Raw genomic sequence first — 144,179 nt, forward strand, 5'->3', positions numbered from 1 at the left:
ACCTAAGAACAATAATAAAATTTATTAGTTTCGTTTCGAGCGTGTTTGTTTTTGTTTCTTTTGTGTGCATATTGAGTATACATGTTACTTATGTTGCTTAGGGTTATTTCGTGCTTCGTGTGTGTATTGAACGTGCGTGAATCAGAAGTATGTGTGTGTTTGTTTTTTTGAGTCTACATGGTGTGTATGTCATTTAAGGCTATTCCTTGTTATGCTATAATATCGTTAGGTTTATTCTTCGATAAGCTTAACCTTATTATGGTCTAATGTCGAATAGCCTTAACATAGGTGAGGCCTCTTCCTCATTAGGCCTAACTTTATTGGTCTTTATCTTGTACATTATTAGTGTTTGTGTAACTTCATAACGATGCTTAAATTTGTATTATAGTTATGCTAAGTTTTGTGTGTGTTTATTTTTTTGAGTGTGTGTCATTTTCTAACGTCGTTTATGGTCTAAAGTTTAGAATACCTATGAAAGAAACAGAGTCGATTGTAGCTATAATTTCATAGATATCATAGCTACAACTGACTTTATTCCTCGCACATGTGGACAAAATGTTAAGCCTAACCTCATTATGGCCTATAACGTGTATTATTATTTTAAATTCAAAACAATTACACTCTAATACTATAGTTAGCAACAATACTCACAATCAACCATCTCATAATATTTCTCATCCACTCATCCTAAATAATCATCTATAATTACAAAACTAAATTAGGCACCCTATACAATACCTCATAACAAAATAATTACAAATTAAAATAGACACCACACACACGATGTCTCAGCACAAACAATTAAAAAAAAAACATTAAGAATGGAGTTGATCTAACGTTCGATGTTATCTAAATGCAAATGCTGTCTAACATTCAAAGTGATCTACCGTCGGAAGAGGTCTAACATCATCTAAGTTTGCCTTTTAGTGTTTTATAGTATTTTTTAATATATGCTATAGTAGTTTATAGAATATTATAGTAGTTTATAATATTCTCTAGTATTTTATAATCCTATGTACTATATTATACTATATTATAGTAATTTATAATATTTTATAGTTACTATTTCATAATCACTATATCCAAAAATTACTAAACTTTCACGAAAATTACATTCCGGCTAAAAATGTTCCAGCTCGTTTAGAAGTTCCTGAAGCGATTTTTACTTAATCAAAGGCATCTGAGTCACAAATACGCCAGAAGCATGGTAGACCACTTGGGCTCTAAAGATACAAATCCTCGAAAGAGAAAGGTTCATATCGTTTCAATTAATCACGATACTAATGTGATCACTAGTATCATATCTAAGGATAAATTCCTGAAGCAGTTTTATCTGAAGACTCTAAAAGTAATGAGCAAGATCTCGAAGACAGTTACGATATGTCTATTAATTATGCTCATAACAGTTTAGGATGGTATCAAAAAGAAATTAAAATAAATGATATTTTTGCCTATTCTGTAGCCGTCGAAATCATGTATGAAGATGAAAATGATCCTCCAACTATGGAAAATTGAAAAAGTTGAAAAAAAGCCATACAAAATGCGCTAAACTCACTAAATAAACGAGAAGTATTTAGACCTATAACTCCAATACCAAAAGGTGTCAAGCCAGTTGGCTATAAGTGGGTGTTTATACGAAAGAGAAATGAACGAAATAAAGTTGTAACGTACAAAGCTAGACTTGTGGCCTAAGGCTTTACTCAAAAGCCTAGAATTGATTATACTGAAACATATTCACCTATAGTGGATACAACCACACTTAGATTTTTAATCAATTTATCAGTAATTGAACAATTGTAAATCAGCTCATAGATGTAGTAATTGCATATCTGTACGGGTCGTTGGATACAGATATCTACATGAGAATCCCAAAAGGATTAAAAATGTCTGAAGTATTGCAGTCAAAGCCTCGTTATATGTACTCTATCAAATTGAAAAGGTCCGTGTACGGACTTAAACAATCAGGACATATGTAGTACAATCATCTTAGTGATTACTTAATAAAGAAAGGATTTTACCATAATCAAATAAGTCCATGCTTATTCATAAAGAGGACATAGTCGGAAGTTGTAATCATAACTATGTATGTTGATGATTTGAATATTATTGGATCTCTTGAAGAGATTCAACAATCAGCTGATTACTTAAAAAGTGAGTTTGAGATGAAAGATTTAGGTACTACAAAGTATTGTCTTGGCCTGCAGTTCAAACATACTAAGGGTGGAATTTTCATTCATCAGTTAAACTATATAGAAAAAGTCCTTAAGCGTTTTCATATGGACAAAGCTCATCCATTGAGTACACATATGGTGTAACTGCTATTTCGTGGCGTTCAACCAAACAGACTTTGGTAGCCACCTCATCAAATGATGCAGAATTAATTACATTATACGAGGCTAGGCGTGAATGTGTATGGCTTAGATCACTAATACATTATGTTCGTGAATCATGTGGATTAGAATCAATCGAGAAAAATCCTACAGTAATATATGAAGATAATGAGGCATGCATCCGCCAAATCAATAATGGTTGTATTAAAAAGGCGACAGAACCAAGCACATATCACCAAATTTTTCTCCACTCATGAGCTTCAAGTGGAAGGCAAAGTTGATGTTAAACTAATTCCATCAAGTCAGAACTTAGCAGACTTGTTTATGTAGGCATTACTAACAAAGGTGTTCAAACGACTCGTACGTAATATTGGCATACGACACCTAAAAGATATCTGCTTAAATTGAGGGCGAGATTATACAACTGTACTCTTTTCTTTAGCCTTGATTTTATCCTATTGAATTTTTTCAGGCAAGATTTTTAACGAGACATGATGCATATGATAAGGTATGCATTCAATGGGGTATTATATATACATATATATATATATATATATGAATGCATACACCTCTTGATATTCATTTTTAATATCCAACCATTTTGTATCCCCCATAATGATTTGTAATTATAATAGTCATGGTGTATTTTGTAACAATAATTTTGGTGGTCTATAAATACCACCATATATTTCATTTGTAGAATAAGCTTTTGAAAAAATAAGAAAGTGATTTGGAAGAGAATACATATATTATTTTTTTTATATTTTATTAGGAGTGATAAACCAATAAACTTAGAATATCTCTAAGTTCATAACAGATGACAAAATACAATTCCAATTGTGGGGCTAATTTTACAACGTTTTTTCATAAGTATGGAATTAATATTGGCTATTAAAAAATTTGGGATTAATATTACATAACACCCTATATTTTGGGGTTGAACATGCAATTTTCTCTGCTTGTGTTGTTCTCTTTAATTTAATGCAATTTACATTTATCTGAAAAAAAAATTGAATTATTTTGTTGGTTAAATCAAAGTTTTACTACAAAATAAAAAATTCAGTAAAGCAGCACTGCAGCACATATAAATAAAATGAAAATCCTGAAGACCTCTGAACATATATATTAAAATTAGAGTACATGTAAAGAACAATAGCAAAAATCAGTAAACAACTCTAAAAAATACACAAAAGAGTGTTGTAAAATACCACAAATCTGTAACAAATCCAACATATACATAGAAATCGAAAAGTCAAATGAATTCAAATTACATAAAGAAAAACATTTCAGAATCCTCAGAAACAAGCGTCCAACACACAGCAGCAACAGAGAGCAGCACAACTGCAACAAACCAGAAAGGATTTCATCACTCATATTTATTGATACTTGTGAATTTGTATCGAATCGACTGTCTTTCGATTCCTAGTATTTGATTATGCATATATGGAGTACAAGAGAGCAGAGGATTAAAGCACTAACCATCCCTTCCAGAAGCCGTCGCCTCTAGACTGAGTGGTGGCTGCTGGAGCCTGATCCAGACCCTGTTGCCCGTCTTTCACTGGATAACCAGCCGGCGGCGGTGGCGCCATGTACCCGCCCTGTGGCTCCGCCGGGTACCCGGTGGCCGGAGGTGGATATGCAGCTGCATAGGAATGAAACATACATAATCAAATATAGGAGAAATTACTTTCTAATCCCATTAGATAGAGTGATTTTCACTTCTGATTCCAAACAACACAGAATCTCGAAGCTCCCAAATCTCTAATTCTACAACATATTTGATCATCTTCTCGACGGAGTTAACGGCGGAGTAAATCTCCTTCAAATGTCTTCCTCCGTCAAAAAGGACTGATTGTGCTAGAAAAATTGAAAATCCAGAGTAAAATCGGAATCCAGAAACCCGAATACATACCTTGATTTTGGGTGTAGTTGCTCATGTTGATGGAGTGGGTGGAGATAAAATCAAAAGGATAAAGAGTAAAAGCAGAGGAAATTATAAGTATCACAAAGATGGAGATGATGTGTATGTATATGTGGGTATATATAGAGGAGGGGGAGGGGGAGGGGTTGGAGTTGTTGAGGAGGATTACGTAGGGAAGGAAGGAAGGAAGGAAGAGGGCGGGCGGAGACACCGCGTGAAGAGGCGGAGAAGGAGAATCAATTGAAGACGGCAGGGGCAAAATGGTCCCACTTCCTCTGAATTTTGGTATGCTTATGCGTGTCAAGCAGTACCGGATTCGTTACGCGTGGACGTGTTTTTTTCTGGATGGCCGTCTTTATCCGTTTCCCATTTATTGTTGGACCAAATTCTAGATTTTTGTTTGAGTGCGTAAATTACGACGACACTCTTTTTATTTTAATTTAAAAGATTATTATGTTCTTTTTTTTTTGAAATTTGATGTAATTATATTTAAATCTCATGTGGTTTAAAAAATTACACATAGCATTCTGAGGTTTGCTTCCGTCTAACAAATAAATTCATTTGTTAGTCAAAATTCACTAAATTTGTGAAAATTGATATTTACTCTCGATTAATTGATTACTGACTTATTGCAGGTTAAATAATTTATTTATGACTAAACTACCCTTATGACGGTGAAAATATACCTCATAACATGTATAATATGTAAAGATGTATGATAGTAATTTGGTCATAAAGGAATTTATTTAACCTGTAATAAGCCAGTAATATGTCAATAAAATTTTTCTCTAACTTTTTTGCTAATATCAATAAATTTGGTGAATTTTGACTAACGGAGAGACTTATTTGTTAGGTAAAGCAAGCCTTAGGGGTGTTAGATGTAATTTGTCAAACTACAGAGAGTTTACGTGTAATTACACCAAACTTCAAAGGAAGAGAGTATAATTATCCCTAAATTCAAATATATAAGTATTTTTTGTCTTTGCAAAATTGTAGAACACACTGAAATGGTGTTACCGTAATGCATTTTAGAAAGTGTTTACATAAGTTTTTACTTTTAAACAGGGAGTTTTTAATTATAGCTCCAATTACAACAATCAAGGGGTATACTCGTAATTTTAAAAAGAACAAAAAATATTTATATATTTAAATCTAATACAGAGAGAGTGTTTTGTTATTTGATATATTCTGAGATTTTTTAATTAAATACGATACAAAAATAATAAATTGTCGTATAAATATATATAACTACGACCTTATTACTGCGAAACATCAATGTTACCATTTATGTAAGGGCTCACCAAATGTGGAAGTTATTTGTACTTCACAAGTTCGAATTTTATCGAACTTGTCATTTTATACGAGCGTGTAATATATAAATTAGTCGTGATCAATTTATAATATTTAATTCAGTAAAAATTGAATTTAATTTGCAGGGATTAATTATGGCATTTCGTACAATCCTTAATAGTTAAGTTTTCTTAAAAGGTGTTTGAATAAGTTTCTACCTTTTTTATATTTTATAACGTGTTTGAAACTTTATGATAAGATGCTACAAAATATTTAATAAATTCATTAGAAGAACAAATTATAAACTTCAAAAACTAAATGTTAATAAGTTATAAACTCTTACTTTTTAAATAAAATTTAAAAACATCTTACTTATAGAAAACGTATGATCTTATAAAATCTTTATTGAAATATTAAAAGGTATTGATTGCATGTTAATAATATCACATTGTTATTGTAATCTATATATAATAAAATAGGATCATTGAAGTTGTTCACTTAAACACTACATATGTGCTGATTTGACATATCCATACATAATATTTATAGTACATCTTGATACTTATAGGCAATTTGAAATTTGGATCGATTTTTAAATTTTTTGTTATAAAATTTAGATGGTATATGCGTTTGTAACTGAACTCATATTTAAGTTCTCTTTGGAGACTTTTTTTTTATGAAGATTATTATTATTTTTTAATTTATATGAATGAATAAAACTTATTTTATGTATCTCTTTATATATATTCTTCTAATTGTAAATTTTACTAATATCGAGCATTATAATGTGAAAATGATATATAATTTTGATTATATTTCCGTTGAAACCCACTGAAAAGGATGCAGTGGTGATACATTCCTTAATCCATCGTATAAATGTCTCCGGAAACCCATAAAGTTTAAGAGTGGCAAAGAGAAAATCCCACTCCACTGTATCATAAGCCTTCCGAATATCCACTTTTAAAACACATCGTGGAGGTAATCGCATCTGGTTATAGCTAGTGAATAATTCTTGTGTCATCATGATATTATCTCCAATATTTCTGGCAGGGGCTAAAAAGCTTATCCAGCACCATACTCAATCGTTGGACAATGAGTTTAGCAATAACTTTATAAAGGACATTGCTACAGGAGATAGGGCGAAAGTCAACAACAGTAGAAGGGGTGTGTACATTTTGGATAAGCGCCAAGATTGTGCTATTGATTTGCTTCAGGAGTCTCCCTGTAGCAACGAAATCCAATACGGCCTTAGTGACTTCAGTTCCCACCACAGGCTATGCAGCCTTGAAAAAGACCGACGAAAACCCATCTGGCCCCGGGGCCTTATCATCCGTTATATCAAAGATAGCAATCTTCACATCCTCTGCAGTGAATGGCTTAGTAAGATGCAAGGCCTCCTCCTCATCCAATAAGTGTCGCGCCCACGGGCTTAAGTGCCGGAGGTCAATAACCTCCTGTCGCTGATTACCTCCCAACAAAGACTGAAAGAACGTGACAAATTCATATGCCACTGCATCCGGCTCAGTGAGGGTAGTACCATGAGGATCATTAATCTGAAGGATCTTTCTTGCAGCCCGTCTTTGTGTTATCTTCTGCAAGAAGATTCGTGTGCACTGATCACCTCCCTTCATTCATTGCATCTTAGCCCTTTGTTGTAGCATAGTCGGTTGCAATTCGGCTGCCTTGGCATAAACCAGCCTACAACAGTGCTCCAAAAATAAGAGGACCTCATCATATCTACTCGAGCTAACCAACTGTTGTGCCATATTAAGGAACCCTTTTGCTAATTGGACGTTATGCGAAAGATCTCCCTTATTCTTTCTTTGTTCTCGAAATACAGGTTTCAAGGCTTTCAAGTTTCGGGTGATCGCATACATGGGAATACCAACTACCTCGTGTTGCCAAATATTCTGCACACTAGGAATAAAAGCCAGTGAGAGTGTAAGGTAGTTGTCAAATCTAAACATACCTCCGAAGTGTCTTTGAGTATCCCTTGAGATCATCATGGGCGAGTGATCCGAAGTCCGAGAGGTAAGACAAGTGTAGAGTAGAGTCGAGTATCTCATCGTCCAAGTATCATTAGCGAGAATCCGGTCCAACCTCTTCCATAGATTGCGTGGACTTGCACTTCAATTGTGCCAAGTGAATCATTCACCCTGCATAGGTAATTGTAATAAACCAGCGTTTAGAATATATGAGTTGTATTCCTCCATAGCCATCCTTATATCCCTTGACATACCATAAACCTCACTGAGGTCCCTTATCGCATTGAAATCCCCACCAACCATTCATGGAATGTTAGCCAAAAGTGGGGCAAAAGATTCCAAGGACTCCCATAGTTCCCTCCTCTCAACCACCTCATTAACACCATAAATGACAATAATAATCAGAGGATCATGCGCAATTCTAAAATTAACTTGTGCATGGATAAATTGAGACCCAACGCAAGCACATTAACATCCAGATAATTATCATCCCATGCTAGCAAAATACGATTACCAACCGTTACATAATCAACAAACCACTTCCACTGAGGCAACAAGAATGATTATATACGGGAAGCATTATTTAAATGAACACGCGTTTCAAGAAGAACAATTAAATGTAACCTGAACTCTGCAACTAGATCCTTGACAGCTAGTTGGTGGTCTCTCCTGTTCAGGCCACGTACATTCCATATGCCCATATTCAACATGGTATAATAGCTGTGGGGCTGCATGCTTTAGGACCCCCAGAAATTCATCTGCATCATCAAACAATTGTAAGGCATCAATAGCATTATATGTTATAATGGCCTTATCCTTTTCCTTGCGACTCAGACCCCTCACTGTTGTTGGTTTTTCACGATTCTCGATTTGCACATTCGTACTCGCTGATTGGCTCTTATCCATAACCTGATCGGACGGTCGAGGGACATTACCTTTCGGCACATAAACAGAAACTGGAGACTTCCCCGTTTTAGCGACTTTATTCACCATACAGTCCTTGGCACTATGACCCAGCGTCATACAGCTAGTACACTTGGGCGGTAGCCACTCATATTCTAAGTCTACTTTGCAGGGGGCTTCCCCTCCATCCTCATCCGGAGTCATGATAATAATGTGCTTTGGAAATTTGGAACTTATATCAAGCATCACACATACACGAGCGAAATCCAGTCTCATGCATGCTCTCGTAATAACATTCGGGTACAAAGGCTTTCCCATGCCACTAGCTACCGTACTGAGCCCCTCTTCCATCCATAATTCTACTAGGAATGACGTAATCTGATCCATACAAGGACTTGCATATGCTTAAGTTTCCTCATGATTCTCATTTCTGAAGAACTATAGGTTGTCCCTGAAATGGCCACGACCCTCCCTCAATAACCTCCTCCATATCAATAATTGTTTTGAATTGAAAGAAGAAGAACCCATTTGTTGTGGCAGTAACCTCCCGTAATGTAGGCCAGACTGATTTGGCATTCTCCTTCAGATGATGAAAATAGGGTCGTTTGCCTAGGAACTACCCTACCGCAGTAGATCTCCATCGACGAGATCCAGTTTGAATAGATTCTAATGTCGGACGTACAATGACTTCACCATTCTGTATAGTCGGGACGTTATAGGAAAGGGTCTTTTGAGACGAATTATTAAAGGCATATGCAATCTTGTCATCAACAATAGGTTCGGGGCAAGTATGTAATGGAATATTGCCTACAAAAAGGCCCATAGGCTGAGTTTGTACCGTGTTAGAAACGATGATTTGGAAACCACATCATGTAATTTTTCCACTTCATCCACAGCATGTAACACCCCTTTCGCCACCTGAATAGCCCCATCAGCCGCAGTTGTAGCTCCAAAATTTGCCATATCACCCTCCACCTCACAAGCCAAGTCATCGGACCCATCACCATCCACATGGACTTCTTCCACGTTCACAGCCCCATGATTAGCCACCATGCTGTCCACATCTACAATCAGGCGTCGCCGTTCAGTATCAGTGGCTGGACTCATCACCGGTGAGTCAGGGTCATCGAAAATTCGCGAATCCGTCAGCTGCTGCAATTTTCCGGCAGCCAAACCTATTTTCAAAAAAACTGGTGCTGCAGCCCTCTAATCCGGCGAGATATGAATCTCCCCCGTCTGTTTTCCGATCATAGACACCGGAGCAATGCATTGTCGTGCCTGTCGAGTTATTACCGGCCCACCATATCCATTTACATTGAGCGTCAGCCAAACTTATCTTCCCAGCTGTTTTGGAGTTCCTTTAGTGCAGCCATGGATGAAACGTCTCCATCTAACACTCTGTAGGCCAATTTTAGGAATTCTGCGTTATTGAAATCCGCCGGTGTTAAGGAATTTCCACCGCCACCATTGACAGCGCCATGCACGTCACTTTTAAACCCTAGCATCGAACTTCCATCTGGCGGTTTCAAGGTTGCGTTTTTCTCCATAGGATTCTTTCTCCCATCCCGTCTCATGCTACTGCCTTCGTATCTGGTGGCAGAAATACGAATTGCCGTCGTCTTCCCTACTAATGGCGTCTCAGCACCACAAAATTCTAAGTTGCTGGACGGCACACAAACAACCATGAGAGAACCATCATTCCCCCTTAGGACGTCATCTCCTTCCTCCACAACATCAACTGGACCCAATCTCCATGCCCTACCGATGTCAAACAGTGGGTTCGAAAATCGGGTGCTTTCGTCCTCCATGCCCACAATCCCCTTATTCCCATCTAAATGCCTACATGTATCAACAAATTCTATTAAATCAGATGTCATACCTATCATGGAAGTTTGATTATCCTCCTCCACCGGCGTGGAGTCCACCGGCGAAGAAATCTGAACATGGGCCTGTTTTCCTTGGAAAAATTTGCATCTTTTCTGTACCCACTCCCTCTTCGATGTTCTGCTCACCGCTGCCAGATCACCGTCATCAGCTGTCCCATCTCCAACGCCGTTCGAGGCTGCATCCCCACCTTCTCCATGATCAGCCAAAGCTAGAGTTCTAGTGTGTATTTTCGAGTGTGTGTGATGAAGTTCCGTCTAGTTTTTGATCGCCTCTCTAGTTTTCTATCCTTTTCTTTTTCTTTGCTTGCTTTGCTGAGATTGATCGCGGATTAAAAGTGTACGCGTGTGGATCTAATGAGGTAGAAAGATTCGATGATTTCTTTGTTGTTTTTTTTGTTCTCTTAAGAATTTGGGTGGAATTTTAGTTTTGCTTTAGATCTGGTAATCCAGAGTCCAACTTTCTGGGGGCATTTTTCTCCCCTTGACTTGGCTTGGGAAACCCCAGAATTGGGCTTCCTCATTGGGTCAGAATCGACGAAGCAGGCTTCTCCCTTTGGCTGGACTTTAGTGTGTGTGTGTGTGTGGGAGGGGGGGGGGGTCAGCTTTTGGGCTCAACTAAATGGGCCTCCCCTCTGGGCCAAATCGAATCTGTAGGAGGCCTTCTCTTTAGGCCAAGCATGGTGACTTGGGCGGGCAACCTCTCTCCTGGGCTGTTAGGCCTTTATTTGGGTTTAGCACTTTCTATTGGGCCAATTTCTTTTGGGTTATACCCATCATTATTATTTAATTATAAATTTATTCTTTTATTTTATTGAAAAAACCAATTCTCCTGTTCCTTGTCATAGAGAACTAACTAATTAAATTAATAATCCAAAAAATTATTTTTAAAAAATGATGCCTTATTTTGATGTTTAAATAATTGAAAATTTTAAGAGTGAGATATCACAACCAAAAGGTTGTGATTATGAGTTCTAGATCTACATATTTAGTCTACTTTAATAGTAATACGTACGTTGTTTCTTTTGTTCACTTTGAATTTGTTGGTTGATTTAGAAATATTTATATATGGAGTAAATATTATAATAATAATATGTTGATTGATCTAGAACTATGAATGATTTTCTTTTAGAAATAAAACAATTAAAAATTTCAGTACCTTTTTAATTTAATCAAGAGATTTTTACATTCTGACTTTTTGGCCTTTCACTTCATTTTCAATTTATATGATAAAATACCAAAGATTTCGTGAGAGCATTAATAAGATCTCACATTCTCTTGATGCCAAGTCTTTTGAATTTTCAATGATATTTTTTTCTAACACATTAATTAAGAAATTGATGTCATTGTACAAGACAATAATGATATATACAGTTGAAAATTTCATAAGAAAAAAGGTTCATTATATTTATTACTCTTAAAGCATACCTCGTGTCGTGCTCTCCAACACTCCCCTAAAATTTAAAATGTATAAAAGATATCCATAAGTCCACCTTAACGCCATCTGTAATTTCGTTAGACCATGTCTGATTTGGTGCTGACGAAGTTTTTATTTATTACCACAATAGATTTGTTTTCTTTTTATGGAAATAAATTAGTCAAATAGAGCAGAGAATTTGCTATAGGGTGGATATTAGATGAAACCTGTCAACTATTATAATGATTGGAGTACAAAACTCCTTAATAATTACAGCCCCAAAAATTACAGATGAATATTAACAGTGAGATAAAAGAAAATAAATAACGAATCAATAATAAGAGATAACAGGCTCAGATTGAGCCAGATCCAACAATATGGGGTAATCGGTCACAAGAGTTCCGTACCCAAAAGAAACCAACCCACGGTAACACCAAGGAACCTATCAAAAACCGACCACAACTCAAATCACTCAGATTTCTTTTATCTCTCAGTCACTAAGACCTTGAAGCTTTATATATTCACAAAGAAATGCTAAAAACTTTGAGGAGAATCAATGTTCGGGTTGTACGAGAAGAGAGACAAGATCTCTTATTTATAGGGCCGAGCAAAGAGGTGAAGAGGGAAGGTCTTGGTTACCTTCCAAAACCATTGTCTTGGTTATGGAAGGAGGCCATGAATTTAGGCGAAAGAAAGGAAACAAGAATCACAGAGAAAAGGAAGAAGAGAGAAGCTGTAATGTCGGCGCAATAGTGAGAAGGAGAAATGAGGATGAGAAACGAGTTAGGTATGTAAGTAGCAAGAGAGTGGGTCGGGTTTTATAGGGTCGGGTTCTTGGGCTGCCAAATGGGTCGGTCCTTGGGCATCCGAGTGGGCCACTAATAATATCACTTGGCCACAAATTATAACATACTCCACCTTGGACCAAGTTATAAAAGAACGAGGTCCGGAGTATTTGGATCTGGCCTTTTCATCATAGTCTAGGGGCCCGCTCCAGTGTACCTACAAAAGATATTAGTAACAGGATATCTAAAGCATAGAGCATACACACAACTCGATTAGCACTAAGCACTTAAACAATTTACACACAGCAATTAACACTAAGTTAATATTCAAACAAAGGCTATAGCATATTGCCACATAGGCTCATTCACAAAGAATCTCACAAAAGGCTCAACAACCACTTAAGTTCAACCGGTCATATTACACGAAGTTTAACCACTTAGGCAAATTCACGCCATCAAAACACACAAAGAACTCAACGAGCCACTTAAGCATTCACATACGGCCACTACAATCACATAACCACATAGGCAAAATTGCACATCCACATAGGCTCAGTTAAAACACTTAGCCACTTATGCTCAAGATACAAAGTCTAAATAATATCCACAAAGGAATATTACTAAATGCACTAAGCAATAATAACACTCACAAAACAAGTGTACAAAACGATTATTGACACAAAGCCAAAAAACATATTCTTCAAAAAATAAAGCACTTAGCATAAAGCAAACACAAGAATTATGAATTGATACAAAATCAATAAACTGTTGATTCTCCTTCTTCAGTCACTACGTTTGTTTCTTCCCTCTTATTAAACCGTTTTGGTCTTTTGTAATCTTTTATAAAATGACCATTTTTTCCACAATTGTAACATCTCCTATCTTTATCCTTCGCTTCTTCTTTGTTATCACTGGACTCAAAATTATTGTGTTTTTTATTCCTCTCTTTGCTATGTCTTTTATGAAAGGAATTTCTATACCTAGATTTTCCTCTAACAGAATTAACCTGATATTGGTTGCTGCTCGGTCTATTCAGTTTTAGGTCAATTTCTTTGCTTTTTAATCCATTAACAACAGTGTCAAGACTCACACTATCTCCACCGTATTTAATCGCAGCTTTCACATCAGAATATGTATCAGGTATAGCATTTAGAAGCACAATAGGAGAGTAATCACCAATATTCTTGTCATCAGTCAACTTAATATCTTGAACCAATTTAGTAAAATCATCCAAATTCTCATCAATGTCTTTAGACAAATCAAGCTTGTATTTAAAGAATTTTTCAAGTAAAAACATTTTACTCGGCAAAGAAGTATCAGTATAAAGCTCCTCCAATTTTTCCCATAAATCTCTGGCAGAGTTTGTTTGCCGACTTTTCTTAAAACATTATCGGACAGATTAAGAATTATAGAAGAATAAGCATATTCATCGTTTTCCAAAACTTTTTCTTCAGAAATAGAATCAGTGTATCTACCATCTATGGCCTTAAAAACTTTTTGTTGAATCAAAATACCCTTCATTTTTTGCTGCCAAATTGAAAAATTACCCTTCCTATCAAAAGATTGCAAATTGTATCCGGCCATTTAAGAAAAAGTTTATCTTTTAGGAATGGTTTTTTAAAAAAAAAAAATCAGAATTTTAAAACCTTTCAAAGAGCGTTTTTGCAGCTGATTTAAGCAAGATAATATATCAGATCACAAGAGCATAGATCACACTAATATCCACACCAAATATGATATTCCCAAAAAACAAAAAATTGGATTACAGATTTTGAGTTCACAGAGAATGAGTATCAACAGATTTCAAAAGAAAACTAAGTCACGAAAAGAGAAGAGCAATTTTATAGGCAAAATATCACTTTTGGTCCCACTAGATAGGGTCATTCTCACTTTTGGTCCCACGCTTTACATGTTCAACACTTGTAGTCCCAAAATCCTAATTTTTTAACACTTTTAGTCCCACTCCATTAAAAACTGACGGAAACGGTACGTGACAAGTCACGTGCCGTTAGTCAGCTGGTATGGTCCATGTTGATCAACGGCAAAATATCACTTTTGGTCTCACTAGATAGGGTCATTCTCACTTTTGGTCCCACGCTTTACGTGTTCAACACTTATAGTCCCAAAAGCCTAATGGAGAGTGGGACTGAGACATTCCAGGACAACAACGGCAAGTTCTCGGCGGTTCCTTGCAGTGAAGGCTTAATTTTCATCAAAAGCAACTCAACATCTGAAGCAGAGTGAGTGAGAGTGAGATGAATGCAAATGCAGAGAGAGAGAAGTGATAGGAACACTGAGGGCCTCCAACAAGCAAAAGAATTTCAAGATCCAATGGATCAAGATTTAACATTTGGAAGTGAACCAATGACAAGAGAAAGGTTGAAGAGAATGCAAGAAGTAATTCAAGCCCAATCCAACTTAGTCTTTGCTAATGGGATCAAGTCACAATCGGAGGCCCAACATGTGAGCTTAATTTCATTAATTCAAGCCCAAGGAAGCCCACAATAGGAGCCCAACTCGTCCAAGTGCAGCCATGTGGTTAAAGGAGACCTTTTAACTATATTCAAAGTGTATTTATACGCCATTTTTCGGATTTTCATGGTCATGCATGGATTTTACTCGTTTTTTACCAAGAATGCGTAGTTTTTAGTCTTTCTTGACCAAGTATTGAATGTACATCCACCAAGTAGTCACTTGGGGATATGAAAGGTTAATTTGAAAGTGTTTTAGGCCTATAAAAGGCACATACCAGCCATGCATGCGGGATACAATCGAAATATTCAAGAATTGATCTAAGTTTATAAAATATTGAGTGTTCTCTTATTTTAGAGAGTCATATACAGTAAAACCTCTATAAATTAATAAACTCTCTAAAATAATAAAATCTTCTGGTCCCGACTTGGGCCTTTGTAAAAAATCATCAAATTCGATAAGATAATAAGATAATAATTTTTCAAAAAAATTCCTTTATAAATATTAGGTCCCATTAAAACTCTAAATTAATAATTCATAAATATTATATTATAAATATTATGGTAATTTGTTGAATTATGAAATCTGTAATGCTTTACGCATTGGATCATTCATGGATGATTTTGCAATGCCTTTTAGATGAGAAGACATGGTTGGGTGCTATAAATTATTTTATTTTCATATTGAGATTTATATAGTATATATTTTATTCATCATAACATGAATATATTTAATTGGCTATAATAGTTATTTAAGTGCAACGAATTAATGTAAACATGTATGTTTAATAATTCCAATAAATTGATACATGCATCTATGAATATAATAGTTAATTGTATAAACTGAATTGATATTATACATGAATATATTTAATTAGTTACAAAAAATTGATTAATGCATGAATATAATTAATGAAACATATATGAATTCATTTATTTTCAGTACATATATACTAAATTTGCTGAATTTAAAAAGTCTCTCTTTTAATTAATAAAATATTAATTTATCGATAATTAATATCTCTCTAAATTAATAAAATTTCATGGTCCCAAGGTTATTAATTTATAGAGGTTTTAAAATCTCTGTAAATTAATACTCTATAAATTAATAAACTCTCTAAAATAATAAAATCTTCCGGTCCTGACTTGGGCCTTTGTAAAAAATCATCAAATTCGATAAAATAATAAGATAATAATTTTTTGAAAAATTTCTTTATAAATATTAGGTCCCATTAAAACTCTAAATTAATAATTCATAAATAATAAATATTATGCTAATTTGCTAAAATATGAAGTTTGTAATGCTTTACGCATTTGATCATTCATGGATGATTTTATGATGTCTTTTAGATGAGAAGACATGGTTGGGTGTTATGAAATATTTTATTTTTATATTGAGATTTATATAGTATATATTTCATTCATGATGCATCAATATATTTAATTGATTACAATAGTTATTTAAGTGCAACGAATTAATGTAAACATGTATATTTAAGTAATTCCAATGAATTGATACATGTGTCTATGAATATAATAGTTAATTGTATACAATGAATTGATATTACATGAATATATTTAATTAGTTATAAAGAATTGATTGATGCATAAATATAATCAATGAAACGTATATGAATTCATTTATTTTCAATACATATGTAATAAATTTGTTGAATTTAAAAAGTCTCTCTTTTAATTAATAAAATATTAATTTATCGATAAATTAATATCTCTCTAAATTAATAAAATTTCATGGTCCCAAGATTATTAATTTATAGAGGTTTTACTGTACTTGTTTTAGCTTTGGTGAAACCTTTGTTTTGTCAATCTAGTCTATTAGATTGGTGATTCAAATTCACAAAGCCCCCAATTCGTGCTCGACCCAAGTGTGTCGTTGTATGGATTTGTTTACTCGTGCTCGTGGTTGGTTGAATATTCTAAATAATAGGTAACGTTCATATAACGTGGTTGGCTATTCACATTCCTCAGGTCACGGACCACTTTATCCATTTCTAGTCTACGCCGTAAAGATCAGGCCACCTATGGTCCATACCATATCATGTGGTATCAGAGCCTAAGTTGATACGGTAGGATTTCTTTCTTTCATTTGATTTACCTTGAATCTATCGTCTACCACCACAATATTTCGTACCTTCCCCCCCCCCCCCCTCCGATTGTTATAAAAAAAATCGAAAAGAAAAGCTCAAAAAAAAAAAAGGGAGAGCAGCCTAAAAAGACAAAAACACAAAAAACAAAAAAGAAAATCGTTCATCACTTTACTTTGCTATTATCTTTATAAGACAATTGGTCTTCATTTCTCTAGTTGTATCAAACTTCTTTAGACCATTCTCTAGCTACGGGTGAGTGTGAAGCGTCCACATACACATACTTGGTTGAGAAAAGAATTGGCATTTGTTTTTGAGTCACCAGATAAAGCATTGAGTTTCACAGGAGCTTAGATTAGAGAGTGTTGAGTGAAGTGAGATTATCATTGAGGACCAAAAGTGTGAGCCTATTAAGTGAGGAGTGAAACACGAGGGAAAAAATAAAGAGAGAAAATAAGAGCGTCGCAAGAATTTGGTGAGGCTTTATAAAAATATTTATATATATTTTACTAAATGGCAGAAAATCGAGATAAAGGAGTTGTTCAAGCAAGTGATGACAACAACTCGGGACAAACGATACAAGGTGGGGTCGACGCATTCCATATGCAAGCGTTAGTGAGCCACTTTGAGAAGTTGCTTCATCGTAAACTAGAAGGACTTCATGACTTGTTGGCAGCCGTTTTTGGTTTGTATAGCATCAGATTTTTTGCTTGTATTGGCAAGGGAAATTTGTGAAGTTTCAAAGAACAAAATATTGCGAGGTATTGTAAGAAGATTTTTGTCACATTTTGGTTTGTTTGTGGTAGTATTTGGCAGATTTTATTAATGATCAAAACCAGTGCATTTGAGTATATTTCTTATTTTTTTGGCCTATGTAAAAAAGATGAGAATGTTGTGTGGAGTTTGTGGGTTGTTTAGATATAGCAAAAAAATATGTTTTTGGCGCCATTACTTCCCTCCAAACACTGTACACAAGCATTGCAGTCTGTTTTCAGCGCCAATTCCAACAGTTTTTAACAGAGTGGGACTAAAGGTGTTAAATAATTAGGATTTTGGGACTATAAGTGTTGAATACGTAAAGCGTAGGACCAAAAGTGAGAATGAATATCTAGTGGGACCAAAAGTGATATTTTTTCGTTGACCAACATGGACCGTACCAGCTGACTAACGGCACGTGACTTGTCATGTGCCGTTTCCGTCAGTTTTTAACGGAGTGGGACTAAACGTGTTAAAAAATTAGGGTTTTGGGACTACAAATGTTGAACATGTAAAGCATGGGACCAAAAGTGAGAATGACCCTATCTAGTGGGACCAAAAGTGATATTTTGTCAATTTTATATCACTAACCACAATGTATCCAATCACAATAATTCAGAAAATGGTTTCAAGATAGAAAAGTTCACTAAGTGCAGATAACAAACACGAGGCAAAGTAGCAGTTTTTAAGAAATGCCCAAGATCTCAAGAGATAAATTAATAACCACGAAACTGAGGCCTCTCCAGCCTAACACCCAGTCCAGATACCCGACAACCTCACGGGTCCGGCCAGGAGGATAATCAGGGGGATAAGCACCTCAAAAAATCGAGCAAGAGATAATAACCGAATAACTATGCAGAAATTTAAAAGGAGGGTTTTAAGCAAGTTACCACCGCCGGAGCTTTGATGGATCAGAACCAATGCTCTGATACCACTATAGGGTGGATATCAAATGAAACCTGTCAACTATTACAACGATTGGAGTACAAAACTCGTTAATAATTACAGCCCCGAAAATTACAGAATGAATATTAACAATGAGATAAAAGAAAATAAATAACGAATCAATAATAAGAGAAACAGGCTCAAATTGAGCCAGATCCAACAGTATGGGGTAATCCGTCACAAGAGTTCCGTACTCAAAAGAAACCGACCCACGGTAACACCAAGGAACTTATCAAAGACCGACCACAACTCAAATCACTCAGATTTCTTTTATCTCTCAGTCACTAAGACCTTCAAGCTTTATAGATTCACAAAGAAATGCTAAAAACTTTGAGGAGAATCACTGTTCTGGTTGTACGAGAAGAGAGACAAGATCTCTTATTTATAAGGCCGAGCAAAGAGGTGAAGAGGGAAGGTCTTGGCCTCTTTCTATAACCAAGACAATGGTTTTTGGAAGGTAACCAATACTTAGTGTTTTTTGAAATTTAAATAAAGACTAGATTCATTTATCAAATTCGGCTTTTCATTAATTTCATGCTGATGGAAGGAATAAACAAACTAAAAATGGAAAGCTGGTCATTTTACCAAAGGAATGCGATGAAAAAGGAAAGAAATCAATAAAAAGAAAATGAAAGGTTGAGATTTTAGAAAAAGAAGGTATTGAAGAATGAATGAAATCAATAAAAAATAGAAATGTTGACATTCTAGGAAAAGAAGCTATTGACGAAGGAGATAACCTAATGAAAAAAAACAAAAAAAAGTTCGACATTTTAGGAAAGAAAGGTGCTGAAAAAGAAAAGAAATCAATGAAGAAATGAAAGGTTGACATTCTAGTAAAGGAAGGCATTGAACAAGAAAAGAAGCTAAAGAAAAAAGGAAAAAGTTAACTTACCGAATTAGTGTAATGTTGTATTTTATATAAATGTACATCTCATTCATCATTGAGATATGAGAAAAAATTCAAGCAACCCTTTGTGATATAGCAAATTAGCAAATCACCCCCTTATGAAAAACAAATAACCCCCATGTGATATAGCAAATGAGCAAATCACCCCCTTATGAAAAAATAAATAAGATTTACCTCCCTATATTTTTTAAATACAACAATATACCTCCCTATACTTTTTAAAATGAAGCAGTTTACCTCCTTGTATAAGGAGGTAAATTGCTTCATTTTAAAAAAGTACAAGGGGGTAAATTGCTATATTTTTTTTATAGAGTGGTAATGTGCTCATTTTGAATATCACAGGGGGTAAAAAGAGAAAGAAAACGAGATACATGTATCTATATTTAATTGTAATTATACAAAATGGCACACCCCATAATTTTTACACTATCAAATTAGCGTCTTCTGTTGAAAATCATCAAATTTTCTTTTGAGTTTGAGAAATACGATAGAAAATCCCAACAAAATTAATTTGATATATATAGATTTCTTGAAAATTCAAGTATCTCACATGAAAGAAACGTTGGGAGCTTGAGGAAATGGCCTTGCGCAGCCGCATTCACTCATTTTGCATTAGCACTCACTAGCATGGTCTATTCATTGCAAGGACATAAATGGTTATTTAAAATTCATGCTTTAGAGAGTAATTTCAGCAATGGCTAAACAAAGTGGTGAAGTTTTGAAAACAATTACGTTTGTTATATATTAGTGAACTTTGTGAATTATTGTAAAAATAATTCACTATAATTTGTGTATATGATTATTGTAATTTAAAGTTAATGTTGTATGCAAATAATATTTTGAGGATTTTACAAGCAAAGGACACATCAAATTTGACTGTGTGGAAGAGCACAAGAATTTTAAACGAATTCGATCAGGCTCTCGATGAATACAAGTTTCAGAAGAAACGAAGATTTTTAAGGGAAGTGATTTTATTTAATGTTCTTTCATGTTTCATTTTTCTTAATATAGTAATGGCAAGAAAGGCGAAACAATCATTGTATAGGAAAAGAGAGCAAGAATAATTTTGTAATCAAAAGATGAAAAAGAAAAAAGAGATGTGATGGAGAGGTGAGATGCGGTAGAGCTTGTCATGATGTGCGCCAATATGATAAGACAACACATAATAGAAGAAAATTATTTTTGGTTCGAGGGGAAGATGGTACGGAGATTGCTCTGTCTCTCCCCTATATGCGGTGACCTGTCTCGTGTTTCAGCTTTTTGTTAGTTATATCTTCAAAGGGTCGAACTGCAACACATGGTGTAATTAGCTTGATGCTCTAAATCTGAGCTAATACATTTTTGTCTATGTATAATAATATGATAATTTAAAATAATTAAAAAAATACACATATCGTATAAAATGTTCATTGCAACAAACAAACTCCCCAAATGGGGAAATAAACTCAACTTTTACAAAAAAAAAAAAAAAAAAAATTTATAATAGCTTTCTTGAGGCATAAAATAGAATTCTCAAAGCAAAATAATAATAAAAGCTTCCCTAAGGTGCATAATAGAATTCCCAAAAGCAAAATGAAAATCAAGTTTTCTTACGGCACATAATAGAACGCCCAGAAGCAGAATGATAATTAAAACTTTCTTGAGGCGCATAATGAACGCCCTGAAGCAAGGTGGTAATCAAAGCTTCCTTGAGGCACAAAATGCAGGCGCCCCAAAGCAAAATGATGATCAAAACTTTCTTGAGGTGCATAGTAGAACTCCACGAAGCAAGATGATAATCAAAGCTTCCTTGAGGTGTATAATAAAACGCCCCAAAGCAAGATGATAATTAAAACTTTCTTGAGGCGCAAAATGTAAACGCATCGAAGCTAAATGAAAATCAAGTTCTCTTACGGCGCACGATATAACACCCCAAAGCATTAAATAAATATGAGATCTCATACAAGAAATATACATACTAGTCAAAATACTAAAATAAAGTAGCAGTGAAAATACAAAAAGTATTTAGAGTTCAAAACTCAAAATGAAGTTAACGCTAAAGTAGTGACAACGTTCTTAATCATATAAATCTCGAATTAAAATTACCATTAAGAGACATTATATCGACCCTCTGCAGGTGAGCTAAGTAACCAAATTTTTAATGGATCAAGCTGCAACAATATCCTCATTATGAAATTATTTTTATACTTAATTTCTAAATTTTTACCATTAGCGCCTTAAAACAAAACAGGCCTACGAAAGAGCCCATGATTCAATTGAACTTCTAAATATTCTAAGAATATTCAGGAATTGGGGGGGACTGTTGATGGAAGGAAAAACCGAACTAGGAATGAAAAAGTCGTCATTTACTAAAAGGAAGGTGATGAAGAAGGAAAGAAATCAATGAAGAAAATAAAAGGTTGACATTCCAGGAAAAGAAGGTGCTGAAGAAGGAAAGGAAATCAATGAAGAAATGAAAAGTCGACGTTCCATGAATTCGAGTAATAATCTATAAGCTAATCAAATGTATATGCATGAAAATCAGAGTGTTGAGAGTGTGTGTAGTTAGTAAAAAATTCTACAACAAATGAAATGAAATATAATGAAAATAACTTGCACATATATATTAGTTTTTTTTTGTAGTGGCTTTCGTAACGGCCTTTGGAACTCTTAATATAGCCATTAGAAAATGTAGCCGTTATTTTATGATGAATTTTGTAACGGCCATTACAAAAAAAAAAAAATCGTCTCTAATGTCACGGTTTTTGTAACACCGTCTTTCTATATAATTTTTTCTATGGTTTTTTTACTGCCATTGTAACGACTCCTTATTTCACCAAAAAGTCGTTACAAAAATAATGAGTTGTTACAAGAATCATAGCAAATTAGTAATGGTTAATAAATTGTAACGGTCAATAAATTGTAACGGTTTTAGACAGACTGAAAACTTGTAACGGTTCTTGTCGTTACAAAATAAATACATTTTTACTACCCCTTTAATGACGTCAACACGTTCAATCCATTACAAAAATATTACAAAGATCATGTGCACTAAAACGGTCTTATGGCCTTTATAAAAAAAAATCATTATAAATCCCAATATTTTTTTGCAGTGCAAAATATAAGTGTGCAACGTATCTCTTAGGGTTGATCCACACCACCTACTTTTGCCCTCAATATCTCTTACATCTTATATTTATTACACCCACATTCAAACTTATCGACACTTCGACGACTTGGTCCTAATTTAGACATTTATTTATTAAAGAAAACGTTGGAAACCCCAAACGAAACCACCCTTGTTCCCGTTCCTTTTTCCCTATTTATTTATATTCCAATTAAATATAATGTTTTTGTTGACTGAAAAAAAAAAAAAAACCATATTTCTTTCTACACTTCAACGTTCAAATTTCCCATACGTATCCTCCGACCTAATATAAAAGTTTAGAAAGCTGCAATGCCATTTGAACGAAGTAAAAAGCTATATATAGATACATGCGTGCAATCTATATATATATTACACGTCACGAAATCTCTATGTGCGTATTGTAAATAATTATTTACGCTTTAAAATATTTTATAAATAAAAATAAGATATATAAATCAACACATTATATTTAAAAAAATAAAATAAAATTAATTTAGGGATATTATCAACAAAAAAAAAATAGTGTGAGTGATATTTTTATATTAGTACAAATAGATAGTAAAAAAATCATATAGATGAGAAGAAGAATTTGAGAAGGGGTGGTTGAAAATACAAAAAGATTTTTGATAATCTAAAAGATTGGTGTCGCCCAGTATAAGTAACCGCTATTTATAAGTGAAAATGAGATTTTCTTTTTTATCTGGTATAAATGTATATATATAATTTATCATATACATTCAATTTAAAATGTAATGAAGTAAATCAATATACAGTTTAAATTGAAAAAAACACATACTTGAACCACAATTTATTGGTTGTGAGGCATCAATTTTCTCATTCGAACAAATCCTCGTTGGTGTACTTTTTTTATTTTTAAAAATAATCTTAAAATTGAGAAAACTTGAAAACTTTTGTCCTCTGATTTACTAGATTTATACGGACTAAATGCGTCGAGTTTCCTCAATTTTTAGGATCATTTTAAAATTTTCGTAAAGTATAGCACTAAATGTATCGAATTTTTTTTTAATTTTAGAAATATTTTAAAAATTCTCATAAAGTAGATAACTAAAAATATAATTCCATCATAATTTTGCTTAGAAAACAAAGGGGAGTTTGATGTGGTGTTAGGAAAATGATCAAACTTTTTCATATTAATTCATATGTGTCTACATTTCCACAAATTTTTAGTAGAATTAGAGGATTGTATTCTCACACACACACATATATACATATACATACATATATATATATATATATTAAAATAGTTGAAGTCGTATATACCTAACATCGACCCATTAAAAAAAAATTACTTTTCGGCCTATATATATATATATATATATATATATATATATATGTTAGCCAAAGAGGAACATGGTTGAGGTTGGGGACCATTGGAGTTCTTTATTGGAGTTCAATATTTCTTATATATATGCATGCTTAATTAAAAAAAAAAAAAAAAAAAACCAAGAATTCACGTTCAGACATTGCAACCAACTGCAGAATTCTTGTAATATATATTGAAAAAATTATATTTTATGTATCATAAGTTAGTAATTTTTTTATGTCATTGTTTTTAATTGAACTCACCATATTTCATCCCGTAACTTCAAAAATTTGTAAGTCTTAAGTCCATTAAAGTTCTTACGGCTGGTTCCCCTTAAAACTTAAGGGAACTCATACCATGCACGCGTTGTCAACGTTCATCATAAATTTAACGAAATTAAAAATTATATATGGCAAATATTTTGGTCATGCTTAAAATCATAAAGAATATTGATTAATCGATCAAAATTTAATTTTATTTGATTGTAGCAGATAATATTGATTTGTTATAATTTCTGAATCGTACTAATTTATAATACATAAAATAATAAATTATTTAGGTGTGAAAATAGCCACCTATATAATTGAAACGAGATGCCCTAATGTGAAATGCATCTTAGCTATCTTCAATTGCAATATATAAATATATATATAAATAAAATGTCACGTTTAATAATTAAACCTTTTCAAGATCAAACTTTATTTAATTAAATTAACAGTTGGGAAATCTGAAATCATTTTATAACTTTGTTAGTTGGCAGTACAAATAATTAATGGTTGGTCGAACTGCAGCATCTTGTAATCGTCCCATATATTTTATATTGGGTAAATTACAATAATTTTTTTTAAAATTTGGTAAAATTACGAATTTATTCTAATGGTTTTCTAACTATTAGCCCGATCCGTTAGTCTCTCTTAAATTTTCATCCATTTTCTGTGGTGAACTAATCAAAATACCCATGTGGGCTAAGAACTATAATTTTTTATAATTTTTTCATCGACCCCATCCGATTTTTTATACATTTTTAATTTTTTTTAAAAAGAAATACAGTAAGCTCAAAGTGGACAACTTTATACCACATCCAAGAACTACATAATTTTATCATACAAGGAGAGGGGTCATCGTAATTATGTCAGATCTCAGGAGAGATCGTTATAATTTACCGTTTCATTTTTGTTCAGCTATATAAACTAATATACGTTATGTATATATTTATAATATTTTTTCATTTTGATCAAAATAAGTAATTACTATCTCCGTCCAACGTAATTTGACAATGCATGCAACAAATCAATTTTTATATTACTCCATGAAAAAACATGTTTATGTGCATATGGTGAATCATGTGTTCAATAACACTCATATTTATTGCAATTTAAAAACATATGATTGGTCAATTTCACATGTACGATGGGATTTAAAGGTCATAATGTAAAAACACTATGTGAGTTTGGTTTTTTTATTTTATTTTTATGTGGATTAAATTTGAATATATTAAATGGTGTGAACCATATCATCTGTACGACAAAAGAATGTCGAATATTTAAAATTTAATTCTTGTAAGAAAAATGTTGTATATCTCTATTTTACTATGTGAAATATCAATTATACCCCTGAAAATTAACAAATTGACCTACTATTAAAATGGAGTTGAACATATATATATCATCCACCAAATAGTACACTATAGTCTTTGTACTAATATTGAGGTTAATTGCAATCGCCCCGTTGAAAATTATAACAAGTAAAAAACTCCCTTTAAACTAAAAAAAATAAAAATAGAGGCGAAGGGCTTCGATTTTTGATCTGTGTAATGTCTGTTGTATTTCTTTTGCTATATCTTTAATATTTAATTGGAAAAAATATTATTTTAGTCCGCTAATTATGCCTAATTTTAATTTTAGTCCGATAATTATATCCATTTTTTATTTAGGTCCAGTAACTTATGAAATTGCTTACTTTTAGTTCTCTGATAGATTTTCGAACAACTGTCTTTCAAAAGTTGCATAGGGGTAAAATTGTTCGAAAATCTACCAGAGGACTAAAAGTAAGCAATTTCGTAAATTACTGGACCTAAACAAAAATGGACATAATTAGGCATACTTAGCGGACTAAAATAATACTTTTTCCTATTTAATTTATTTTTTTTCATTTATTGATCTAATTTTTCATTTTCCAGTATCTCTTGATAATTACTTCTTTTATTTCTAACTCTCATGCATTCGTCTTTGACACTATTTTTCTCATAAATTTAATAGTAACATATTATTTTATATATACTTTATTAAATAATAAATATTTTATTTTTAATAGAATTTACACACATATAGAATGTGCTATAAATTATTAATCAAAAAGTAAAAAAATATGAGTTTGTGGTAGTCAAAGAATAAAAGAGGAGATAGTCAATGAGCATCCTTTATAGAAATCCATGGGGCAATTCTCTTTTTAATTTATTAAGGGTTTTTTTGACTATTATGAAACAAAGTAGACAATAAGACTTATGTGTATTGACTTAGATCATTTATCACACTTTTTTATTATATATTAATAAAATTTTAATAAATAATTGACGCACGTATTCTTTTTTCAAATCAAAAAAATATATAAAATTAAATAAATTGATTGAAATATGAGACCACGTATAATACACATGAATGTAATATCGGTGAGATACGGAAAATCTTTGTGCATGCATATTTATATTATTATAAAAAAATATTTCATTCATTTATAAATATCGACACGTTATATAATTTTTTGTGTGTGCTGATAATAGTCTGATTTAAGTTTTTTTTTCATTTATTTCTTTTTATTTTTTATATATGTTGATTTATGTTTGTTTATAATATATTTTAAATTAAAAAAAATATTTATTATATGTACGCAGCGATTCGTCGCAAGTATGGTTACTATATATATACACAAACTTGCAAAAGTTTCATTCATCCACACCGACTCCAAGAGTTCTTTGTTCCGGTTCCCAACCCAAGAACAAGAACAGCATCATCATGACTTTGATGAAGAAGAGGACGATAATCTTAATCCCATATCCAGCACAAGGCCACGTTACTCCAATGCTCAGGCTCGCCTCCCTTCTATCCAACCTCGGCCTCCGGCCGGTGGTCATCACGCCGGAATTCATCCACCGCCGTATCTCGCCGCAGATCAATCCCGAAGATGGGATTCGCTGCCTCTCCATCACCGACGGATTAGACGCAGAGACGCCGCCGGATTTCTTCTCCATTGAGAGGGCCATGGAGGAGAACATGCCGCCGATTCTTGAAGCCCTTCTCCGCAAGATGATCGATGAGGAAGAAGAAGAAGGAGGCGGGATTGCGTGTTTGGTGGCGGACTTGCTGGCATCATGGGCCGTCGACGTCGCCCGGCGTTGCGGCGTTGCTGCTGCGGGGTTCTGGCCAGCCATGCACGCCACTTATCGCCTCATTGCTGCTATTCCTCACTTGATCCGGACTGGCGTTATCTCTGAAAGTGGTAAGGAGGGAAACTTTTATTAAGTACTATGTTTTATACACCTTGAAAAAATTAATTATTCGTTACACTATAAATTACTATAATTTAAAAATTACAGAAAATCTATATATTACTATAAAATAAAATTATGTGAAAAAGCTTGAGTTTTGATCATGCATGATTATAATTAATAATTATTTCGATCTTACCTATAGTTATAAAATATATATTATAGTTTTTAGCTGTAGTAAATATTTTGACATATCTTATAAAAAATAACGGTTAATAATTATTGCACAATTACGGTCACAGAATGGTTGCTAGTCGTGGTTTTTATGGATGTGGCTAAAATATTTGTCATGGTTATGAGCTATGTCGAAAGTATTTGTTATTGATCATAGTCATGACAAAAATAGTTTTCATGGTGGATAAGCTAAATTTTTACATTGATTATTATTTAACAATAATTAACAATAGTTATTTATGACGATTTTAGTCCATAGCCAATAAAAATCTAAAGCAATAATAAATTTTCTTCTGGTGATAGTGACAATTATGTTGAAAAGTTGTCACGTGCAAAATTTACTGACAGAACAGTTGTGAAAAGGTCGGGGACCCACAACCGAAAAGGTTACTGATTGGGGTTCCACGTATGAGTGTATATTTATTTTCATTGTACTTTGTTATTTTCTTGTCTTGTTGATTTAAATCATCAATTTATTAAATTGGTTTTTGAACTTAAATGTATTGAATTATACAATTAGGGGTGCAAGATGAGCCCAGCCAATCACAAGCTTATTCGAGCTCGAGCTTCTTGAGCTCAAGCCCTTGGCGATCTTGAGCTCGAGTATATTCAATATTATGTCAAGTTTATATTAAAAAATTCATCATATATTAGAATTATTAGTCAGTATATCTCTTATTTTAATTTCATATAATAATAAAATACATTATTTCTATTTATATTGTTGAAAAACAAGCTTAAACAACAATTTAGTAAGTTTTGATACTTTTTTTTAAATAAATATTTAAAAATCACCATAAATTATAATTATTAGTTAATATCTCATATTTTAGTTTTAGATGATATTAAATATGGTATTTTAGTTTATATTATATAAAACTCAAGCTGAATCAACAATTTAGTACATTTTGATAATTTTTTTATAAATAAATATTTAATATAATGCATATGAATTTTATTATTATAATTTCAATATCCACTACAACAAAATGCATTTATTTCAAAATTCACCATATATTAAAATTGTTAGTCAATATATGATATTTTAGTTTTAAATGATATTAAAATATAGTATTTTAATTTATATTATCTAAAAACAAGCTTAATCAACAATTTATTATATTTTTTGATAATTTTTTTTATAAATAAATATTTAATATAATGCATGTAAATTTTATCATTACAATTTCAATCCAGTACAATAAAATACATTTATATATGTTAGAATTATTAGTCCATATCTCATATTTTAATTTTAGATGATATAAAGTACGGTATTTTGATTTATATTATCTAAAAACAAGTTTAATCAATAATTTAATAAAGTTTTTAATTTAGATTCTTTTATAAATAAATATTTTATATAGTGGTTATAATTTCAATATCCACTGCATGCAACAAAATACATGTATTAAAAATTCACCATAAATTAGAATTATTAGTCAAGATATCATATTTTAGTTTTAGATGATAATACAATATGATATTTTGGTTTATATTAACAATTAGTGAGACATGTAAGTATAGTGTTGATTTATTAACAATAGTACTTACACGTAAACATTCTGTAGTTTGAAAAATTATATCTAATACACTTAAGGTTTGCATACGTCTAACAAGTATGTCTTTCAATTAGTCAAAATTCATTAAACTCGTTCATATTAACAAAAAACTGAATGAAATTGATATGTAACCTCAATTGGCTTATTACTGACTTATTACATGTCGAACAAATCTTTTCTGACTAAACTACCCAAGATATGCCTTCTCAAATGCATTAATGTGTGAAGATGTCTAAGAATAATTAATTAGCTATAGAAAAATTTATTTGACCTGCAATGAATTAGTAATAAGTCAATGAGGGGAGGGGGTAAATACGATTTTTATCTGGTATTTTTTGTTAATATCAGTAAATTTTATGGACTTTGAATAATAGAAGAACTTATTTTTTAGATAAAAGTAAACCTCTAACCATAAATAATTTACGTGTAATTATATAATACCTTTGAGGATGAAACTGTAATTATCCCTAATAATCATACGGTCAACTTAGTTTATGTGGTGCAGAATGTTGCACGTAAGCGCATGATAATTAATGCTATGAAGATCTGACTTTGGTTATAATTAATTATTTTAATATTTTAGTTTCCCTTTTTTAATAGAAAAAATGGATTGAATCTGCACTACTCGACTATTTATTTATGCAGTTGAATGATGAAACAATTGACCATGCACGTGTAGCAAATGTTGACAACAATTTTGAACGTGCATAAGTCCAAAAAAACATTTATTTTGTTGATCATCATTGACAATGTACTAACATGGCAATGGACATAGTTAACCTACCTTAGTCTCTGCTCTTGAACTTACAGTTTTAATTGCATAGGATAAGAAATAAAGAGCCCGTTCGGTTGTGTTTTCATTTTCATTTTCAGTTTTCAATATTTGGAAATAGGTAGAAATGTTTTATTGGTTTTTGTGTGAAAACTGAGAATATGTTTGAATTAATTGTTTCCAAATGTAGGTATATAGATGTGAATGTTGAATATAGGTATATGTATTTTTGATGTGACAGATGACCAAATTGATTGAATATGTGAAATTATAAAATAATCAAAGTGAGTCTTACCATTTGAAATAATTTTAATTGATTTGAAATAAGAAAAGACATGCTGACAAGATAGGACAAGTATGAAAAACCCATGTGACCTATAATTTCAAAAATTTGAGAATTAAAATAGGAATGCATTCTCAATGAAAATGGTTTGACCAAACAAAATCCCAACTACCTAAATTGTAAAAAGTGAAAAAAAATCTCATTGAAAACACAACCAAATAGACTCTAATATTTTTAGTCATTTATTTTATAGAATTTTCAAAATATATAGCTCCAAAAGTAAAAAAACTCGACAAATTTAGTGTTTTATGAAATTTTCAAAATGGTCCTACAATTGAGGAAACTCGAGGTGTTACCCATTTCATGACGTATTAGTTTCAAGCATGTTTGATATTATATATCTTTTTAATAAAAGGTGAAAGTTTAAGATCAAAAGAAACATATAAATAGTTTCAATATACGTCTTACTTAATCTTTTGCAGGATGTCCAAGAAATCCAAGTGCTCCTATATGTTTGTCCTCCAATGAGCCTATCTTGACTCCAAATGACCTACCATGGCTTATTGGTTCATCAAGTGCAAGGATCTCTAGATTCAAGTTTTGGACTCGAACCCTACAACGAGCAAAAACGCTCCGATGGCTCCTTACAAACACCTTCCCCGATGAATGCCAGTCGAGAAAAATGACTAGGTGTAGCAACGCACAACAAGTTCTTGAAATCGGGTCGCTAATCATGCAGGCATTAGAAATAAGCACCGGTAGCTTCTGGGAAAATGATTTGACCTGCTTGGACTGGCTGGACAAGCAGACTATGGGTTCAGTCATGTACGTGTCGTTTGGGAGTTGGGTGAGCCCCATTGGAGAAGCGAAGGTAAAAACCTTGGCATTGTCACTTCAAGCATTGAGGAGGCCCTTCATTTGGGTATTGGGGCCCACATGGCGAAGAGGGTTGCCCGATGGGTATGTGAAGAGTGTGGCCGGCCACGGAAGAATCGTATCTTGGGCCCCACAACTGGAGGTGTTGCAACACCCGTCCGTGGGGTGTTACCTCACCCATTGTGGGTGGAATTCAACTATGGAGGCCATACAATGCAAGAAACCCCTCTTGTGTTATCCAATTGCAGGTGACCAATTTTTGAACTGCGCTTATATCGTCAATACATGGAGAATTGGGGTGAAAATCGAAGGATTTGGAATAGAGGAAGTGGAGGATGGTATCATAAAAGTTACGGAGGATGAGCAAGTGAGCTGGAGAATTGAGAGGTTGTATGAGAACCTATATGGAAAGGAAGGGAGCTCTAAGGCTATGGCTAATCTATCCACATTCATTCAAGATCTTGGTAAATAAATGTCTTTTCGACTTATACTTTTGTGTAGATTTTGAAGGGCTTAATGACTTCTTGATGTAACTTGTTAAAATTTTCTTCTTACTTGGTCTACCAAAGATTATAAGGATCACATAAGAATGAGTAAAAATCCAATCCCATACCAATTATGAGGTTGTTTCAAGTCAAATATAGTTTTCTCCTCTCTCTTTCCCCCATAGATGGCTCCCTTTATTCATAATCATTTCTTCTACTTATTTATTAAGGTACATTACAACGCATTTTCATAAAATTTATCATAATTATAAATACTTCTTTATTGTTTGAAAAATTATAAATATTCTCTTATGACAATTCATTGTAGGGTCATATTTGCTAGGATGTTTATAATTTTTCAAATAATAAAGAAGTATATGTAATTATGACAAATTATAAAGGAGCTACTTGCAATTTATCCTATTTATTAATCATAAAACAAGGTCGAGGTTTGAGGAATGGTGGTATGGGTTGTAGCTGACTCGATAACTCGATTTGGATAGAAAAAGAATGACAAAAAAGTAAACATGTTAGGCTAGTGGGGGTTTACCTCTAACTAAAACTCCTAATTACGGTTCAAATTGTAAAAAGAAAAAGTGAGAGGGTTCGGGAGCTTCACTTCACGGTTCACAATAATAATTGGGAAAAAAAACTAAGGAGTCCCTGTGATCTTGGAAATGTTCAAAAAAAAATTTCAACAAAATAAAGTATCAATTACACTCTCTATGATATGAAAAAAAATTCAAAAATCCCCTGAGATCGAAATTGATTGTACATGCGCGTTGACTGCGAACATGGGTTTGAAAGTATATTTTTTTAACAATTTTACCTTTATCTTTCTCATAATATAATATTTTACAATATATATAATTTAATAAATTTTAAAATAATATAGAAATATTTTATTAATAATAAAATATATTTTATATGTAAATATATAATTATATTAATATTTTTAATATAATATTTTTTAATTATATAAATAAATTAATTAGAATTTAATTTCTTACAAAAAAAAAACGCAGAGGGCGACCGCCCTCCTCACCTTTAGGCGACGGTGGTCGCCCAGCAATCGAGGACGAGACTGTTGTCCATCGCCTTTGGGCGAACATGTTTGGGCAAATCTGGTCTCGGCAATCAGTGTTGCCCAAACGTCATTGCCCCCTCTTGGGGGGGGGGAGGGGAGTTGGGGTTGCGGGTGATTATTATTTTCTTGAAATACTATAAATATTTTTATAAATTATAATAATACATATAACATAATTGTATCCAATGTGTCATCTAACTCATTTTCTAAAGAGAACTAAAAACCCCCCAAAAAATATTTCGGGCCACCAAAGGACTGAATTTATTAATTTTGAAACTTAATGCATAAGCAATAGGCATAATTATCGGATTAAAATTAATATTGGGCATATTTAATAGACCAAAAAATTAATTTTTTGCATATCAAACAATTTTATAGATTCTATATATATTATACGTATATTTTAATTAAAATTTATATAATATGCTATATAAATATAAAAAAAATTCTCATATATATGGAGGGGCATTTTAGTCATTATTCTTAAAAAAATATTTTCAAGTTGATCGGGGGTTGTGTTAGTCATTGTTTATAATATATGGGTGATTTTTTATATTTAAATTGTCACAGAGAACTTTTTGATATTTTTACATATCACAAGTAGTCAAAATGAATTTAACTCAATAATAATTATATATCTATATATATATAAATATATATATATTTAATTAATGGACTGTGATTAGCATTTATAGAGTATGTGTCAGAATTTAGATATATCCAACATGATGTATTTCGGTCGCGTGATAACACTGATTTTATTAAATAGCTTAAAAATTGGAAATATTACCAACACCTATAAAATGAATTTTTAATAAATATTTCGCGCGAGTTCTAAAAATTAGAGCCCTGTAAAACTATTCAACCTGAAACAGTACAAATCAAAACTATATGATCTAGAACAATACGAGCTGAAACTATACCAGCAATGTAAATTTATGTACCCACCCTTCTTGAAGGATGCTCCTGCAAATCTGTAACTCATATGCACCGATTAGAAGAAAGTATGAAGCCATCATACTCCTATAAATAGGCTAATAAGGAACTAAAAGAGGGACCAGGTGATTGATTCTCTATTTGTATTTCTTTTAGAATCTCATATTTCATTTATCATACCTATCTGGGTCGAATATGTGATTCTTTTGGTGTCGATGCTCGAGCTCGCTATATAAGTCCCAAATGTCAAAGTGGTCCCTAAGAGGAAAGCAACACGTTAGGCTAGCTAGGAGCGTCCCCGGCTAAGGCCCTTTGATAGTCCAAGTTCGAGATGGAATGTAGGCGACCTCAAGCAATAAATGGGATAGAAACTAGAAAGTAATAAATGTGTCTTACCATAGATACTCTGAAAGGAGGGTATATTTATAAGCCCAAATGTACTTCACTAAATAGGTCACGTGGCTTCATCTTAAGGCCTCTACTGTCAGAGATCGAGTGGTAAGAGGACGTATACGTCAGCCGTGTCTGGACAACTGGCTGGATAATGCAACCCCGCCCGTCCTTATCTGTGCGGATCATGTGGTATTTTAAGTGTTTTTCATCATAAAAGGGGTATTTTCATCATTTTCTCTATTAAACAGGCTACATTCGCATCATGGGGAAAAACTACCATCACTTATTACAATTATTCAGGTGCAAAAAATAGAATCTCTTATTCTTATTTTATTGAGAATTTTCATTTTTACTCACATTAAATTGGCACCGTCTGTGAAAGTTCCATTAACAATAAGATAATAAGAAGATGGATTCTATTGGTATCACATAGACTAGAGTTGGAATTCCCCGATAGAAAAGACTTGGTTACAAAATGTGTGTCACTCAGTCTGAATAGGCATATGCTTGGAGCTTTCAGGAGCGACAGACGCCAACACCATTATTTGGTTCTTGGCATTGTTTTATCATGCGCCCGTGTGGGCGTCTTGGAAGATCCAACGTGAAAACCAAAGTTGGCAATGGTTAATCATCCTTCCCGTCCTTTTTTTCTTTTCCTCTTCACATCTCTGTGATTTAATAATTCTAGTTGACCTTCTTAGAGGTTGTGAATCATTAAGGTCAATATGGGATGTATAAGTGTTTCCACTGTTACAAGTGGTAAATTACTCGACTCTTCAAGTTGCAGCTATCAATTTGAGCATCCGATAGAAAACTGCTATTTTCGAGACAAACACTTTTGTCTGGATGGATCATATAATTATCTCCCACAATTTCTTTTGGATGCCCAACACTAGGTGGATCTAGTATCCAACCAAACTCCCACTAGTCTCTTGACGTATGCAAGACACCTTCATAATCTAAGATATTTGTAGAAATGTGGTTTGCCATGCCATATTTTATATGGCGTTTTGAGTACGACTTTAGATAACATTATGTTCAATAATTTGGTTCTCATTTCTAACGTGTAACCCCAAAAAGGAAGAGGTAAAATCAAGCGAATCTTTTCTTTTCTTTTCTTTTTTTTTTTGTATTTGAACGAACCATGTCCAACAAGGTTTCAGTTCCTCCTCTCAACTACACTAATAAGTTATAGCATTGAAGGAGGCGTTTCTTAACAGAGAATCCCATTTTCTTTTAGGCAATCCAAGAACAATCTTTTTAAGTACTCACCGCTTCAATTGAATCGAAGGGTCATAATTTGTGCGCAATCTGATTTTTCCACTTCAAGTTTCAATTCTTTGAACTTTTCAAACGCTTCAAACTTTTACTTAAATAAGTACAATTAACCAAATCGTGAGTGACCACTAATGAAGGTTATGAAGTATGAAATCCTCCTTGGGCTTGAGTACATCACAATCACTTTATGGATCAAATCCAAAAGAATCATGGCCTTGCTACTTCGTCCGAAAAATGGCTTCATTGTCATTTTTCCTTAAGACGAAATTTTTAATTTGAAAGAGCATCCGAGTAATCTATTTCTAGATTCTTGGCCTAGCCTGCCATGTTTGTGTTTTCTTGGTTCCTTGAGTTTTTTTTTTTTATGTTGGACATCCATAATAAATTATGTTTGTGTATTCTTGGTTCCTTAAGTTTTTTTTATGTTGAATATCCTATTATATTATGGTCATAAACAGTGCACAAACAATTTGTGGTATAGATAGTAAGTACCAAGTGAAATTTTTGAATAAAAAAATTTTAATAGTAAAAATAACCTTCACTTGGCACATAATAATGTTTATTTTTACTATCCACCAACATTTTTTCTTCTTCTTTTCAAGAAGACAAATTCGAATTTGCTTCTTCTTCTTGGGGTCAAGTTGAGGTTTGATTATTGACGATTAAGGATAGTAGAGAAAGATACAGCCTATAAGGCAAGGACACATCAAAAAATTACCTGATACAGTATCGGACATGTGTCGTACACGGCTCGATCACGGCATCCACATGTTCGAAAATATAAAATAAAAAATATAAAAGTAACATGGCATCCAACATGCCATGGATACGACTATCGGTGTGTCCAATACGTTTTGAAGGCATATTCAACATGTTTTGTACACATCTATGAGTTTTATTTATAATTTTAAAAGTTTTGGATTGTCTTAAAAAAAATAGAGTTTTGGGATTACTAAAAAAGAAAAAGAATTAATTTATTCCTTTTATACTAAAAATTCAAGAGATGGTCGTGATGATTTAACTAATTTGAATTATTATAAATTTTTCATTGCGTACATCTTTTTTTTTTTATAAAATCACTACAAAAAGAGGCGGGATTTGAGGCGGGTTTTTGAATTTTTTTTTACTTTAGAACAGTTACAAAACACAAAACTTATTTTGAGCGGACTTTGGAACGGAGTGAAATCTGTCCCTGCAGTTGGAGTTCCAAAAATTTAGGAACAGTTTACTGGAAATCGTTCCAATTTGGTATTGTACCGGTTGGAAACTGTTCCTAATATTGATTTAGTTAAAAAAAATTAATTTAAAAATTGGAACGGTTAGGGACAGGGTTTGGAAGGGTTACTTATATTTTTAGGTGAATTTTTGGAATGGTATTTGTAATACTAGTGATTTAATTTGGAACCATTTTTTTTTTAATTGGCATCAATTTAGAAACGGTGTTTGGAATAATTTTTTGCAACGGGTTATTGAAATTGGAATACATTTGTAGAATTAATATTGTCAAATAACAATTGTTGCAGCGGTGGCTGCTGGTGTCTTGATTGAGCAGCAGCCACCACAACAATTGTTATTGGACAATATTAATTATGAAAAATGGGACTATAGCAGGAGTTGATGAGGAATTAGTAGTGGTCGAGAATAAATTACGTAAGAGATCATCCAGAGAAGTAGCAAAAAACAATGTCGATAGTGCAAGTTCAAACTTAATTTTCAAATTTATAGAAGTATAACTTTCAAACTTAATTTTAACTAAATATAACAAAATTACAACAAAATATATAATCAATTGACAAATAAAGGGTTAAAATTGTTACCTGATCAAAATAAGTCCAATTATTAATGGTAATTCGAGACAGAATTAATATTAGTAGGATAGTGAGTGTACAAAAAGATTTTGAGAGAAATTTAAAAAATAGAGAAAATAAGAAGAATTGAAGAAGATAGTGACATTAAATGGAAAGAGAGGAACATATTTATATAGAAAAAGATGGAACGGGCATAGGAACACAAAAATAGCCGTTAAAAGATAGTCGCTAAATCCTACTTCTTGAATGGTCATTGAGACAGTTTTTGGAACGGTTTGTTGGATCGTCAAAATATAACCGTTGATGATAAGTTGGGACGGACTTAGTAACACATAGAAAATAATTTAAAGTAACCGTTTCAATTTGTACCTATTTTGGGATGATCTTAGAAACACATTGCTTATTAAATAAACTCATATTTTGGAACGATTTTTGGCACATTTTATTAAGAGTGTCCAATAACCGTTCCAAATTGTACCTCATTTAGAAATACATTTTCGAACAGTCAATTTTGGGACATATTTTGTATCAGGTATAGGAACGAATAGGTTATGTCTGTTCCTAAATCTAATATAGTGTTCCAAACTGAGTTCCAACGATTTTTCTTTGCCATTTTGGCACGGAATGTGGAACGGGTTTAGTAACTGTTTTTTTGGAACTCAACTTGGGACGATTGGATAGTTCTAAATTTATAACTCAAAAAAAATATTCCACCTGACATCATCTTTCCATAACCGTTCCTCAAGTATTCCAAAAATCGTTCCAAGATGGAACGGGCTTTGGAACGGGTGCCCTGACCGTGCCAAATCCCGCATTTTTTTGTAGTGAATGACTCCACGTTATTTTAACATTACTACACTAATTTTTTTATTTGTGTCAAAATTATTTAAGTTGATTTTATTTTTTTCTTTCTTTTTTTATTAAAAATTAATTTTTTGGTTTATATATTTGATTCTTTTTATATATATTTTAAAACTCAAAGGATGTTGTTATAATTTACCAAACCTATTTGATTAATTTGATTTTTTTCTACTCATATACATTTAAAAATATTAAGTTTTATCAATTTTAATCAATCATTTATTTTATTAATTAAATAATATAATAAATTGTACTTATTAAATAAATATAACAAAGTTCTCCATGTAAAAGTCAAGTGTACTTAAATTACTAATTACTATTTTGTATAAAACTGTAATTTGATCCGGACAAGTCAAGAAGCTTCAAAGCGACACGCTTTGTTCCTGCGCTGTTTGTTTACCGAAGCGCGCGTTATTCTTCTTGTCGCGGTAGAGTAACGGATGACATCCTCCATCCAAAAATCTACTGTTTTTTTTTTCTGACACCCAAGAAAAAGAAAAAAACTCTACTCTTTTACTTCTTCTTTCCTTCACTCAGTTTCCTTGTTCTTAAAACAAAATTTATCAGCTTTTGAGTTCTATTTTTACCATTGCTGCTACGTATGTCTCTGTTTCACCTTTCTTCTACTCTGGTTTAAATATGCTAAGTTGTTAATTGTTGTTTCCACCTTTCTTTTTTGACCTTTTCTTGGAATCAAAGCTCACTTCTTCGTTGCTTTCTGCCTCAATTTCAGCACTTCTTTTGATTGTGTGTGCGTGTGTGTGTATGTCTGTGCGGAAGCTTGTGTATTGGGCCATCTCTTATTCTTGCATCAAGATTTTTGTGGGTTTTTTATTTTTTTATTATTCTGACCCTGTAAGGAAAGATTCCTAATCTGGGACTTGATATGTTTATGTATACCATGGTATGTATGGGTAGTATTTAATGTGATTCTGTTTCTTGGTTTCAATTGATTAGTGGGTTGCTCTTTTTGGATGTATATAGTAGGCTCCTGGGAAGATAAGGTTGAAGTGAAATATTATGACTGATAATCATGGAAATAGAAGTGCAAGCTCGAGCTCGAGTTTGAATAGTAGTTCACATGATACAGAGGATGATCATACAATTGCTGCTATATTGGCCGAGGACGAAAGATTGAGACATGATGGCAAGCTTGGGAAGAGGCTGTCTCATTTGGACTCGATCCCGGTATATATGTTAATCATTGTGACAGTTTCTTTCTACCTTTATTTGATTGAGGATAGTTCTTTTACTTGTTCCGTTGTATAGGAGAATACAATCTTGATTTGGTTGTTTATGATGATCACCAGTGACCTTTTTTGGTTTTTTCGAATTGAATTCTTCTTGGAGTGCATGACAGTGACTTCTTTGTGTTGCAACTGTAAGCTAAAAACTTATCATCTAGATACCAAAATGAATGCTAACCGTTGCCCAGAGCTCCAAAAGAAATCTGTTTGATTAAGTAATTTTGATAGGGTATGATGTAACAAGAATTTGTCCTAGAGGGGCCTTTTGACAGCTTTTTCAGGGGCCTTTTTAAGTTGACGGGTATGCCCTCCCTAAATTTTGTCTTTGGATTTTGATAGGCTGAATGATTTCCTCAGTCATTAAAGCTTACCATATCAGGGTATATGAGGATGGAATTGAGGGAGTAGTATTTATGCGTCCGATTGTTTCTTGTGTGTGACATACTCATTTGCATTTATTTGTTGCATTTCTAGACTTTATTTGCTGGCAACCATAAATGTTAAGAAAAGCAATTAATCATCTTTCTGTCTATAATCCTTTTTTTGGTATTTTGCCCATTGTAAACTGAGATTCTTGTAGTCATTGCATTGTACCATGTTAAGTTCACATAACTCATGCTTGAATTTGAGAACCCATAGGAATCAAATTTGTGTAAGTTGATATTGATTATGTAGACTTACAAGCTCATGGTATTGGCAGCACACTCCTCGGGTCATTGGGGATATACCTGATCCAAATGACGCAACCTTAGACCATGAGAGGCTAGCTGAAAGGTTGTATTTCTTTTATCTCCACACATTTATGGGCATGCTTCCATCTTTTGGTGCCTGAATATTCTATTCCTAGCAGAAAACTATGAAGAGTGAAAAGTAAACTGTTAGTTTGCATATTACTAAATACAAATATAACTATTCTAACATCAATTAGATTTGTTTTCCTTCTCTACTTCTGAAGGTCTAGTTCAGTAGTTTCTTCCTTAATTTGTCTCTAGGAGTATCAAAGTACGTCTATAAAGGTCAACTTTCTTTTGTGGGAAGAGGGTGTTTCAACTTTTTCTTATGGGTGATTATTCCCAAAGTCGCCAGTAACGCTAGGGATTTGACCTGATATTTGATTTCACTATGCTGAATATATGCAACATCTTCTACATTCACAGTCAGTTTTGGTGCGATGAAATTTCATGACTTGTTTTTTTTCTTAGTGACGAAATAATGTACTGTGCCGCATATGTGCACATTGGGGTACTGGTTCTGTGGGTGATACTAACATCCCCTTTTGGAGATTCTTGTACTAGGACTAAGTTGGATGGTCGTTACCTTGGTGTGAGATATCCAACATTGGTATGAGTCCGGCATATTGAGAATGAGAAATACTAGGAATTAAGGATCCTGTATTTTGTTACTTTCATTTGGATTTTAGTCATCAATTCTAAGGGAAATTAAAGGAACTTAGTCATAGATAACCAGGTTTAGCTTATGAGTTGAACTAATTAAAACTCAATTATGGTTGGTTAAAGTTGATGTTCTTAAAGAAGGATGTACCCTAGTTGATTCTCCATTTCTAGAAAAGATTTGAAATGGGAGCTGTTCTTGGAGCAACATTAATTGTGTTGACAATGGAACTTTTCTAAATGATGTTATAAGACATTTGAAAAATGTACAGAAGCCACTCAAACTCGGAGTAATGTTCCACGAGATCCTTATTGAATCTACTATTTCTTGCTTCGACCAAAGCTAGTGGTAGTTGTAAGGGTATTCTGGTGGCTGACGTTAAACAAGGGAGGCTGGCAGAACACTATATGAAGAGATTGGTGGGGTGCGTATAGTGAGAACCTAAAATATTGGCTGGGAAGATTTACTAACGAGAAATTATCTTTGGAATGCCTTTTCGGCTCACTGCCCTATGAATCTCCATGAAACTTGTTTGGTCAGTCAGCTAGAGGCCTAACACGTGTGTCTGGAAAAACCCTTTAGATTTCTCCAAAGGATTATTGTTTACTTCTTGTGCTTTATGCTCCATGTGCTGCAATATACTTCTCCATGTGAAGTTATGATAAAGTTGTTTTAAACAAATTAGTTGAAATGTCATCTGCAGGGGCTTGCCCAGCAGAAATGACACTCCTTGGTCTTTTTCTTGCCTTTTTATCTTTTCTTTAGTCGTTACTTTTTTATTATCTTTATCCATAATAGGCATGCCATTCACACATTTAGCTATCATCAGGCTGACAACATATGGCTTAGCTGAAATGCAAATGGAGGGAGATGGAAATTGTCAGGTTGGTTTTTAAATATTGTAGCAACCATTCTCATATCTGTTTACTTGATGGAGCTTATCATGGCCTTTTACCTGATAAAGATATTAAATACTAAATGATTCTCTTCTCTAATAACTTAAACTTTTGGATGAGGTGGGCCATCAGAACCGGTCCAAACAAGAGGTCCTGAGATTGAATCCCACTCTCACCTATTTAAATAAAAAAGAGTTTCACGTACAAGGTTTTACAAAAGAAAACTGTGTGCACGTGTGGGAACATCTAAAGATATTAAATATTAAATGTTTACACAATTTCATGCATATTGGCTGTTTATTTGGTTGTGTATATGATTTTTTGTTATCCTAAGACTATCTAGATTTGATATGAATTCATTTGGGAACACCATGTAGCTTATACTATAGATACAACGAGATATCATGCCTGTCTCTTTAGTGATTGGCATAACTCTTATCCTTTGTTTCAGTAAACGTTGTTTAGTTAAAATATTCAGTGAACTTTATTGAGTAAAAAGAGTTTTGTTCTACTGCTTTATCATTTTCTTTTACAGTTTCGAGCCATTTCAGATCAGTTATTTCAGAGTCCAGATTACCACAAATATGTAAGAAAGGAGGTCGTCAAACAGGTATGATGCAGATTTATTTTACCTGCATTTCTTCTTCCTCTCTTTAAATGCTTACATGTGTCAAATTTTATCTCATGTTACTAACATGCTAAATAAGGTCTTCAGTTTTGCATGTTTTCTTCTTCCTTGCTCCAACTTTTGTTACCTTAATACGCTAATGAACTAACTTCATTTTCAATCTTCTTCTGCAAATCATAATTTGTGTTAATTTGAACTATGATGATAAAGTATTGGAATAACCAACTGAATCAGAAGGCAGTTAGAGCAAACCTTAGATGGTCTGCACAAGGGCATATATCAATCTGACCTTGAACTAACAGATATCCCCTGAGCATGCTCTTATTATGAGCTGTTGACAAAATTTGTGCTTCTTGTTACATAGAAGGATGCATAGCCTCTTTTTTACAATTTCCAGAACTTTATCATCCTTTATGAACTCTTGTGCATATAATACTGTGCTGCACCATTGATGATCCTGACTTCAACATCCCATGCAAATAAAATGAATTCTAAGACATTCTTTCAGCCCAAAGAGCAATGACAGTAGAACAATAAAACTCTCCAAGTATTATGTCAAGGATATGTATAGTTTGTATAATTAGTATCAGTACTATCAAAAGGGACTAAGTGATAGTGCCAGCAAACTGTGACTGAACAATTAGCATCATTTTAGGTCTTCAGTTTCCTGCTTGTCATCAACCCGTTGTGTCGTATGCCTCGGGTCACACATTATATAATTGTGTGATATATTTAGATCAACCTTAACTCCAAGCATGCATCTAATCAGCATCATAACTGCATTACGCATCTCTTATGAAACTGTGTCTATTTTTCTTATCTTCGCTCTTACTTATTTTCAGCTAAAACGCCACAAAAGACTATATGAAAGTTATGTCCCCATGAAGTACAAACACTATTTGAAGAAGATGAAAAGGTCAGAAGATGTGGATGTTTTTGGTATCAGTTTTCTCCCATATTATACAGTTAGAATAATGATGTTCTCTACATAATATTTGCTCGAACTAAAGGTTAGGAGAATGGGGAGATCATGTCACTCTACAAGCAGCCGCAGACCGAGTAAGTTTTACTTTGACCAAATAATACTTTAATGGCCTTTGTCTAGCTCACATTATCTGATTCTCTCTCCATCTATCTGAATATTAACACATAATGTAATCATCTCCCTTCATCGAAAGGACATGCTATCAAAAGACCCGTCTTTTAATAAAACCTTAAGGTTAGCATACCTCAACGAAATGTAAAATTTTGCATATACAATTAATTGATAGTGCAGAACTCAAGTAGCTTGTTTGCATCTCTCTTCTTTAGATAGTCCATTGAGGTACATAAATTGGTGAGCCCTGAAATACATTTGTTAGATTTTGATAATACAAAAGCAAATCCCTCAAAGTAGCTTCATGAGACAGTGTTCAACCAAGCTTGTTGTAGGTCGCTCGCGTTTGCTCGCTATGTAGTCCTTGACTTTATTAAATGTTATTGTAGACAGGAAAAATGGAATATACATGGAGAAGTTTGCCTTCAGTTGTTGCTCATTGCACTCTTTTGCTGAGTTTCTTCCTGTCACTGATTGAATAGGCAGCTAAGTCTCACCACCATTCACACACTAACAACCAAGACCCCTCATCCTCATCAACTTTCTGATATAATATGAAGTAAAAGGACTATATTCCCTTGAGTTTGCTTTCTTTCGTCCACAACTGTTTGAGATAGATTCCATTGTGCACACTTATTGGAGATTGTTTGAGAAACTTCTTATCCTATCCTTGCCTTTCCTTTTCATATATTTAATTATTTGGTTATGGTTAAGGATGTTATTATATGACGACATACTCACAGTAGTGCCATGAAGTTGCAAAATATTTAGTCAAAAATAGGCGAAGGAATCTCGAAGAACCATGTGATGTACCAGACAAACTTACATAAAAAGTCCAATCATAATATGTTCAAATTCTTTATCTAACTATTTAAAATATAGGTAATAACAACTTATACTTTCTTTAAGCGTTGAAGAAGCATCATTAAGAGTCAGCAAGTCTTGATATTGGCATGCCCGACTCATATTTTAGAGAAATGTTGTATTCTTAGAGATGGTGTTATTGATAATGCAGTCAAGTTGATGTCTGTAGTAAATACTATATTTTGTTTCGTCGTATACGTGCTTATGCTACTTTATCGAACTTTTGTAGTTTGAAGCAAAGATCTGTTTGGTCACCTCTTTTCGGGACACCTGCTACATCGAAATCCTCCCGAAGGACAAAAGCCCTCTTAGAGGTACACCATATACCTCTCGTCTTGCTTCAAATTGGTTCATTATAGTATGGCTCTCTGACGTTCAACGCCTGTAATGTAACAAAAGTTTGGTCCAAGACAAAATAGTAATTGCCTTCAATCAGGAAACAATCTGAATATGATTTGAACAATCTCAATATTACAATGATGCTATCTTAGACTCGTTCACCGGAAACTGACTCCTTCAACTCATGTTATAAGATATCTGCACATATCATAATGCATTTTATGATGGCTAATGCAAAAATAAAATTCATCTCCATTTAATTATTTTCATGTGGTTCTCGTTTCATGATCAAGGCCTATTCAGTAATTTATTATCAGATTCTGCAGTTTTCCTATAATCTTTGTTGACGGCAAAAAGTCTGCTGCGTCCTTTAATAAGTTCTTTTTTCCCATCAGCCGGAAAGAGTCTGCGACTTGTGCCTTTAAGTTTCTTGAGCCTTGAATGTGTTTGAGTATGAGGAGATAGGGAAAGTGTTTCATATGAAGTTTGCGTTGAAGGGGCATTTTAGTAGCTCCTGATAATGATGGGATAATTACATATAGATCCTTTCAGGTTTAGTCATATTACAGCCTGCTCCCTCGATTGAGGAAAATTGCATGTCAATTCCCTGTTAGAGTTTGTCGACTGCAAAATTGATGGGAAGGCCGACAAGACTCTTTGATCCCTTTGAAAATTCATGGAAAAAAATAACAACTAGGTGCATTGCATGTGCACCTCGCATGGCAGGATGAAGGGCATTCTTGTCTCTAAAGATTAGTCGGAATCGTATTAAATTTCATCTACTTGTTTAAGCAAGAAATACAAAGGTTTATAGGAGCTTAAGCTCCCACCTTCTTATTTTGGATCTTATAAGTTCTCATTCTAAAAGATCAACCAAACACTTTCCAACATCAGCTCTACATCACATTATAAGATGGGGCTAAAGCAATATACCTACTTGTGATATGTGAAATGAGCAAAAGACTACCTGTGGAAAAAAAAGTAGCAAATTACCCCCTGTGTTTTGGAAAATGAAGCAAATTGCCCCCAATTTTCCAAAACAATTTGCTATGCTTTTTTTCCACACGGGTTTTTTTTTTTTTATCATTTCTCATATCACAAGGGGACAAATCGCATTTTTTCCCATCTAAGATGTTTTAAAAAGCTTATAAGCTCACCCAGACACTTTCTAAATTGCTCTGGTCAGTCGGTCGGTGTTTTGAATTTATTCATGCTCGATTTTCTGCAGAGTTGTGGCTGAGCTTTTGGAGCGAAGTTCACTACAATTCCTTGTATCAAGCTGGAGGTATTCTTCTGCTATACCTTTCTCTCTGTTTATGCTGTTACTGTTATAAGCTTCGGAGCGGCATGAATCTTCTATCATGCCAATATGTGATTGACACGGGTTACATTTAAAATGGGATCTCATAAAATACACGTCTGGCGTGACATCAGTCTATTATTAGTGTAATAGAAGATTCTTCACCGTTCCAATCTTGGATTTTTCGAACTTGTGGCTAATACATATGCTTATTCCTATGTCCAATATTTGCCAGAGGTTCCTACAAGAACACAGAGGAAGAAGCACTGGCTTTTTTAGATTTCGGAACTAGGAAATTTATTTAATTTCCAAAGTATTTCATTTCTCAAGATATTTTAGTTTGTACCTCTAAATCTTCACTCAGATTGTCTATCTAAACTCTCCATATATATTATAAATTGTATTTGCTCTTTTTGAGATGTGTATATTGTAGTTCAGGGGTTGATTATAGTCATTTTCCACTACATTATTCTTTAATTTTTCATAATTACAGAAATCTTTTTTAAGTTTTTAACCCGATTGTTTAATTTCTTCTTTGTTCGTGGGAGTTTGGACAAAAAAAAATATGACGATAAAAGGACCCAAATTTGAGGTAATTATTTAAACAATAATTTCATATTAAAAGAATTTGAAATTCATCCGATGATACTAAAATTATCAAATAAAAGTCCAAATAGACTGGTTAATGGGTTCTAAATGAAATGCATGACAAATTTCGGCTTTGTATATATTTAACATTATTCATATCAACTTGGGGTTTTATGCAATTCCATATTTTAGATTGGATAATTAGGTTAGATTATGTTTAAGTACAATTCATTACAAGAATGATATGTGTTAAAAGCTCAATCGAAGCGAGTTCAAACTATTTAAGGGTGCATTTGGATTGATGGACTTGAATTTGAAAAAAGGATTCCAAATGACTTCGTTTGAAAGGAATTTGAAATCCATCCGTAATTATCAAAACTTAGTTCAAATTTAAATGAAAGGATTTGAAATCCTTTACATTTTTTTTTTGGGTAAATGTAAGTTTCATTAATAAAACAAGATCGTACAGTACGACAGTGATCAACTGGTGGTTTCTTCCTCGACAGGCCAAGGAATACGCTATAATCTATATAACGCACATGAACTAACAGGACGAGATAAATTAACACTGATAACCTTCTGTCTAATATCTTCCACAATAATGGTAGCTATGATATTCGGTGGTCGCTCCGTATGTTCAAAGCGTCTCAAATTTCGTTCCCTCCAAATGTGGTAAATGCAAGCAGCCAGGGAGTGCACGTTAAGCCAAGTTATTGTAATCCTTTACATTTAGAATTATCCAAATATATCCAAGAATTTGTTATACAATGTGATACACGCTACATATATTCATCACAACAAGTCCAAAAGCCTTATGCAATGACGAAGCTCGGCAATTGAGGCATTATGTCTTCCTTGCCATCAAATTTTAGAAATCTTGATACCATATTCCAAGACAGCCCGTGATTTCTCCCACAAGTCTAGAGAAGATTACACCCATGAAACGAGGAATTATGGAATAATATTTATTCTCAATTATTTTAATCCTTTTCATTGAAGTTCATATAAGTTTCGTTTGTCCGTAATTTTTTAGTCTTGTCACAAATATTTTGCAAACTCGAAACTTGTGTGATAGTTTACAAAATATAGTTAAAAATAAGGGTTGAATGATTTGAAAATTGAAATTCGTTGTAATATGAAATAATCCAGAGAAACTCAAAACATTTGTGATTACGTATTTGAAGTTTTTAGTTTCAAATCTGTCGATCCAAACTCAATGTGAGTGATTTTTCTTTTTTATAAATTTTGGGGTTGACCTAACTATTTTTGTATTTTGCTGATGAAATTAAAATTCAAAGGGGTCTAAATATAATAATTAGAAAAAATAAGGGGGTGAATATTACAAAATACCAATTCAAATAGTATGAGCAATAGACGGAAAAAGTCGGTCATTTAGTTGTTAAAAAAAATTAGATGATGATGATTGTTTTGCTGTCCCCAATATATCATACACTAATTATTATTTTTTCTTTGTCAAATAAAAAATACTAGTAATTGATTCAAGTATTTTTCTAGTGTTATTGAATTAAAATATTAATAATTTTACATGCTTTTTTTTTAAAAAAAAAAAAGAAAAAACTAGTTTTAAAAATGGTAATAAATTCTATGGTTCACATTTCGAACAGACATGGATACAACATCTATAGGATAACTCCATCTTGAAAGTTGGGTGGCATTTTTTAAAATATCTGCGATTTTTCTCGATTTCTAGTCCAATATAAAATTAATTGATTCTGTCAATCTAGTTATATGTTGCGTATTGTCAACGATTTCTAAATAAGGTGGTATGATGATATCTTGAGCAGTTATACATCCAGGACCCTTGACACAAATAGATGCATCACAAGTTTTATATGATTACTTTTGAATATAGTTTCTTTCAGATTCATTTTAAAGTTTCATGGATCGATTCTTGAATGCCTGTTATAGTAGAAAAATTCATGGGGGACGTTCTCAGAGTTTACACTTATATTTCTCCAAGCAAAGCTCTTCGCAGGGTAATGTCATTGTGTCGGCTCGATCTTTGATAAGAAGGGACAGGATAAAGCGTCCATAATAAAGATGTTTATTGTTTATTCTTGATTCAACACACTCCCACTATAGTGTCTACAATATTCCATTTTGGTGGGAGTCTTTAAGGCTGTAGTTCTTGACTTTGTCCTGATTTCCAGGCAAGATAGGCATTTGATTAGGGCCTTCTAAAAGGATCTACTAAATTTATTGAGCTATTCCAAAGGATCAAAGCGGCCTGTTATTAATGGAATTTCTTGTTGGCTCTTTGTGAAATACTCGTTCGGCCAAGAGTTTCCAAATACATCGTAAGCCTTTTTATTAGAGTTTTATAGTGCTTTTTTCTTACTTCTTTAATTTTGGATTGGGGGGCGGGCAAAGAAATTACTAGAATCTCCTTTAGATAGTAATTAAAATATTTATATAATCTAAGTTTCTCGATTATATGTAGAGAAACATATCACGTGCGATCACAATGTTGTCTTCGTCAAGAAAAAATCCAAAATTACCTCCGAATTAGGAAAAACAACTACATGGTCCTCATTCATGAGTGATGCAAATGATTATATAAATGTGTTTTGAATTTGGATCAAGCAGTTAAATCGATACGAATATCAAACTTTAATATATTTTTTTTCTCAAAATAAAATAAGTGTTTCGGCGATAAATGATCATTACTTACATAGTCAGCATCCTACGTGGATGCTGACGTGGCAAAGAATAGTTAACCACCACCACCTTACAACCGTCTGAGGAATTTTTTATGGCGCGTCTCCGGCCATGCGCATGACCACTGAACTCATCGTCCAATGTTGATTCCAATCCTATAGCATATGTTTCAATCGAAGTTTAAACGCGCCACCAATTATTGTTTGTAGTCTTGACTTAAAATCTTAATTTGTTTTCTCTTTCTTCTCAATTCCCCATTGTCCTACCTACCTACTATTTGAGACCACCACCAATCAACTCCCCATCCTCCGATGAGTTAATTGCACCTAGACCCACCCATTTTTGTCCACCATCCGGCTAGTTCTCTCTTTTTTATTTCCGCCACTTTTTTGCCTCACCCACCACTAGTTTTTCCGTCATATCTCTGCAGCTAGCAATCATCTCATCGGCGGACTAACACCCCTGTGTTCGCTCCCTATGGCACACATATCCCTCCGATCAGTTTTCGTTAACTGCACCATCTACATCAAGACCTACTCATCGGTTGACTTCTCCTATATGTTTTAATTTAGTAGCAATTTCGGTCCACCCAAAAATAACCACCCCTTGCCACATCAACCGCCACGTGTTTAAGTTGAGGTCAGTTGGCAGTCAAAAACCCTAAGCCCCAATTTGTCCGATTAATTTTTGGATAATTTTGGCCTGAATGACCAAAATTGCCACTAATTGTCAATCTAGTTGTTACAGGACTAATTTTGCCACCTCCATATACTTACAAGACTAATTTGCAATTTTTCCTTACAATGACTATGTATTTCTTATGTAGTACAGAGATTTCTTAGCAAGTTATTGGTGATTTCCTTAATGTGTGTTACTTCCAAAAACCACCGAGGATTTCTCAAAGTTTATAAGTTGGACAGAAGCCCTCCTATAGGTCTATAAGACTCGTCAAACCATGCCCATTGCCTAAATTGATGCTTGGCAAAAAACGAGGGTGTCATCAATAAATAGGAGACTGGACACTCTAGGAGTTCCTCGAGCCACTACTACCCCTTGGATTTCTCCTCCCGTTTCATATCTTGGATCAAGTTACTAAGTGCCTCTATACAAATAATAACAAGATAAGGAGAAAGAGGGGGTCTCCTTGTCCGATACCTCTCCCTAGAAGAAGAAAGCGAAATTGCGAGTCATTAAGCATGAAAGTATGTAACAAACGACACACGATGCATGATTAAAGACACGACCCAGAGAATAAAACCCTAATCTGGACAACATGCTCTCAAGAAACTTGCAAATTGCAATCAATTCTATCATATGCTTTACTCATGTCGAGTTTGATAGACACATGACCCTCACGACCACCTCTTCTAGACTTAAGGAAATTATTTAACTGGAATACTACCAATACATTATCCATGATAAGTCTCCAAAAATATATGGCTCATGACGGTGAGATAATGGAGTGAAGGAGAGGTTTGAGTCTATTAGCTATTGCTTTGGAGGCAAATTTGAAAGCTACATGGCATAAGCTAATAGGACGGAATTGAGACACGGTGGTTGGGAGTTTACGTTTGGGTATGAATACAATATGCGTGAGCTGTTGGATTTATTAATCCAATAATGCTGGACCGTAAACCCAACATTGGACTTATATGTAAAGTAATTATGTATTATAAACTGTCCAAGTTTAGACCCAATAAAGTGATCAAATAAAGTTTTAGTAATTTGGGTCTTAATGTATCTGATAGGATGTGGGTCGTTAATGTATATAGACTAATGGTGATTTCAATTTTAGTGATGGGCTAAAATTGAAGTACCTGTTATAGATATACATAGATACATGTTATGGTCCTCAGATCACACAACACTTCATTATATCTTCTTACATCCCATTATGAGAGAAAAAACAGATAGAAAAGAAACTAAAGGAAACTCTATGAAACCGTGTTGATCTGAAAGGCTGCTGACAATATTTCATTAAATTTGAAAGAAACACCTATTTTAACAGAGTTCCTTATAGCTATGGATTCAAATATAATTCTGCATTTATGGTTATAATATTTTTTGATGATTTAGCATGATCAGTTTTAGAATTGACATTAATTATTATTTCAATCCAAAGTATTTTAAAATTTCTAACATGAAGTTCTAAATGCTATGTTTTCATGTCTTAGGTTATTTTACTTTGTCTTTTTCATATGTTTATGTAGTTCTTCTTGAGCTGACTCATCTTCATCTTCGAGTGCTAATTCTGAAAAATCTCAAATATTATATTTACATATTTCCCAAATACTATAAATCTAAAATCCTAAAAAGACATGTAAGTCGATGTACGTATCCAAACATATACTTTCTAAAAATTAATTTGAAGGAAATGATATATTATCCAATCGCATTATTTAATTTTTTTTTCTATTATAAACTATCAAATACATACTAAACATTGCATTTGTATTTCATAATATTGATAAAACTTAAAACCCAAATTTTCACATTTATTATAATCAAATTATTATTAAAGAAAAATAAATATCCGTATTAATTACGAGACTAAGATTAATTAATACTTTCTTGATCACAAAACTTCAACATGTTTCTTCAACGAGGAAGTACGATCACTTAGCGCCTTCTTGTTTTGTTCGTTTATCGATTCATAATTCATGAATTAAGTCAATTAATATTATTATTTTTTCAATCTTAAATTACATTGATTATGATACGTATATTTTATCTTAAGTTATACTAATCAGGATATAATCATCATTATATATTTTTTATAAAAAATCTGCGCAGTTGGCAAATTATATTTAGCTAACATAAAAAATTCAAAAAAATAAACTTTATGTAAAATTTCGATATAAATGAAATAATAAAAATATTTCCAAAAATACAACGGAATATATAGTTTTATTTTCATTTCTAATTTTTAGAGCTAAAAAAATGGAGTTTTTTTTCATTTGAAATTGATAATTCGTTTTTACATGTATATATATATATATAAATAATATTTATTAGGATAATTATATTGGCATTTACTCAAGTTAGGTTTAAATATATAAACACCTCATATTCTTTACAAAATTACAAATACACCCTTATAATTGTAGAAACAAATATACTCTATATATTTAGTGACAAAAATTTTACCTAAACACTCGGGATACATTACACTTATACTCCCAGTAATTTAATGAAGTATAGGGAGTATTTTTGTAATTTGAACATAATTTCAAGAAATGTTAATGTAATTTACCCTACGTTTTTTTTGGGTAAAAGTAAGTTTTTTTAATAAAACAAGATTGTACAGTACAAGGGTGCTTAACTGATGATTTCTCCCTCGACAAGCCAAGTAATACGCCATAATCTATATAAGTGATTTACCCTGCTTATTTAAGTGTTAGCTTAGAACTGTGACTGGACAAGCAAAAGTAGTATTTCGAGGGCAAATGTAATTTTCAGTATTGTTTGATTCATTTTTCAAGAATTACTTTGAAATTAATTTTCAAGAGTTATTTTTTTTCAGTAGCATTATGCACATTAAATAATTTTTAATTAACTTTTAAAAATCAATTACAAAATTGTAAATTTAAATATTACAACTAATTCTGCAAAATCAATTATATTATAATAAATTATTCTTATAATCAATTATGTAATTATCGGGCTGATAATGATGAGTTCAAGAATTAATTAATAATTTAAAGGGATAATTACATTCTCCTCCCTTGAAATTTAGTATAATTACACGTAAAACCTTTATAATTTAGAAAATTATATCGAGCATCCCTGAGGTTTGTTTTCATTTAACAAATAAGTCCCAACATTAGTCAAAATTTATTGAATTTATTGATATTAACAAAAAATTCAGAAAATAATCTATATATACCTCCAGTTGACTTATTATTGATTTATTGCCGGTCAAATAACTCTTTTGATTATTAAATTATCCTCATATGTCTTCACGCATTAGTATATGTGAGTCAAGATGCATAGTGAGTCGGATCGGCCCAGGACTAGCACGGCCCATCTCAAAAAAATCCGGCCCAGGATCGACCCACTACTATTTATGGTTGGTCTTGAGGCGGTCCTAAATCTCTAAGTGGGCCCATTGGATTCATTTTTAAACCTAGGCCCAACTTATGGACCGGCTTGTTTGAGGCCTAGACCAAGACAACATAGGTCTGAATGTGCTTGTTTAATTATTTTTTTTACAATTATTTAAATTTTGTAATTATCTTTTGAAATATATAAATAATAAATTAAATCACATAAAAATTATATATATATAAATAATAGTTAAGAATATATGTAATGAACTTAAAAAATAAAGGCCAAACAAGCCCTCCCCAGGCTCGGTCCAGGACCAGGTATTGGGCCACTGTGCTGGGTTAGTCCTAAGTATTGATTCTTGGGATCGGCCCAGGACCGACCCAGATCCGCTTGAACCAGCCTATTTTTTATTAGTCCAATCCGATCTTGGGTTGAGTTAGCCCAGCCCGAGCCACTATGCATCTTGATATGTGAGGAGGTATGTGATTACTATTATAACGGTAGTTTAGTCGAAAAAATCGTTTTATTTGCAATAAGTCAGTAACAAGTCAATCGATGGTAAGTATCAATTTTCATTCAGTATTTTTATTAATATCAACAGATTTAATGAATTTTAACTAATAAAGAGACTTATTTGTTAGATTGAAACAAAACTCAAAAATATTATATGAATTTATCAAACTACATAAAATCAAATTTTATAAGTGGAGAGTATAATTAGTTTTAATTTAAAAAATAAAATAAAATGAATTAAGAGCTCAGATCCCAACACAGATCAAAAAGTCAAATGTTAATTCTTCCTTATTAAGTCTGCCAGTTAATGATTTAAGAAAACAACATAAATTAAATTATCTCTCTCTCTCTCTCTCTCTCTCTCATCACACAAACCTTCTCTCTCTAATCTGACATTCACTTTCCCGGAAGCAAAACCAAACCCCCCGCCCCCACACCCCCACTCCTCCCCCCCATATGTACATACAATTATTATATACACAGATTCCCTCGCCCTCCCTCCAACACACAGGAGATATAGACGCTAGTTAACCGCTTACTGCGTGAACTGTGTGTAACAGTGGATCTTTCTTGGTCTGCTTCAAAGCCCTGAGTACCAAAAAGGAGGGCTTGGGCTTGGGCTGAGAGGGATTTATCTCTTTGTGACTGCGCTTGTTCCTTTTTTCTGTTTTTGGGTGTGTTTTGTTTTTAGCTCTTCGGTCAATCTCGTGGTTATGGAGAGATCTGACGGAAAAGGTTTGAATGACTTCATCCACCCATCCAGCAGCTCAGTTTCTGGTTCGTAGCTCTATGTTCGTCTTAATCTAGTCATGCTGCCGTTTTCTTTCTTCTTTTTCGTTTGTGTTTCGGTCCGGACCTCTGTTTACTTAGTCTTTTTTTTTTTCCTGGGTATTTGGGGTTGTTGTTTATGGTTTCTTATGGAAAAAGATGAGGGTTTGAGCTTGTTTGATTTAGTGTGGATATGATTTGTGCTACAGTCGCTTATGGGTGACTGTAAATTAACCTTTTGTTTTGAATTTCTTAACGCAGATAGTGCGCTGTTTGATGCATCTCAATACGCTTTTTTCGGGAAAGGTGTAGTGGATGAAGTCGAACTGGGGGGTTTGGAATATGAAGATGAGGATGTTCCAGTGATTGGTGGCAAATTTGGTGGAGAGGATGAGTTGAATGAGTATCATTTGTTTGACAAAGATGAGGTAAATTAGGGAAAAAGATTGGCACTAATTGTTTATCTTTAGAGAATTCTATGTTTAAGAAATTAGTCTGTAATGTGTTTTTGGCCCTTTATAATTTTTTTGCTCCTGATCTGATTGAGATGGAATGTGTGTAGTCTAAAAGTTGCAAGAGTATCATTGAGGTGAAAATATAGGTATATCCTGATTAACAGCTTTTAAAGTATCTGTATGAAGTTTGGATTTTCATTACACAGCTGGCTTCTTACCATCTTTTGGCTATAATAATTAAATCTTGAGTGTGGGTTTTTGGAATATGGGATAGAAAAGGTGGTTTCTCCATGTGCAGAAGTTGCATGATTGAAGTTGTGAAGATGCATTAAATAAGCATCTGTTTGGTAATTATTCAGCAAATTGAAGAAATTATATGCTTCTTGATTGCACCTATTCAGTGTTATTTATTTGTTACGAGAAAGTTTTTTTGTTTGTTAGTCTAATTTTCGTGCACCAGCTATGGACATGGAGTGCTTAGCTATTGACTGGCATTTCATTGTTTTATTTTTCTAGGGATCAGGATTAGGATCATTGTCTGACATGGATGACCTGGCTACTACCTTTGCAAAGGTGAGCAGCATTTTACCAGGAAATCTTTAAACATTTCATGGTTCTGGTACCGGAATTTGCTTGTTCTTATAGTCAGTTATTCCTGGTGTGCCATCTGGAGGTTCTTCCTCAAGCTATTGTTTTGTTGGTGTATTATTATAATGCCACCTATTATGATCATGATACTGGATATGAGTAACCTATAACTTGGAGATTTAAATGGCTTCTCCCTTTGAGTTTATGGAAAATTTATGCTGTATAAGTCTGAAAGGGGCCAATATTTGTTGTGCAGCTCCTGCTTTTAATGATGTTTTGTAGGGTCCACTAGGAAATCATATTGATCGTGGTGACCTATCCTCTAGATAAGGAAACATTGTTCCCCCCCAGCTAAAAGTGATTTGATAAATTTGTATTTGAAAAGAAGATCAAAAGAAAACTTGGGATATGATATTCCTTAAATGCTGATAGCTGAATTCAGATAGACAGTGCTGATAGTTTATACACAGTAAATTGCTGAAATGATTTACTCATCGTAAATCCACTCAAAGGATGTCCTGAAAGAATCAGCTTTACTGCTCGAGAATACCAAGGTGTCCGGATTTGAAATTGTGTGTGCTGTCACGATTGTTTTTTCACCTGCTTCATCCTTTCACTTATTTTCATCATTTTTATGCAGCTGAACAGAGTTGTTTCTGGACCAAGACATCCTGGCGTTATTGGTGATCGAGGATCTGGATCTTTCTCAAGGGAAAGTGAGTTAATTGTTTTCTTCCCTTCTAATTCATGTTCTATCTGCTAGTTATTTTGTAGTTTATAGCTGTAGGGCATTTTGTCTTGCATTAGAGGTAGCTTTCTAAAGTCCTTTTAATTGATCAGTTGTATCATTTTTGCAAAAACCAACTGCCTTGATGTATTGCTTGTCATCAAACTTATTAACAGTCTAAGTCAAATGAACGAGAATTCTGCTGCATTCTCATTATAGAAGGAAGGTAAGTTTGACTATAAACAATACCCTTTCTTCCCTAGAGAGAGGGCAGTTGTTCTAGTATGCTATATACCTAATAGGTTTTCTGTGCTCGTGTGGTTTTAGGATCAATATGGTTTCCATGGGGTAATTGGCATTTCACACCCTCGAATTAGACCCTTTCACCATATTGCACCCTAAAACTCAAAAATGGCATATTGCACTCTCAAATTTACTTTTCTTGGCACAGTGCACCCTGGCGGAGATTTCAGTTGATATGACCACCGGAAAACATTTTCCAGTCAAAGAGACATTTTTTTTAACAAAATTTTCTCTCTATCTTTCTTTCTGCATCATTTTTTTCACACTTGCCTCATGTCATAGGACCCCCCCGTTACTCCAAATTTCTTCCCCTCTTTCCTTTTACTTACTGGAAAGTAGTCTTGGTTTGTGTAGGCTAAAACAAAGCTGTGCAATGCCTCTTGGTGTCAAGAAAGTAAGGAAAAAAATATTGCATGGAAAATCGTCTAGCTAGAGATCAAGTAATTGAGAAATAATTAATATGAAAGAATTATTTATTGTACCATTTATAATATGCAGTGGAAGTAGTGACAAAGAAATCTATACTCGTGAGAGGGGTTTCTCAAATATGAGGTAAGAGTGGAAAATAAATATGAAACAATGCAAAAAGTTTTTTGCATTCAAAGCGTAAGAGAGTAATTTTCAGTGGATCATTTTCCCCTTGAAATACTGAAAAATTCTTTTTTGTCGGTGAGCATTACTGCTGGAACGTCACCCAAGGTGCATTGTGCAATGAAAGTTTGGAGGGTACAACCTGCCAATTTCTGAATTTTATGATGCAATGTGTCAAAATGGTCTAATTTGAGGGTGCATGATGCCAATTACCCCATTTCCAGGAGGACCTAGAATGAAAATCTAGTTTTACCCAGATTGGAAGAATTTCCATGCTTTCTCTGCCAAAAGTCAGAAGCTCGAATAGATCCAAAATTTTGGGGCCATCTTCCAGTGATCAGTCACATTGCCAACCAGTTTTAAGTTATTACACGTGCTCCATAAGAAACTGCTTTCATTTTAAACTTAGAAGTTGACCCCATCTGTCAAAAGACCAAGATTCCAAATTTCTTTAGCTATGCAAAGCTGCCATCAATCTGACTTGGATCCTTGGGGTCTTCCAGAACCAAATAATTTGAACTCCAAAATTCTGTACTCTCTGGGAAAGAAAAGATTGGCAAGTTAGTGTAGACAGTTCATCCTTGTTGCAACCAAGATAACTTCCATGATTAGTGTTGCTGGCCAGTTGTGGTTGTGATGATGAGCTCTTATGCATATTAACAAGATGTTTGTGTATGAAGCTTTCCCTTTATGAAAATTCAGATTTTATATTTGTAAACAGTATTTTGCTAAGGTGATAGGAAAAATTGGTTTCAGAATAAATTTTAGCTACCGAGTATTTGTCCCACTCTGCAAATGTCGTGTGTCTCTAATACATTTCCACCATATGGAATAAATTTATAACAACATTTTGTAATGATAATGTACTTGTGGACTCCTGGGTATTCATATACTTTCCTTATGCCAGGGAATTGAATGGAATAAATTTCAGTAGGGAATTAAGTTCTCTTTTTGGAGATGTAGTTGGGATCGATGAGTTTGTACATACTCTCCAAAAAAGATGCTGCAATTGCAGATACCGAAGCAATTCCAAATGATTGACCAACATCTGCATGTTCTCTTGTGTAAATAACTATTTCCAGTTATGTTGGTTATGGAATTGTGAATTTATGAGATTGTTTGCTGATGCTCAATAGATTTACTGGTTAGTGATATATAGTATAACCTTTATGCAAAAGTAAATTCTTTTAATGATTGTTGGACATGGATAAGTTTAACTGGATTTTCGCCGGATTTGATCAGTGAAATGAATGTCGGCTGTCACATCATTAATCCATAAGGAAAGTTTTGAATTTGTTCAAAAGTTGGTTAAGATACACACAATATCTGGAAAATTGTAATTGAAATTCTTAACTGCATCGGCAAGTATGTGCTTTAGTTTTTGCATCTTTGTTTCATGATTTAATTGGCAGCTTTGTGATTAACATGAGGTTTACTTCAGGTTCATCGGCTACAGAATGGGCTCGAGAAGCTGATTTTCCTGATTGGCCCGACCATCACATGTCTGACTCAGAATGCTATGAGGAAAGCAAGAGATGGTCATCACAGCCCCGTCTCTCTTCAATGTATCTTCCAGAATCAAAACCATTATACAGAGCATCCTCGTACCCTGAGCAGCCGCAACCACTGCAACATTTCTCTAGTGAGCCCATTTTAGTCCCAAAGTCATCTTTTACTTCCTTCCCTCCACCGGAATCTCAACAAGTGTCGCAGGGCAATACTCATCATCTTAATATGTCATCGCTGTCTGGTGGGCCTCAGTCTCCTTTCTCTGCACCGAACAATGCTGCACTGTCTAATTTTGCTCTGCATTTGTCTGGCTTGCCTCATGGATTCCATTATAATACCAACATGTCTCACTTAACCTCATCCAACGTCTCTCGCCATAATCGGCTTCAAAACCAATGGAGTAGCCATGCGGGTGTTCTTCATGGGGATCATTCTATACCCTTGAACAATATCTTGCAGCACCAGTATCAAAATGGGTTATTACCATTGCAACTGCTATCCCCACAGCAACAGAGGGGTCGCCCTTCTTTTCAACAATCACTAGCCCATCTGTCAGCGTTACAGTCACAAATATTTAATACCTTTCCTTCACCAGCACATTTGAGTAAATATGGACTTGCTGATAAGAGAGAGTCAAAACCTAAATCAGCACAGAAAGGTAGACATTCTGTGCGATTTTCCCATCAAGGCTCTGATGCTAGCAGCCATAAGAGTGACAGTAACTTGCCACAGTTCAGATCAAAGTACATGACTGCTGAAGAAATAGAGAGCATACTTAAAATGCAGCATGCTGCAACCCATGGCAATGACCCATATATTGATGATTATTACCACCAAGGCCGTCTTGCTAAGAAATCTGCTGAAACAAGGTCAAAATATCGTTTTTGCCCATCCCACCAGAGGGAACAATCATCCCGATCCCGTAACAGTAGTGACTCACAACCACATCTTCATGTTGATGCTCTTGGAAGGGTTTGCTTATCTTCAATTCGTAGGCCGCGCCCTCTTCTTGAAGTTGACCCGCCTCCCTCTGCTTGTGGAGATGGAAATCCTGAGCAGAAAATATCAGAGAAGCCTTTGGAACACGAACCGATGCTTGCAGCTAGGGTAACAATTGAAGATGCACTTTGTCTTCTTCTGGATGTGGAAGACATTGACCGACTCTTACAGCATACTCAACCCCAGGATGGTGGAAGCCAGCTTAGGCGGAAGCGCCATGTTCTCTTAGAAGGCTTAGCTGCGTCTCTTCAGCTGGTTGACCCACTAGGGAAAAGTGGTAACTCTGTTGGGCTGTCCGCCAAGGATGATATAGCATTTTTACGTATTGTTTCCCTCTCCAAAGGCCGGAAACTGATCTCGAAGTTTCTTCAGCTTCTTTTACCTGGCAGCGAACTTGCTCGAATAGTCTGCATGGCCATCTTCCGCCATTTAAGATTTCTCTTCGGGGGTCTACCTTCTGATCCAGAAGCGGCCAATACCATTAGCGATCTTGCTAAAACAGTCTCTGTATGTGTCAGTGGCATGGATCTTAATTCACTTAGTGCTTGTCTTGCTGCTGTGGTTTGTTCCTCCGAACGCCCACCTCTCCGTCCAGTAGGGAGCCCTGCTCGAGATGGTGCCTCAGTCATCTTGAAGTCTGTTTTAGAAAGAGCAACTTACTTATTAAGGGATCCTCAGTTTTCCAGTAACTTCAGCATTCCTAATCCTACTCTCTGGCAGGCTTCCTTTGATGCCTTCTTTGGTCTCCTGACAAAGTACTGTGTGAGCAAATATGATAGTATTGTGCAATCATTAATTGCACAGAACGTGCCAAACACAGAGGCAATTGGTTCAGAGGCTGCAAGAGCTGTGAGTAGGGAGATTCCCGTGGAACTTCTTCGTGCTAGTCTGCCACACACTGATGAGAGTCAGAAGAAGTTGTTACTGAATTTTGCTCAGCGATCCATGCCTGTTACTGGGTTTAATGCTCATAGCGGAAGTAGTGCACAAATAAATCCCGAGTCAGTGCGAGGCTGAGATGGTGACTTTCACACACTATTAGTTCTAAATGTGGTCTCTTGAGGCCATTCTCTTGGCTGCTCTTCTTTTCTCTGGGTATTTTGCTTTTATGTCTGTGATACTAAGATCGAAGCATGGAGCACACTGCATGTGCATGCTTCTGGCGGAATTTTAACGCCTAAAAGTTCTACATTGAGTATTTCAGTGCTCAAGGTTTCCTCCTCCCCCCCCCCCCCCCCCCCCCCCCGCTTGCTCTGCTCCCTCTCTCTAGTCCCTCCTTCCCCTGCAGTCCATGAAAGGTTTGTTTTCTTGCATAGCTGTGTATTTATGTCAAAAGCTCTAGAATGTTTTTTAATCTAGAGAGCTTTATGTCGACGCTTTTCTGTAAACTTTGGATGAAACCTGTACGTGTAAGGGTGGAAATGTAAAGGTGAACCATTTAGAATGCTGACAATTGTGGAGCTTCGTCTTACCTGGCTTCCTCCTAAAGTCTGTAGAAACTTGTTTTATAGAATGGATAGCAGGCAGTAGCACAGGTTTGGAGCCAGGTTTTCAAGAGGAAGCTTGTAATAATTTCTGGCATTCTTGTTTGTTGAATATTTTGATCCTACTAGCCCACTTTTAAAGGCTGTGCGGATCTGTTGTCAACTTATTTGTGCTTCTCTGTTTCTACTGTCTTCTCTGTCTCTACACATACACACATATGAATAGATGTAGTATGTTTCTTCTGATGTACATTGGGATAATTAGTGTTTTCGACATTCTCTCCACTAAAGCTTTGACGTTCGTATGGAATTTAGTCAATAAGGGGCTTTCTTATATTTACCATGTCTGATATCATGAAACTTTGAAGACTTAAGTCGCATTACTAGCCGGACCTAAACTCGCAGACATGGTATAATTTCCAGATTTTGCTATTTGACATTTGGTGCTTATAAGAAAGATCCTACCGGCAATAACTATGTCGGAAAAGCCCAGTGAAACTGTATGCACTTCTTTATAGCTGTGGAAGAGTTCTGCATTCATTTGCTTGTGTCGTTCTTTTGGTTTTTTCATCTGTTATGCCAGTTGAAGGGGTCCTGTTTCTTTACATTTTTGTATAGCTATCTATGTCTGGTGAGAAGCTTCTACTTTTCCTTCTTACTGCTATCTTCATTAAATTCTTATTTTAGGTATCTCGCACGTCATTCACTGTGATGTACAGTTAGTAGGGATGGCAACAGGACGAGTTTGGGTGGGTTGCAAACCACTGTGTCCCTTCAAGAATTTCTTGGACCTAAGACCCTCTTGGGAGTCTGTGGGTGGTTGGAACCGATAAACTCATTGACAATGTTGTTTTTTATTAAACTAACTAGTTATGAGCGCACGCGATTTTTGTGTATAAAGAGAATTTTTATGTGAGATAATTAAAAAAAAAGAAATTTATAAAAAGAACAGATTATTATTATAAACTATAATAAACATGAAGAAGGTAATTTGAAAAAGACGTGGATAGTTAAGAAAAAAAATGTAACTGTGAGATTATTAAAAGATATTGAGATTACTATCTAATCAATTTTATTCAAAAGATATGGTACGACAAAAAGTTTTTTTTTTATTTTTTATTTATACATGCATCAGAATTCATGATGAACTTTGGGAAGGTGGAGTCGAAATTATTATGAGAAAATATGCTAAACTAGTCAAAATGAATGAACACGTTCAATTAAAAAAAATAAAATCGATTCATTTTTTTTCTTACGACACGTTAATCAAATCTAGATTTTCGGATTTATCGGACAAAAGACCAATCCGCCTTTGAGTTCCGATTGGAATTCTGATGAGGTAAATACAATGCATGATTCACATTTCAAAACAGCCATGAATACAACATCTATACCTTCATTTTTCATCCCTGGAGTTATATGACATTTTTGTAAGATTATCTGTTATTTTTTCCAAACCTTTTAATTGAAAGGTTAAACGCAATTTACCTCATGTGTTAGTAGAAAAGTATAAAAAAGCCCGTGTAAAAAAATAAATTACAATTTACTCTCTTGTAATTTAAAAAATGATGCAATCTACCCCTTGTAAAGATTTACGGAGAAAGGTAAATTGCATCATTTAAAAATCATAAGAGGGTAAATTGCACTTTGTTTTTCCACAGAGATTTTCTTGCATTTTTTCATTAATATAGGAGGGGGGTAAATTATATTTAAACCTTTAATTGAACCTATACATTTCTTTGCATCTTTCTACCATTCTTCTTACTTAATTTCTTGATTTATATGGTTGTGGTCTGGTCTGTATTTGGATTGATAAATTTGTACTTAAAGAAAGAATACAAATAATTTTATATGAAAGAATTTGAAATTCAATTAATATATAAGAAAACATAAATAATAATTAAAATGAAAAGATCTGAAATCATTTGAATTCAAATTATTCAAATAAATTATTTATATTAGGGATGGAATACATAATTTAGATTTTAATAAATTCAAATGCAACCAAAGGGGAAAGGGTACATGACTTAGCTTAAACATTATTTAAATTCTATAGTTAAGTTGTTCTAAGTGACCTTTATGTATGATTTTAGGAAAAAATAACAAAAGAAGAAACATTTATATATGGCTAATGAATGTGTGTGTATATATATTATTGAGGAAAAAAATAAAAGAAAGTATTGATGATTGTGAGGATTTTATTGACAATCATTAAAAAAAAAATAATTATTTTCTACACTATAAATTATTACAGTTTTAAAATAATAATAAATTAATATTACCTACCACGATCACACACAACGATGTGAAAACTCAAATTTTGAGATCGATTAATCAATGCCCGCTGTGATTTTATTTATAATCAAAATATTTATCACAAGTTTTAGATGTATTAAATGCTTGATCTCGTTTGCAGAAACAACAGTTAATAGTTGTTGCCCGACCGTGACTAATTAGTATTCGTCATAATTTTTTATTTTTAATTATGATAATTAATTATAGTGAAAAATAGTTGTTGCTTGTACTTTTTAAAAATATAAAAAATCTATAATTATTTGAAAGAAAGATAAGATCAATCATTGAATACAATAAGGACATGTTATGAGTTATATCAATTTTCCTACCCCAAAAGGGTATGAAATAAATTATCAAAACAAAAAGGGGTATGAAAATAAATTATCAATTATTTTTTTATTAATGTAAATTATAATAATTTTTTCTGAAATTTGATGCTATCCCAAAACACCTTCTTATTATTTGAAAATTTATCAATGTCCTCCTGATTTTAATAACCTCCCGGCAACTAGTTCAATTCGTTAGGCTTTCATCCATTTATTGTGGACTTGTAGTGAGACAAAATGACCCGATGAACTATGAATTATAATTTTACTTCTTTTTTAAATTTTTTCAAAATTTTTTACAATTTCCTTTTTTAAATTTTCAACTTTTTCTATCCACCGCGTCCCATTTTTTCTATCTATTTTTTTTAAAAAATAAAACACTACTAAAATGGACGATTCCAAACTTCTATTGAAAGATTACACAATTTTATAGAAAAATCAAGAAAGTACTGATAATTTTTTAAATAATAAAAAGATATACGTAATTATGCCAAATCTCATGAGGGCTCGTTGTAGTTTACTTTTATTATTATTATTATTATTATTAACAGGTGAATTACCATCTTGCCCTTGTTAAATTTTGCCATCACCATTATCATTTGGGGCAAAAAAAAAAAAAAAAAAGGGAAATTAAGTAGAAATTTCAAAAATTGGTCACATGGCACAACCTTTTGCTTCTTTGCCGTATGCGTTGACTGACAGCCTTTCCCTTAACCAATTGAAATGTTTGACTTTGTCAATCAATTGATTATACTAATCATAATACTTAACAAATAATTAATAATAAAATTGAATAACGTGAGAAGAAGTCGACAAACGTTGCACGTTTCCACGTTATGTCCTCTCCAAGCAAATATCACTTCCACACTCAACATTTCCTATTACCACAATTATTATGTGTATTTATGTGTAAATTTTTTATAATTATATTCAGTTTTTCTGACGTTTATTTTCGTCTAATATATAAATTTATTTGTTGTACAAAATTAATCATATTTATTGAAATTAACAGAAAAAAATTAAATGGGAATTTATATTCCCTTTGATTGATTTATTACTGATTCATTGTAAGTAAAAATAAATTTTTTTCTGATCAAACTGTTTTTATATGTTTGAGAATGGTAGCGCATGCTATGAGGTATATCTTCACTTTTATAAAGGTAGTTTGGTCGGAGAAGATTTGTTTTGATCCGCAATAAGTCAGTAATAAGTCAATCGAATAGTAAGTATGAATTTTCTTTCAATTTTTTGTTATTAGTATCCGCAAATTCGATGAATTCTGACTAATAGAGGGACGTATTTGGTAGACGGAAACAAAAGTGAGGGATACTAAATGTAATTTTTAAATCCACATAAAATTTACCTGTAAACCTCAGACAAGAGTGGTGTAATTATCCTTATTGGTAAATAACACAAACGGCACAACTCTAATTTCTTTATATGTGTGTGCGTAATATATAATCTTAAAAATTCATCGTGGAGAGTAGGTGTGGGCGAAGCTCCCATGACTTTAAAAATCATGGGTTCGAACCCTGCTATATGTATGAGATATTATTCTACTGTATAGTACGTATTGTCTATTGTAATAACAAATATTATTTAAATTCTATTTATTAATCGATATATAATTATTGTAATTGTATTTATTAAATATTAATATTTAATAAAAATAATTATAATTAAATTATTTTAGTTAATAATAATTCATCGTATTAAATAAAAAAAATCATCATGGAGAGTCATTTTTTTGTCAATCATTATGGAATCTTTTTTAAATTTAAAAATGGATCATATAATAAGAATAAAATCTCTCAAAATTTGTAGGAGGTCTCGAGACATTGAATTTCGGACTATCCAAACTGTTCATGTAGGTGGATCCCACCCTACGTTTTTCATATCATCTATTCTTTACCATATATATCTCAATTTGTATTATTATTAAAAAAATATTTTATCGTATTAATTTTTGAATATCTAAATTTACTCGTTAATTTATTTTTTCCCTTCGAATAAAATTTGGTCTGGATATTAATTTTAATATTTTTTTAATAATTTCATAATTATAATTTCTCTCCCACATCGCTTCTGTTTCTTGTCACAGTTCATTTTTTTTATTTGTCCCACACAATAATCTTTTTATACACGAAAATGCAAGCGACGGTGATCAGTTATGTCAAGTCGAAAGCCTTTACGATAAATCGTTGCTCCTGCTTTACACACGCATCGAGTACTGTGCCCACTGCCAGTTAATTTGAATAATTATGATTGTTCAGAATTTTGAAATACTTAAATAATAATTTTTTTCAGGTGTATGCCTATTAATATTTTTATACGGGATAAAATGTAATTAATCCAATAAAAAAAAAATGTATGAGTCTTGGAGATTTATGTAGAAAATATTGATTAGATTTTGAAATCAATTGTTGTCTCAATCACTTGAAATAAAATTTATCATATTCCCAATCAAAAGGTAATATATTAAGTGCAATATTAAATAAAATGTATTAATATAATGTCCTTAAATAACACTTTCCATATTATTGCACTCCACATTTATATATATTCTTATCAAGATTGCAAACATATTAAATGCCAACTATTATCTTTTATCATGATATAAACTTTTCAAGAACGTAATTAAATTTTTCAAAGAGTAAATTACAACGGGCTCCCTAAAATTTATCATAATTATAAATATCTCATGAGATTAACATAAATCTAACAAATACCCCTACAATGGGCTGTCACGGGAAGGTATTTGTTAGACGGCTATTAATTTTAAGGTGTATTTGTAATTTTCCAAACAATGAAAAAATATTTGTAATTATAAAAAATAGAGAATTCGTTGCGATATATTCTTTTCCAAATTTAATTTAAAAATCTTATTTTTATTTAGAATCAAAGAAATTAATTAATAAGCTAATTAAGCATCCCCATTAAGCACAAAAACCACCATTTTTATGTATAATTACCCCTTCTAAGACAAAAAGCTAAATTGAAAAAGAAAACTAAATATGGAAATTAAATGTAGACACTGTTTGGTTCTATTTTTAAGATATGATTTTAATTTTTGAAAAATAGAGAGAAAAATAAATAGAAATAAGTGTGCAGTTTTCTAATTTTTTTTTCTTTGTCTGATTTTTTTTTAATATGTTAGATTTTGTATGTTTGTATTAAGTTAAAGCACATTCAACTATGTAATTTTACGTATTTTTTACTAATTTTTTCAGAAAAAAAACAGAAAAAAGAAAAAAATGGATTCTCTTTTCAATCTGAAGACCAACAAGATTGAGAGAGAGAGAGAGAGAGAGAGAGAGAGAGAGGCAGTGAAGATGAATGCATGGTTGTTGAATTGATTTTCATGGCAATATTTTTGCGTGTTGAAGAGTAGTTTTTGGCATTCTCCACATTTCGTGGCTTTGTTCATTCGTTTGTTGTACTCATCAACATGGTTCACTTTCCTTCCATTTCAATGCTAACAGATTTTCTTAATTGTTCATATTCATTCCCATTTATCACCCCCCCTCCCCCCTTCTTCACAATTCTTTCATTAAGCAATACGTATACACTCTCTCTCCTCTCTCCCTCTCTCTCTCTCTCTCTCTATATATATATATATATATATATATATATATATGTACACACACACACACTTACAAACATAAGACTTTTTCTTTTGTTGCAGCCCTTTGACATTTTAATCTTTGATTATTAAAATTGGTGTCTGTCTTTCGGTCTTATATCCATTTATATATATTTCCAGCACAGGTACTACTGGGCATTTAATCTTGGTTCATTATTCCTCTTGTTTCCTGGTAAGTTTCAATCAAATATTTTTCCGTGTTTATCATTGCTATCCCTTCTCATGCAAATCTTCATGGAAGTCAGATTTTGCAGTTTTTTCCTATACTCACTCGGTTATTTTCTTAGTTGTGATCTGGGATTTTTGTTTTCCGATGAAAAAGACTGGTTAAAGTCAAATTCTTGGTGGGAATTGGGGTTGGTGTCTGAGAAAACAGAATGTAAGTTGGTAGAAAGCTCTAATCTTTTTGGTATGATCACTCTGTTTTGATGGTTTAATGATATGGGCCATCTTGTTCTGGCATATGTTTCTTGTTACCCCCCTCGTGGGTGGGGTGGGGTGGGGTGGGATGGGGGTGTGTTAGGGGCAGGCATTTCCCAGTTGACAAAGTTTGTCTATTGGTTTTCAGTTTGTTGATTTTCTGTAGAAAGGAAAGATTGTTGTGTCATAATCAGATTATATGAGCATTTGATTTCATAAATTTTGCCACTATGAAATTACTGATTATGCACATTCAGATTATATGTTATGGGAATTTCATGCAGCTTATTGGCATGGTGTTCCGATTGCTTTTACATAATCTGATACTCTGGTGCTATTAACTGAGGATGGCTGATTCTTTATCTTTCTCTGATACTCATTTCTTTCTGTCATGATGAATCTTGAACCTGATTAGCGATTGTTGATGCTACCAGCTTGTCGTGTTCCTTTTACAGCCGGGAGACAACTCGTTGATTAGTCATAGATAGAAGCTTGCATCCTGCTGATTTATTGACTCGAAGCTTCATCTACCTAAGGTAAAGCTTGTTTCCGTTGCCTGTTTTCGTTTTCTTGGAGTTGTTTTGATTTAGGACTTGGTAAATTATTGCATATTTGGTGGCTATATAGAATTCATCGCATCTAAAACTGATCGGGTTGAAATGGAATTTTTTAGAATGTTTAATGTTTCAAGAGACAAGAAGTTGCTGCAAAGTAGTAGTGAGAGTTGGATGATTCGTTGACTAACTGTAGGGGCCTAAAATGCACTGGATAAAAATTAAAATAAACGCATAACAATTAATATAAAATTTATTTGCTGAATATGAGGTGAAAACCAACGTTTGATTTCAAAGAAGTCTTGTCGAGGTTTCATCATTTTTGGTCTTATGTTGTTCCCTCTAAGACATCAGCTGAATGAAACAGATACGATATTTTCGCTGGATGGTCATTTGGCCTTCTATTTTCCAGGGATGGATTTCATGGAGACCAAGAGACGAAGCAACTTGACTAGGAAAATTCTCTTGGCTGCTGGAATCGCCGCTCTCCTCATTTTCATGCTTAAGAGATCGTCTAATTCTAGTACTTCTATCAAGGTGCCCTGTTCTTCACATGATGAAACCAAAAGTCTGCAATTGTCTTTCTGTGTTCTTTATTTTAAATTTATTGATAGCTTGTGAGCATTATGCACAAGGGTGTGTAATTTATGCGAAGTTGTAGAATTCTTGTCTGTTCAATGCTTCCAAGTAATGACAGAAAAACAAATTACTTTCTTTGAGATTGCGTATTGTGTGTAATTCATGTGAAGTTTCTTGATCCAATTGTCCAACTTGTACGATTTTACTCATCATCTGTTCGCCTCCAGTTCTCTCAGCACGAGCCTGGTGTAACACACGTCTTAGTAACTGGGGGAGCAGGCTATATAGGTTCACACGCTGTTCTCCGGCTTCTGAAAGACTCGTATCGTGTGACTATTGTGGTATGCACTTTTACTTACACGAAGCCATTTCATAGAGGGTATAAGTCAATTACATGTGAAAGAATATGAAACTTCTCTATAGTCAGACCTTGACACTTCCTATGCTTGTGTTGACAGGACAACCTTTCTCGTGGGAACATGGGAGCGGTTAAAGTCCTGCAGGGACTATATCCAGAGCCGGGACGACTTCAGTTTATATATGCTGATCTGGGAGATGCAGCAGCTGTATCCTATTCAGTTATTTTCTTGTCAGCTAATTATCTCTTTTCAGTAGTGTGAAATGAAATTGTTCCGATGAAGTCTTCTTAGCTGTATATTAGGTAAACAAAATATTTTCAGAGAATGCTTTTGATGCGGTTATGCATTTTGCTGCTGTTGCATACGTCGGTGAAAGCACAGCTGAACCCCTAAGGTATAACTCCATACAAATGCTAAACGTAGATGGCTCCTTATCAACCTACTCTCTAATAAGCCATTTAAGCAAACAACGATATCTCTGGACCTCGTTAAAACTTTATCTTTGAAACCGAAATATTTCAATTGTTGTTTAGGAAGTGCATTCAAATATGTTGGAGTATGGATTCTAACCATGTGTTTTTCTTAAGCATACACTTCATTACAATACTTCACAGGCTCCCACACTCGTATAAGCAATTAATAGGTCGATGTAAAAGGAGAATTGGAAAGACAGTAGACTTTGGAGCAATTCATCTTTAAACCACATAAACAAAGCTTTCTTTTGTTTAATTTTCGTTCTTGTTTCCTGCGCACGTTTTAATTTGTTCCACGATTTCCTAAAATGTACGTGTTTTCTAATACTTGCATTTTCTAACCAATGAAGGTACTACCACAACATTACTTCAAACACCCTGTTACTTGTGAAGGCAATGGCAGCACATGGTGTCAAAACCTTGATATATTCGAGTACTTGTGCAACGTATGGGGAGCCCGACAAGATGCCAATCACAGAAGAGACTCCTCAGGCAAGTAACAAATATATGCAATTCGTTTGAGTCCCATTTTCCACGTTTTGCTCGATTCCCGAGATAAATCCCAGCGCGCCACTTTAGAGTTTCGAACTATCACAACCATATGTTTATGATGGGATCTGTCACATTGACGATTGTGATTGTTCCAGAACTTGAATCCTGAGACATCCTAAGAATGATGCTGATTCTAAAGCTACGATCGAGATGCTAATGTAATTTCTCAAAGTTCAGGTACCAATCAATCCGTATGGCAAAGCCAAGAAAATGGCAGAAGATATTATAAAGGACTTCTCTAAGACATCAGACATGGCTGTCATGATCTTAAGGTCAGTAGTTCTCTGCCTCCGGCTTAAGATGGAACTTCTATTGCCAAAACATAGTTCTTGGGGAAAACAAAGAATCAATGGTCAATACACTAAACAGAACTTGTAATTCAGAGGTCCAAAGATTATGCATCATGTCAGAATCTATGATGGAGTGTGGAGTTTGACTCAATAATGCAAATTTGTCTAGCTACCGTGGATCCAACCTATTGTCAAGGGAGGACACCTTTACTATACATAGTTGATACGGGGCTGTCCATCATAATTACATGATATCCATTCTAGAAAAAGAATCCTGAGCGACCATGAACGTAGGAGAATTCTATGAAGCATGTTGAATTGAGGCATTGTTGTGATTTGTTTCCCTTGTTTTTTAACACATTTTGTAGCTTGTAGTGTAATTTCCTAACAAATAGTATTTAAGCACAAGGGCACACGAGAAATTTTACTTGATCTTTTAGAGAAGGAGTCTAAAGCAAAAGCAAGTCTTGAGCATTACGAGATCTTTTGAGTTTCCATAGAGTGCTCTTAACAATGGCGACATCACCATAAACGAGAACCTAAGAACAAGTTCGTGTGGCATTATCTTCTGATCAGGTACTTCAATGTGATTGGCTCCGACCCTGAGGGAAGGCTCGGAGAAGCTCCACGACCAGAATTGCGAGAGCAAGGAAGAATATCAGGTGCTTGTTTTGATGCAGCCAGGGGAATAATTCCAGGGCTAAAGGTACATATTGCTCTTGTGATTATTCATTTTGTGAGATATCTTTTGCTTAATAGGGTGAATAGTTGACGTAGATTCTGCATCGACGAATCATTTATTAAGTTAGATCAATAAATTTTTACTTCCACTAGTATGTAATGAAGATAGATGTTCTAGAACAATTTAGAATGAAAAAACGATTGTGCAAATATGTTATTTTGAGTGCAGATACGAGGAACTGATTACAGCACGCGCGATGGAACTTGCATAAGAGACTATATAGACGTCACCGATCTGATAGATGCGCACGTGAAAGCTTTAGCCCATGCCAAGCCCGGTGAAGTCGGCATCTACAACGTCGGCACAGGGAAAGGTCGATACTTGTATCCATTTCTAAAAGGGTTAATTACATTGATATTTCTCTAGTTAATGTCATTACTCATTATGTACTTTATATTTTCAAAGTTACAAAATTCTTCCCTCCAGAAAAAAACTTTATAGTTATTTCACTATTGGGATTAAATGCAGAACATTATGCAAAATAGAACATGAACATCAAATAGAAGATGAAAGTACATGTATATATATACATACTCTGAATTTAAAGGGATGTTTTGATGATCTGAAAAGAGGAGGAATGTAGTGAAAAATTATATTAAAAATTTTGGAAATACAAAAATGAGGTTGAATATGTTTAAACGTATCGCTTTCTTTCTTTTAATGATCGTTGGTCATTTCAACTACAGGTAGTTCAGTAAAGGAATTCGTGGAGGCGTGCAAGAGAGCAACCGGCGTGGACATAAAGGTGGACTACCTGGACCGACGACCGGGTGACTATGCCGAAGTTTACAGCGATCCCTCCAAGATTTGGAACCAACTCAACTGGAAAGCAAAGTATACGAATCTTGAAGAAAGTTTGAGTGTAGCATGGAGATGGCAGAAGGCACACAGAAATGGTTACAATTAGTTGTTTTTCTTCTCCTGTAGAGTCACTGAGATATCACAGAGAGTCGTTCTAAGGGAAATGGTTTTGCTGCAACATAGTACAGCTTGTGCAACACACTTGTGAGAAAATTATGTATGTTTATGCTGAATATAGAAGAATACATGAAAATGGTTCATTTTTATGTATGCCTGTCCCAAACACCACAAAACTCTGCTCGGTCATCCGTGGCCGCCTGCCCCCCACCCCATCTCGCTCGTTAGTCCCCTGGCCACCTGACAGCCTGCCGGAAAACCCATTTTCTGCCAGCGTCGTCGCCAAGCCTGTCCCCCGCTTCCTACTTCAGCCAAAGCCTTCCTAGTGGCGTTGCAACCCAACCATCCCCCTTACCTACCTCAAGCAAACACCCACAAATACATGCATGCATATAAATCCAAGTCTTGGCGAGCATGGCTAGCAAGTTGATGTGCATGGGAATTGATCTCCGCCCACCAATTCCCAACAAACATCCTCCACAATCACACCAACGTAAGAGTTGTCTGTTAATCACAATCTTACAATCACCCTCCAAGATTACCTCCTGCCAACGCTCTTGGATATTCCCACATCATTCCTCGCAATCACACACACTCCCAGTGAAGCACTAGACTCAAACACAGCTCCATCGAAGTTGATCTCGACCGTACCACTTTGTTTCTGTTATTCGAAATCACCCAACAAATAACAAGAAATCTGTCTGTAGAGTCCGGCGCTAATTTGGAACACACATGACGTAACCAAATCTCTCCCTTTGGCGATTAGGATTTGATATGTGTTGGATCCGACTTGATTAATTTAATCATTAAATTAAATCAAGCCCAATAAAAGTACAATGGGTTTAAATTGAATTAACTAATTAATTTGTAATTAATTTTTAACCCATTAGAACCCTAAATGTCTATTTATTCCAACTAAAAAGACATGAGCCCAACTATCCTAATTAATAAATCCAATTTATAAATTACACAAGCCTAACTGTTAATTAATTAATCCAACTAATTAATTAGACCAAGCTCAATTAAATTAATTCAATTAATTTTAAAAAGAATAAGCCAAATTTAATTAATTCAATTAATTAAATCTTGGGTCATCCATCAAATAGACTTTTCCCAAATAAAAGTATTTATATTCTAGATGAATTGATCTAATCCAATTTACATTAATTCATTTCTTCTAGAATTAATTCCATCATTTGCATAGTGATTTGTATGTGACTCTTTAGGTTTACCTTCAGCTAAACTTGGTCTTATGTCATTAAATTAAATTAATTATTTCTGATTAACCAATAACCAGAAATGTCTTCACTATGTGTTGTCGTCTAGCAAGGGTCTATGTTACTAGAAATTAGGTGAATGTTGGAGTAAATATTTAGGCTCTTGAGTTTACGACCCTTCCATCAACTGTCTCATAGTCTTAGTTTATGGCATGAAATTGGGCGTCGATTCTCATTTTAGACTAGACAGTTATGCTTAATACTCGAAATGTGTTTACTCTATTGATCGACATAAGAAACCATTCCATAATCGACCAACTGCTATGTCCATAGATTCAAAGAGTTTAAACTATCTTAGAACGCATAAGATACTTAATTGTCATAGACTGACAGGTGATAGATCCTTTCTTGGAACGCAACATCCTCACTACATATCCAGACTGCAATGGACAAGGCTTATAATGACCACATCAAAGACAAGGTCATCTCTGGTCAGATCCAATATACAACCATCATATGTATGTGACTACTGTGGTTCTTCAAGTTTGAGAACTCATTCCATGCTATCGAATCCCAAGAATACTAATCATATCGATCAAGCCTCAAAGGCTTTTCATATGATGATTCCCGTGAGTCAGTTTAGTCGGTTTGACAACCTATCAACCACCAACTAAAGTTGCATAGACAACCTAAGTTTGTTGCACAATGAAACACGACATTAATCCAAAGAATGCAATTTTAGTGCAAGTTTCAATAGGACTCTCAATGCCCTGTTTTGATGTCCTTGAGTTGGAACGTTTCATACTCAACCCTCATAAGTTGGTTTCATAGCTGCACTCCAATTTGCAACACAACTACATGGGTTATTCGACTAGTCTGTGGAAATTTATTGTGATGTGAAAGCATTTCAAGTATTTAGTAAGCACAACAAACACATATTGTCATAAATGAAAACTTACTACATTCATCAGATTCAATATTACGTTATTAGGTTGTTAAATAGGTATAAAACCGTCAATCGATTTGAGTTTTTGATCACATATTCTAACATAAAAATATAAGCACTAGGATTACCTTGAAATTCATGGCTTATGCTCTCAGCCGATTGTCCACGCAAGAACAAAGGAGTTCCCTCTAATGGTATCCACAGCACCGCATCCAAAAAGGTTTCTCATCTCTTTGTTAGAGGATCTGAGATCTCTAAGAACAGTTAAATCCTTTCTAATCGGAAGAGAGATCAAAGACACTATGAATTGATGTTCTTGATCAAAAGTCTCAAGCACTTGAAACTAGTTCAAAGCCCAAGGAATCAATGTGTGTTTATAGAGAGAATAGGAGAGAAAGAGTGAGAGTAGAGAGAAGTCTTAAATTAAATCCATCATCTTAAAGCCTAAATCAAATTGATTTAGAAGTCCAACTTGATTTATTTAATCCCATTAAATAGATAAAATCCAATACTATTTAATTTATCATATTAATTAATCATGTCTAACCCAACTAAATTAATGATATCAATTTAATTTAGTCTAGCCTAAATTTAATTAATCCCATTAATTAAATTCTTGGATTTTCCATTACATGCTCTCTAGGTAAATAATCATATTATTTGGACACTGATTAGCTTAAACTCTTTAAATTAATTAACAACTTTTTATAATTAATTCAATAATTAATTCTCTAGTTTGATAGAGATTTGTGTGTGACACTTTAGGTTCACCTTGAGCGGATTTGTGTCATTAGACAATTTAATTTGGCAATAAATTATCGCTAGACTAATGAAATCACATTTAATTAATCACATCTGATTAACTCTTAATCCAGGAGTACCTAGTATCATGGGTGGTCGTCTAGCAATGATTCAGGGGAATAGAGAATAGGTGAATATGGCGTGAACCTATATGTTGTTAGTTTCTTATAGACCGCGAGATGTTAAACATTGCAGATATTAGAACTTAAATTACAATACAGTATTATAATTAGCGACCAAATCACCCGTCTCGTTGCTACTACAACGCGAATCTCATGCAAAAAGGAGTCAATTGAATTATTTAGGATACCAACCTATGATGCACTCCGTTTGATGTAAGTGATTGAACGATCTCAAGAACGAATCTCGTTCCAAGTTATCATTTGAAAACGGCTACTAGTTGCTCGACAAGATAGACGGTGTTCGACTATTGTTCACGATAGGAATACAAGTGTCTTCCCTCTAAAGTTGATCCACACCACCTATCACAAATTTCCTCTAACCTTATGCTAGTAGGTGTTAGAAGATTGTAGAACAGAAGAAGATGAGAAAACTTGTTTCTCTTTCAAGAGAACAAAAGCAAGAGAGCAAAGAGAGAAAGAGATCAAGAGAGTATTAACTTGGATATTTTATTTTCAACCAAGGCTCTATTTATAAAGCTCTTTGGAAAGGTAAAGTTCAAATTGTCTTCCTCTTCTTGAAAAGAGGAAGAGAAGTTAAATTATCCTTCTTCAAAATGGACAAAACTATTTTGTCATATTATTAAGAGAAGTTCAATTTTGTTTCTTCTTCTCAACAAGACAAATCTAATTTTGCTTCTTCTTCTTGAAAATAGACAAAACTATTTTTTCATATTATGAAGAGAAATTTAATTTTGCTTCTTCTTCTTCTCAAGAATACAAATCCAGTTTTGCTTCTCCTTCTTAAAAAGGGACAAAACTATTTTGTCATATATGAACAGAAGTTCAATTTTGTTTCTTCTTCTCAGGAAGACAAACCCAATTTTGCTTCTCCTTCTTGAAAAGGGACAAAACTATTTTGTCAGATTATGAAGTTCAATTTTGCTTCTCTTTATAAAGAAGACAAATCCAATTTCGCTTCTCTTTCTTGAAAAGGGACAAATCTATTTGTCATATTATGAATAGAAGTTCAATTTTGTCATATTGTCAAAACTATTATGAAGAGAAGTTCAATTTTGCTTCTTCTTCTCAAGAAGACAAATCTAACTTTGCTTCTTCTAAAGATAAATTCAACTTTATTTCCTCTTCTCTAGAGAATAAGTTCAACTTTGCTTCTTCTTCTCCATAATTAATCAAATTAATTATTCCCAAAAATTACATCATGGAATTTTTGTTTGACCCTTTATGTTCACTACTCAGCTAGACTTGGGCTTGTGTCATATATAATTTAATCGAACACTAATTTCCTCATGTTAATTAAATTATATTTAATTAATCGCTCCCAATTAACTCCTTAATTTGAGGGTACCTGTGACCATGGATAGCCACCTAACAATAGTCCAAGACACTAGAGAATAGGTGAATCATCGTGAACCTGTAAGCTATGCATGCCACACAGATGTGGTCTCTCCATCAAGCAATCTCCCGATCAAAGCTAGGGCATGGAATTCGTAATCGATTCCATCCTAGACTTCGATATCTATGTATCTATTCTATTTGTGTGTCTCCACAATCAACATAGAAAATCCCTTTTCCTATTTGATCGACAGTCATGGCCACGGACTTTTGGAGAGTACACAACATAGAAAACATAGGAGATCACCATCATTTTATGATGGGGCATGAATTCTTTCTTGGAACACACCAATCTCGATGCACATTCTGACTGCACTAATACAGCGCTTTTTGATAATTACGTATTTACATAGCCACATCAGCTATAACCAAGATACAACCGTCCCGTACACAAGGCTATTGTAGCTCCTCAAGTCAAAGGACTAATTCCTATACTATTGCAGTTAAGGAGTTCTAGTCATACCCATCATGCCTCATTGGCTTCCATATCACGACTCTTGCAAGTTAGTTCAGTGAACTTAATAACTCCATATCAAACACCCACTAAAGTACACAGATATCATACGTTATTTTCTTTAAAATGCGGCAATCATCATATGAACACATCACTTAGTGCAAGTCTTCAAGGAATCATGGTCAATGTCCTGTCTCGAGCGATTCATCGACTTGAAACATTTTAGATCAAACCATAGAGGTTGATTTCATGATCACCATCCTATGTGTGACCTAACCTCGTAGTATTATGATCTAAGGGCTTCAACCAAATGTATACAAGTATTATATAAAGCATAATATGAAGTTGACCAAAGAACAGTTCTTAATATTAACATTTTACTGAAAAAGATCGTTCAAAATAGTTTACAACAAGCCAGTCAATTGGCTTGCCGGTCACCTATTCTAACATAGGCTACTGAGTACTATATAGGTATAGTCCTTTCATTGTTATCTCCGGATCTTAGTCTAGGGAATCAAATTAGAAATCAATTTTCATCCTGAACTAGATCTATGTACCAAATCTAATTTACTTTTCTCCCTTGATCAATATAGAAAACCCCTTTTCTATTTGATCGTTAGGCGTGCTCAAAGATTTTTGAATCTAATACACCTCAAAGAACATAGAAGATCTATCATCTCATGATAGATGACGGATTGTATCTTGGAACTCACTAGCCTCCATACATGTTACGACTGCACTGGAACTGGATTTTTAGTGCCATGTTAGAACATAATCACGTTTTGCCAAGACCTAGATACAATCGCACTGTGCACGAGGTTATTATAGATCCTCAAGTCTTACAACTATATCCTATACTATCGAACTCGAGGAGTTCAAGTCTTATCAATCATGTCACATGGGCTTCCACATGACAACACCTTGCAAGTCAGGTGAGTCGGCTTGACAACCTTTGCCAACCATCCCAGTAATAATGTATAGACGTCCACAACTCTGGTCAATGAAACTTAACACCCATCATATGGATACATTACTTAGTGCAAGTTTCCACAGAACCCTCGATGCTCAGTCCCAAGGTTCTCGAATTGGAATATTTGAGACCAACACCCGAAAGTTGATTTCATTGTCGCATCATATGCACAACCCAACTTTATTGGTTATGAACAGTCTGTGGGCTTTGTCCATGACATTCATTTAAAGCAATAAGTAAATACGACAAAGAATGGGCAACTGAACTTTACTTTATTCATCGAATTCAATATTACAATCGAAAGAAATTGTATAAATAGAATACAAAACCACCATTTTAATTGGCTTTCTAATCATTTATCTTACATTTTCCCTACAATAAGAAATATCAAATATGCAATTGTTGGGATCTATTCCAATAGCAAACAGTAGAGTTCCTTTATGTGGTCTTTTTAAATGACACACCCATTAAGTTCAATCAAAGATCTGCATCCTTCAAGATATCCCTTTTTGTATGCATCTATACAAATATATAACCTCAGATATCTTTCTACACCACTGTCTCCAAAACAACAGTTGATCCTAGGTTGCTTATTCTTAATTCTTCACAATAATCGTACAACCTTGTGTAGTGATCTTTGTACTTAAAGCATGTCATTCACTTTGTTCGTGGTACTTTAATACTGAGATTTGTTGGCTTCCACATTAAGGTTATTGTGAACACTTCCACCCACTATTCAACCTCCAACAATTCATATATTCTCACTCAACATTTTTTATGTGACAAATCTATGTCTACTCAATGTTCTTTCATAACTATGGATAGCATCTATTGATTTGAAAAGTGTTTGAGTTTCTTATTTTACAAGCAAGCACCACCTAAGAACAATTTACTCACTCACATTTTGCCCTAACCTTGATCTTGTCTTCTTTAACAAACTTAATATCTCTTTGCCATGTCAATGGGATGAGCCTTAACAACCTATTTGGACCAAGCAATATCAGTGAAAATCATCCCATTCTTTAACTGTGGATTAGGCAAATCACTTCCGGCCTAATTTTGTAAAACTCTCACATGCTCAGTCTCAACTTCATATTCACCAAGTATACTATTCAATTCATCAGACTGTTAATCTTCTAACTTGCACCATCACTAATGTTCATTCTATCTAACATATTGACATCATTATATTCTTCAACTGCCCTCATAGACCAAAGCTGAAGCCGTTTCCAACATATTCAATATCAACTATGTTGTCTTCTCCCACTTCCTAATTTGATTCAACTAATTCATGATCCGCAATCCTTGCTCCACTATCTTCTCCCTTAATGTTTTCTCCATCAAGTCCGTTAGTATGAAGCCTCATATTCTTTGTACAAAGTTCAAGTCTTCAAATTGCCCCAAATAAAAGTATGAACCCTAACCAATCTTCTTCTTCCTCCAACTAAATTTCAACAAATTGCCCTTTAATGGTTTGAACCCTAAGCCCCAAACTTCCTCCTTTGTTCTCGCATGAAGAGAAGCGGAAGAGGAAAAAGAAAAAGAAAAAGAAAAAGAAGATTAGCTCAACTAAAATTGCCTCCTGCAATTTTTGGTTTTTTGGCACTTTGTTTATTAGGTTCACACATACTTTTGGATGAGGCTTTAAGTTTTTTTTTAAAAGGAAAAATTGCATAATACCCCCTTTATGCTAAAATTGCACAAAACCTGCCTATATTAAATCAGTAGCCACAAAAGACCACACAAATTTTAAAAGCCTGCAAAAAAGATACCCTCCATCCAAAATTGACAGAAGGTGTTACACATGCTCTTGAAATGAGAAGATGGGTGTTCTTTTACCCACTTTCAGCTTTGACCATCATTTGTTGATCTAAAATGCCATTCTCCCCCATTACATATATCACTTAACATACTTCCACAAACACATTACACCAAAATAGGGTTGGGTCTTTTGTAAGATTAATTTTTTCTTCATGGTAAAAAAACTTCAAATTAATTATTTAGCATTTTTTATTTTATTCAGTAGTCGTTTATGATATTTATTTGTTGTTGTTTTTGTAGGATGTCTTTTGCTTCTCAAAACTCCGCCTCTAAAGATGAAAATGTTGATTTACGATATTGAAACTCAAAGTGTTACCGTCAGAAAAATGCCTCAATTAGAGTTGTAGGTCCAATAAAAGAAAATAAGGGAAAATTATTTTGTAATTGTAGAAAAAATGAATGTAATTTTTTTGTTGCTTGGACCCTATTAGTATTTCTTAAAAAATTTCACAGTCAACATCAACACAGTCCGTTAAATTCAAAAGAAGAGTTCAATCCAGACAGGTGAAAATGGAGGACAATTTTGCCGAAGTAGTATCTATATACAAGGATTTGACATCTAATATCAAGAGACTTGAAACAATGAAAGAAGGATGAATGTGCTTTTTGTAGTTCTTGTTGGTTTGCTTGTTTCAATATTATTGAAGTAATTATCTATTGTATGTACTAATACGTTGCAATTTAATGAATGCAATTTGGATGTTCTCTTTTGTAGTTAATTCCTTATAACATATTCCAAAAACAGAGAAGTAGAAAACAACATAAATGAATCGTTTAATTCATCCAAAATGTCAAATATGTCCGTTAAATTCAAAAGAAGAGTTCAATCCAGACAGGTGAAAATGGAGGACAATTTTGCTGAAGTAGTATCTATATACAAGGATTTCACATCTAATATCAAGAGACTTGAAACAATGAAAGAAGGATGAATGTGCTTTTTTTAGTTCTTGTTGGTTTGCTTGTTTCAATATTATTGAAGTAATTATCTATTGTATGTACTAATACGTTGCAATTTAATGATGCAATTTGGATGTTCTCTTTTGTAGTTGATTCCTTATAACATATTCCAAAAATAGAGAAGTAGAAAACAACATAAATGAATCGTTTAATTCATCCAAAATGTCAAATATGACAAGTGTAGCTTGTTGATAATTCCTTAGATAAAAGAGGCAGAATAATTCCTTTACTATGCATACCAAAACACTTACATCATTCAATCTGCATACCAAAAACACTTAAATAATGTGCATACAAAAAGTGTCCACAAGAAAGGGATACAACTCTGAATTGTTTCAATCTTTCTTTCTAGATGCATCTTGTCCCTTAAATGAACTTGACCTAGTGCTTAGCCTGTATGAGGCAGATAGGCTTTTCAACTGGTTAATCAAAGTTGGCCTGGTGGATGAACAACACTCTATCCAAAAATTGTTACTTGTACTTCAACCTACAACCCTCTTCTGCAGTTTTGTTGATTTAGATACTGGAACTGGTTGTTTTCTCCTTCTTGGAGCATGTAGGATTGGCTTTTGTAAAGGCTGTTGAGTACTTTGCATATGTGAATGGGCCTCCAACCAGGAATCTTGCAGTAATTATACTGTAGAAAAAAATACTTAATAAGCTAAAATTAAATGCTTGTACATTGTTGTTGGATGGTAGCTAAGTAGTTCAAGGTCTTTTTCCAGGTTGTGGGGGCATCTAAATCCAAAATCTTTTGATTATTTTCATGTGGAATTTTATGAATGAAACCAAAGGAAAAGTAATATACGTTCACTTACCTGAAATGGTGAACTGAATTCTACGGACCTTGGTGGCACAAAGGTTGGCCTTGATGCATATTGTGGGGGCCTCTGCACCAATGTCGTAGGTTGAGTAAAGGATGGCCTTATTAACCTTTAAAAATTTGCAAGCATCTGCAATAAGACAAGTCATTAGTATTTCAGTTGTTTTTCAAGATATGATAACTATAATAAATCTACCTCGATCATCTGTCCTTGATTATTAAGCTTGAGTTGATGTCATGAACGGGAGACTTGTGGTATCTGTAGAAAATGAATTTCAATCACATTTAGTGCAAAATAAAAGTATTATTTACATGAATACATACCTCATGGAGGGGAAAATAATGGCTTAGTTTATGACTGTGAAATCTGCACAAGGTATATATAAGTTAAATCAATTCTAGTGTGTAAATTCATATTTAAAATTGTGAAAAGTACCTCATCTAAAGGAAACAATGGCTCAAATTGTGAGTGTGGATTTAACTCTTTATCATTAAGATTTCGGAAGAAAAGGCGAAAAAAAAAAAGAAAGAAAGAAAGAAAAAGAGGGGAAAATCGATATAAAGTGTTCTATTTTTTGTCCCCTCATTTATTGTACTTTTTGTCTTGCAGGATAGAGAGAGTGTTTCACTTTTTGTCCAATAGTTTACTGGTTTAGCACATTTAGCTCCATAAGCTAAAAAATTGTAACATTTAACTTTTTATCCTATAAAACCAAATGCGCCACAATATTGCATCCAATGGGACAAAAAATGCTTCAACATTTCATCCTAGGAACCAAATGTGCTATGCCTGGAAAATATGGAACAAAAAGTACAAGACGCTCTATCATGTGGAACCAAAAATACAATTTTCTTAAAAGTTTGTAGCATTTGGGATAAAAAAAAAATGCTATAGAACCTGTACCACAATTTTCATCCTATGTGACAAAAAAATCCTATAATTTTTTATCTTATAGGATACAATGTGCTAAATTTGTAGGATCAAAAACACAATATCCTCTATCGTATAGACCCAAAAGAGCAGTTTTATCAAAAAAAAATATGAGAAAAAAAGAACTTAAAAAATATCAACTGGGAAAAAAAGAGAGACATGAATTTTGATATCTAATTTGATAAAATTAATTAAATATAGTATCTCTATCCAACCAAATATCAAAATTTCCAAAATCAGAGGACAAATTGCAAATTACGTATTGGGGTGTCTGCATTTTACCCGTATTAAAATTTCTTGTCAGCACTACTAAGTCGATTTATCAAACTGTCCACCACACCTATAAATTGTGATTCTGCCCGGCCGGACATCATAGAACTCATAATACGTGTTCAAAACAAGAGCCATACCTTAATGGGATCACTTCCATGGACCATAGCTCAGCACTTTCTGCCCAGGAAATCACAAACCCATTACTTAAATTCCTCTGAAACTTCATAAACTTTCAAAAACAAATACTGGGTTTCGGAGAATATCATCAATGGCTTTGCATTTCAGCAGTGCCTGCTTCTCTGCTTTTAGTCGGAGTAAGGTTCCTGCAGTTAGAGCTGTGGCTTCTGACCAGGGAAGTGTCGTTGTGAAGACAGCTGAGGAGGAAAAGGTGAAGCTTGGGGGTTCAGAATTGAAGGTGACCGGGCTTGGGATTGGGGCTTGGTCATGGGGTGACACCAGCTATTGGAACAACTTTGATTGGGATGGTGAATCTCTATACTTTAATTTTTCCTGTAATTTATGGATTCTTGAATTGTGGGTCTCTGTGGGGGGAGGGGGGGTGTGTGTTTCTTGGTTTTCATCTGGAGTAGAGTGTAAACTGATGTGATGAGGATGAGTTACTCTGGAATAATTCGGTTTAAGCACAATTAGTAGACAAAGTTAACAACTCTTTTATAGAATGTAAGAGCCCTTACATGCTGAAATCTAGACACTCCACCATCGTTTGGATTCATACGAGGAGGCCTTTTATAATGAGTAGATAAAGTGGTGGGAGGTACATCACGTACTATACGATGATGGTTTATGGGTAAACTGGAACTATGCTGAATTTAATTGAAGTTTCCACTCTTGATATACCGTTTTCCTTGGGGAGTTAATTTCCCTAGTTATCCGTGTCTGTTAATTTGATTTCCATCATAATCTGCAACGATAGTTGGTGTTATTTGCTGGTGCTGGTAATGAAGAGAAACATATTGTGTAACTTGCTTTTTTTGTAGCATTTCTTGAGTTCTTGTTTTTGTAAATCAGTGTATGGTGTCATTACTTGGTTGAAGTCTGAAGAGGAAGGTTTCTTGTGGTTTATTGGAATAAGGGGTACAATGTGGGGATGGTAGAGGGGTTAAGATGGTTTGTTAGTGTTCGCTCCTGCATTGTGCTGGTGTTATCCCAATTTCACAAATTATACTCACAATATATGGTTTGCTTGTCAGAATTCTGTATCATATCAGAGATGTGCTAGTCTTTCTTCGTTTCCGTGGCAAAATCATAGCTTTTGCAATCCATATTTCTTTTTCCACTGAAGATTTCTGCAAGAGAATGTTCCCTCTCCATCATAGTGAGTTTGGTCATTGATTTAGAAGTAATGATATTCTTTACGATCTTATGTTATATGACAGACAGGAAATTAAAGGCTGCTAAGGCTGCTTTTGATACCAGCATTGATTGTGGTATAACATTCTTTGACACTGCCGAGGTTTACGGCTCACAGGTGGGAAAATGTTTTGGTTTTACCTGTTGCTTTAAATTCGTTCAATTGAAAAAATGCCCCATTCGAAAAGTTTATCATCTCCTGTTCTTGCAGATGTCATTGGGTGCTATCAGCTCTGAGACGCTACTCGGAAGGTAAGCTGCGACCACACTCATGACATGTGCTTGTGAATGAAACTATTATTGCTCCTTTCTTCCAGTTTTCTTCGTTTTTTCTGTTTGTGATAAACTTTCCATATGTCATAAGATTCATCAAGGAAAGGAAACAAAAGAATCCAGATGTGGAGGTTGCTATTGCTACAAAATATGCAGCTCTGCCATGGAGACTTGGTCGACAGAGTGTTATTTCTGCCCTGAAGGATTCTTTGTCTCGTCTTGAATTGTCTTGTGTCGATCTGTATCAGCTCCATTGGTATGCAAGACCAGCCTCCCAGATATCAGTTTTCTTGAACTACTTGTAGTGCTTACATTCATATTGATCAATTCATTTTCTCACAAACATTTCAGGCCGGGAATATGGGGAAATGAAGGTTGTCAATAAGTACTGTCATTGCCTATTCACTGATTGAGATCATCTATCCTTATTAAAGTCTTTATCGGCTCAGGAAATTGGGGATTGTTTTTCCAGGATACATTGATGGTCTAGCAGATGCTGTGGAGCAGGGTCTCGTGAAAGCTGTTGGAGTGTCAAACTATAGTGGTAAAATTCTTGAAAAACTAAAGAGTCGAGTTAAAAATGTTGTGCTTTTTTGTTTTTTATATCAAATCTTTGATAGTAAATGGTAATTCCCCTAATATGAATTGTGAACTCACGAAACATCGGGACTTTAAAGTGGTTATTGAAGGATCACCATTTTTCTGCTCACATGCTGTCAACTTCTGCACTACACCTTTCTAAAAGACCTTTGTTTTTCATTGTTTTTCGTTCTGCGGGTTGGAGAAAGCAGAAAATGGCTTCACTCTGTTTCTTTTGGAAAAGAAATAGAGGATCCGTAAAGGCTTATTTAGGCACTCACTGATTCACGAAAAGCAACATTTCTCATCTATGCCTACACAATATTTCCCGATCTTCGCCGAGTTGATTATCACCTACTCGTTGATGCTCTATGTTGGAGTCCGTAACCTACACTAGATTACATCCAGGGTAATACTACAATTCTTCACAAGCACTCTAGTATAAATAGTTGATCCATAGCCTTTTGTTGTAATTCACACGAAACTATCCTAGTATAACCCAGTTTTGAGGAATCTTGGACGTCGGAGAATTTTCCTAATCATGTAAATCTTATGTCTTGGACTTACTTTCTTTCCTTATTTTCTGTGAACATGTTCACAATTTGTCAAATCGTAACACTCTTTTAATCATTGGTAAGATTCAACTCCCATTATACTTCTCTAGAACATGTGACATTTGGTTTCTTGAACTGATTCTGGTTCTAGAGAAGCGTCTTCGTGCTGCATATGATCAACTCAAAAAGAGAGGTATACCTTTGGCTTCAAACCAAGTAAACTACAGTCTGATATACAGACTCCCAGAGGAAAACGGTGTCAAATCGGCATGCGATGAACTTGGGGTTGCCTTAATCGCATATTCACCACTTGCTCAAGGTGACACCACAGGCATTCTCCTCTGTATTGCTTACAACAATTAATATTTATTAGCTTTAAATTTGCGACCAATCATGGCACAAGACGATTTATGTGATGCATGATATAGATGATTCTTGAGAATATTTTCGACATTTTTCTTCATATCAGGATAGCTACACGCTGATGCTGTTTTAATTCAGGAAATAAAATTTAACTGGTCTGAAAGCATTACTGGCACAGCACATTTTCACCAAAAATATTTCAGTTGGGACGCACTTAAGTTGTCCTTCTATTTGTGGTCGTACACAGGGGTTAAACGAATCAGTCTGAGTAAAGAGAAGAGTACCTTTCAAGTTTCGTTTGAATTTCTTGTCGAACTTACAGTTGTGTATGAGTTTGGCTGAAATGAGCTCTGAATGCAGTCGATCTTGAATAGTTTGAGATTTGTTAATATATATATATATATAATTACTTTCATTGACTTTTCTTTATTACTCAAATTGAGCATGGAATAGCTTGGTTAATTTTTCAGCCTAGTTTTTACATCTATAAATTTCTTTTTCCTGGAATTTTGATTCAGTTTTATTGTTATATTTCTGATAGCTTCAAATTTCTAGTGCTTCAGATTGTGAAGAGCCTAATCTGAGAGTTGTGCATCTCAGGTGCTCTTACAGGAAAGTATACCCCAAATAACACTCCCTCCGGTCCTCGAGGACAGATCTACACCCCTCAGTTCATGACAAAAGTAAGTGCTATTGGCGCATGGAAATGAATTCTACATCAACATTTGCTACCAAAATCCCTCAGTTTACTTTTGTTATCTGCAGCTACAACCTCTGATAAGTCGAATAAAGGAGATAGGAGAAGGCTACGGCAAGACTCCAACTCAGGTTCGCCTTTTTCAACTGCTGCCATGTGTTCTACACTTCCCCGTTGCTTCATAGGATTTCAATCTTGCAATGTTATTCTAGCACACTCTTACAAGAATATCTATCACGAGAATGCTTTACTCCTACTCAGGTTCACCTTTTTCACCTGCTGCCATGTGTTCTACACTTTCCCTTTGTTTCATAGTATTTGAATCTTGCAATGTTATTCTAGCACACTCTTACAAGAATATCTATCACGAGAATGCTTTTGAAGGGCTATTGTCTGAAATCTCATCCATGCTATTCTAGTTCCCTTGCTCAATGCACAAAAAGTCCTAGCAGAACTAAAATTTGCCGAAGCCATCTGTTCATGTCTACCATTTCTAATGATCTATGCAGTGAGGTTAAAATAGTTGGACAAACCTGACCACGGCACAATGATAAAAGGACCCATGAATAACTAGATGTGAAGGATAATCTTATTTATATCTGTTGAAAATATAGACTTTGATCCCCATTTGCAATCAATGAGGACGCCTTTCGAAGAGAAGCCCTAGAGTATTGAAGTTGTAAATAATAAATGAAACGTCAAGAAAGGCCATGTACTGTTCACAGAGTACATATACCGCAATGATGCACCAAGGGGGAAAATGCTAATATTTTCGGTTTCGCTTACAGTTTCGACCCTTGATATCTGATCTAGCATGCATTCTCATATTGTTAGTCGGAGCCCTCTTCCAAAGTATTATATGCTTGGCCAGAGCTGCATAGTTTTCTCATGAAAAAGTGCCATGCAACGGCTCTGCTTCTGTGGGGACGAAGCCATGCGACCTTCTCAAGGTCCCAACGCACCCGTTGGGAGCTAATGATGTTGGGTGATCCTACATTAATATCTATGCTCATCCTTGTTGAATCAGTTTCCAAAACCACCCCTCTGGTTGATATTTATGCACATTCAATTGATCGTTACAAGAAATATCTCCAAAATCTTTTCCCTGAAGCTTGTTCCCATCATCCTTTTCATGAACCGCTGAAGTTTTCTAGTTACAACGTTTATCTTTACAACATAGTGAAGTGAAGAAATCCATTTTTGTGATCATATTGAGTATCTACTTACATTATATGGTAAGACAAATACTTTGTAACATTTATCCTTCTCTTGATAGGTCGTGCTCAACTGGCTAATTGCACAAGAGAATGTCGTTCCCATTCCGGGAGCCCGAAATGGAGAACAGGCTAAAGAGTTTGCAGGTGCAGTGGGATGGAGACTCAGCAACGACGAAGTGGAGGAGCTCCGATCAATGGCGTCGGAAATAAAACGCGTCGTCGGTTTCCCAGTTGAGAAGTTATGAGTTCCCTAAGCCTCTGCATGCTATTGAGCATTCTTATTACTTTTGATCACTCTGTACAGTGTATAAATTTTTCTCAAAATTTATTTACTTGTACTATAATTTTTTCAGCACTGGGAGCACGACCTGTTGGGTAAATTACGACGAGTTTTCCTAAAATTTGATATAATTACGAATATTCTCTCATTGTTTAGGTACCCATACTCACTTGATGTTTGATGAAATTATGTAATCTTTGGATCCAGTTCTGGGAATATTAACTTCACCGAAGTCGTATTTTTATTTTTTATTTTGGATAAAAAATTGAACGAGGTGGATGAAAAATTTTAAAAAATTGTAAAGTGACTTTCCAATTAATTCATTAAAAAACTTTTGAAAATTTTGAAAAATAAGTAAAATTATAATTCAAAGTCTATAAGGACGTTTTGGTCAGTTTATCACGAAATTATATAGAAATCTAAGAGAGACCAACAGTTTGGGCTAGTTCTTGGACGATCGTTAAAATTATGGGGCATTGATAAACTTCAAATAATAAAGGGTATTCATAATTATGCCAAACTATATAGGAGCTAATGGTAATTTATCCTAAAATATTTATTATTGCCTTTTAAAATTAAATAGAAGAAAATTTTATTTGCTAGATTTATGATTTCCAGAACTGGAAAAAAGGAGAATAAAGGGAAAAAAGTGGTATTTACTGGATAGGAAAAGAATATTTAGAATGGTCCCAGACGCTTACAATTTTAATTTTAATTTTAATTTGCTATTTAAATTATTTTTACCATATTCCAGTGCATGCAATAATATTAATAATGATGTGAGTCCGAAATTAGGCTAAATCTCGAAGGTCTCCTAAGTCTAGAATTAGAGGGCGTTTGGCTAAATTTTTTAAAATATTTTATTTTAAAAATATTTAAAACTTTTATAAATAGTACACATGAATTTTATTCTAAATAAAAATTTAATAGATAATTTTTTTATAATAATTAAAAAAAAGACGAGTTATTACAACTTTTGAATAAAAATAATATATGTATATATGCGTTCATGCTAGTCGAGTATTAATATAGATATATAATAGATTTTTTTATGTTATTATAGTTTATAATGTCTTGAACTTATATTTTTCAGTAAATATAATATCGATACCAATCTTATTTTTATTTAACTATAATAATTTATTATTAAATAATAAAGTATTTTTCTCTTTTACAAATATTAAAAAAATTAAATAGCAAAAAAAATTCTTTAAATCCTAGAGAGAGAGTGTGCGTGTTTGTATGTGTGTGTGTGTATGTGAGAGAAAGAGTGTGTGTGTAGTATAAGTGTATGAATGGGGATATTTTTATCGTATGGCATATTAATTTTATAGAGCTTATAAGATGTTATAAAAAAAACTTACGAAAGTTAACTTTTCTTAAAAGAGCTTATAAGATTTCAAAATAAAATGTTTTGAAATTTTATAATCTCTTTAAAAAAAATTGCCGAATACTTTTTTTAAGCTTATAAGCCGTTGTACGTGGTCAAACACCCTCTAATTCTAGACGTAAAATAATTGTACGTGGTGTATCGAAAGTGTAAATTTATAAGAATAGACGAGTTTCTTGATGCAATTTTGATCAAATGATTGCAGTGAATACGTATTTAAGTGGGCCAGAATTAAGTTCGGAGCATAGACGAGTTTTTTGATGCAATTTTGATCAAATGATTGTAGTGAATACGTATTTAAGTGGGCCAGAATTAAGTTCGGAGCTAAACGTTTTTAACAATGATAAAATTATTGGGGAGCGGGCTTTTAATCATTCCTAGTATTCAAGTGTGGTCCCGACATAAAATAACAGCATATCATTCGTAAGAATTGAACGTCCAATATTTTTAATATCCAACTAAGAAAATTGTTGTTGATTTTTTTTTTTTTCATAATTATGGGCTCATTTATTCTGGTAATATCTTTATTTTTTTAGAGAGTTATTTCCTAAAGAAAATAAGTAAATCTAAGGAGACAAAAATGAAAAAAATAAAAAGAATAAGTCAATATCAAGAATATTATGTATATGTGTGTGTATATATATCCAATAAAATAGTGGTGTGGAGGAGTTGTGATTTTCAGAATCTGAAAGGAGGAAAAACAAGTGGTACAGCCTGATCATGATCAAGCGGATAGAAAAGATTCTGCCACGGTCCATATTGACGGCTGTGACTCTTGGGATCATCGCTTCGAGTCTGATTGGACATGTGAATTTATTTATTTTATGTGAATTTATCAAAAAAAAATTACGATAACAATTTTTTATGAAATTTGTCATAATTATAAATATTTTCTTGTTATTTAAAAAATTAAAAATACCCTTCAAATATTCGATAAAATTATGTAATTCTTGGATAGATGTATGAAATTGTCAACTTTACCCTTATTGTATTTTTTATTTTTTAAAAAAATAATTTAAAACGTATAAAAATATTGAACGGAGTGATTGAAAAAATTTAAAATTATAAAAAAAATTACCCACTTAATCTATAAAATATAAAAAATAATTAAAAATAAATAAAATTATAATTTTTTATCCATAATCGTTAAAATCAGCGGGGTATTGAGTAATTTTTCAAACAACAAATGCGTATTCGTAATTATGCCGAACTCCAGGGAAGGTAGTAGTAATTTACCCTACATTAAACTTATAATTTATGTAATTATTTTTCGTTATATTAGTTATTGGTTGAATCGATGTATTGTGTAATTTATTAAAATTTTGATGTAATTGAGAATTTCTTTTTTATTTGAAGCGATTAGCTATTATTAATTGAAATAACTCGATTACATTCATTTTATCAAAAATCGATACCTGCTAAACATAATTACGACAATCATAACCTGATCGACAATACCAGATAAATAAAATTTAAACAACACCTGCTATTACAGTTAACAACTGATGAATAATATCAAATAAATAAAATCTAAACAACATCTATTATTACAGTAGAGAATACCTACTGTGCGGTAAATTAACACTCGATGTATATAATGGGGCTCGAACCCATGATTTCTAGGTTTGAGGTTACGGGTCCTCAACTTCGCCAAGTGAAATAAGTCTCATTGGCAATATAATTGTGAAATTACCGCTTAGAGAAAAAAAAACATTGACAGTCGTTTTTAATTTCTTGAAATTGTAGTATTATGTTAGAAAAATTAGGATTATTTTTTATTATCGTGCAATTTATTAAGATTTTAATGTAATTGAGAGTTTCTTGTTTATTTGAAGCAATTCTCTATTATTAATTGAAATAACTCAATTGCAATCATTTTTGTTAAATGTCGATATCTGATAAAAATAATTACAACAATCATACCCTGTTCAACAATATCACATAAATGAATTCTAAACAATACCTACTATTACACTAGACAACTGATCAACCATATCAGATAAATGAAATATAAACAACACCTACCATTATGATAGACAATACATACTATGCAGCAGATTAACATTCCACGCATATAATGAGGCGTGAATCCATAGTCTCTAAGGTCGAGATCGTGAAGTCTTAACTTCACCAACTCAGCTAAGTCTAATCGACAATATATTTATAAAAATTACTGCTTAGAAAAAAAAAATTTGATAGTCGTTTTCAATTTCTTGAAATTGCAGTATTATGCTAAAAAAATTAAAATAAAATCATTTTAATTTTCAATGTATTATCTAACTATACTCTTTTTTCTGTCTAATATCTTTAATTTTCAAATCTACACTAATATACAATAATAAGAAAAGGCTATCTACACGCCGAACGAGTGTTAATAACACCATCATTTTTTTGTGACGTAAAAAATATCTTTCAACTAATAAAATAACTAATTTATTCAATTTTTTAAATTTTATATTAATTAATAAATTAATTTTTTTATATTTTTATATTAATATATTTATTTATTATTTTTAATATATAAAAAATATTTATTATATGAATAGTGAAACGACGGTTAATATTTTAAAAAGTAAAAGCATAATAAATACATTAACAGATTTTACGACTCCAAAAAGACAACAGTCCACGTGGCGAGTAGGGTGTGTGTTTTCAGATCACTCCTTCGTCCAGAGAGAAGAAGTAGATCTCATACAGCTGTGATTAACACTCGTGGACCCATAGCTATCCCAGCTCACCACTACTTATCGGACACGTGTTCAGCTAATGCTGACGTCCCTGTCCAGCGTTGTAACTTCAAGCACTGGACAGCATCAACTGTAGCCGCTAGAACCTATTTGTCTGTCAGTCCATTGTGAGTGGGAATTTGATGTAGTGAAGAACAGAAACTATTATTCATCAAAGAAGGAAAAAAAGAAAAAGAGGGCAGAGAAATTATTCTCTGTTTTGTAGCATTTGCCCAGGTGGGTTCTTGCTTTTCATGGCAAAGAATCAAGATTTCTTCTTCATAGTGATCAATGAGAAAGCTTCTTCTGTTTCTTGTTGATGGGTTTTTCTTTTTTCTTTTTACACCTTTTTCTTGGGGTGGGGTGGTGGGGATGATCGAGTGTTTTGAAGGGTTTTCTGGGATTTCCGTTTGGTGGATTTTTTGTTTTGGTTTTTGGACTTAAATTTGTTGATTCTGTTTTGCAGGTGGTGCCTCAGTGTGTGTGTAGCATTTCTCAGCTTTCATTACTAGAGAATTGGATGCCCTTTTCTAGTTATTGATTTCTCCATTTTTTTATTTTTTGTGTCAGGTAAGAATTCATGACAGAATGATCCCGACTCTGTCTGTATCTGTGGTTTTCTCTGTGATGTGTGTGTGTGTGTGTGTGTGAGAGAGAGAGATAATTATGATTCTTGAGGAAACTATGGTTGTTAATTACCTATCCAGAAAAAGGAAAAGGCTATTATTACTTTTTTTTATTGTAATTGACTGAGTCCTTCCTAGTAGTTGTGAGTTGTTAGTTGTTTGGGGAGAGTAATCACTATGTCTCTTTCCATTTCTAGTAAAAAGAATAAACTACTCTGGATGATTTGACTGTTACTATTAATGAAATGATGATGATGGTAAATTTCAATTTGGATTGAGCTCTCCAACGTAAAGCACTTGTCATGTGATTTATGTACACTTTAAGAAGAGTGATTGGTTAACAGTAAACAATAACTGCCGAATGACTGCTCGGCTCTAGCCAAAACTTATCTAGACAAAAATGTTAGTGCCTAAGAATGATTGATGACCCTTTACTCCTTTCCTTGAGAACTTATTCTTTTTTACGGTTTGGTACATTATTCAGTAAAGACTGATCAAATACATTGATAATTCTAGCTATATTCGAGGAAACAAAAAAAGAAAAAGAGAAACTACTATAAAAGTGGACATATACCCTGAGAACTTATTCTAACTGTTGTGTTTTGCAGAATTTGAGCTATGGATAATTGCCTTCCTGATTGGAACACTGACCTTGGAGTTGAAATCCCTTCGCCTATTCAGAGAAAATCTTTGGGGTAAGGTTTCTTTACAAACAGCCTTTTAAGAATATTTATCATAAACTTGCAGAAAGGAAGATCAAATTTGGGCTTTAATGCTATGGTTGATCTCGTGGGAACTTACCTTGATTTATACTACAGATTAGACAGCGAGCTGGTGGAGCTCTTGTGGCAGAACGGAGAGGTAGTTTTGCACAGCCAAACCAATAGAAAACAAAGCTTTGATCCCACTAAGTCCAAGCAAGTTCATAAGCCTGACCAGTTGACAAGTCGAGCCAGTGAGAATCCAAATAATTTGATTCAAGATGATGAGACGGTGTCATGGATCAATTGCGCAATTGATGAATCCTTTGAGAAAGAGTTTTGTGCTAACTTTTTGCCGGAAATTCCATCGTCTATTCCTATTGAGGCCAACAAGCTCCCCGAAAAATATGATGGTGAAAAGGTTTCCAAATTTGGTGCATCAAATGTTAACAATATTTCCCCTGGCCAACAACGGATCGATTTTGCTCGACCACCTCCAAGATTTGGGACCTGTGATGTAGCCCATCAGCGAAAGAACTTAGGAGGTATCCGGAAACAGGGTGATCTTCAGCTGCCTGTCAAAAATCAGGCATGTTCGGTTATGACAATAGGGTCTAGCCATTGTTCCAGCAACCAAGTTGTAAATGAGGTGGATATGACTTGGGCATCTAGCTGTGGGATCGGTAGCAGAGACATTTCTGCATGGACAGATGAGAATTATGGTCGGAAAGTAAGCCCTCCATGCGAAAGCACTGAAAGAGAGACACTTGGACAAGCTATTACATCTTCGTCCGGGGGATCAGGTAGTAGTTTTTGGAAAACCAGCAGTCAATCTAATGACACCAATAGGAACAAACGGAAAAGTAGGGATGTTGAAGAATCCGAATGTCAGTCTGATGTATGTTCATTTTTCATCATTAGTTTTCAGATACAAATTTTTCCCCACATAAAGATATGGCTTGAGTCAAAATTTTATTGTGTAGGCTACTGAATTGGAATCAGCTGCGGGAAATAAGTCGTCCAAGAAATCTGGAACTACTCGTAGGAACCGTGTAGCTGAAATGCATAACCTATCCGAGAGGGTATGACACTATGATTTTTCGAGTCGTAGTTTGGTATTAATTCTTTCATATTTGAGATGGTTTATTGTTTTTCTTGGTTCATGCAGAGACGAAGGGATAGGATCAATGAGAAGATGAGGGCGCTACAGGAGCTTATCCCTCACTCCAACAAGGTAAACCTGACTGATCAAGATTTTACTAGCTACATATGATTTGATTTCCGACTTTCTGAAATATTTAATGACTTATGCACCAATGATTTCTCCTTTTTTTCACAAAAGTTTAAATAAAATGGAAAGAAGAAGTCAATTTGAGAATTGAATACGTCATATAGAAATGGGGAACTCAACATGCTCTAGTTATGTTTTTAATCTAGGATGAATTACATTGACACCCCCTAAGTTTAGGTCAAATTATACAAGCATCCATGTCTTTTGCAAAATTAGAGCTACACCCCTTGAGGGGGTTTTAGTGTAATGTTTTTCACGGGTTATTTGTGTAAGCTTTGCCTTTGAATAAGGGATGTAGTTTACAGCTATAACGTCCCGGTATAGTTGTGATTTTGCAAAAGTTAGGGATATTTGTGCATTTTGACCAGACATCAGGGGTGTCGATGTAATTTACCCTTTAATCTATAAGCATGAAGTCTGAGGAACTCAGCATGCCTTCCTGGTTGTCATACTGCTTCAAGAATCTAGACTTATTAGCTTGATACTGTCATTAAACATTCATTTTTTTTTTAACTCGAAGTTCTCTTCTTCAGTCAGATAAGGCATCCATGTTGGACGAGGCAATCGAATACATGAAGTCCTTGCAAATGCAACTTCAGGTAATAGAAATGTAGAAACTGATACAGGATAGAATACATAAAGAGCTAGGTACTTAAAATTTTTGGATCTTGTATATGCTATATCAGTGGATGTGGATGGGAAGTGGGATGGCGACAATGATGCTTCCAGGCATGCAGCACTATATGTCCCGCTATGGAATGAGGATGGGACCGCCAATGCTTCCGGCAATCCAAAACTTCATGCGTGTATCGAGGTTGCCGCTCGTCGATCAAGCCATGAGTATAGCTCCCACTGCGAACCAAGCATCGATCAGCCACAGTCCAGTTAATTATCAGAATCAAATGCAAAATGCAGTTTTCCCAGAGCAATATGCTAATTACATGGGCTTCCACTCGATGTCAAATACATCACAGGTATGTTCCTCTTGCTTGCCATTTATCACATCATAAGTATGAGAGTCCAATGACTATAATCAAGATCTTTGTGCTAATGAGGCTTGATTCAAACGGGAAAATATGGAGATCAACTTATGATATAGATGTGAGTTCTATCATTAGTGTTTGCATTAATGTAATAATCTAGGCATTTCTCACTTACTGCCGGTTCATAGCTGACTTACTTTTTACGGTTAAAATATGGAGATCAACTTATGATATAGATGTGAGTTCTATCATTAGTGTTTGCATTAATGTAATAATCTAGGCATTTCTCACTTACTGCCGGTTCATAGCTGACTTACTTTTTATGGTTAAATACACTTTGTGTCCCTGTAGTTACAAACACATACTGCAACACACTGTATGAACAAACAGTAACAAAATGCATACTTCAAGGAAACAAAGTATATTCAGTTATAACTATGTTGTCGTACTGGGAAAGAAAGAGAAAAGAAAACATAATTCATGTTGTCTTAGAAAAATAACCTAAACCATGGAAATATTACTCTTCATCAAAGTTTCTAATTGTTGTGGTCTTTGTGAAACTTACTCTGTGAAACATGGGATCTTACAGTAAGATCCTGGAAATGAATGATCTGTTTCTGCACTATTGAGCCCTGAAAATAGAAGAAGAAAAGTCTTTCCGTAAATGGGAGCTAGTAAACCGTTATGTGCACTATTCTAAGAGACATTTCAGGTGCTGGATGCGTATTTATAGCCAAACCACGAATTAGATGTGTTTGCTTGTGCTCTACCTGCTTTTCAATTGCTGGCTCTTGCAAAAACTATTTGCTTTATGAAAATTTCAAAATGTACCGCTACTTGTTGAGCATGGAGTCTGATCCTATTTGAGTAACTCCTCAACTAAGTTTTTCTTAGCATTCATTGATAATCTTCTTTTTGTGTTTTCGGTTTCTTTTGGGGATTTTGGCATATTTTGTACGGGTCCTAATTTTACATTGATATATGGTTGATCGCTTATTATACTGTACTATTATCCTATCCTAGTAATATGAACTTGAGCTATCACAGACATAGAAACAATTTAAATTCAAGAATAGACGGAAAAAAATCTGTGTGGTTATTTTCTGGAATCTCTCTTCTTTATAACTCCCTTTTTACTATGTTGCAATTTCTAACTCTGCTGCTTTGCAGGCAATGAACATGTTCAACTACGGTTCCCATTCCGCACAACAGATTCAGGCATTAGCACCACCGGGCAACGGCAATGGATCTACTGCATGAAATGCATTTGGCTGATAATGCGGCAAATCAGCAGCAAGGTACTGCCTTAGACCTCGTTCCTACTCATTCCCACACTTTAAATTTAGGTTATAATTACAGTAACATTCCTTGAGGTTTAGAGATATATATTACATGAAACTATGACTAAATAAATCTCGGTTTGAAAAATTATACTGCCCCATAACAGTCATGTTTTATGGTACATATTCTCGACGAAAGAATCAAGTGACGGCGATGACATTGTCACTAATTTTATGTATTAAGTTGACTAGAAATTTTATCTTGTCAACTGTAGTGATTTTCGTAATTTTAATTAGAGACAAAAAAGTTATGCATATAGTTGTCACTATAAATAATTAATGACACATGTGTAGTGACAACGAATGTGTATCTACATTTTATGTATATTGTAACTCTAGATATATAAATTGCTAATTATCTATCATGACAATCGGAATGCACCGTTCTCATCACTAGTATTTATAGTGTGATAAAATTAGAGATATATCTTGAACGACAAAAACTTAAAAATTGCATTTAATATTTTATAATTAATAATAGGGTTAATCACACTTAGACCCTCTCTAAAAATGCGAAATTACTTTCCTCCAAAGAAGTTTTGAAATTCACTTAAATTCCCCCCGAAAATTCTCAGTATAGACCTGACCCCTTCCGTCCAGAAAAATATTGAAGTTAGCAAATATAATTACATAAATTTTCAATTTTGCCCGTCATTTAACATGCTCATATATTTTTGTATTTATAAAGAGTTAAAATTCATATATATATATATATATATATATATATATATAGAGTGAGGTTAAGTTTATTACATTTTTTTTTTATAAAATTATGGATATATTACAACGACCTTCCCTGAGATTTGACATAATTACGATTAACCTCTAGTTATTTGAATACCAATATCCCCTTATTTCAGCACTCGTCTTACCCCAATCCGTTAGGGACTCTATCTATTTTTTTGTGGTGAACTGACCAAAATGCCTTGTAGATTAAAAAGTATAATTTTATTTATTTTTTATTTTTTTATGGACTTAGTGGAATTTTTTTATAATTTTTAAAATCTTTTTTCCGTCCATCCCATTCAATTTTTTATAAGTTTTAATTGTTAAAAAAAATACAGTAAGAGCAAAGTTGACAATTTGATACCTTCATCCAAGGATTACATAATTTAATCAAATATTGGGGGGTTATTTGTAATTTTTGAAACAACAAGGCGGTTTTCGTAATTATATCAAACCTCAGGAGAGGTTGTCGTAATTTACCCTAATTATTATATGGGAATGTCAACTGAGGGGTGAATTGGAAATTTCTATAATTGTTATGCTACATCAACAGTTTTAATCCAAACCCTAATGAAAAGGGGTCAGATGTAAATAATGAATTTTCGATGGGTGCGCAAGTGTAACTTTGGATTTTCTTTAGGAAAGTGTAATTTTGTATTTTCAGAAGGAATCTAAGTATAATTAATCTATTATTTTTTGTCATAGTGTGTGTGAATCTATAGCCACAAAACATGATTGCAAGAGGTGTCAATCTAGTACTTCGATTCGAATAGATATTCTTCTTATATGCCCAGACGTTGGGGGAGAAGCTATATAATTATCCTATATCAAATTACACCATCCTTTGATATTTTATGTCTCTTTTTTAATTTTTTCCACCTCTTCCGATTTCCTTCAAATTGTCTGAGCATTCGACACCGTGCAAAAAATGTGGCACTTCCCATTACATTACATCTATTCTAAGTTCTATGCAACCACCGAAAACGTTAGATCCTAAGACGGGAATGTTTGTCATGCTTGTAGGACAACGAGCACGTTGAACATGTATTTACTGAATGTTTGAGGTCTGAGCTGCTTGAAAGATACGGCCCTCAAAATGTCCGAGTCCAGCTGATCATAAGCAATGGTGTTTACGGATGAAGAGCTCCATATATTGAAGGATACTTATACTTGCACGCATACATACGAAGGTACTTAATGAATTATACCGTGCTTGCTACTGAATTTATATCGAGATCATGTGCTCGACTGTGCTTTTCTGAGTTCTCTTTTCACTGAATGACAGTTAATACAGCATAGATGAGATATGTCGAGTTTGTTGGAACCTTATGTACTTGCTATACTGCAATGCAATGGAAGTTGTATATTTCTCAAAAGTTTATATGTGAATCAGTTGATATACAGAAGTTTGGCATCTCTATGAGTTTATATGTTTCTTTTGCTCCTTGATACTAGAAACTTTAGCCCCTATGACTACAATGGCAAGTTCGATTATTTTGAATTTCATCGTTCGTAATGAGCTAATGATCGCTTACTTTAAGCAGGTGCGAACACCTTTTTAATGGAAAATTCTTGTGACGGAACCAAACCAATAACAAATACACTTACTATGTACGTGACTAGTTACTTTCTCTAAACTGTACATTAATCACATGACAAGTGTATCACATTTGTTGTATTATTGGTTTAGGTTTGACGGAATCGGATTCGGACTAAAATTTTTCCTTTTTAATTATGTACCTAATTGTAAGGTATGCTTAACAAAGTTATGTAATCCATTTGTATAACAAGAGAATGAAATATTCTCAAAGAGTATCATAAGAATCTCAATAACTAAACATCCTCAAACTATGTTCCAGAGGGTCTCTTGTTTAAGAAGAATCGGGTTAATTATACTTAAATTTCTTTTAAAAATGTAAAATTATATTTTCTTTCAATTTTTTTTTGAAATTATACTTCCATTTTTTTTTTGAAAATTCACTTTTAACACCTGATCCATTTTTGTTAGAGTTTGAACGAAAAATACTGATGGTAGAAAAAAAAAACTATATAAATTTTCAATTTTAACCCTGCGACACCCCTTCCGTAAGTGTATTCCATCTTATAGTTACATTTATATTTAACCTGATAAGATAAATTATATTTTTACTCGATACATTATGTAAACATTACATAATGATATTCGAAAAATATTGTCATTAATCCTCAGTTTTTGTATTTATAAATAGGGTAAATTACAACGAATTCCCTTAAGAGTATGTTATAATTATGAATACCCCTTATTCGAAAAATTATAAATACCTGGCTCATTTTTCATAAAATTATATAATCCCAAATGCGTGGCTTGGCTGTAGCCAGTTGAAGGATGTGAAGGACCCTGAACATGGTGAAGCTTTTCAACTTCTCGTACGCCTGTCGACCTTTGCTGCAAAAGGGAATGGTAAGCTAAATTGTATATTTGGTCCCAAAAAAAAAATCAGTACCCTTTTTGGTTCCGTGATTTACGGGAGTTCGCGTTTAGTCCAAAAAAAAACTAAAAATAGTTGTAACAATTGGTCCATTTTTAATTTTCCGTCAATACTTAAAGGAAGGGGTTAAACTATTTTTAACTCAAGTATATTATTTTAATATATAGATAATTATATTTTATATATATCCTAATGTAGTTTTCTTCTCCTCCCATATCTCTGCCGTAAGACCACCTCTCTGTGAGCTTACCATTGTATGAAAGTCCATCTAATGACGAATATTTTGATACTTCACCCACCGAAAATCTTCAATATGTTGGTGAGTTATATCTATTTTTTTGCTCAAACAACCCTAAATCGCGCCCCCATATTCTATCGCTTTTTTCTCCGCCATTCGACCACCTCTCAACGCGAGTCTACTATCGTTGTTTGCCCGTCTGACGGCAAGCATTTTGATACTCTGCCCACCGCCAATCTCCCATCCGTCGGCAAGTTATTTCATTTTTCCGTTTTATATTTTTCTTCATTTTTCTATTTTATATTTTTTAAGATTTCTTTATATATACATATAACTTAAATTATACTTTTTTATATTATATTTTTCTAAAATATGTATAATTTAAAGACATGAGTAGTTTGTAATTTAAAGACTTGACCACAACATACTTAACAACACGTACGCTGACCATGCGACTTTATTGACGAAAAATTGAAAATGACCAACGTTGCAACTACTTGTAAATATTTGGAACTAAAAATGCATTTTCATAAATTACGGAACTGAAAAGGGCATCAACCCTTCTTTGTGGGACCAAAAACAATTCAGTCCCGGCCTCACCGCTTCAGCAGACGCCAGTAATTCCGCATGTTCAGGATCAGTACTAAACTTGAAAGATGATTGCCCTCCGCATCTCTGGCAAGAATGCCAGCGCCATTAGCTCCCGACTTTGCAAATGTAGCACCACCGAAATTGACTTAATCGGCGTCCATTTGTCCCGGGCATGGCACAGTGATTATTCCACGACCTGACAGAGTTAGATATCACCCCCAGCCGGCTCCTCTCCTTTCCCTTCCCATAAATACCTGTTCCTGTTAAGCCACAACTCCCAGCAAAGGAGAAATCGCATTCGAGTTCGTGGCAGATCATATGCAGCCAATCCTCCACATTACCCGGCCAACGTCAAATAATTCTCCAACTTAGCTGCTCATTGTTCAGCACGGCCAGCTTATGAGGGAATGCGCCCCCCTGAATCCTGATCAACTATTACATGTAATCCAGGCTGAAGCCGGTTTGTTATAAAAAAGGAAGTTCATTTTTATTTCGGAAAACAAAAACTTAACTAGGCATTTTGATTGGTGCTTGATGTTCATCTCTACGGTCCAATGAAGTTCTTTTTAGTTATGAGCTTAATTAGTTTTGGATTGCTATTAATCTATGGAGCTGCTCACCCTGCACAAAAGGGTGAGAAGTCGATTTTGCACTTCATTCAAATTTATAGTAATCTCAACATGGTCCTTATAGTTTGTTTCTGCAATCAACAGGACCCTGTGTTGACATATCTTGTTTGCTTATAGTTCTATTCTCTCCCTGTCTGTGTAGTAAAACGATCCCAACATCGCAGCATATGTTTTAGCAGCTATTCTGAAACCAGAAATCATACTGAATCAACAAATGGCATTGCCCACTGATCTTGGTAAAGCTCAACTCCAAAAGAAGTGCCTGAGTAAAGATAAGTAAAGCACAAGCAACCATATGAAGCAACAGAGTCTGCAACTCATTTATTGGCAAACATGCACACAAACAGATGTCCTTTGCGAGAATTACAACCCGCTTACATAACTAGATCATCATACCAATATATACATAATATGTTCTTAGTCATAAGACAACGCATCTAGCTAGACTACATGAACTGATGCTCTGATCATTCAATCGGGAAATCTTTTGATTTCCATGATTGCTCACAGAGCAAGCAGCTCCGCAGTGTCAGCAAACTCGCAAGAATATCATCTAAAAGTAAGTTGAAGCCTAGAAGTTACATACGAGAGATCAATAGCGGGGCTGATACTGGAAGCTCCTCGCCCATGACTGGCTGGAAGAGATCCAGCGCTCCATACCGTTCTAAGACACGCATCCTGCAGTCCTCAGCAGCCATTAAGCCAGTCGAGTATGCACCATGAACGGAGCCAGGATAATTTATACTTGTGGCTTCTCCCGCAAAAAATAGGTTATCCACAGGGATTCTCAGCCTCTCATAGAGATCATGAGATTTCCCAACTGTATCATAGCTATAAGAGCCCAATGAGTTTATGTCAGTGCCCCAATGTGAAACAAGGTATCCGATCTGCATATCCATGGAAGAGAAATGCAGTGATTAGAAACTTGTTAAGCAATAAAATCCTTGTGATCAATAGGCGGGGTGAAATCATGCAAAGGACAAAGTACACCATTAATATTTTCATTACGGTGGTGTTGAAGAAGAGTAGTTCAAACCAATGATAAAATGAATAAATTAGAATACTTCAAACGGGAGAGCATATTAGTTTAGGGAACCACCAAGGTAACATCGGTCCACCAGAGATGACAGCCCTTTCGGAGATAGTGCCAAGAGCTCATTCTTGGAGCAACTGTTCCTAGGGAATGCCAACTCCATTCCTCGCATCTCACCGATGCACCTTAAATGCATTCCATACACTGAACTGTATACGCACACCAAAAGAAACATCAGATCAGAAATAGATAGTGCAACAATACCGGTTCCAAAGCATTTGGAAGGATCCTTTTAACTTGTGTAAAAGCAAAATTGACAGCAGCCTCATCAGACATTTTCTCAATGTCACGAGCCAGCTGGCCAGCAGGCATGTAAACAAGGACTGAATGACCTGTGGCCTTGTGCAAATTAAGAAAATAACTGCAGCCATAAGATGTATCAGCAACCACCCCCAAGAATTCCACGTTTGGCCAAAAGACCTTCTCGAAGTGCAAAATTATCTTGTTCTCGATCCCAACTCCAAGGTCATTAATTGCTTCTTCCTTCCATTCAGGTAACCTTGGCTCAAACTTGATGCTATTTGATTTCAGAACGCCAAGAGGAACAGCAATAACTGCAGCATCCGCTATAAATGTTCTCCCATCTTCTACTGTCACCTTTACTCCATTATAACGTCTCACTACTTTGGTCACTCTAAATTTAAGTACACAAAAATAAGAGAAGCCAACTCAGAATTGGATGTGCAATGAAAAGGGTTAAACCAAAGGGAATGAAATTATCTCTTACCTATGGCTCAAGCGAATGTCAAGACCCTTCGCAAGACTATTGATTACGGGAACATATCCCCGGACCATAACCCCATGCCCACCAGGAAGCAACTCTTCCTGCAACAAAGATACCAAATGAGACGATCTAGACCTAGTGATCAAGCAACTTACAGGCTGATTCTCTTAAACAACGCATTGTATTTTGGACAAAAGTACAGCTAGTTTGAGATTGCAAGTTATTCACGGTTAGATGAGTAGCTGAGTGTTTAAGTTAAAGTAAAAGCAACATTTAAAGAAAACAATTTCAGGAATTAGTTTCATCACTATTTGAAAAGGCCAACCTATCTGGTAAAACATCCAGTATGAGAAAGTTCTATAAAATCAACAAAAAATCAAGGGACAACAAGTAATCATAATGTGTCAGCAAGAGAGAATAACCTGGTCCCAGCCTTTAAGCGATATAGTATCAGCATCTGCAGCAAACCAGCCTTCCATTCTGCATAGGTACCATTGCAACACCTTATGATCAAGTCCCTCCAACCTACAAAGTGCGTACTCCTCAGTAATTGTTACATAAGTGGAATAGAACTAATACTGCTACAGAAAATTACTGATGTAAAACCTCAAATCTGGTCTCCTCTCAAAAACAATTGAGATGGCCCGTTGGATAGACATATCCTCGCTGGATTCCTGTCTTACAAGTTCCGTCTGCACAAAATACAGTAGAAAGAAATCAGAAATAATTACAACCAACACCAAGGAAAAAAACTCTTTATATTAGCACAGTGTATAAAAGCTCAATCTTGTGGCCAAAACATTAATACAATTTCTTTCTGAAACTTTTGGAATTTTAAGTGAGGCGCCAGAGAGGAGGATAGCCATACCTCTTTCAAGATGCTCTCAAATGTTTCACCAACCTTTGAGACTAATTCTTGAGGAACTTGATTTCCATCCATATCAAAAAGAGCATAACTGAAAGTGAACATGTTAGCTACCAATAGCAGAAATGTATATGAGGTGAGAAAGACCTAAAATTATTGAAAAACCAAGAAAACTTGATGCCATCTAAAACACCTCTAATTGTCAAACAATGGGTGCAGCCATTGTACTCTTAATTGCATATAGTGGATTCCTCAGTCATATATCATCTTCTAACCAGGAATTTATTAAATCACATGCCACATTCAATGATAATGAACTCAACTCCTCAGAACGGGCCAAGGAAAGACAGAAGGGAGAAAGAAAAACCTTTCTAAATCATGGTCATACAAAACTGAGTTGTCCCCACTAGTGCGATAAAGCGGTAGCCCCAGTCTTCCAATAACCGTAGCCAATGGATTCTGGTTGGACACACCATGTAACCTGAACATCAATATGCAGATAAAAATTAGCAGGTGTACATGGAGCAAATCATGACTCCCAGAAAAAAATATATTTCTCTGCACAATACAACCAATTACCATGATGCACCCAAGTCAACAGGGAAGCCAAAGGAATAATCAGTATGCACTCGACCACCAATTCTATCCCTTGATTCTAACAACATAACCTGTAAATCACTTTCTTCAAGACCAATATCCTCAATCATGCATGTCATTTTAGATGACTTGGAGCTAAATATATACCTGAAATGAGGCATCATGAAGGACTCTTGCAGCTGTTATGCCAGCAAAACCAGCACCTATAACGATGACAGATGGTGAGGCTGTTGATCCTCTCTCGAAGTTTGAATAGCAAGGAGCTGCAAGATATGAAGCTTACTGAGATACAACTGAAAGAGCTGCCACCAAAATTATATTCCATGCCACAAATAGTGTAGAGGTGATTTTCTTAAACAGATCATAAAAAGTTGAATAGAAAGACAAAAACCATGTAAAGAGTAATAGCATCAACCAAATGTTGTGAGTTATTAGTACAGAGTAGAAGAGCAAGAAGTAAATAATAATTGATTCATCGAAATTCACTCCTAAAACCAAGCAACCATTGCAACAAATTAGATTGAAGAAAAAACAAGTAAATATGTTGAGAGTTGAGGCAGACATTTGCTAAGAAATAAAATCAGAATCTTGATCATCCATCACCACAATGGGTAAAATTTTACTGGTTTCCTTATTTTTGTGTTCTGGATGCATTTCCAAATAACCTATAAGAGTTGACAAATGACTCAAGTGATTTTTGCTCATCTGCATCTCAAAAATTGCCGTATACTCTAGTATAGCAGGTGGTGAGTTCTGCCTAGGATATGCTCAACCATTCAACTACTCCATCCCCTTCAGTCCAAAAAGGGAAATTAAACATATATAATGAACCAGAAACATTAAAGCCATCCAAGTTAGTGCCATGTAAGCACATATTTTGGATGGCTTCTTTGCATTCTAATTTGCCACATAAACAATCATTTTTTTTAGGAAAAAAAATTAAATTTAGATAAGATTACAATTATTTACCTTTATCCAGAAAAGACATGAGATTTTTATCCTTTTTTTTCTTTAATTTAAGATAAGTGTTTATAAGTTATCTTTATCTAAGAGCTTTACAGAGTTTTTTTACTTTAAATTAGTACATAATTCAAAATTTATTTTTATACATACTAAATTCTTTTATATAGATTATTATCATATTAAATTTTATATTATTTATGAATTCGTTTTATATTATAAAAGTTAAAAACAATTAAAAAAACAAGGCACAGAGTACTAACTAGTTATAATATTTGTTAACGAGTAAAATTTATTTTAGTACCGGATTTTGTCATTAATGTTATTTTGGTACATGAGTAATTACAAATGACCCAATTAGTAACCGAGTTTCGCTACTAATATCAGTTTGGTACATGAGTCGTTAAAAAACGACTTAATTGGTACTCGAGTTTTACCATTAATGTCACTTTGGTACACAATTCACATTTTTTTCACTTAATAAAGATATCTAAACTTGATTGTGAAACTTGGATATAGATTCAAAAGTTTATATAGATTATAAATTTTAGAAATTCAGAATGCAAATTCAACTTCTCTATGGTTGCAATGCATTTTGGATTTTACTTTTGATAATTAGTTTCTATGTATTGAGTTATCTTATAAATATTGATAAATAAAATTAGTAGAAGAAAATAAATTAATGAAATGTTATTATTAAAAATATAATACTCAAATGTAGAAAATGGAAGTAAAAAATATATTGATTGAATTTTATTTATTTATTTTTGTAAATTTATTATTTGTATTTATTATCTATGGGTAAAATGGTCATTATATAAAAGGATAAATAGAAAAAATAAAAAAAAAATATCAATTGGGTACCAAAGTGATAATGATGAAACTCGAGTACTCATCAAGCCATTTTGTAATTACTGGTGTACCAAAGTAATATTAATATTAAAATTCGAGTACTAATTGAGTCATTTGTAATTACTCAGGTACCAAAGTGACATTAATGATAAAACTCAAGTGTGAATATGAATTTTACTCATTTGTTAATATATATTGTTAGAGATCTCATACTTACAAGTATCTGACCAACAAAGGTTACTAAAGCATTTCGAGGCCAAATCAAATTTCTGACATAAAAGAAAAGGAAAGTCCACCTCACTAAATGATATGTCTTTTCTGTCCTTTTAACTTTGAATTTCAAAATATTTATAGGTAATATCTACATCTACTTCATATCCTTTTCCTTTTTCCTGTGCATATGATAGAAGTATGAAACAAAGAAGTCCTACTGTTTGAATGTGCTCCACTCTTAGAAAGGTGAAAAATGCTGCAACGAGCAGGAGACAGGGAAAAATTACTACGCTGCATGACCGATTTATATAAGTGTAGCATTAATGAAAGGCTCCGCCCTAACAAAATGCATGGGAAAAATAAGTGATGCTATATTATAGCATCACAAACTTATCAAGTACTAAGTACCCATCACTAGGTGTTTAGTTTACAAGTATAACTTCCATATTATAATGTTTAAGCCTAAATTTACTAGTCGGGCCTACATAATAATATATAGGCTCTCATCATATTGAATTTATCAGTTTTATATTTCAAGAAAACCTGAACAAGCAAGCCCAAGAAAAACTAAATGATCTTTAAGTTATCATCTCTCCAAGTCTCATGAAAGAAGCCCACCTCTGGACAAAATGATCTTGAGTAAGAAAGTGATCCAGGTCAACATCATATGACCAAGATACTAACAAAAATTAAACTTACTTCGGAAATAAGTTAGCTTTCGCTTTTTCAGTTTCCCTTTAAGTAGAAAGCACTTAAAACAAATTATATCTGCAAGAGTTTCCCCTCCATGAAGGAAAATTTTGACAAAATCACAAAAAAACTTGGAAACTTGTATGAATAAAGCCATGGTACCAATCCAACGCATACAGAAATAATCTAATACACCACCACAGAGAAATTTAAATGAATCAGTTAAAAGAGTTCAGAACGGAGAAAAAACAGAACAAAACACACACGCAAGCACACCTGTACGCAACTGGCGATTACTCTTGTTGTTCCTTGACTCCATAATTCAGCAAAGATCGGAAGTTTCGTTCGGTAGAATACAAACAATTACTAAAATTAAAATCAATCGACCTTAATCTCAAAAACAGCTCGGTTAATCTCCACAACAGGAGGAACAGCAAAAAAGTATTCGTTTCCGAGAAATGGAGAATGAAAGTGATAAAATGGTTGGAATTCGAAGAAATATCCAGCTTCACCGACCCGCTCATGCGTCTTCCCAACCTACCCACCTTCCGATCAATCCAATCAAATCAAACCCCCAAAAATCAACGCAGCCCAAAAAATCACAAATTTACCAAATACAAAACGTAATCAAGATATAAAATCAGAATTTTCCAAAATCACTGCACAATCCGCAATAAACCCCGCTTATTCCTCCACAAAACGGAAAAGGGCTTCCACGAAAAACCCAGAAAATGGAAAGGAAATTAAAGAGGGATTTTTGTGGGGGTGTAGAGAGAGAGAAGTTGGGAAGAAGCTGTTTGGTAGGAAAATTTGGTGGGAGGAGGGGAAGCTTTGATTTATAGAGTGTGGGAACCAACTCAGATGTCACATGAAATAATATTATAATATATGTCACAATCTTTAGTCTCCACATGCTAAAAAGAAAAAATCAACACTATATTTGATTTCATTTTTAATTTATTTTGGCGTATTATATGAAGATAAAAAGAGAAACATAAAAATAAATAAGTATGTGTTAAAAATAGTGTGTATGTTAAATTTATTTTTAAAAATAATATAAAATAAGTACGGTATATTTGATGTTTTTTAGTGGGAGACAAAAACTACTATTCATTATCAAATCATATCTCTTTTATATATATTTATATTTATATATATGTATGAGTATGTATACAATTTTCTTAGCAGTAGGACCTATAATTAGTATAGACTTATTTTGATAAAAAATAAATGAGCCACTGTTTCAAAATATCTCAAAACACCATCAAAACTTTCAAAACAAATCAAGGTAAACATTGTCCATATTTTGACCCAGCTCGAAAATGGACCAAAAATGAAACCAAGCACTATGCTAAAGTCTTTACCTTTATTTTTTATATTTTATTATTTATTTAGTTTATTTGGTGTGTGGAAAAATTTTAATTTGTGGTGGAAAATTCATGTAACTCTTTTTAAATAAATAAGTATATTTTGAAAGAGACCTTTCAAAACATTTTTTTTAAAAAAAAATAGTAATTATTATATACATGCACTCAATTTTGTCAATTTGATTTTTTAAAGAATTGATAAAAAATTATTAGGGTATTATTGATATAATCAATGGTCGCATTAAAGTGACGTGAGATTGCTTTTGTAAAACATAAAACTACTAATTATAATTAAAATTTAAAATTACATAATTATAAAAATTATTGCAGCAGTTTCACCAACTGTTGTTTGTGAGTGTAAAGAGTCTTTTTTAATAATATTACATAAAGTGGCACGTCGTTCCTGCGTGCATATAATAAATAGATTTTCACCTTTAAAAATTTACTATAAAATAAGAACAAAATTTATAAACAACAAATCATATTTCTAGAAAAATAATAAAAAAAAAAAAGAATCTCACTCATGCGGCTCATGCCATATTTGTTATAGGAGTATAATTATTATATTTAAAAATTGGGCAACAGCATCACTAACTCCCGTGAGTGAAAAGACCTATTTTTTTATATTTTAATTAATATAAATATATGTCACCACCGACACTGACAAAATGAAAACTTATATAAAAAATATTTTATGATAAAATATATATTATTATCCGTAGTAAATAAAATTATATACTTTTCACATTCTTCAAGGAACTCATTTTTCAGAAATGTTTTTCAAAAAACTCATAAAAATAAACCCAAACAAAACCGATCGAGGTCGCCCTACAAAGGGTTTTTTTTAAAAAAAAATGCATTGATATCTTTAAACAACCAACATATTGTTACAATACTTTATTAATATATAATATATCAATATTTTTAAATCAATCCAACAACTTCAAAACAAATAAAGAAACAACATACAGATAAAAGCATGGTGTGAAGTATGCAAAACTTTCAAGATTTTGATTGATTGGATTAATAATTAATTTTTTTATTTATTTTTTAAAATTTTCTATTTTTTTTAATGAAGTAAGTGGGTAAATTTTTTATAATTTTTAAAATTTTTCCATCCATCCATCCAATTTTTTACAAAATTTTGATTTTTTAATAAAATTAAAAAAAATATATAGTAAGGATCAAATTAATAATTTCATACGTCCATCTAAGAATTACATAATTTCATTAAATATTAGGAGTATTTGTAATCTTCAAATAATAAGAGGTATTCGTAATTATGACAAACCTTAGAAAAGGTCGTTGTAATTTACCCATAATATTATCTGTCCTAACAATTTATTAAGGTTTCAAGGGCTAGAATTAATCATATTTGATTGACAGGAGGTGAACTGATTAAGATATCCTTAAATATAATTAGGGCAAAACACACTTTGTCGTCTTGAATTATTCGTTATGTAATATTTACTCCCTTAAATTAACAAATATAACACTTACCCCCTTGGTTGGACAAAAATGTGCCTCATGCCTTTAACAATTATATTATTTTCAATATATTTTAGTATTTTGCATATTAAACCATCATCAAATTATTTTTTAGTTAATTTTTTAATAAGTGAAGAATTTACATTAAAAATAGAGTATAAATTAATATATATAGTAGATACACAATAAATATAGTATCATCAACTCATTTATGCTTCTTAAAAGTAATTGACAATATATATATATATATACATATATATGCTTAACCAAAATTTGAACATTTTTAGAAAAAAATGAAACAAATATATTTTATCATATTTTTAAAGAAAATATGTTAAAAATAGATATTTAATTATTTTAGTTATATCTAAAAGAATAAATAATTAATAACTTAATTTTTTCACCAAATTCATAAAATATTTTCATGAAATTTTTTTTTGTATCTATTGTACTAATTTATCAGTTAACTTTGAGTCTATAAAAATAAAAATTTAAATTATTTAACTCACTAATTATATTTTAATTTATTATAAATAAAATATATTATTTTCAATTAATTTTTTTTAACTAAACTTAAAATGAAAATTTAAAAAAATTAAAAAGAAATTCTTTGAACTATATATATATATATATATAATATAAGAGCATATTATCTAAAAATTTAATTATGAGAGGTAAGTGTTATATTTATTAGTTTACGGGTGTAATTGTTACATAACAAATGATTCAGGGGGACAAAGTATATTTTACCCATATACTTATTTTGTTATAAAATAACTAATTAATTAATTCTAATTTTCCACCAACACACATCTAAAGTTAACTAATTCTATTAACTTTGATTGTTTATTTTTTTTTCTAATTTAATTAAATAAACATAAAAATTTAAATTACAAACATACATCAAGTGTATTTTAATTGCTTGTAAAAATAAAATCAGGATGGTCATAATGATAAGGGATTGTTAATCTACTCTTTTTTTCAAAAAAAAAAATAAAAAATCGTAATCACCCCATATTTAGGACTAACGACCAAATGCAATTTACCCATGTGAGATGTGAAATGAACAAGAAAAATTTATAAAAAAAGAATTGACAACTTACTCCTCGATATTTTGAAAAATGAAGTAAATTATCCTCTATAATAGTATGGATAGGAGGGTAATTCGCTTTGTTTATCTATACTATATAAAAAAGAAAGATCTCCACACTCACAAACGGCAGTTAATGATACCACTGTACCAATATTTTGTAAAGCCAAAATGCCCTTCAATTAATAATATTAGCTGTTATGGCATGCTTTTCCTGCGTACTTATAATAAATAATTTTTTATATTTTAAAATATATTATATATAAGAATAAATATATAAATTAAAATATCACATTAAAAAAAATAAATAAGTAAATAAAAAAATTAACTTAGGTATATTATCGACATATTAAAAATTTTGGTGTTGGGGTGTTACAAACCGTTGTTTGTGAATGTAAATGATCTTTATTTTTCATATTAATATAGATAGATAGTATAAATATATAGACTAGAATAAAAATTTAAGTAGGGGTAGTTGAAAAATACATAAAGGATATTTTTGGTAATCTAAAAAGTCGGTGCCACGATGTAAGTAACCACTCTTTGTGAATAAAAATTGGGTTTTTATTTCATTATTAAAGATAACTAACTTATTCAATTTTTTAAATTTTATATTAACTGATAAATTAATTTTTTTCTTTTCTTTCATTTTTTAAATATAATACATTGGTTTATATATTTTATTTTTATACAATATATCTTAAAGTATGAAAGATTATTCATTATATGCACATAGAAACGACTAATACTATATAAAAAAAAAAATCCCATTTTCACTCACAAATATCGGTTACTTACACCGCAACACCAATTTTTTAAATTACGAAAAATGTCCTTATATATTTTCAGCCACGCCTATTAAAATTCTTCTTTTATCTCTAGGATCTATACTATTCATATATACTAATATAAAAATTTTACTTACACCAAAATTTATTTGTATCGATAATATATCTAAACTAATTTTATTTATTTATTAGATGTGAGATGTCTTATTTTTATTTATAATACATTTTAAAATCTAAATAATTATTCATTATATATACACAAAAACGGTATACCACAACGACTTATTTTTCAAAATACAAAAAATAATTTACTATTTATTTTATAAAAACTTTTTATTCATTTTTTACCTCACAAAAAATAAATTGTATTTTTTCCCTTACGACTCATAAGGGAAAAAATAGAAACGTGGAAAAGTCGAAAATAGCCACCGACAATACAATGGCGTACGTGACGTTTCAACTAAATCTGTCATTTTCAGTGTCATTGAATGACGGAACTGCGGTTTCGGCTTTGTGCTCACCGACCAACCAACCAACCATGTGATGGAATTAGGCCACCACGTGTCTATATTAATATTCACACATTTCTTGACAAAATGAATTTCTTTTTTTTTTTTAATTATCCATTCAGAAAATATAATCATGTCATACACGTACAAGGTAGGCTAGTGGGACCATGGGAGGTTCTAGTCCAAAAATTTCACTTGATGCTCACTATATATAGAGTTGTAAATAAAAAATTAAAAAAAATAAAATTCGGTGCAATTTTGAACTATTATTCTCGAGAGTAGTTGATGGGAGTAACAATGTTCGAGTCCTGTAAATTATGTTCGAAAGAATAGAGTTTTTGTACGATTTGAATAAAGGAAATTTAAGAAATAGAGGTTAGCAATATAGATATTGAAATTAGTAAGCGACGAGTGTAATATAATGTTGCCTCAAAGTGTAACATAACCTATATGCGTAGGTCGATTCTTGGGTTAATACCCTTTTTTTTTATGAGAATTTTCTAGTATACTTGGAGAAATATTGATGTCATACTAGTATGTTATTTTATATGTCTCGATTTTGGACATTAAAAGATATATTAAACTAGATTATTTAAAAGTAGAAAGCGTATCGTACACACATAATTTTTTTTTTTAACTCTCGTTTTCGTCACACCACATATCCCTCTCGATATAAATCTAAAACCTCCCGTAAGAAATTTTAACGAGCCCAAACCGAGCTATCCCGTAAAAGATCTGCACATTGATGTGGCATTATTATATAACACTAAAGTAGGGTAGAAGATTATCCACCCTTCTCTATAGACCTACAAATAAGATAATAGGAAAATAATTGGGAAAAATCCCATATTAATTCCATAGTGGTCCAAGTGGATCATCTCCCTTGCCTATGTGGTCATCTTTGGTTCACCTATGTGGCGTTGTCCATATTTATCATAGTGGTCCATGTGGACCAAGGTGCAAATTTGAGACAGATTCCACCTTCCAACTAAACTCATATTCCGACCACATATATTCTTCAAAATTCTAATTGAGAGGAGAATTGTTTTTTAATAGTTACTTTTTGGGTGAATAACAATTTATTTTCTTGTGATATTAAAAACAAATATATTATTTTTTTATGAAAAAATATAGTAATTTACCCATCTATTTTAAAATGAAGCAATTTATCTTCTTATACAGGGAGGTAAATTGCTTCATTTTAAAAATCATAGGGGGGTAAATTCTTGTATTTTAAAAAATATAAGAAGGTAAATTGCTATTTATTTTTTTCATAAGGGGATAATTTGCTCATTTGTTATATCACAAGAGGGTTACTTGCATTTTTTCCGTTCCTTTTATAAAGTTATCACATCCAATCAACTTTTAGTAAAGTTGAAGTAACAAAGCAACCAACGTGATAAATGAGGGTGATGCGACCTATATGAGTCATTTATTTTTAGGGATAATTACACTCTCATTCCTTAAATTTACTGTAATTATACGTAGATTTTTTTATAGTTTGAAAAACTATACTAATATCACTAAAATTTGCTTCTGTCTAACAAATAGGTCTCTCCATTAGTCAAAATTCATTGAATTTAGTATTACTAATAAAAAAAAAATCGATATTTTTCCTAAATTGATTTATTACTAACTTATTGCATTTACGTGTGAAAACGTATAATGATAATTTGGCAATAAAAAAATTATTTTACCTGAAATAAATTAATAATATATCAATCGGGGTTAGATATGGGTTTTTCTCTGATTTTTTTGTATATCAACAAATTCAAAGTATTTTGACTGACGGAATGACTTATTTATTAGATGGAAGCAAACTTAGGGTTACTAGATGTAATTTTCAACCACAAGGGGTATACATGTAATTATCAAACCTTAAGGGAGGAGAGCGTAATCATCCCATAAATAAATGAGAGTGACAAATTATCAGTTATCTCAGAGTCGTTGGTGTGTGACAATGTAAAATTTAGGGATAATTACACTCTCTCCCCTTGAGATTTGACGTAATTTGTTGAAGTTCTTGAGACAAAGAAAAGAGAAAAACAGGTAAGCCATCAAAACTGTATTATTCAAGAATCAAGGAAGAGAACAGTTCTCTGTTATGTTCTGCAACTGTACGTACAAACTATTTATAAAGAGGAAGAGAGCAGTTTTATAAATAACTAACTAACGGATACAAAAAATTGCTATTACAAAAACACGCTTCTCAAAGTAAACAACAACTTCATTTCTTTCTTCCTCCTGATGTGTTCTTCGTTCTTCACTGCACTTGTCTCCTTCTTCAGTCTTCAATTTCTGTAGCTACAAGATGATTTCTTGCTTCAACACTCCCCCCATAAGTTAAGCTTGGGTTGATAGCAACCAAGCCTAACTTGGATCTTAGGAAAGTAAAACTAGAACCAGTCAGATTCTTTGTACTAGAACCAGTCAGATTCTTTGTGAAAATGTCAGCTACCTGATGTTTGGACACAACATATGTTGGTAGAATTGTGTCATCTTTGTACTTGTTCCTTACTATATGACAGTCAATTTCTAGATGCTTAGTTCTTTCATGGAAAACCGAATTGGCTGCAATATGCATTGCAGCCTTGTTGTCACAGAAAAAAGGATTAGGTTTTTCTACTAGAATTCCTAAATCATTAAGTGGATACATTGTCCAAGTCACCTCACATGTAGTAGAGGCCATATTCCTGTATTCTGCCTTTGTAGATGATCTAGCCACAGTTGTCTGTTTCTTGATCTTCCAAGAGATGAGGCTATCACCCAAGAGTATACAGAACCCGTTAAAGATTTTCTTATTGTCTGACAAGTCCCCCAGTCTGCATCGCAGTATGCCTTCAGCTTGAGATTGTTGCTGGAGGGAAGATAGACCTGATGAGGGATTGGCCTTTAAATACCTCACCAGGTGCATTGCAGCTTCAAGATGTTGTTGGCTAGGTTGTGGAAGATGTTGGCTCAATTGTTGGGCTGCATAGCAGATATCAGGTCCGGTGAACCCAAGATAAAGTAATCTGCCAATCAACCTTCTATAGATAGCAGGATCCTTGAGTTTCCCTCCTGTTCCTAGACTAAGCTTAAGACCTGCAGGTAAAGGAGTGACAACAATTCTGCCTTTTTCAAGGCCTGTGTCTTTTATTATATCAGAGATATCCTTATTTTGGGTAACAATCAGACCCTCTTGAGATCTTAAATCTCTAGGCCTAGGAAGTAGGTAGCATTTCCTAAATCTTTTATAGTAAAAAGCTCATAAAGATATGCCTTAACATGTTGAATAAACTCTTCAGTGGATGCTGTGACAAGAATGTCAACAACATACACTAAGAGTGCAATGAAATCCAGATTATCCCTTTTGATAAAAAGGCAATGGTCATGTTCAGATTGTGTAAAACCATAATCAATAATTTTATTAGTGAATTATAATTCCATTGCCTTGGTGCTTGTTTTAATCCATACAAGGATTTCTTTAACTTGCAGACTTTGTTTATTGGAATTTCATATCCATCAGGAGCATCCATATAAATTTCTTCATCTAATGTGTCATGGAGGAAGACATTATTAACATCAAAGTGGTGTAAAGGCCAATTTTTAGCTGCAGCTAAGGCTAGGAAGAGTCTTACAGTGACTGCCTTTGCCATAGGTACAAAGCAATCACTGTAATCTTCTCCCTCAACTTGGCTGTAACCCTTGGCAACAAGCTTAGCTTTACACCTTTCTAGTGAGCCATCAGGTTTAAGTTTAACCTTATAAATGCCTTACAGCCTACTGTGTTCTTTCCTTGAGGCAATGATGAGATTTTCCAGGTTTGATTCCTCTCAAGAGCATTGATTTCCTGCTGCATAGCTTCTCTCCATTCAGCCTTCTTTTGAGCTTCAGAGAAGCTTTTTGGTTCCTGAATAGATAATAGACTATCCGCAAAGCAACCATACTTGTGAGTTAAAACAACATCAGTAAGTGAACAAGTATCATGTGTATTTCCGCAGATGAAATCCTTCATCCAAGTGGGCTTAGTTTTGATCCTACTGGACCTTCTGGTTTGTGTATTCTCTTGAGGTTCTGTAGTATTTTCTATATCACTCTGAATATCAGTAACAACCCTTTCTTCTTCTTCATCAATGATGGGATCAGGTTTAGGTAGGGGACACACAGACATAGGTTCTGGAGTACCATATAAAGGAAAAACATGTTCATGGAACACTACATCCCTGCTTATGAATATCTTTTTAGTTTCTAATTTCATGACTTTGTACCCTCCCCTATTATGGGCATAGCCTAGGAATAAACACCTTAGAGCTCTAGGTTCAAATTTTCTATTAAAGGGAGTGACATTAGTAGCGAAACATAGACAACAAAAGATTTTTAAGTGATCATAGTCAGGAATTTTGATAAAAAGAGCTTCATAAGGAGTTTTCCACTTTAAAGTATGTGTAGGAAGTCTACTGATCAAATATGTGGCAGTTAACAGAGCCTCAGTCCAAATTTTGAAGGTAACTTAGCCTGAAATATTAATGATCTTGCCACTTGGAGTAGGTGTTGATGTTTTCCTTTCTACTTTTTCATTTTGTTGTGGTGTGTGTGGGCATGTTCTTTAATGTATGATTCCTTTACTCTCCAAAAATTTATGACAATGCTCATTAACAAACTCAGTACCATTATCAGTTTTGATTTGTTTAATTTTCTTGTTAAACTGAGATTTATGAATCATCATATAAGTCCATGTAGCCCTAGTGTAATCATCCACAATAGTTAGCATGTAATCACAATGAGATAAAGAATACTCTCTGTATGGCCCCCAAACATCCACATGTAAATTCAAAAGCATCATTACTTTTCAAATCACATGCTGGAAAAGGAAATCTTTTCTGTTTAGCCAAAGGGCAAATTTCACATAGCATGTCATCTAGTGCTTCATTGTTACATAATTGCAAGTGTCTTATTGCATCTTTGCTAGGATGTCCTAGCCTATGGTGCCATGATGGTTGTTCTTCATGTCCTTCAATTTTATTCCCTGAGAATTGTTTGAAGAAACTGACCCTTCTGTATTGTTCACAATAGCTGAAGTGTTATTCTTGTTCTTGACATAGAAGTCTTTACTAAGTAATATAATCTCCCTTGTTGCTTACCTACAACCATTACTTCATTATTGTGAGAGGCCTGCACAACACAGTCATTTTTAGTGAATGTTATATTGAAGTTTTCATCTCTACAGAGTTTGTTGACATAAAGTAAATTATATTTGAAGGCTGGTACGTAGAGCACATGTTTGAGGATGATGTTATTAGATAGTGGAACACTACCCACAAAATCAACTTTCTGTGTATTTCCATTAGGTAATCTGATGGTTATTTCATTATGAACAGGTTTCATATATGTGAAAGCTGCAGAATTAGCACAAACGTGGGCAAATGCCCCACTGTCAACAATCCATATGTTGTTGCATTAATTCATAATATCAATAGAAGTAAGAGCAGTACCTGCATAATCCTCAAGGTCAGCTAAATTTGAGCTAAGTTGATTGTGGTCTGGGTTATGGAGGGCCCTTTGTATTTCCATTTTAATGAAGTCTGACAAAGATGATTCCAGGTCACTGTCTTCTTTCTTGAGATCAACATTCAAGGCCTTCAGATTGGGAATTTTTCCAGCTTTCTTTCTTTGATCTGCAAGTTCTTTATACCATTATGGAAATCCTTTGATCTCAAAACATGTATCCTTTAGATGGCCTATCTTCTTGCAATGATCACAAGTCATCATCCTTTTATCAAGAAATCCTGTTCTCTTGTTGGAATTTCTGTTCAAGAACTGTTTTCTTGGATCTCTTGTTTGCACAACCATAATTCCTTCTTTTTCTAAGCCAATTGTCCCAGAGTGAGCTTCCCTTTGCCTCTCCACTCTCAGTATAATTGAGTAGGCTTTTCCCACAGAAGGTAAAGGATCCATACGGAGAATTTGACTCCTCACATGATCGTATGCATCACTTAAACCCATAAGAAACTGGATAAGCTGATTGGATGATGCCTTTTTAGCCATTCTCTTGCTTGTTCCACATGTACATGGTGGCAGTGGGTTGAGACTAGACTACTCATCCCATAATTTCTTCAGTTTTGTAAAATACACAGCTATAGAGAGATTTTCTTGAGACATTGAGGAGATCTCTCTTAAATTTGGTAGAGCAATGGTCCATTGCTCTCACCAAATCTAGCTTCAAGTTCTAGCCATAAGTCTCTAGCAGAAGGTGCGTACAAGAAGGCCTCTGCCATGTCCTTGGGATGGAATTCACGATCCAAGATGCTATCACACAATCATTCTTTTTCCATAGCTCTGACGCTGCTTTGTCTTCAACAGGTTCTTGGCAGGATCCATTAATGAAGCCAACCTTTTATTTGGCCCCCAAAGAAAGTCTTATGGATCTTGCCCATGAGAGATAATTGTTTCCGTTCAGTGGGACTCAAACAAGACTCATGCCAGGGTTATCGTTCCCTTTAAATTTTTAGTTTTCTGGAATTTTGTAGTAATCCGTGTTGCTTGTTTCAATGGCATTCTTTTCTGCCATTTTGATATGTGTAAGTGTCTTTTCTTTGGTATGTTAGAGAGGTAGAAGAAGAGAGGAAAGGAGGTAGTAAGTTTTCAAGGGGTTTTCATGGCTCTGTTGCCATGTTGAAGTTCTTTAAACAAAGAAAAGAGAAAAACAGGTAAGCCATCAAAACTGTATTATTCAAGAATCAAGGAAGAGAACAGTTCTCTGTTATGTTCTGCAACTGTACATACAAGCTATTTATAAAAAGGAAGAGAGCAGTTTTAGAAATAACTAACTAACGGATACAAAAAATTGCTATTACAAAAACACGCTTCTTAAAGTAAACAACAACTTCATCTCTTTCATCCTCCTGATGTCTTCTTCGTTCTTCACTACACTTGTCTCCTTCTTCAGTCTTCAATTTCTGTAATTGCAAGATGATTTCTTGCTTCAACATAATTATATGTAGACTCCCTTGTGGTTTAAAAAATTATATTTAGTACTCCTGAAGTTTGCTTCTATCTAACAAATAAGTCATTCCACTAGTCAGAATTCACTGAATTTGATGATAGTAACGAAAAAATCAAATAAAAATTTATATTTACCATCCATTGACTTATTATTGATTTATTTCAAATCACATAAATTTTTTTTATGATCAATTTTCCTTTATATTTCTTCATATGTTAATGCATGTGAGAAGGTATGTTTTCACCATTCTACGGGTAGTTCAGTCACAAAAGATTTGTTTGACTTTCAATAAGTTAGTAATAAATCAACCAACGATAAATATCAATTTTCAGTGATTTTTGACTTGCGAATTTGTTAGACAGAAGCAAATTTTAGGGGTATTAGATGTAATTTTTTAAACTACAAGAGATCTAAGTGTAATTAAACCAAATCTCAAGAGGAGGAAGCGTAATTATCCTTAAAATTTATGGTAGAAAGTGCAAAGATACAATTGAGTCCCTTCTTTAATTCTATGCAAGTGGCTTTCAATTCATCCTTCAAGGGTGAATTGGTAATATCAGGTCTACCTCGTAGGTGAAATTCTTGATATATTGCTCTACAATATATCATTATTTTTTCACCATCACGAAAAATTACTCAAACGAAATTAGATAAAATGATTTGTCAACCTAAATAAGTGAAAGTAAATTAATTTAATTTCTTATGTTATTTATGGGGAAAAAATTATAGAAGAAAATAATAGAAATAATAGCGTTTAGATCAGCTGGTAAGTTGAACATGCTTATGCGTTGATGAGGTTTGTTGGTCACCGGGTCAGATAAAATCCTCTGGTTCATAGAAAATAATGTCAAAATGAAAATTATTTTCTGTGTTAAGACAAATCTGCAGTTAAAAAAAAATAGTAATTTTTTCTTCTATGTTATAAAAAATAGAACAAAATACTCCCTTATACCCAACAGTGCATTACACGGGCCCTCTCTGTGTTTTAATTGATTTTTAATCAATAAAATATTATTTTGTATATTATATGTACATATATATATATTAATACATATATTATTCATAAAAATAATATATTATATATTATATATATATATATATTAAAAAATACATTATATACAAAAATAATATATATATAGCCACTTTCTTCTTCTTCCTTCGGCCGCCATCGTCGTCACCGCCGCTACCCTTGCGTCGGCCACCCTCCTCCGCAGCCCCTCTCACGCTTGCCACACCCCCCGCCCAAAGCCCCTCATGCTGCGGTCAGATCCCACCGCCATCCCTCCTTCCCTTCTCTCTCTCTCATATATATATATATATTTCTAGATATATATATTATTATTATATAAGTATATATATTTATATATATAATTTAATTATATATATTTAATTATTATTTAGTTAAATCTAAACTGTTGATTCGATGAAATCTAATCCATTGATTTATTAGTTAAATTTAAACCTTAAATTGAAATCAAGATCCAACGATTTTTAAATATGGGTATAAATGTTATTTTAAATTTTTTTAGAAAAAAGCACGTATAGTACACAAAACATGTTAGAGGTATTTTGCTCTATTTTTTATAATATAGTGGGTAAATTATTGCTTTATTTTTCACAAGGAGGTAAATTGCTCATTTTCCATATCATAGAGGGAGTAAATTGCATTTAACCCTATGAAATAAGTTTGAAATCAACAACGCACGTTAGAAATGCTGAAATTGCCCCCAACTAAAACACTCGAAAGTCGAAAATCAAGATAAATAATGGTCTAGGAGTTGTTAGGTTGGAGTAAAAGAATAATGATAAAATATTTAAGATACATGAATATTTTGTTTGAGAAGTCTTGATAGCTTACATCTAATATATAGACGAGATGGGGTGCGGGGGGAGGGGGGGGTTCAATTTCGGGTACTTGATTATAAGATCTTCAATAAGAATGGGGTTGGGTACCCGCTACCCGAACTTTAAAAATCCGACCCGACGCCCACTCCTAATTGTGGCATGTGTTTCTCATCCAAAGGTCTAACTGCATCGGGCTTCGGATCGTCAATTCGATCCGAGCCTATATTATCGAACAACCTAAAAGGAAAAAAAGCAAAGGTGCTCCTTTTATTAAGGAAGCTAAAATTTTGTTATACGTAATTTTTCTTCTTCATTTCTATAATAAATATATATATATACTTTCCCCCTAATGTATAATGGTGAAATTAGATGATGGGAGATATAGCAAAGAAGCAAGATTCAGAAATGCAGGATGCCCATCTATCTGCAAATACAAAGGAGGTAAGCAGTATGGAAATCCTAAATAATTGCACTTAATTTAATTTATTTTTTTTGAAAAAAATCCTTTTTTCTTCTTAGGATTTATGACATTTTTTCTTATTTTGAATTTCAATTAAATTATTCCACATATTTGTTGGTATTATTTCAATGAATAAGCATTGAGAAATTATTTAAGTTTACATATGGTTTAAACTCCCAAACATGTGAAAAGTATATTATATTAACGCTAGACGTAAATCTTTGCCCCGATGATCAAGAAACCAGCGAAGAAAAATATAGCAAAAGGAAAGGCGATAAAAATCAATTTCTACTCTTTTTTTTTTCTTTTTGATAAAAAATCACAATTGTTGAATACATTAGATATTTTATTCGAGTTTCCTTATAAAACCTAAAAAGGAAAATATATTTGATAAATATATTGATTTATTTATTTAAATTGACAATTATATATCGTTAAAAATCTGATATAATTTGTTGATATATTGCAGGTTGGAATTACTGGTAAAATGAGCCATGATGAGCTTTGTGATTCCATGCACTCCCAAATGGTGCATTATTATGATGCTGCATTTGAGGAACTCTTTGCCCTTTCTTTGTCCTCAAGATTGGAGGCCCAACACATTCAATAAATAGTACTCTTTTTTTTTTTTTGTCGGGAAAAATGCAAACAACCTTCTGATATTGCATATGAGTAAATTATTCTTCTATAAAAAAAAATAACAATTCACCTCCTTATATTATTTAAAATGCAGTAATTTACTTTTCCTGTATTTTTTAAAATGAAGCAATTTACCTCCTTAGATAGAAAGGTAAAGTTGCTTCATTTTATGTGCATTAAGCCGTAGACCCGACCAAGATGCGAACATATTTAAGCCCTGCTTGAAGACCCCTATAGAATTCATATCAGCTTTACAAAATAGTAGCAGATCATCTGCAAAACCAAGCTAAAAAAGTCGTGTAGGAGCACATTTCTAATGGAAGGAAAAACGCCCATCCTGTTCAATCAACTGTAAGAATAAAAGATGTAACACCTCCATCACAAGAACAAATAGGTAAGGCGACATGGGGTCACCTTGCCTCAACCCTCGTGAGCCCGCAAAAAATTCATGGGATTTCCCATTCAGACCCACCAAGAACGAGGGTGTTGTTACACACTCTTCTATCCACCGAATAAATTATGCTGGAAATCCAAACATGTACAAAACTGCTAGTAGAAAGTCCCATTCTACTGTGTCATAGGCTTTCCAAATATCCACCTTAAGGGGACATCTAGGTGGGAGATGCACCTGGTTATACCCTGTAAATAGTTCCTGTGCAAGCATAATATTGTCGCCTATACTACGACCAGGAACAAAAGCAGCCTGACAAGGGCTGATTCATTTATCCAACACCCTACTCAACTTTTGAACAATAATTTTAGCAATCACTTTTAACAATATGTTACAACATGATATAGGACGAAAATCCGTACCAACTTAGGGGAGTGTACCTTGGGTATAAGTGCCAGCAGCGTGGTGTTGATTTGCTTAAGCATCTTCCCCGTAGCAAAGAATCCAATATCGCTTTCGTTATCTGAGGACCCACAATTGGCCAAGCGGCTTTGTAAAAGCCCGAGGAAGACCCATTAGGTCCTGGTGCTTTGTCCTCGACAATATCGAACACAGCTTGCTTCACCTCAGCTGAGGTCACCGGTTGGAAGAGTATGAGGGTCTCCTCCTCATTGAGCACATACCTCGCCCATGGCCTCAGGTATCAGATATCTATCACTTGCATCCATATGTTTCCATCTAATAGAGCCTGGTAAAAGGAGACAAACTCATGAATAACCGCTCCTCGCTTTGTGTAGGTAGTCCCATGTTCATCATTAATTTGCAAGATCCCTCGAACAGACCGGCGTTGCGCAATCTTGTGAAAGAAGATTCGTGAACATTGATTCCCCCTTTCATCCACTGCATCTTTGCTCGCTGTTGTAGCATGATTTGTTCGAGCTTAACTGCTTTGGCATACACCAGTCGACAACAATGTTGTAGGAGGAACAACTCGTTCCGTCTATCCGTGCTAACCAGTTGCTGGGCTGTCTCAAGAAACCCTTTGGCCAGCTGTACATTCATTGTCAGATCCCCCTTATTGATCCTCATATGACGAAAGACAGGCTTTAAAGCCTTGAGTTTATGAGTAATCACGTACATCGGCACGCCTACCACTTCATGCTGCCAGACATTTTTCACACTGGGAATAAAATTCGGTGAAAGAGTAAGGTAATTATCAAATCTGAACATACCTCCCAGTTGTTGTTGCCTATCCCTATAGAGCACCAGCGATGAATAAACCGATATGTGTGGAGTGAGACTATAATAGTACGAAGTTGGGAGTCGTTCTAGCCAAGCATCACTAATAAGCATACTGTCCAACCTCTTCCATAGGCTACGCGAGCTGGAGCTACGATTATGCCACGTGAACCACTCACTCTGCATAGGAAGCGGGAGCAATCCCGTATCCTGAATACATGCATTAAACTCCTTCATGACCACCCTTATATCACTAGAAGTACCACAAATCTCACTGAGGTCACGTATAGCATTAAAATCATCCCCTACCAGCCATGGATCATTCACACACTAACTCACTAGCATCTCCAAAAGATCTCCATAGCTCTCGACATGCAGTAATATCATTAGCTCCATAAATAACAGTAACAATCACATTTACATGAGTTGCTCTAACAGTGACACGGCAATGTATATATTGGTCACCCAGCGCAATCACATGAACATCAAGTATGTCATCATCCCAAGCAACTCATATACGATTACCAACAGTCACAGAATCAACAAACCATTTCCAATAAGGCAATAGCAACGACTGTATTCGAGAGGCATTATTCATTTGCACACGTGTTTCTAAAAGACCAAGAAAGTGTAACCTAAATTTAGCTACGAGATCTTTCAGTGCTAGCTGATGGTCCCTCTTATTCAGGCCACGAACATTCCACACTGCTGCATTCAACATGGATCACTATTGATGGGGTTGCTTGCATTAGGACCCCAACTAGCATCATCTGTATCATCAAGGAAATTTAGTGCATCAAAAGTGTTGTAGATGACTAATTCCTTACCCTTATCTCTATCCATCTGCTCCCTACGTGTAGTAGGTATATCTCGGCCAACCGACTGATGTGCCTCATCCTTATCCTTTTCCACTGTTGGTGGTGCAATAGGGGCTGAGTGTCGCACACGTTGCACATATACATTCACCGGTGGTTTTGGGGCTTTTGTGGTAGCACAATCTTTGGTAGCATGTCTCAAGCTCATATAAGTGGTGCACTTTGGTGGAAACCACTCATATTCACCATCAACCTTGCATGCGTGTTCCCCTCCTTCCTCCATTGGCAACATGATAATCAAATGCTTTGGTAGCTTGGCGTTAACGTTAACCATGACACATACACGAGCGAAATCCAGTCTCGTGCATGTGCGAGCGATCGCATCTGGATATAGCGGTCTCCCAATGCCACTCGCCACCGTACTCAGACCATCATTAGTCCACAATTCAACCGGTAAATGCTAAAGTTTGACCCATGGCACTTGCATATGTTTCAATTTGCGTAGGACCATGCCCGACTTCCACTTCTGCAACACAATTGGTTGTCCTTGGAACAACCACAGGCATCCCTTAATGACTTCCTCCATAGCCACAACCATCTTAAAGCTGAAAAAGAAAAATCCATTCGCCGTGGCTATGACTTCCGTCACCAACGGCCAAATGGATGTGACATAATCTTTCACATGGTGATAATATGGGCGTTTGCCCAAAAATAACCCACCGCTGTCGCATTCTATCGTCGTGACCTTTTCCCGAAAAGTATCCAACGAGGGTCGCACAATTATTTCCCCATTTTGCCTCATGGGTGGCACATATGACAATATTTTACGCATCAAATTATGAAACACATTGGCAATTTTATCATCAAAATTCACAATATTCGAGTATGGGTGAAGAGGCACATTACCGACAAAAATACCGGTCGGTGAACTTGTCGGAATCTGAAAATTTGCAGCAACAGTCCTAGGTATCGAACCCCTCAGAATCTGGATATTATCAACATCCTTTCAGGCCATAAAAGTGACCGGAGAATCTGGCAACGAGGGACTAATAGCAGTAAGGTTGTCTGGATGAGAAACAATAGCAAATGCGACAGTAACAGCTATAGGTTGGAACTGCGTCGCGGCGATCGGAGAGGTGGTAGGAGACATAGCAGCCACAGAAACAATGGACGCGTCTGTAGTCGGTTCCTGGCGCATGGGCAACGGAACCATAGTACGAGGCAGAATCATGCGAGGAAGACGCGACAGCAATGGCGGGCTTTCATCTTCTTCGCCAAACTTCTCAGTCCAACGTCTTTGTAAGTCCTTCAATGCAGTGATTGAATCTGCATCCCCTTTGTCTATAACCTGACGAGCCAACTTCAGAAATTCAGGGAATCGAAAGCTGGTCGTCTCCTTCACACCTCCATCACTCACGACTTCAGCTTTCTTATTGCAGAGAATGGTTTCCTCCTCGTCCAAACACCCCAATTCCTCAGCAATGATACCATCATGGCCTTCGGATCTCCTTCATCTCCAGAAAAAGTCCCAATTTCGGCATCCTCCTCCTCAGCCGAGTTGCTGTCGTGTGATGTGTGTGAGATTTTTGGTGCGCTAGTGTGTGTGAGAGAAGAGAGAGTTTTAGAAGAGTCCATCCTTTTTCGAATTATTTTTTTAATTTTTTTTAAATATCAATATATATATATATTTAATTATATATTCAATCAACTTCATATTTAAAATTTACCAAATTAAAGTTAGGACAAAATGCATAAAATCCCCCTGTATTTTAAAAAACTTGACTAAAAATTCCTTTCTATTTTAAATATAGGCTAAAGCCTCCCATATGTTTTGTAAAACTCAACAACAAACACCCCTTCTATTAGTAATTAACGACTAAAGATTTCTACCCAAGATTTTGGTTCATCTAAATTAAATAAACATAAGATATAAATATACTTTATATAGAAAATAAAAAAGAAACGAAAAATTCGTGTTCGCAACCCTAATAATTAAAGTCACGGACAACATTCACGACCCTGTAAGCAATTTCTTATTAAAATTAAAAAAAAAAATTGTGAAGTCGCGGGCATTGCTATATTTGTATTATATTTTACTATTATATATATATATATTATTATTATTATTATTATTATTATAGTAAAAAATAATTAAACCAGCAAACTGCTGTGTAATTCCCGTTCCGTACTTGCAATCGAATTATCCACAGAAAATATCTAAAAATCAAATCTTTGCTCAAGAACGCCTACCGCTCCCGCTTGCGAAGCCGACTGCTCCGCGAATCAACTGAAGTTTGTGGGAGTGGTTAGAAGATTTTTAAGAAAATGCCACAAACGTCAATAATGTTTCTAAAACCCTTCATTTCTGCTCCGTCCACTTCTCGTTGGAGGTCTGTTCGGTGTCTTTTCTCAGTTAATTCCTTCACTTATGTGGGTTTTTGATTTTTTTTTAATTTGGAAGTAGTCTTTTAAGCTCACATGATTGGAAGAAGCTGCTAATTGGGTCTTAGCTTTTATGCCCAAGACGAAATTATGGGTTTTGCTCTTTGAATTTTCTTTGAATGCCATGTAATCAGGGGATTTAGCACTTGCTAAATTTGCATCTTTTATGGTGAATTGTAAATGTTTGTTGAAATGGTTGCGACGGTAATGTATTGTTGACACTTGAGAATGGGTATGTATGCGCGGTTTAGTAACTTTTATGTGAAATTATGTGATGTGTGCTGTGTGTGAGTGTATCTTATGAATGGTGTTTCTTGGTTCCAGAAAATCTGTTGGTTTTGAGAACTCTGTAGATGGCGATGCTAGGATATGTAAAAGGGCAGAGGTGGTGTGTCTTGGGATGTTGGCACCAAGAAAGTTCATGCAGAAGAGGAAGAAAGTGGAGGTGTTTAAGGATGCTGCAGATGAAGCGGACCAGAGGAATTGGAGGAAGTTGATGCTTGAAATAGAGGAAGCAGATTCTGCTGTTGCAGTGCTCAAGAGCCGGAGGGTCAAGAACCAGGCTTTGCCAAAGGACCTCGTTGTCGGGACTCTGGTTAGATTTAAGCAACTCAAGAAGTGGCACATTGTTAGTGAGGTATTGCAAAGACTTAGCATCCCTTCTCTTTTATTTTCTTGGTTATTCGACTGATTGGACCGTAATTTTTCATTGTTTTTGCTGCTTTGATTTAATTTATTTACGATAATAATGTTGTAGAGAAGCTACGGTTTGCATAGGCTGTAAAGAAAAGAAAAAGAAGGCCTAGGACTGGTTCCGACTGTAAGTCGTGGCTTACGTGATAGTATAAGATACTTACATATATACAAAGTATCTTGTTCATAGTGAAGATTTTTTAATTTGGAAGCTCAAATTCTTGGATTGTTGAAACTGTATGCATCTTTGTATTTGTTGTTTTTCCTAGAACACGATGTAAAAGTTTAATTCTCTTTCTTTCATTTGTGATTCTGATAACATTTGTTTTATTCCTTAACTTTTTTACTGCTAGGTTCTTGAATGGCTACGTACTCAACATTGGTGGGATTTTAAGGAGATGGACTTTCTGATGCTTATTACTGCCTATGGAAAACTAGGAGACTTCAACAAAGCTGAGAGAGTTTTAAGTTATATGAACAGAAAGGGGTATCCTCCTCATGTTGGATCCTACACCGCTCTTATGGAAGCATATGGAAAAGGAGGCCAATACAACAAAGCAGAAGCTATATTTCGTAGAATGCAATCTTCAGGTCCTGAACCATCTGCTGTGACATATCAAATAATTCTTAAAATATTTGTTGAGGTAACTGGTGCTATTCATTTCTATTTCATTTCTCAATCTTGATGTATTTGGTCTCTAAACTGTGGAAAAAGTTGTATGTAAAATTTATATTGTGTTTTGAGTCGAAGAAAAAAGAAAAAGAACTACCAGTTTGCATCGATACTCTTTTTCAAGGCTGGCCCAGTGATACTTGATGCCTGTGCCTAAGATGTATCAACAATGTCAAAGCTTGTAGAATGCAGATTATTTAAGTTTCCCATGCAAGTTATCGAGACCAAGTGTGCTGCATATATTAGTCTCTACCATGACATCATCAAAACCATAAATTTGCTGAGCCAATCGTCTCCATCATGACCTTTAGGACATGTTGTCATGGTTTGCTGAGCCACTTACAGATTTTAAGTTGCTGAATAGTCATCTATATCCCCTTCAAACGTTAATGCTTCAAAGAACAATGTCTTTTTTCTTTTTTTGGTTACAAGAAGAACAATGACTTCTATGAGTGGTTAAAACTCTCTCAGGTTCTTGATGCCTATGAGGATCACTTGACTCCTTGTTCGATCAACTTCCCAAATGATAAATGCCCGATTAAGTACAATCCTGCCATTTACTTCTGAAACCGGACATGATCTAAGTTTTTGTTGTTAATTGTATGATTTCATTAAGTTTTTTATTTACTCCCTACCTTCACTATTTTTGCTTTAGATCATTATGACCAAGAATGCATTTGCTTATGCATACTATAGATTCTGTATTGGTGACAATATTGAAAACTCTTCTGTCCTTGGGTGTATTTCAGGGAGACAAATTTAAAGAAGCCGAAGAGATCTTCGAAACCCTCCTACATGAAGAGATTTCACCTCTAAAACCAGACCAAAAAATGTTCCACATGATGATTTATATGTACAAGAAGGCGGGGAGTTATGACAAAGCTCGTAAACTATTTGCCGTGATGCCTGAAAGAGGAGTTCAACAGACTACAGTTACTTATAATAGCTTGATGTCATTTGAAAATAACTATAAGGAGGTCGCCAACATCTTTGACCAGGTAAAAGCTTCTGCAGTCTTGATTGACCACTTTATCAAGACCCATTTGTACAGTATTTATTGAGGTTGCCTATAGCTTAGGTGGTAGAGTTTGTTCTGCTTGCATCCCAAAATACATCTGGCGTTATCTGAATCCAGTTGGAAAAGAACACACTCAGGACATGCTTGAGCACATGAACGGGCAAGAACATGCTTGAGTTCTATTTTGGGGTCCCCTTGAGTCTGGACCAAAGTACTCTTGCCAGAAACTAATTTACTTTTCCCATGCACCAAGACATGCTTGCACTTCCTTGCAAAAGATTAACATGGATAAATATGCTCAAACCTTTCGAGATCATAAAATGATAGTAAAGCAGAAACGGTAATTATATTATGAAAAATTTATAGGTGCATAAGACAACAACAGGAAAAAGGTGTAAGATCTTGTTAAAATTTAAAAATTAAGAAAAGATGCTCGAGGAATCTCTTGACATCATAAAGTGATTGTAAGCAAAATAATGATAAATTATGTTATGAAAACTGTTGGGTTCACGGACCTCAATAGGAAAGAGGTATCAATAGCTGAATTCAAAAAAGAATGAAACTCATTGTGCAAAACTTGTTTATCCTCGAAGATTTTATAGTTGTGCGGATATTCCATGTGCTTTGTTCTACAGGTTGGCTCTTATTTTGCTTGTACAACTTGAAACTTCAAAATGTGGTTTAAAAAAATATTTACCTTCACCTCCATTAAGAAAGTATAAAAGAGGTGGTCTTAAAATTCTCATTAACATAAGTTGACAGTTTTGCTTGCTTCTTCCTGTCCCCTGTATCAGTTACCTGATTATATACCTAACTCTTATTGTTGGTAAATAACATGTTTCCATCTATTTTTGGACACGAAAGTATAGCAATCCAAATTATATTTGATGTTCATTATGTCCTGTGTTTTTTTTTCTTGTCTTATACATATGTTTCTGGTGAACTCGTTTTAAAGTTGTGTGCTAATTGCTGCCGAAAGAAGGAAAAAACAAAAAGAATCCAACTGGCTGCACACAGTTGGTGCTTATGAGTTTATTGGTTGGCAGCCTCATTTTAATATCTTAACATTCTGTCAGTAATTTTTTGTTCAAGCACTTCCTTCGGTGTATTTTCTTTGTATTACTCTTTGATTTGCCACTCAGTTATATGCGTGCAAATTTGCTGCATTGCCCCTATGATGAATTTATCAAACTTTATGAAGTAACTCGTAATGCTAGATGCAAAGGGCGGGTGTTCGACCTGATGTTGTGAGCTATGCACTGCTCATTAATGCCTATGGGAAAGCTAGAAGAGAAGAAGAGGCTTTAGCTGTGTTTGAGGAGATGCTTGATGCTGGTGTCAGGTGTGATTTCCTAGAACTTTTGCAATCTGTGAACTCTTGACTTTTACCAGAAAGTGAAGAAGTCGTACAAACTATAGCTTCTTCATCTCCAACTCTTGTCAATGCTCTTATCCTGCGTAACAAACTACAATGATGTTTTTAACTGTTATTTTTCCATGTATGCATGGTCTGTTTTTTATATTTCTATAAATTCATCATTCAAATCACCTCTTCCCCTCACAAAATATGAAAACAAGTGGATCAAGTAGAAACAGGAGTTCAATTCTCTGACATAATCAATGAGAAAACACATTTATTGAACCAGAGATAGCATGCTTAATTGATTTATAACTCATGAAATTAATGGAACAGTTCATTGTCAAGATCTTCCCTCATGAAATTAGTGAAACAGAAAAACATAACTTTGATGATAAGTGATCAATATGGTAAAAAATGATAAGTTGATGATAGTCAAACTGCCAAAATGACCACAAATGCATCTGTTTCCAGGCCGACGCAGAAAGCATATAATATCTTGCTTGATGCATTTGCAATCTCTGGAATGGTGGAGCAAGCACGACTTGTCTTCAAGAGCATGAGAAGAGACAGGTGAAAACTTCTTACTCGTAAATCATATACTAATTACTTGCATTTCTCATGATTCTAGGTTTGTGCTCAATTGATTCACATACAACATGATTTCTTGCTGAATATATCTCAGAAATAGTTGCATGATAATGTGTATTAATGCTTGTAATATTGCTCGTGTTCATGGTGACTTTTTTGGTCGATGGCTTCAAAATTAAGTAACCCGTTGATCATGTAATTTTTATCCATTTCCTATGTTGAGTTTGTCAACATGAAACCTTAGTTTTACCTGGCAACCATAGGCAACTAAAGATATGGACTATCATCCCAGGAGTGACACTATTGAAAAATTGATTGTGATTATTCTTATTCTCCTACCATGCTGTAGATGTTCCCCGGATCTTTGTTCCTATACAACTATGTTATCTGCCTATGTCAATTCGTCTGATATGGATGGTGCCGAGAAGTTCTTCAAAAGGATAAAACAAGATGGATTTGAACCAAATGTCGTTACTCATGGAACTCTTATCAAAGGCTATGCCAAAGCAAACAACCTCGAGAAAATGATGGAGAAATACGAGGACATGCGTGTCAACGGCATTAAAGCCAATCCAACCATACTCACAACGATTATGGATGCATTTGGGAGGAACAAGGACTTCGGCAGTGCTGTTGTTTGGTTCAACGAGATGGTATCCAACGGCATTCCTCCTGATCAGAAAGCCAAGAATATTCTCCTGTCCTTAGCGAAAACTCTAGAAGAACAAACGGAAGCTAAACAACTCATCGACAATCTCTCTTTCAATCAGTTCTTGAACAATGTTGAAGACAATGAAGTTGACGACGACGACAACGATGATGCAAATGAGGGCAACACATTTGAAGATAGATATGATGAGTTAATGACTATCAGCAGCAGCTACCAAGGTAGCCAACATCTCGTAGAAGCTTATGACTTGTGAATTTTATGTTTTTTTTTCAAATTTCTACGTCAGTTTTATGAATATAATGCATATATATATATATTGTTAATCCCCTTCATCTGTATCCTCTTCCAGTGATTTTGTGTACTTGTGGTAGATGTCTTACGATCGTCCCCTACAGCTATTGGGAAAAGGTTTCTAAATTACCTCTGCAAAAAGTTGAGCCTGTCACAATAGGGAAAAATATTATTTTAATTTTAGTCCAATAATTATGCCCATTTTTGTTTAGATCCAGTAAATAAGTATGTCTAATTTTAATTTTAGTTTAATAATTATGCCCATTTTTGTTTAGGTCCAGTAACTTACGAAATTGCTTACTTTTAGTCCTCTGGCAGATTTTGGACAATTTTACTCCTATGCAACTTTTGAAAGGCAGTTTTAGTTCATATACACTCATAGGGGTAAAATTGTTCAAAAATCTGCCAAATGACTAAAAGTAAGCAATTTCGTAAGTTACTGGACCTAAACAAAAATGGACATAGTTATCGGACTAAAATTAAAATTAGGCATACTTAACGAACTAAAATAATATTTTTTCCATCACAATATAATATCAAATAGGAAAATAGATACTAAAATATTTAAATTACTGTGTGGTAATTAAAAGTATCCAAAAGTTTAATACTTAAATCAATATTTCAATTTTTTTGGTCAAACATAAAAATCGAAGAATAACACACATGATTAAAATGGCAAACTACTTACCATTAAAATTAAGTTATAACAAAATTTTATTGTCAATAAATAATTTATACACAACATATTAATATGAAAATATGATTTATAATACATAACAAATCATAAATAAGGATAACAAATATAATTACACATATCAAAGGCTTTTTACTACGGAGTAGAGGTTTTGAGACTTATAAAATATTTAAATTTTCTCATTTGCAATTAACGTGAGACGATTGGCGTACCACCAATACAATTATAACAAATGAGATGTTGGGTGAGACAAATAATTTTGAAAACTTTACAACGAATAAGAAACTCTATAAATAGAACATCTAACGAATCATTCCCGCGGAGAACTCTTTAGAGAAAAACGAGAATTTAGTGATACTTTGACCATTAAACTGTGGGATAATCAAATTTACTTTTTCTCAATTATTTTCTGTTTATATAAATTATTCGTGTCTTTTTTAGATAATTATATATAAATATTTTTATTTTTTGAAAAATTACATGTTTATTTCCCAAAATGTCAATATCAATACACAATTGATCCCTATTTTTTTAATTATTAAGAGCGATTTATGTAATCGTAGAAAAAAATATATAAATAATTTAGGGATGATTACACTCCTCTCTCCTAAGGTTTGGTATAATTACATATTATATAGTTTGAGAAATTACATCTAGCACCGTGAAATTTGCTTTCGTTAACAAGTAAGTCCATTTGTTAGTTAAAATTCATTGAATTTGCTAATATTAACAAAAAAAAAAACTGAAAAAAAAATTAATATTTACCCTCGATTGACTAATTACTGACTTATTGTAGATAAAAAAAAATTTCGAACTAAACCACCCTTATAACTGTGAAGATATACCTCTTCATATGCGTTAATGTGTGAAGACATTTGAGGGTAATCTGATCATAAAAAAAATTTTATTTGACCTGCAATCAGTGAGTAATAAGTCAATCAGGGGTCAATACAATTTTTTTTTTCTGATTATTTTTGTTAATATTATAAAATTGATGAATTTTGACAAACGAAGGAACTTATTTATTAGACAGAAACAAACCTTAGAAATACTAGAAATAATTTTCAAAACAAAAAAAAATTACATATAATTACATCAAGCCTCATATAAGGAAAGTGTAATTATTTCAATAATTTAAATAAACAAATCAGAGAACGTAAATATAATTATTCCCCAATTTTATTCAATGGGTAGAACCGACATCTCAACTTGTAATCATAATGTTTGGTTTTAATTTTGCTTCATCTCCGAGATGAGTCAAAATATGGACAATGTTTGCCTTGATTTGTTTTAGAAGTTTTGGTGGTGTTTTGAGATGTTTTGAAATAGTTTCTCATTTGTTTTTGTCAAAATAAGTCTACATTAATTATAGACCCTACAACTAAAAAATTTATATATATACTCGTACATATATATAAATATATATAAAAGATATATATAAAAGAGACATGATTTGACAATGAACAGTAATTTTTGTCTCCTATTAAACAACATCAAACATACCATACTTATTTTATATTATCTTCAAAAATAAATCTATATTATATATAATATGTATATATGAATGCATACACCTCTTCATATTCATTTTTAATATCCACTATGTTATACCCTTTTGTATCCCCCATTATGATTTGTAATTATAATGATTTATGGTGTATTTTGTAACCACATTTTTGTGGTCTATAAATACCACCATGTATTTCATTTGTATATAGTCTTTGGAGAGAATAAAGTGATTTTGGAGAGAAATACATATACATTTTACTTTATATTCTATTAGGAGTGATAGGCCAATAAACTTAGAATTTCTCTAAGTTTATAACACGTTATCAGCACGACGTTACGTTACGATCGATCAAGGTAAAATGTTAATTTTATTAGTATAATTTTTATTCTTTGTTCGTTTACCTCTACAATATCATAGTTACTTGTATCCTTGAATATTTCATAATAAAATATGAGTAATTATATTATATAATTCAATGTCTCCTGAAGTAGACATATATATATAAATTCTTGATTTTATCCCCTGAAGTGGATGTGATATTGCCTCCAGAAGCAGGCATACAATTCTTGATTTTATCCCCTGAAGTGGATATGTTCTATAAAATTTCATTGCTTCCTGAAGTAAGTAATGAGTTAAAATCATCTCCAGTAGTAGGTGAAATATTTTATACCAACTATGTGCAATATCATCCCTGAAGCGATGATAAGTATATGTTTAATTTTCTCACCACCTGAAGTGGTTTGAGATAATGGCTTGATCAAGAAGCCCGATGCTTCTTCGTTTATTTATTTGATTTCTGATAATTTTTCGATAACATAGTTTTGTTTCATATGCCCATGTATGTATTTTACATGTTTTGCTAGTATATGCAACAAAATTTATTTATTAAGAAAATGATTTGGCATGAATACCATTTAATTGCTATTTGTAACATTATAAGATTTAAGGCAAACATTTTATTTAATTCCATGTACACATGCCATTATAATTCATACTAATTACATGGTAACTTAATGTTAGTAATATTTCATGTCATTTTTACTTTATATCATATGTAATACATATTATTTTACTTTTATGTATATGTTGAATATTATGCTAAAAGTGCATATTAAACTTGTTGTAGCTTAATGGCCAATCTCACAAAATTGGATTTCGTTGCTCTTGATGTTTCTGGAAAAAACTACCTATCATGGGTTCTTGATGCCGAACTACATTTGGCAAGTAGCAAATTGGGAGAAACAATAAAAGAAAATACTGTTGCTTCTGAGCAAGACTGTGCTAAAGCAATGATTTTGCTTCGTCATCATCTTCATGAGAGCCTGAAGTCTCAATATTTAACAGTCAAAAGTCCTTTTCAACTCTGGAAGAGTTTAAAGGATCGATTTGACCATCAAAAGACTGTAATCTTACCACGTGCAAGATATGAGTGGATACAATTGCGACTGCAAGATTTCAAAACGATTGCTGAATATAATTCTGAAATGTTTCGAATTGTATCAAAGTTGAGGTTATGTGGAGAAGATGTGACGGATGAACAAATGTTGGAAAAAACATTTTCTACTTTTCATGCATCCAACCTTGTACTCCAGCAGCAGTACAGGGAACGTGGGTTCAAAACCTATTCAGAGTTGATTTCATGCATGCTTGTTGCAGAAGAAAATAATCAACTTTTGTTGAATAACCATCACACCCGACCCACTGGTTCCAAGCCACTTCCTGAAATTTCAGCAGCATTGCCTGAAGCAAATGCTACTTCTTCACGAAAGGGGCATGGTCGTTACCATGGCTCACCACGGGGCCATTCTTATGGTCGTGGTCGTGGCGGTCGCGGCCGTGGTCGTGGTCGCGGTAATGGTCGTGGTAATACATGGATTAATCCCAATATTCAAAAGAACAATAGGAACAAGGCAAAGAATCAACAAGAGAAAACTACAAATGAAGATTTTTGCTATAGATGTGGGATGTCTGGACATTGGTCCCGTACCTGTCGTACGGCACAACATCTGGTCAAATTATACCAGGCTTCTGTAAAAGCGAAAGGTAAAGAAGTTGAGACTAATTTTGTTGAGGCTGGAATCTCAGACAATACCCACATGGATGCTTCAGATTTTTTTCAGTCTATTGAAAATGAAGATAAAAATCTCCCTGAGCTGCCCCTACAGTTTGGTGACATTACTGAGGATTTTGACATGCTTGTTGATTAGATTTATCTCATGTCATTAGTATGTTTCTATTATTCAGTTACGTTTACTTTCATTGATAGGGTATTTCTTTAATCTTGTAATGTTTTTATATTTTATGAATGAAGTGTTTTTTTTACTTATTATATGTCTATTTCATTTATATAGAATGGATCAAGCCATTACAAATCTCAATGACAAGGAACATTGTCTTGTTGATAGTGCCACTACACATACAATTTTGAGAAACAAGAAATTTTTCTCAAGTTTGTTAATGACAAGAACAAATGTGAGTACTATTTCAGGAGTTAGTAATCTTATTGAAGGCTCCGGAAGAGCTACAATCTTGTTACCTGAAGGAACAAGATTACATATCAATGATGCCTTATATTCGAGTAAATCACAAAGGAACTTATTGAGTTTCAAGGATATTCGACAAAATGGTTTTCATATTGAAACCATGAATGAAAATGGTATCGAATATCTGTACCTTACAACATATAAAACTGGCCAGAAGCAAGTTTTAGAAAGAATGAGAACATATAGTTCTGGTTTATATGGCACATTGATAAGCTCCGTTGAAACACATAGTATCACTAACCCGAAGTTAGCTGATCAAAGTATTTTTACTTTGTGGCATGATAGACTTGGCCACCCAGGTAAAACAATGATGTATAGGATCATTGAAAATTCACATGGACACCCACTAAAGGACCTGAAGTTCCTTGTTAAAAGCAATTTCATATGTTCGGCTTGTTCTCTTGGAAAATTAATTACAAAGCCATCTATGACAAAAGTGAATGTAGAATCTCCTATGTTTCTTGAACGAATTCAAGGAGACATATGCGGGCCAATAACACCGTCATGTGGGCCATTTAAATACTTTATGGTGTTGATTGACGCATCAACACGTTGGTCACATATAAGCTTGTTGTCAACACGAAATGTTGCTTTTGCAAGACTGTTAGCCCAAATTATTAAATTGAGGGCTCATTTTCCTGATTATCCTATTAAAAGGATACGGCTAGATAATGCGGGAGAATTTACTTCTAAATCCTTCAATGATTATTGTCAATCAATTGGGATAGTTGTTGAGCATCCAGTTGCTCATGTACATACTCAAAACGGCCTGGCAGAGTCGTTAATTAAGCGGTTACAATTAATAGCTAGACCCTTATTGATGAGGTCAAAATTGCCTTCATCGGCATGGGGGCATGCAATTTTGCATGCAGCGGCTCTAATTCGTCTTAGACCTACCGCTTACCATAAATTTTCTCCATTACAATTGGTCTCCGGAAGAGAACCAAATATATCTCATTTAAAGGTGTTTGGTTGTGCGGTGTATGTCCCGATACCCCCTCCTCAACGAACTAAAATGGGGCCACAACGGAGATTGGGAATTTATGTTGGTTTTGAATCTCCCTCAATTATTAAGTACCTTGAACCAATGACCGGTGATCAATTCACTGCTAGGTACTTGGATTGTCAATTTAATGAGACAGTATTCCCGGCATTAGGGGGAGTAGATAAGGAGATTAAAAGGAAAGATATTGCATGGAATGCAACATCTATGTCTTTTATGGATCCACGGACAAATGATAGTGAACTTGAAGTTCAACGGATCATACATTTGCAAAGTGTTGCAAATAGGCTACCAGAAGCATTGATAGATACCAAAAAGGTCACAAAATCACATATTCCGGCTGAAAATGTTCCAGCTCGTTTAGAAGTCCCTGAAGCGATTTTTAATAAATCAAATGCATCTGAGTCACAAATACGCCGGAAGCGTGGTAGACCACTTGGCTCTAAAGATGCAAATCCTCGAAAGAGAAAGGAACATATCATCTCAATTAATCACGATGCTAATGTGACCACTAGTGTCTCTAAGGATAAAATCCCTGAAGCGGTTTTATCTGATGACTCCAAAAGCAATGAGCAAGATCTCGAGGACAGTTACGAGATGTCTATTAACTATGCTCATAACAGTTTAGGTTGGTATCGTAAAGAAATTGAAATGAATGATATTTTTGCCTATTCTGTAGCCGTCCAAATCATGGATGAAGATGAAAATGATCCTCAAACTATGGAGGAATGTAGACATCGAAATGATTGGAAAAGTTGGAAAAAGGCCATACAAGATGAGCTAGACTCGCTAAATAAGCGAGAAGTATTTGGACCTATAACTCCAACACCAAAAGGTGTCAAACCTGTTGGGTATAAGTGGGTGTTCATACGCAAGAGAAATGAACGAAATGAAGTTGTAAGGTACAAAGCTAGACTTGTGGCCCAAGGCTTTACTCAAAAGCCCGGAATTGATTTTACTGAAACATATTCACCTGTAGTGGATGCTACCACACTTAGATTTTTAATCAGTTTATCAGTAATTGAACAACTGCAAATGCAGCTTATGGATGTGGTAACTGCATATCTGTATGGGTCATTGGATACAGATATCTATATGAGAATCCCTGAAGGATTAAAATTGCCTGAAGTATTACAGTCAAATTCTTGTCATATGTACTCCATCAAATTGAAAAGGTCCTTGTACGGACTTAAACAATCAGGACGTATGTGGTACAATCGTCTTAGTGAGTACTTAATAAAGAAAGGATTTTGCCATAATCAAATAAGTCCATGTTTATTCATAAAGAGGACAGAGTCGGGATTTGTAATCATAGCTGTGTATGTTGATGATTTGAATATTATTGGATCTCCTGAAGAGATTCGACAAGCAGTTAATTACTTAAAAAGTGAGTTTGAGATGAAAGATTTAGGCACTACAAAGTATTGTCTCGGCCTGCAGTTCGAACATACTATGGGTGGAATTTTCATTCATCAATCGAACTATATAGAAAAAGTCCTTAAGCGTTTTCATATGGACAAAGCTCATCCATTGAGTACACCTATGGTAGTTCGATCGCTTGATGTTAATAAAGATCCATTTCGTCCTCCAGCACATAACGATGAGATTTTAGGTCCAGAAGTACCATATCTCAGTGCAATTGGTGCATTGATGTATCTTGCTAATAATACCCGACCAGATATAGCATTTTCTGTTAATCTACTAGCAAGATATAGTTCAACACCAACAAAGAGACACTGGAATGGTGTTAAACACGTTCTACGTTATTTACGTGGAACAAGTGACATGGGACTATATTTTGAAAGGCATGATGATGCCAAAACAACCAAATTAGTTGGTTATTCAGATGCAGGGTATTTATCTGATCCACATAAAGCTATATCTCAATCTGGTTATGTATTCATGTATGGTGGAACTGCTATTTCATGGCGTTCAACCAAACAGACTTTGGTAGCCACCTCATCAAATCATGCAGAATTAATTGCATTATACGAGGCTGGGCGTGAATGTGTATGGCTTAGGTCACTAATACATTATGTGCATGAATCATGTGGACTGGAATCAATCGAGAAGAGTCCCACAGTAATATATGAAGACAATGCAGCATGCATCGCCCAAATCAAGGATGGTTATATTAAAGGCGACAGAACCAAGCACATATTACCAAAATTTTTCTCCACTCACGAGCTTCAAGTGGAAGGCAAAGTTGATGTTAAACAAATTTCATCAAGTCAGAACTTAGCAGATTTGTTTACGAAGGCGTTACCAACAAAGGTGTTCAAACAACTCGTACGTAATATTGGCATGCGACACCTGAAAGATATCTGCTTCAATTGAGGGGGAGATTATACAACTGTACTCTTTTCCTTAGCCTTGGTTTTTATCCCATTGGGTTTTTTCAGGCAAGGTTTTTAACGAGGCAGGATGTATATAATAAAGAGGTATGCATTCAAGGGGGAGTATTATATATAATATGTATATATGAATGCATACACCTCTTCATATTCATTTTTAATATCCACTATGTTATACCCTTTTGTATCCCCCATTATGATTTGTAATTATAATGATTTATGGTGTATTTTGTAACCACATTTTTGTGGTCTATAAATACCACCATGTATTTCATTTGTATATAGTCTTTGGAGAGAATAATAAAGTGATTTTGGAGAGAAATACATATACATTTTACTTTATATTCTATTAGGAGTGATAGGCCAATAAACTTAGAATTTCTCTAATTACTTTAACATTCACACTATTTGTAACACATACTTATTTATCTTTGTTTTTCTCTTTCTATCTCCGCAAAACACATAAAAACAAGTTAAAAATGAAACCAAACATAACGAATATTTGTCTTCCCGAGAAATATTGGAAACCGTTGAAAGTGGACATATATATATATATGTATTAACTATTACTTTTGGTGTTGAACTCTTTTGGAAAATGATGTTTGAGTGTACGGTGAGTAATTAAGTAGGCATCTTATATTATTGTCAATTAAATATTTGATGGTTGAAGTGAATAATATCATATCATTCTGAACTTCAGATTAACAATTTTTAAAGTAAATTAGTCGTCTTCTTATGATGTTTGATGTAATTACACAGAAAAGTCATACAATTTGAAAGATAATATTTAATAATTTATACATTTGTTTTCCTCTAATAAATAGATTTGTTTTTATTAATCAGAACTCATAAAATTATATTTACTTTGGATTGACTTGCTATTGACTAATTACAGGCCAAATTATTTTTTCGGAATCAAACTACTCTTACACATCTTCGCATAAGTTAATGCATGTGATTAGGTGTATCTTCACACTTATTAGAGTGGTTTGATAAAAAAAATTTGTTTGAGCTGTAATAAATAAGTAATAAACCAATTGATGTAAGATGGGTTTTTTTCAGTATTTTTTTTTGCTAATATCAATCAATTTCATGAAATTTGACTACCGAAGAATCTATTTATTGGATGAAAATAAATGTTAGAGACGCCGATGTAATTTTCTAAATCACAAAGGGTTCACGTATGATTACACCAAACCTCATAGGACGGTATAGTTATCCCCCCAAAATTTTTTTTTTTGAGTTTTGATATGTGATATATTTTAACCTTACCCCATGCATGCATAAGAAGTCAAAAATATATGTATCTAGAAAATTGATTCTTTCATTTATCAACAATTGCTTTTTATCTAGTAGCTATAATTCATATAACAATATTTGATTATAATTACAATCTTTTAACTTTATATGTATACTGATACAATCCAAAAAAACTTGACCTAAAAGAGGTTATGAAGTCTAAAGCTAAACTTATCAGCCCAAGAAGAAGGCATCCCACTGAAATGGCTACAGACTTGACCCAAGAAGGAGACCTAGTAAAACGCTTTTCAAATCGGAGGCCCACATTCAAGGCCAAATTAGGACAGCCCAGGAAAAGGAAGGTGCCCCCACAACTCATGACTCTTCAACCTAAACGAATTCCCCACAGAATAAGAGTCCTACATGTAAGGAGTCCTCACCTAGGCAAAGACGTATTGTTTAGCTAATCAGTTGAATATAAAACCAAGTCAAGCCTTATCCACACATATTTTGACCCTTTCTTCTAAGGATAAAGAAGGTATGCAGAGTCCCAGCAGAAGGGAAATGGGGACACCTTCCAGAATCTGGAAAACTGCTCTGTGTTCCTACTTTTTCCTTCAAATTGCACTCTTTGAAGATCTGGGAGTAGGGGTCCCCCCAGCACGGCCTCCCAAGACATGATCACGTATAAGCTTGCTAAACATGATGTTTTCTGCCAATACAAAGAAGAAAGTTATTATCCAAGGATATACAAGGAAAATACATATCAACAAAAAGAAAATAAAGAGATACCCAAGGAATCTTCCAAGGGTTCTGTTTGAGGGGCCAGGCCAAAATTCCCTAACAATCTTTCATCAATAAGATACCAGCGATTATAAAGGGTCTCATTTAACATGGCCAACAGAGAAGATAAAGCAACTATTCTCGCCCCCATATGCACAAGAGGCGGGGTTCCTTGAACCCATTAAATGGGGAAAGACCAAGCATGGGGGGGATGACGTATAAATAGCTATTTTTTTTTAGTATTTTTGGGGATTCGAAGTAGGCAAGAAGGACACTCCTTTGCAAGGAATAAAATAAAAGAAACTCATCTTAAGGCCATAACACTTAGCAAAAACATGTGCCGTTATAGGGGACCCATGAAATAAAAAAACATAAAAGAACCGGCCAAGATTCTAAAAGAATTGGGGACTAGTTGGTCAATGGAACCTGAAAAAAGACGAGCAACCTCGGAACAAAAAGGGGGATGGGAAAACGCAAATCTGAATGCAGTTGGGCAGAGAAAAACACAAGCACTTTGGGGGCGGATGAAATGGATGGCTCGTGGAGAAAGGGGTATAAAAAG

The 144,179-nt window shown here is 33.9% G+C and overlaps 11 protein-coding genes and 2 long non-coding RNA genes across 30 annotated transcripts in view; 8 read left to right on the forward strand and 5 right to left on the reverse strand.

Moving 5' to 3' along the window:
• Positions 1–1,072, reverse strand: part of LOC148784821 (uncharacterized) — a 2,275-nt gene extending 1,203 nt beyond the window's left edge. The window contains exon 1 of the long non-coding RNA XR_016063016.1: positions 1–1,072. This exon is cut by the window's left edge and continues 310 nt beyond it. This is a non-coding gene — a long non-coding RNA (uncharacterized LOC148784821).
• A 2,347-nt stretch (positions 1,073–3,419) lies between these two features.
• On the reverse strand, positions 3,420–4,493 carry LOC105178581 (cysteine-rich/transmembrane domain PCC1-like protein). Its single transcript, XM_011102087.3, has 3 exons — positions 4,243–4,493; positions 3,810–3,972; positions 3,420–3,671 (listed from the first exon to the last, which is right to left on the reverse strand). Exons 1-3 carry the CDS (start codon positions 4,265–4,267, stop codon positions 3,626–3,628), a joined length of 234 nt encoding a protein of 77 aa, XP_011100389.1. The 5' UTR covers positions 4,268–4,493; the 3' UTR covers positions 3,420–3,625.
• Positions 4,494–26,981: 22,488 nt separating this feature from the next.
• On the forward strand, positions 26,982–31,988 carry LOC105178630 (UDP-Glycosyltransferase superfamily protein). Its single transcript, XM_011102139.3, has 2 exons — positions 26,982–27,644; positions 30,967–31,988. Exons 1-2 carry the CDS (start codon positions 27,161–27,163, stop codon positions 31,830–31,832), a joined length of 1,350 nt encoding a protein of 449 aa, XP_011100441.1. The 5' UTR covers positions 26,982–27,160; the 3' UTR covers positions 31,833–31,988.
• A 6,659-nt stretch (positions 31,989–38,647) lies between these two features.
• On the forward strand, positions 38,648–46,384 carry LOC105178579 (Cysteine proteinases superfamily protein). 4 transcript variants are annotated; one of them, XM_011102080.3, is made up of 10 exons: positions 38,648–38,807; positions 39,193–39,396; positions 40,156–40,229; positions 41,677–41,731; positions 42,279–42,353; positions 43,214–43,287; positions 43,382–43,430; positions 44,561–44,645; positions 45,899–45,955; positions 46,206–46,384. In XM_011102080.3, the coding sequence occupies exons 2-10, from the start codon at positions 39,229–39,231 to the stop codon at positions 46,247–46,249; spliced, it is 681 nt and encodes a 226-aa protein (XP_011100382.1). In that variant the 5' UTR covers positions 38,648–38,807; positions 39,193–39,228; the 3' UTR covers positions 46,250–46,384. The 4 variants fall into 4 exon arrangements, with proteins under 4 accessions (XP_011100382.1, XP_011100388.1, XP_011100384.1 ...); XM_011102086.3 differs by having other exon boundaries at positions 38,655–38,807; positions 39,196–39,396; XM_011102082.2 differs by lacking the exon at positions 38,648–38,807 and adding an exon at positions 38,814–39,112.
• Positions 46,385–54,233: 7,849 nt separating this feature from the next.
• On the forward strand, positions 54,234–61,411 carry LOC105178578 (Topoisomerase II-associated protein PAT1). The gene is made up of 5 exons (XM_011102079.3): positions 54,234–54,577; positions 54,830–54,996; positions 55,540–55,596; positions 56,252–56,327; positions 58,674–61,411. Exons 1-5 carry the CDS (start codon positions 54,514–54,516, stop codon positions 60,755–60,757), a joined length of 2,448 nt encoding a protein of 815 aa, XP_011100381.1. The 5' UTR covers positions 54,234–54,513; the 3' UTR covers positions 60,758–61,411.
• Positions 61,412–67,518: 6,107 nt separating this feature from the next.
• On the forward strand, positions 67,519–72,528 carry LOC105178576 (UDP-arabinose 4-epimerase 1). Of its 10 annotated transcripts, none has more exons than XM_088876608.1 (11): positions 67,519–67,660; positions 68,343–68,444; positions 68,830–68,999; positions 69,269–69,382; positions 69,500–69,607; positions 69,703–69,794; positions 70,224–70,365; positions 70,603–70,697; positions 71,292–71,421; positions 71,626–71,770; positions 72,144–72,528. In XM_088876608.1, exons 3-11 carry the CDS (start codon positions 68,877–68,879, stop codon positions 72,362–72,364), a joined length of 1,170 nt encoding a protein of 389 aa, XP_088732734.1. In that variant the 5' UTR covers positions 67,519–67,660; positions 68,343–68,444; positions 68,830–68,876; the 3' UTR covers positions 72,365–72,528. The 10 variants fall into 10 exon arrangements, with proteins under 10 accessions (XP_088732734.1, XP_011100374.1, XP_088732735.1 ...); XM_011102072.3 differs by having other exon boundaries at positions 67,521–67,660; positions 68,875–68,999; XM_088876609.1 differs by having other exon boundaries at positions 67,532–67,660; positions 68,324–68,444.
• On the reverse strand, positions 72,021–75,946 carry LOC148784822 (uncharacterized). Of its 2 annotated transcripts, none has more exons than XR_016063262.1 (3): positions 75,654–75,946; positions 74,667–74,783; positions 72,021–72,378 (listed from the first exon to the last, which is right to left on the reverse strand). It is a non-coding gene; the product is annotated as an uncharacterized LOC148784822 (long non-coding RNA). The 2 variants fall into 2 exon arrangements; XR_016063263.1 differs by having other exon boundaries at positions 72,021–73,036.
• A 7,242-nt stretch (positions 75,947–83,188) lies between these two features.
• LOC105178575 (NAD(P)-linked oxidoreductase superfamily protein) lies at positions 83,189–88,585 on the forward strand. 2 transcript variants are annotated; one of them, XM_011102071.3, is made up of 10 exons: positions 83,192–83,588; positions 84,501–84,592; positions 84,686–84,726; positions 84,839–85,003; positions 85,099–85,121; positions 85,220–85,291; positions 86,032–86,199; positions 86,844–86,926; positions 87,009–87,071; positions 88,217–88,585. In XM_011102071.3, exons 1-10 carry the CDS (start codon positions 83,372–83,374, stop codon positions 88,400–88,402), a joined length of 1,110 nt encoding a protein of 369 aa, XP_011100373.1. In that variant the 5' UTR covers positions 83,192–83,371; the 3' UTR covers positions 88,403–88,585. The 2 variants fall into 2 exon arrangements, with proteins under 2 accessions (XP_088732029.1, XP_011100373.1); XM_088875903.1 differs by lacking the exon at positions 86,032–86,199 and having other exon boundaries at positions 83,189–83,588.
• A 4,051-nt stretch (positions 88,586–92,636) lies between these two features.
• Positions 92,637–99,671, forward strand: LOC105178574 (transcription factor PIF4). Of its 2 annotated transcripts, XM_011102069.3 has the most exons (10): positions 92,637–92,790; positions 93,020–93,123; positions 93,788–93,874; positions 93,998–94,778; positions 94,864–94,962; positions 95,049–95,114; positions 95,705–95,770; positions 95,858–96,145; positions 97,325–97,452; positions 99,244–99,671. In XM_011102069.3, the coding sequence occupies exons 3-9, from the start codon at positions 93,798–93,800 to the stop codon at positions 97,412–97,414; spliced, it is 1,467 nt and encodes a 488-aa protein (XP_011100371.1). In that variant the 5' UTR covers positions 92,637–92,790; positions 93,020–93,123; positions 93,788–93,797; the 3' UTR covers positions 97,415–97,452; positions 99,244–99,671. The 2 variants fall into 2 exon arrangements, with proteins under 2 accessions (XP_011100371.1, XP_011100372.1); XM_011102070.3 differs by lacking the exon at positions 93,020–93,123 and having other exon boundaries at positions 92,670–92,790.
• Positions 99,672–102,442: 2,771 nt separating this feature from the next.
• LOC105178573 (polyamine oxidase 2) lies at positions 102,443–108,959 on the reverse strand. 2 transcript variants are annotated; one of them, XM_011102066.3, is made up of 10 exons: positions 108,417–108,957; positions 105,573–105,688; positions 105,408–105,496; positions 105,196–105,309; positions 104,832–104,919; positions 104,570–104,655; positions 104,386–104,488; positions 103,967–104,064; positions 103,444–103,873; positions 102,443–103,033 (listed from the first exon to the last, which is right to left on the reverse strand). In XM_011102066.3, exons 1-10 carry the CDS (start codon positions 108,457–108,459, stop codon positions 102,725–102,727), a joined length of 1,476 nt encoding a protein of 491 aa, XP_011100368.1. In that variant the 5' UTR covers positions 108,460–108,957; the 3' UTR covers positions 102,443–102,724. The 2 variants fall into 2 exon arrangements, 1 of the variants encoding a protein (XP_011100368.1); XR_016063108.1 differs by having other exon boundaries at positions 102,893–103,033; positions 103,246–103,873; positions 108,417–108,959.
• Positions 108,960–123,828: 14,869 nt separating this feature from the next.
• LOC148784823 (uncharacterized) lies at positions 123,829–127,391 on the reverse strand. The gene is made up of 7 exons (XM_088876524.1): positions 127,245–127,391; positions 126,781–127,104; positions 126,265–126,696; positions 125,670–126,216; positions 124,481–125,246; positions 124,143–124,385; positions 123,829–124,024 (listed from the first exon to the last, which is right to left on the reverse strand). The coding sequence occupies exons 1-7, from the start codon at positions 127,389–127,391 to the stop codon at positions 123,829–123,831; spliced, it is 2,655 nt and encodes an 884-aa protein (XP_088732650.1).
• A 546-nt stretch (positions 127,392–127,937) lies between these two features.
• Positions 127,938–133,538, forward strand: LOC105178629 (Tetratricopeptide repeat (TPR)-like superfamily protein). 2 transcript variants are annotated; one of them, XM_020699432.2, is made up of 7 exons: positions 127,938–128,146; positions 128,523–128,835; positions 129,245–129,535; positions 130,314–130,562; positions 131,800–131,924; positions 132,414–132,512; positions 132,880–133,538. In XM_020699432.2, the coding sequence occupies exons 1-7, from the start codon at positions 128,082–128,084 to the stop codon at positions 133,451–133,453; spliced, it is 1,716 nt and encodes a 571-aa protein (XP_020555091.1). In that variant the 5' UTR covers positions 127,938–128,081; the 3' UTR covers positions 133,454–133,538. The 2 variants fall into 2 exon arrangements, with proteins under 2 accessions (XP_020555091.1, XP_020555092.1); XM_020699433.2 differs by lacking the exon at positions 127,938–128,146 and adding an exon at positions 128,263–128,430.
• Positions 133,539–135,730: 2,192 nt separating this feature from the next.
• Positions 135,731–137,910, forward strand: LOC148784824 (uncharacterized). The gene is made up of 2 exons (XM_088876118.1): positions 135,731–136,048; positions 136,822–137,910. Exon 2 carries the CDS (start codon positions 136,826–136,828, stop codon positions 137,900–137,902), a length of 1,077 nt encoding a protein of 358 aa, XP_088732244.1. The 5' UTR covers positions 135,731–136,048; positions 136,822–136,825; the 3' UTR covers positions 137,903–137,910.
• The last annotated feature ends 6,269 nt before the right edge of the window (positions 137,911–144,179 follow it).

This window comes from Sesamum indicum, linkage group LG12 (genome assembly GCF_026168435.1).
Source record: "Sesamum indicum cultivar Baizhima isolate 11 linkage group LG12, ASM2616843v1, whole genome shotgun sequence".
Lineage (NCBI taxonomy): Eukaryota > Viridiplantae > Streptophyta > Magnoliopsida > Lamiales > Pedaliaceae > Sesamum > Sesamum indicum.

Bases quoted from the DNA above. Each gene is read 5' to 3' on its own strand.
- LOC105178574 (XM_011102069.3), top strand. From the start codon at position 93,798: ATGGATAATTGCCTTCCTGATTGGAACACTGACCTTGGAGTTGAAATC. The intron at 93,875-93,997 runs GTAAGGTTTCTT...TTTATACTACAG, and splicing joins ATTCAGAGAAAATCTTTGGG to ATTAGACAGCGAGCTGGTGG. The intron at 94,963-95,048 runs GTATGACACTAT...TGGTTCATGCAG, and splicing joins TGCATAACCTATCCGAGAGG to AGACGAAGGGATAGGATCAA.
- LOC105178581 (XM_011102087.3), bottom strand. From the start codon at position 4,267: ATGAGCAACTACACCCAAAATCAAG. The intron at 3,973-4,242 runs GTATGTATTCGG...ATTCCTATGCAG, and splicing joins CAACTACACCCAAAATCAAG to CTGCATATCCACCTCCGGCC. The intron at 3,672-3,809 runs GTTAGTGCTTTA...GGTTTGTTGCAG, and splicing joins GACGGCTTCTGGAAGGGATG to TTGTGCTGCTCTCTGTTGCT.
- LOC105178576 (XM_088876608.1), top strand. From the start codon at position 68,877: ATGGATTTCATGGAGACCAAGAGACGAAGCAACTTGACTAGGAAAATT. The intron at 69,795-70,223 runs GTATAACTCCAT...TAACCAATGAAG, and splicing joins AGCACAGCTGAACCCCTAAG to GTACTACCACAACATTACTT. The intron at 71,422-71,625 runs GTACATATTGCT...TTTTGAGTGCAG, and splicing joins GAATAATTCCAGGGCTAAAG to ATACGAGGAACTGATTACAG.
- LOC105178575 (XM_011102071.3), top strand. From the start codon at position 83,372: ATGGCTTTGCATTTCAGCAGTGCCTGCTTCTCTGCTTTTAGTCGGAGT. The intron at 83,589-84,500 runs GTGAATCTCTAT...GTTATATGACAG, and splicing joins GAACAACTTTGATTGGGATG to ACAGGAAATTAAAGGCTGCT. The intron at 86,927-87,008 runs GTAAGTGCTATT...TGTTATCTGCAG, and splicing joins CCCCTCAGTTCATGACAAAA to CTACAACCTCTGATAAGTCG.
- LOC105178573 (XM_011102066.3), bottom strand. From the start codon at position 108,459: ATGGAGTCAAGGAACAACAAGAGTAATCGCCAGTTGCGTACAG. The intron at 105,497-105,572 runs GTATATATTTAG...AGTGATTTACAG, and splicing joins TTCATGATGCCTCATTTCAG to GTTATGTTGTTAGAATCAAG. The intron at 104,065-104,385 runs GTTATTCTCTCT...TCTTTGTTGCAG, and splicing joins CGCTTAAAGGCTGGGACCAG to GAAGAGTTGCTTCCTGGTGG.
- LOC105178579 (XM_011102080.3), top strand. From the start codon at position 39,229: ATGACTGATAATCATGGAAATAGAAGTGCAAGCTCGAGCTCGAGTTTG. The intron at 39,397-40,155 runs GTATATATGTTA...TGGTATTGGCAG, and splicing joins CTCATTTGGACTCGATCCCG to CACACTCCTCGGGTCATTGG. The intron at 43,288-43,381 runs GTCAGAAGATGT...CTCGAACTAAAG, and splicing joins TATTTGAAGAAGATGAAAAG to GTTAGGAGAATGGGGAGATC.
- LOC105178629 (XM_020699432.2), top strand. From the start codon at position 128,082: ATGCCACAAACGTCAATAATGTTTCTAAAACCCTTCATTTCTGCTCCG. The intron at 128,147-128,522 runs GTCTGTTCGGTG...TCTTGGTTCCAG, and splicing joins CCGTCCACTTCTCGTTGGAG to AAAATCTGTTGGTTTTGAGA. The intron at 130,563-131,799 runs GTAAAAGCTTCT...TCGTAATGCTAG, and splicing joins TCGCCAACATCTTTGACCAG to ATGCAAAGGGCGGGTGTTCG.
- LOC148784824 (XM_088876118.1), top strand. From the start codon at position 136,826: ATGGCCAATCTCACAAAATTGGATTTCGTTGCTCTTGATGTTTCTGGA.
- LOC105178630 (XM_011102139.3), top strand. From the start codon at position 27,161: ATGACTTTGATGAAGAAGAGGACGATAATCTTAATCCCATATCCAGCA. The intron at 27,645-30,966 runs GTAAGGAGGGAA...AATCTTTTGCAG, and splicing joins TGGCGTTATCTCTGAAAGTG to GATGTCCAAGAAATCCAAGT.
- LOC105178578 (XM_011102079.3), top strand. From the start codon at position 54,514: ATGGAGAGATCTGACGGAAAAGGTTTGAATGACTTCATCCACCCATCC. The intron at 54,997-55,539 runs GTAAATTAGGGA...TTATTTTTCTAG, and splicing joins ATTTGTTTGACAAAGATGAG to GGATCAGGATTAGGATCATT. The intron at 55,597-56,251 runs GTGAGCAGCATT...ATTTTTATGCAG, and splicing joins TGGCTACTACCTTTGCAAAG to CTGAACAGAGTTGTTTCTGG.
- LOC148784823 (XM_088876524.1), bottom strand. From the start codon at position 127,391: ATGGACTCTTCTAAAACTCTCTCTTCTCTCACACACACTAGCGCACCA. The intron at 126,697-126,780 runs GTCACTTTTATG...GCAAATTTTCAG, and splicing joins CCTCGTTGCCAGATTCTCCG to ATTCCGACAAGTTCACCGAC. The intron at 125,247-125,669 runs GTGATCCATGTT...CATGGCTGGTAG, and splicing joins TGCAAGCAACCCCATCAATA to GGGATGATTTTAATGCTATA.